The sequence below is a fragment of the Myotis daubentonii genome, chromosome 4, assembly GCF_963259705.1.
Source record: "Myotis daubentonii chromosome 4, mMyoDau2.1, whole genome shotgun sequence".
Classification (NCBI taxonomy): domain Eukaryota; kingdom Metazoa; phylum Chordata; class Mammalia; order Chiroptera; family Vespertilionidae; genus Myotis; species Myotis daubentonii.
The window spans coordinates 80,348,318-80,492,496 of NC_081843.1; the positions used below are offsets into that span (position 1 = coordinate 80,348,318).

Below are 144,179 nucleotides of genomic sequence, written 5' to 3' on the forward strand. Positions count from 1 at the left end.
TATTGGAACTTTCCTTAGACATGATTTGGTTTTATTTTCAATAACTTTTCCCTTCCCCTCCTTTACTACTTGTTTTGCACTTATGTTGATCTTTTTTAAAAAAAAAAAAAAAACATCTTATCATACTTGTGTTTAACAAAATTCATACTTTTTTTCAGAGTAACTACATAAATAGAACAGCCAAATATTCAGGAATCAGTGATTTTAGTGTGTTGGATTATGAGAAATCCAATTTTGTGTACCTAAGTTCCAACAAAAGTAAAATAATAAAATATTTTGTTGGTAAAGGTATAAATAAATATTTTAGAAGTAGGTACATTTTGAGTGGGTCTACCATATGTCCAGCCCTATGCTAAGAACTACAATAAATCAAAGGTTGTAGTTTCTTGAGAAACTAATTGTACTGGATAGGAAAGCCTTACCATCAGCCATAAATATTGGCTTCCATTCATTCCTTGCCAGCCATGTTCCAGGGCCAGGCTACACATTATCTTATTTAATCCTCACCCCCAGGACTACTCATGCGATAGGTCAGTTTTGCTATTAAATTGCTACCCAGGTGACTCTAATGGACATCCAGGGTGGAGAATTTCCAATCCAGTTCTAAGATAAATATGCATTAGGGATGTAAAGTACAACATGATGAGTGTAGTTAACACTGTAGTATATTCGAAAGTTCAGAAAGTAAATCCTAAGAATCCTCATCACAAGGAAACAAAAAATGTTCTTCTTGTGTCTACATGAGATGATGAATGTTACCTAAACTTATTGTGGTCATCCTTTCACAATATATGTGAGTCACATCATTACACTGTACATCTTAAACTTATACAGTGCTGTATGGCAATTACATCTCAGTACAACTTAAAAAAAAATTAAAGAATCCTGTAGTGATATCTTGTGTGAATAGATTAAATGATTGTTGGCTACACAAACTTCCGATAATATTTTCAAAAGATAGCACTTGGTTATCTCCAGCTTGGTATTGATGTCATAAATCAGCTCAACAGGAACTGCCGAGATGCTTTTGGAGAGAAAAAAAAAAAAAAAAAAGATAGATGACTAACCACCAACATGCTTATCTGCTTTTGCTTTCCAGAAGGAAATTCAGAAATTCCCCACTCTCTATAGCACTCAATCACAAGTGTCTGAAGCATGACCTCGGGCTTCACTTGTTGTTAAATAAAAAATCCTAATGCTTTACCTCTCTTCACACATGTAAAGTTTTGGCCTGTAATACAAGAACAGGACAGTCGACTTCCAGCCATCACCACTCATCACATTAGCAGCGGAGTTCCAGGGAAGCGCCATTCATCACCAGGACTGCTCATTAGAATTGTGGTTTTGACTGGAAAGCATGCCACACGTTCTATGCCTAACCTACTGGAACCAATTTATTTATGGAGCTCTCATTTCAGAGCTCAATGATTTATAGTCCAAACCTTTGCAAACCAAGAAAATACGGATAACTTCATCGCAATGGAGAAAATGTGCTGGTCACTTGGTATCATAGTTACTGTCATCTTAAGAGAGGTCCTGTGGCACACGGTCTAACAATAAGACAGGTAGCTGCCTTCAGAGACCTAAGCCTGGTGGTGAAGGCAAGCTCTTAACCACCACCCGTCATGAGAGATACAGTAGAGAGGAATGGACAGTAAGCCTCAAAAGGCTAGAGGGAGGGGAAGTTAGGATAAGCTTCAGAAAGGAGCCATATCAAACTGTTACTTAGTTTAGAAAAACCGGCCCTATGCCTGGTTGCTCCTTCTTAGTCAGCTCCAGCTGCCATCACAAAATACCATAGGCCTGGCAGCTTATAAACACCAGAAAAACAGAAATGTATCTTTCTCACCATTCTGGAGGCTGGGAAGTTCAAGATCATAGTGCTGGCAAGGTAGGCTTCTCCCTGAAGTTTCTTCTCTGGGCGTGTAGGCGGTACTTTCTGCTGAACACTCTGTGCCCTCTTCTGCGTGCCTACGTGGGTGCATGGAGGGGACAGCACTCGGGTGTCTCTTCTTCCAAGGGCACTAACCCCACCCGGACTCCCACCTTGTTACTTTATCTAGCCCTAATTACCTCTCAAAGGCTCCTTCCCAAGTACCATCACATTGAGGGGTAGGGCTTTAACTTATGAACTGCCATGGGGAGGGAGAAACTAGGGGGCAAATATTTAGCCCATAACACTCTCCTCCCACCTCTGGTAACCACAAATCTGGTATCTTTTTCTATGAGTTTTGGGTTTTTGATTTTTTTTTTTAGATTCCTCATATGAGATCATACAGGATTTGTCTTTCTCTGTCTGACTTATTTCACTTAGCATAATACCCTCAAGTTTCATTCATGTTGTTGCAAATTACAGGATTTCCTTCTTTGTATGGCTAAGTAATATTTCATTGCATTGTGTGTGTGTGTGTGTGTGTGTGTGTGTGTATACATACATATATATGTGTGTGTATATATCTCCCTATATACTATTTTCTTTATCCATTAACCCTTCCATGGACACTTAGGTTGTTTCCATGTTTGGGCCATTGTAGATAATGCTGCTATGAACATGGAAGTGTAAATATGTCTTTGACATAAAGTTTTGTTTCTTTTGCATATATTTACAGAAGTAGATTTCTAGGATCATATGGTAGTTCGATTTCTACTTTTTTGAGGAGCGCTCCACACTGTTTTCCATAGTGGTTGTACCAATTTACATTCCCACAAACAATACATCAGAGTTCTCTTTTCCACACATCCTCCCAGCATGTGTTTCCGCTTGTCTTTTTTATAATAGCCATTCTTTCCCCCCACAGTTTTATTGAGATATAATTGACATACATCACTGTATAAGTTTAAGGTGTAGAGCATAATGGTTTGACTCGTATATATTGTGAAATTACTACATTTAGCTCATAAGACTCCCCACACCTCTGGTAACCACAAATCTGGTATCTTTTTCTATGAGTTTTTGTTTGTTTTTTATTCCTCGTATGAGATCCTACAGAATTAAGATCATAAGTTTAGTTAGTATCCATCCTTTCATGCAGATACAATAAAAGAATATGCAAAAATTATTTTCCTTGTGATGAAAAACTCTTAGGATTTACTCAGTAACTTTCATACCTATCATACCGTAATGTTTACTGTAGTCATCATGTTCTATATTACATCCCTAATACTTGCTCACCTTATAACTGGAAATTTGTACCTTTGACACCTTCCCAATTCCCCCTTCCTTAACTCCCACATCTAGTCTGATCTTTTCTATGAGTTTGGTGTTTGTTTATTTTTTAAATTCTACATATAAGTGAGATTATATAATATTTGTCTTTTACTTCACTTAGCATAATGCCCTCACAGTCCATCCATGTTGTTACAAATGGCAGGATTTCCTTCTATATTGCTAAATAATAGCCTACCTAATAAAATGGTAATATGCAAATTAACTCACTCCGTCACAAAGATGGCGGTGCCCTTAGCCACAAGATGGCAGCACCCAGTCCCCTCAGCCCTGCCGCTGGAATATCTGGTCCTATCAGCCCTGCCAGGGGGAGCGGTGGCTGAGCAGAGGGAGGGAGGGCGGGCCTCTGGCCAGAGAAGGGCCAGGGCACAGAACGCTAGCATCATTGCAGGCTGGGCTGAGGGACACACTCCCCCCCGCCCCCCCCCCCACCGCATGAATTTCATGGACCGGCCCTCTAGTTTTTATATATATAAACCATCAGAAAGGGAAATTAAGAAAACAATATATATATGCTAAAGGCCTGGTGCATGAAATTTGTGCACTCATGGGGGGGAGGGTCTTCCAACCAGGCCTGTGCCCTCTCACAGTGTAGAAGCCCCGCGATCGATCACCCCAAAGAGGTAGGCCCTGCCCACCCATCCAGGGTTCCTTGATGGATTGCCCCAAAGAGGTAAGCTGGAGCCGCGGGACCCCCAGACCTCACCGCACGAAGCCATGGGACCTGCCTCCTCACCGTGCATGCAGCATCGCAGCATCAAGCCCTGCCCACCAGTGTGCGCCTGCTGTGCACCTGGTGATGGTTGTTGCAGCATGAGAGCATCACAGCATGAGGGTGTGATGACCACATAGGCTTTTATTAATAGGATGTATATATATATATATATATGTCACAACTTTTTTATCCATTCATCTGTCAGTGAACACATAAGTTATTTCCATGTCTTGGCTATTGTAAATTATGCTACTATGAATATGAGGGTGAAATCAATGGACCCTTAGGTTGCTTCCATATTTAAGCTATTGTAAATAATGCTGCAATAGGCATATGGATGCATATGTCATTTTGATTGAGTCTGCAACCCAGGCATATGCCCAGACTGGAATCAAACTGTGACCTTATGGTTCATAGGTCGATGTTCAACCTCTGAGACATGGTGGTTGGGCATAGCACTTTTTTTTTTTTTGCAAATGTAAAATGGGATTGTTTTCTTAATTTCCCTTTCTGATTGTTTATTATTAGTGTACTAGAGGCCTGGTGCATGAAAATTCATGCACTGGAGGAGTGGTCCCTCAGCCCTGCCTGCCCCCTCTCACAGTCCGGGAGCCCTCAGGGGTATACCCGGAGACGACTTGGCGATCAGGGGAAGGTGACACTCTATCACACCTCTGCCGGCAGTGCAAGCCTTGGCCAGCCCTGGTTACCTGAGCCTTGGGCAGCCCTTGGTGTCTGGGCAGCCCTAGGCAGCTGGGAAGCCGCCATCCGAGGCTTGCCTGAGCCTTGGAATGGCCCTGGGCAGCTGTGGGGCTGAGGAGACTGGGGGACTCTGGAGGCAGGCGCGTGGAGTGGCCGGGCCTGCCTGGGGGGCGGGCCCAGCCTTTCTGCGTGCCTGCTGCCTGGCGGGCTGAGGGAACTGGGCGTTGCCATCTTGTGGCTGTGGGCGCTGCCATCTTTGAGAGAGTGGCAGTCAATTGCATATTCCCTCTTTATTGGCTGTGGGTGCCGCCATTTTTGAGTACAGGACAGTCAATTAGCATATTCCCTCCTTATTGGCTGTGGGCGTCGCCATCTTTGCAACAGCGTGAGGGCGAATTAGCATATTCCTTCTTTATTAGGATAGAAATGAGCAAGTTTTTGTGTATTGATTTTGTATCCTACAAATTTGGGTATTAGTTCTAACAGTCTTTAGGGTTTTCTGTTTATAATATTACTTCTTCCTCTCTAACTTAGATGCCTTTTATTTCTTTTCCTTGCCTAATTGCTCTGACTCAAAAACTAACTATATATATAAAAGCCTAAGCGACCGAATGACCAAACAACTGAATGGCTGGTTGACCAGTTGCTATGACATGCCCTGACCACCAGGGGGCAGACACACAATTCAGGAGCTGCCCCCTGGTGTTCAGTGTTCTCCCATAGCCAACCTCCCTGGCCAGCCAACCTCCTGCAGTCCCTCCTCCAGGCTGACCAACCTCCCACGTCTCTACCCTTGGCTGGCCGGCCCCAATTGCCCCTGATTGGGACTGGGAGAGATGGCCCTGATCGACCCTGATTGCCGGTCAGGCCGAGGGACTCCACCCATGTACGAATTTGTGCACCGGGCCTCTAGTCCTACATAATAAAAGCCTAATATGCAAATCGACTGAATGGCAGAATTACCAGTCAGTGGGGGACAGGGCCGATTAGTGGGTAGCATCAGGCCAGCCAAGGCAGGTGCCAATGGCAGGGGGAGGGGACAGCAATCGGGGGGTGGTGGCGGGGGGTGATTGGGGGACGGGACCAGCCACTCATTGGCTGGTGCAGTCCCCCAATCAGCCAGCCAGTTGCCTCATGCAGAGGGAGGCCACCACCACTTTCCTCCCGCAGAAGGGGGCCAGAGAGGAGCGGGCCTAAGCCATCAGTTGGAAATCCCCCAAGGGCTCCCAGACTGCGAGAGGTTGCAGGCTGGACTGAGGGACCCCCTGAGTACACGAAATTTCATGCACCAGGCCTTTAGTGTTGAATAAAGGTGCTGATAGTGCACATCCTTGCCTTGTTCCTGACCTTCAAGGAAAAGCTTTCTATTTTTCACCACTGAGTATGATGTCAGCTGTGGGCTTGTCATATGCAGCCTCTACTATGTTGACATACATTTCCTCTATACCCTCTTTGTTGAGAGCTTTATTATAAATGGAATTTGAATTTTATAAAATGCTTTTTATGCATCTATTAAAATGATTATGTGATTTTTATCATTATTTTGTTATTGTGGTGTATGACACCGATTTGTGGATGTGGAACTATCCTCGCCTCCCTGGAATAAATCCCATTTTATTGTGGTATATAACTATTTTAATATATTGTTGAGGTCAGTGTACTGGTATTTTGTTGAGGATTTTTTGCTTCTATGTTTATCAGGAATATTGGCCTATAATTTTCTTGTGGCATCTTTGTCTGGTTTCAGTATTAGTGTAATGCTAATCTTGTAAAATAAGTGAAATATTTCCATCCTCTTTTGCTTTTTGAAAGAGTTTTGGAAGGGTTGATATTAAATTATTTGAATGTCTGGTAGAAATCACCAATGATATTTTCTTGTCTGGTCTGGACTTTGGTTTGTTGGGAAGGTTTTTATTACTGATTAAATCTTTTTACTAGTCATCGGTCTGTTCAGATTTTTCTGTTTCATCATGATTCAGTCTTGGTAAGTTGTATGTTTCTAGGAATCTCCATTTAATCTAGGTTGTCCAATCTGTTACCATATCATTTTTTTATAGTAGTCTCTTATTATCCTTTATATTTCTGAAGTATCAGTTATATATCTTTCATTTCTGATTTTATTTATTTGAGTACTCTATTCTTCATGGTGAGTAGCTAAAGTTTGTCTTTTTGTTCATTTTTTTAAAGGACTAGATCTTAGTTTCTTTGAATTTTTTCTATAGTCTTTTTTGTTTCTGTTTTGCATCTTTCTGCTCTGAGCTGTTATTTCCTCCTTTTTACTAATTTGGGGCTTCATTTGTAATCTTGCTAGTTCTTTGAGATGTAAAGTTAAGTTTTCTGAGACTTTTCTTGTTACTTGAGGTAGTAATTTGTCATTATGAACTTACCTCTTATAACTACTTTTGCTGCTTCCCATTAATTTTGGTATACTACATTTCAATTTATCTCAAGATATTTTTGAATTTCTCCTTAAATCCACTGATTTGTTCGGTAGCATGTTGGTTAATCTACACACATTAGTAGAATTTTCAGTTTTCATGTAATTAATGTCTAGTTTCATGCCATTGTGGTCAGAAAAGATGCTTGATATCATTTCAATACTCTTAAATTTTAAGGTGTTTTTGTGGCCTTACATGATCTATCTTAGAAAATGTTCCATTTGCACTTGGGAAGAATGTGTAATTATTTTACTATTTAATGGAATGGAATGTTTTGTAAATATTTTAAGTTTATCTAGTATAACTGATGTTTCTTTATTGATTTTTCTTTCTGGATGATCTATCCATTGATATATGTGGGATATTAAGGTTTCCTACTATTATTATCGTACTAGGGGCCCGGTGCACGAAATTCGTGCACTGGGTGTGTGTGGGGAGGGGAGTGTCCCTCAGCCCAGCCTGCCCCCTCTCACATACTGGGAGCCCTCAGGCGTTGACCCCCATCACCCTCCAATCGCAGGATCGGCCCCTTGCCCAGGCCTGACACCTCCGCCAGAGGCATAGACCCCCATCACCCTCCGATCGCCTGATCGGCCCCTTGCCCAGGCCTGACGCCTCCGCCAGAGGTGTCAGGCTTGGACAGGGGACCCTCATCTCCCCCCGATCACTGGCTCTGGCCCCCGCCCAGGCCTGAGGCCTCTGGCCCAGGAATCATGCCTGGGCAGGGGACCCCCATCTCCCTCTGATCGCTTGCTCCACCCCCCGCCCAAGCCTGACGCCTCTGACCCAGGCTTCAGGCCTGGGCAAGGGGACCATCATATCCCCCCAATCCCCGGCTCCGCCCCCCACCCAGGCCTGAATCCTCGGCCAGAGGAGTTGACCCTCATCACCCTCCGATCACCAATCACCGGATCAGCCCCTTGACCAGGCCTGAGGCCTCCCGCAGAGGTGTCAGGCCTGGGCAGGGGACCCCCATCTCCCCGCGGTTGCAGGCTCCGCCCCTGCCCAGGCCTAACGCCTCTGGCCTAGGTTTCCGGTCCGGGCAGCGGGGACCCGCAGCTGCAGCGGCCCCGCGATCGTGGGCTCCGCTTTAGGCCCAGGCAAGGGACCCCTAGCTCCTGGGACTGCCAGCTTTGACCGTGCCCAGCTCCCATCGCTGGCTCCACCCCTACTTCCTGCTATCACTGGCCAGGGCAGCAAAGGCGCCGCCTTTGCCCTGCCTCCCAGCTCTTAGCTCCCCCCTGGGTTTCCCATCACTGTCAGTGGCAGGGGGCTTCTTCCTGCTTTCCCTTTCGCCTCCCTGCTTTGTGCCTACATATGCAAATTAGCCGCCATCTTGTTGGCAGTTAACTGCCAATCTTAGTTGGCAGTTAACTGCCAATCATAGCTGGCAGTTAACTGCCAATCATAGTTGGCAGTTAATTTGCATATAGCCCTGATTAGCCAATGAAAAGGGTATCGTCGTACGCCAATTACCATTTTTCTCTTTTATTAGATAGGATTGCTGTCTGTTTCTACTTTTAGATCTATTAATATTGCTTCATATATTTATGTGCTTCTGTGTTGGGTGCACATTTACAAATGTTATATCTTCTTGTTGGATTGATTTCTTTATCATTATGTAATGGCCTCCTTTGTCTCTTACCACAGTCTTTGTTTTAAAGTCTATATTATTTGATGTAAGCTTTCTTTTGGTTTCCATGTATATGGAATGTCTTTTTATATCCCTTTTCAGTTCTTATATCTAATTTTATTAACCAATGCCACAACAATAAATTCAATAAAAAATTAAAGTGAGTTCTATATAATAAAACCTAGGTGGTGCAACGCCCTTGTGCGACGTCATCACAAGATGGCCACCACAAGATGGCCAGCAGGGGAGGGCAGTTGGGGGCGATCAGACCAGCAGGGGAGGGCAGTTGGGGGCGATCAGGCCAGCAGGGGAGGGCAGTTGGGGATGATCGGGCTGGCAGGTGGGGGGCAGTTGGGGGCAATCGGGTTGGCAGGGGAGCAGTTAGGTGTCAATAAGGCTGGCTGGGGAGCAGTTAGGGGGTGATTAGGCTGGCAGGCAGAAACAGTTAGGGGCAATCAGGCAGGCAGGCAGGTGAACGGTTAGGAGCCAGCAATTCCGGATTGTGAGAGGGATGTCTGACTGCCTGTGAGATCAGGCCTAAATCAGCAGTCAGACATCCCCCAAGGGGTCCCAGATTGGAGAGGGTACAGGTCAGGCTGAGGGACACCCCCCTCCTGTGCATGAATTTCATGCCCCAGGATTTTAGTAGATGCATATTTATTTTTAAAAAGCTATTCAGCTACTTTGTGTCTTTTGATTGAAAATTTTAGTCTATTTAAAGTAATTATTGATAGGTATGTGCTTATTGCCATCTTGTTAGTAATTTTCTGGTTATTTTTATATGTCCTTTGCTCTTGCTCTGTTTCTTTGTGGTTTGATGACTTTCTTTAGTTATATGCTTACTAGTGCCCCAGTGCGCGAAATTTGTGCACATTAAGAGGGAATTAGAGAAAATATTTTAATACTAGAGGCCCAGCATGTGATTGAAATTGTGCGAGGAGGCGCCCCGCCTCCCACTGTGTGAGGAGGCACCCCGTGGGGGGCTGGGACCCGCGCCTGACCTGCATATCGCCGGCCGGCCACAGTGTTGTGTCTGTTGGGGTGGGGGCATGCTCCGAGCTGTGCAGTGGCTGCTCTGAGCACTTGCCCAGCCACCGCACTGTGTCCGCTGGGGTGGGGGTGCAGGCAGTCCCCTCCACCCGTCAGCGCACGCAGCTTCTCCTGAGCGGTCGTGATGCAGTTCCTCCTGAGCAGTCATGACACTTGGCTAATTAGCATATTCCCTTTTTATATATATAGATTGCTATTTGCCCTTTCTCTGTAATAGAAGTGTCAGAGATGAAAGAAAATTAGTAAAATGTATATGAACATCTTCCTCCTGTTAGAGTCTAGAGCAGGGGTGGGCAAACTTTTTGACTCGAGGGCCACAATGGGTTCTTAAACTGGACCGGAGGGCCGGAACAAAAGCATGGATGGAGTGTTTGTGTGAATTAATATAAGTTCAAAGTAAACATCATTACATAAAAGGGTACGGTCTTTTTTTTTTAGTTTTATTCATTTCAAATGGGCCAGATCTGGCCCGCGGGCCGTAGTTTGCCCACGGCTGGTCTAGAGTGTGCCATGGGAACCAGAGTCAAGTCCCTGCCCACCCACATGCACCTTGAAATCGTGTGAGACCCAGACCCAGCTGGCCCCACCCCTGCCAAGCCCCGCCAGGTGGGGGGCATGGCCTGAGGTCCCCCAGCCTAGGGCAGATAGGGGACACACCTTGAGGTTCCCTGTCAAGCTCTGTGGGGGGGGGGGCACAACCTGAGGTCCCCCATCAAGCCCCGTGGGAAGGGGACATGGCCTGAGGTCCCCAGTCAAGCCCCTTATTATGGGGGGCTCAGCCTCAGGTCCCCCAACCTGTTGCCAGGGCAGGGGGTGCGGCATCAGGTCCCATGGCCTGGTGCTGGGGTGTGGGGTGTGGCCTCAGATTCCCTGGCTTGGTGCTGGGGCGGGGGGCGTGGCCTGAGGTCCCGCTTCAAGCCCCGCCAGGTGGGGGGCAGTGGCTTGAGGTCCCCTGTCAAGTCCTGCCGGGTGGGAGGCATGGCCTCAGGTCCCACAGCCTGGTGCTGGGGCATGGGGCGCGGCCTCAGGTTCCCTGGCCCAGTGCCAGGACGGGGGGCACAGCCTGAGGTCCCCTGTCAAGCCCCACCAGGCGGGGGGTGTAGCCTCAGGTCCCCTCCCCCGGCCCAGTGCCATGCAGCCTCAGGTCCCTGCTGATTGCTCGTTAAGGCTCCTTACAGGAACTCAGCCTCTGCTGTGGGCGCAGCCATCTTCTGTTACAGAATCCCTGCCTCCGCTGTGGGCGCAGCCATCTTGACCATTACAGCCTGATGGTCAATTTGCATATCCCCTCTTTATTAGATAAGATATTTCTTTCGCTTTCTCTTTTAAGTACTGACTATAGGATTTTGCTTTGTGGTTACCATGAGGCTTACATATAACAACTTATATCTACAGCAGTCTATTTTACATCGACTACAGTTTAAGTGTTCTTTTCTCTTGCTGCTTTTAAAATACTTTCTTCGTCTTTGACTTTTGACAATTTACTTATAGTGTGACCTGGTGTTATCCTCTTTGGGTTTAACCTATTTGGCGTTCTTTGGGCCTCTTGAATCTGGATGTCTACTTCCCTCTCCAAGTTTGGGAAGTTTTCAGCCATTTATTGCTTTAAATATACTTTTTTATCCTTTCCCTCTTCTCCTTCTGGAGTTACCATACTATGACTGCTGCTTCTTTTCATTGTGTTCTCTTTTCATTCTTTTCCTTTTTTTTTTTTTTTTTTTTTTTGTTCTCTGACTGGTCATTTTCAAATGTCTCATCTACCAGCTATCTTATTCTTTCTTCTGCATGGCTGAGTCTGCTTTTGAAGCTGTCTGTTGACTTCTTCATTTCAGTTATTACATTTTTCAGCTCTAGGCTTTCTGGGTTATGTTTATAGTTTCTACTGCTTTGTGGAGCTTCTCATTTTGTTCATGCATTGTTTTCCTAATTTAATTTAGTTGTCTGTGTGTTTTTGTAGTTTACTAAATTTCTTTAAGATAATCTGAATTCTCTGATATTTCTTAGCTCTCCATGTTTTCAGTGTCAGTTATTAAAGCTTTATTAGTTTCCTTTGGTGGGTGTCATATTTACCTGATTTTTTCATGATCTTTGGTTCCTGTGTTAATATCTGTGTATTTGAGTAAGTGGTCTCCTCTTCCAGACTTTGCAGTTCCCTTTTGGAAGATAAAGTTTTTCTCTAATCACTTCAGTTTGGGTTTCTGGACTTATCTGTTGGTAAGGTCGTTGGGCGGGTGGGGCCGGCTGTAAGGGTGTATTTTGGGTGAGGCAACTGTTTGAGCTCTGAGGTTGGTGGTAGCGGGTGTGTGCCACTGTCTCAGAATAGCTGGCTAGGACTGCTGGCTTGGTTCCCTGTCCAAGTGAGGCTGTAGAATGGGCTTCACAGTTGCCTGAATTCTCTTGTCAGGCTTACTAGACAGCTAGGACTGGTTCCTATACTCAGCAGTAGGTGGGGCTATGAAGTAGCTTCCCTGCCCTGGTTGGAGTCCAGGGACTGCAAGTCTCATTGTTGAGGGCCTGATTAGGCAAGAGTGTGTACTGAACGTCCTGGTCAGGTGAGGCCACCAGTTTTGCTCTGAAGACAGGAAAAGCCATGCTCTCTGTCCAAGTTCCACTGTAAGCAGGGCTGTTGGATGCCCTACACAGCTTCCCATCTCTCTGGTAAGGTTCCTAGTCGGGCAGGCTGTATTCTGCAATAAGAGGGCCATGAGTTAGTTTCCCTGCCCAGGCACGGTGGGAGAAGCAGCTCCAAGGCCGCTCAGGTTCTTTGTTTGTAGTTTTATCTCAAGCTGACCTGTGCCCCAAATTCCCGGGCTGTACAGGGCCACTGGCTTTGCTCTGAGAGCAGTCAGCTCTGCCTGCCTGCCTCTTGGCTCGAGCATTGCTTGGTTGCAAAGCTTCCAGGTGTTTTCACCAGCCCTTCCTGTCAGGTGGGGCTGGGGGCCACACACCACACCACAGTGGGTGGAGCTGTGGCTCAGCTCTTCTGCCTGGGTGGGGCAGACCTAGCTCTCGGGCCAGCAAAACGCCTCAATTAGGACTCACATCAGACAGGCCTGTACCCTGCCACGGACCCTGGTCAGAATGCACCACTGACTTAGCTTTGCAGATTAGCAAAGCAGCTGGCTGGGCTCTGCAGGATGGAGGGTAGTCTGCCAAGATGTGGGTGCTGGTTGTTGGAAGGCCCTCTCCTCTTCTCTGTCACAATCAGAGTCCCAGTAGTTGAGCCCTGCAGAGTCCCCTGTGGGTCAAGACCAGAGTAGGGGTTCCCAAGAAGTGCTCCACAAGGCTGGGGGTAGGGGCTAGAGGTCACCTCTGAGTTCTCTTTTCCCACTGAGGTGACATAGGCTCAGGGAAGGGTCCGCATGTAGCTGTCCCTCTTACCCTTGTCGTGTAGTTTCTCTTGGTCTCTGTGGTGCAGGGGATGCTTCAGCCTCACTCCTGAGTTCTAGGATTCTCTCAGTGATGTCTTGTCCATGAGTAGTTGCTAGTCGTTCCTCTGTGAGGGAGAGCTATGTCAGGAATGACCTACGACACTATCTTGGTGACGCTCTTGTCAATGATAGCCTGATAGCCATTCTAGCAGGTGTGAGGTGATACCTCATTGTGGTTTTGATTTGCATTTCCCTGATGATTAGCGATATTGAGCACTCTTTCATGTATCTATTGGCCATTTGTATATCTTCTTTGGAAAAATGTCTATTTAAGTCCTCTGACCATTTTTTTTTTTTCCAACCCTGTCTTCTAATTCACTGATCTGATCCTCCGCTTCCCCTAATCTGCTGTTTGGGACCAGGTTCGGCTTTTTGCGAATGGGCACAGCTGTTTGGGACTAGGTTCAGCTCTTAAGGGCTAGCTCCATCTTTCGGGACAGGCCTTGGTTCTTTGGGACCAGGTTTGGCTTTTTGCGAATGGGCACAGCTGTTTGGGACTAGGTTCAGCTCTTAGGGACTAGCTCCAACCTTCGGGATGGGTCTCAGCTGTTCGTCTTCTGCTCCTTTTTAAGTTGGGTTATTTGTGGGGTTTTGTTTTGTTTTTGCTATTGAGTTGTATGAGTTCTTTATATATTTTGGATATTAATTTCTTATCAGATACATGGTTTGCAAATATCTTTTCCTAGTCTCTAAGTTGCCTTTTCATTCCACTGGTTACTTACTTACTTACTTACTTACTTACTTATTTATTGCTGTGCAGGAGTTTTCTAGTTTGACATAGTCCCACTCATTTATTTTTTATTTTGTGTGCTTTAGGTGTCATGTCCCAAAAAACCTGTTTGAAGACCCATATCAAATAGCTTTTTCCCTATGCTTTCTTCTAGTAGTTTCATGGTTTCAGATCTTACAGTTAAGTCTTTATAGAAATCTTACTTTTAGACTTTTTAAAGGACAACTTCAGGAAACAGTTTTTTAATGGGCTGACACAGGATCAGATCTTAACATAGTACACTTACATGCCACTCGCTGTGTCCTAGAGGATTTGCAGGCCACGTTCTCTGACCCAGTGCCCTGTGCTTTAGTTAGATGGGCAAGGTGTCATTTCCAAGCATATGCCCCTCCACATTATCAAGAACTTGGCTGCCCATTATGATACAGCGGAAGTGTAGCTTTAAGGCATCTGCACGATAAGTAGGCCCTCATCCTGGTAATGCTTTCTTGGGCATCATCACTGACAACACAAAGGGCCAATACTCAATCAACAGCAGTGGTCTGCAGTCACCAGCCATCAGTCACATTGTGGGTTATAACTGTGATCAAACTGCAAATGGAGAACTTGGGAGAGGGGAGCACTCATTCAGTGTGCCCTGTTACAACATACACTCTAGAAGCAGTCCTGGAGACTGACTGTCTAGAGCAGTGATGGCGAACCTTTTGAGCTTGGCGTGTCAGCATTTTGAAAAACCCTAACTTAACTCTAGTGCCATGTCACATATAGAAATTTTTTGATATTTGCAACCATAGTAAAACAAAGACTTATATTTTTGATATTTATTTTATATATTTAAATGCCATTTAACAAAGAAAAATCAACCAAAAAAATGAGTTCGCGTGTCACCTCTGACACACGTGTTATAGGTTCACCATCACTGCTCTAGACTCATAACCTTATTTCACAGATATGGAGGCCCAGACAAGTAAACTGAGTTCATCACATTTCCACAGCTGGTTAAAGACAGAACTAAGACCAGCTTGAGCCTCCTAAGGTGTAAACCAGTCTATTTCCTTCCTGTGGAGAGCCTACACTATGAGCATAAATTATATAAAGCATACTTACATCACTCATTGATGTACTAGTTCAACAATCAGGGGACCTTAAGTAGTCAGTCTCAAACCTGAGTGTGCGTTAAAATCACCTGGAGAGCTTGTTGAAACAGATTTGCTTGGTCCTGATTGGAGAGTTAGTAGGCCAGGGGTGGGGCCCTGGAATTTGCACTTCTACCAGGCAAATCATCAATGAAGGATATAAATACGCTTTATATAATGTATGCTCACAGTGTAGACTCTCCACAGGAGAGAAATAGACTGGTTTACAGCTTAGGAGGCTCAGAAGCCAGAGGCTTAGGCTGAGAGCCTAGAGTGAGGTTGCTTAGACCCCAGAGAGGGTCTGCCTGAGGAGCAGGAGCCACACCGGAGACTCACTTCCTGGCAGCCAGAGGGCAAAAGACCCTGGGAATACAGTTCTCTGGAGTACAGAACAGAGCAGGGGAAAACTGATTCTGAGTTACTGCCACACACAGAGAACCCGGACTCATTACTTATGTGCCCCTCATCTCCATTACCGGACCATGTCTTCATGTCCAGGGCTCTCTCTATGCCCACAGGTAAAGTCAGCACCACATATATATAGGATGTACCCCAAAATTGTATAATAATTTGAATAATTATTAAGGCAGTGCTTATTAAGATACATTTCATTGTCAAAATGGAGTTATCAGCTGTTAAAGTGTGTATACTGTACCAGCAAAGTGGCATTCATTGTCATAAATTCACTCAGCAAGGAAAGTGACATAGGAGTTATTTCAGAATCAGAATACTTTTTATCTGTATTGACTAGATGCCACAATGCGAAACCTGAATCTGTTGTGTGGTTGGCTCTGTCTGCAACTCCATGTCACACTCTGCATGCTGCTCCGTGCCTCATGCTGCCCCTGGGGACAGACACCCCAACTCCTCAACAAACCATAGTTTGTAGAGAGCAATTCTGAAGGTTTGGAAGTGGATGGTGGCGGGATTGAGGGACGATGGGTATTCCATTTTCTTATAGCAAGAACATGTCTTGAAATGACATCACCTAGAGATTATGTCATCATTAAGGACATGGTGTAATTATGTAAACAACACTAAGCAATCATTCATGTGACCGCTTTTCATGGCCTTCCCACTTTACAAAAGTGAGGTGGTAGAATGAAAGGGGGTGGGAGGGAGACTATAGAGACAGCAACTTTCATTAACCAAAAGAACAAGAGTGGTTTCAGAAATATTTCTTAGGCAATAATTGAAATTTCAAACCATCACATACGTTTCAAAACAACCTTTATTCTGTTTGAGGCCCTAATACAATGCATTACAGCAACTTAAAACAACAAGACATAGCTCCATTAAATCTATAGCTTGAACCAAGTGTCAAGGAGGCACACTCCCCCCGCCCCCCACCCAGGTTGCCTTGTAAAGGCAAAATTACAACAGACCATCACATCCTCCCTCTCGTCAAAAGACCAACGTTATTTTAACAATGTCATATAAACAGATTTGTAAAAACATCGAACAGACCGTAGCTTTAAAAAATACACACATATAAATGATTTTTTGTTTTTGTTTTTTTAATAGCAGCATCCTGGGTAGCTAATGCTATCTCATGGTGACAAGTTTAATGTTAAGTTAGATAGTGTTTCCAATTTTGTTCCCTCCCCGCTCACACTAGTATTTTATATAACTAGATGTTTAAAAAATAAGAATTTGGCATTTTGGAACTTTGTCTCATGTGAGGCATTGTGCTTTTAAACTGCCCCTTTCTTAAGTGACCCTGAACTCAGATTTCAGGGTTTGCTTTCCAGCTGACTTGGATACCATGCATAGCAAAAGCACAGTTGTTAAAACCAGCAGAATTTTTCTCCCAGTAAGGAACATCAGTAGGACTTCCCAAACACATTACTAGTTCATAACCAGCTACATGACAAAGCAATAGGTTCCCTATAGTGACAGCTCACATACACACATTTTGACTTGACACATTGAAAACAAGGATTTCCAAATTAAGCGAGGCCAGCTTCCCAAAAGGAGTTAACTTTTAAACACGGGGGGGGGGGGGGGGGGGGGACCGCCAAAGAATTATGAACTTCTCACTTCACTTGCAAACAATTTTCACCTTTGTAAGACAAAACAAAGCAAATTCACAGGAAAAAAACCACCCATACACATATACAAGAACTGTACTAGACATTTGCTTGTTTGCACTTGAACTCAACTGTGGATCTGTTTTGGCTGAAAGGTGTACTGAAAACACAGTCCATGCACATATACATATATACATATATCAAGGGCCATGACGTTTTCAGATGTTGCAAACACATGCTTTTTGCCTTTTCTCATGGTTATAATATTTCTCTCGTGTCTAATGTCAGGTCCCAGTGCTCCCACCTTCTAGCCCCGTCATAGCCTCTCTGAAGCCTAGTTCTGGCTTTATTTTTAGGATGCTATCTTGGGTAGGGGAAATCAATGCATGGCTAAGAAAATGTCTCAGAGCACCTCTGCTGTATCCATTCATACTTGTGAGCCGCTGAGACGATGTTGTTGGATGACTGTCTGAGGAACCCAGAGAGCCCTGCTGGTCAAACATCTGGAAGGACATAGGTGGTGGGCATGCTACACACAGTCAAGAAGGCACCTGGCAGAGGGGTGACATCACAGGTGTGTAACTCAGTGTGATATGGAGTGAGGAATCCTGCCTTTGCAGTGCAAAGAAAATCTATTGTTTGTGCTTGTGAGATGCAAAAATAAGGCAGATGCCTACTACCATGTCATCTTGCAAAATGTTGAAGCAAAAACACTAACAAAACTATGAAATGTACTGTTAATAAAACATTCCATTTCAGATCTTATATTTTGGAAATTAAATGAAAATTATTTATACTTAATAGCATACATGGATGTGCTACCAAAAAAAAAAAGAAAAAAAAAAACCAAAACCACGCTTGTTTACAAGCTACTATTAACTAACTGTTAAACTTCTGTGAGACATGGAAGGATAGTTTTAAACCAGACACCCAGACTCAAACCAGGAGAATCGTCAGTTGTCTGGAGATGAGAGGGAGGTGGTCAGATCAGTACAGTCAAGTCTCAGGCTGACAGTCTGGCTGTCAGGCTGACTATTGCTCTTGATATGAGTAGCTTCATGAAAAAAGGACAAAAAAAAATACATTTTACAGTTAAGTCAGCTGCTAGATTCTTTCAAAAGAATTTTTAAAGGAACAACATTAAGACAACCAAGCTCCCTCACCCCAATATTTGAAGGAAAGAGAAATAAAGGTATGAAATTGTAAGATTCCATCTTAATCCACCAGCGTAGTTGACTATGGTTATAATTATCCTTTATTCCTCCCAATACATGCACAATTTCCACGGAACAGAAAGGCTTTTTGCGTATGTGAATCAGGGAGACCTCTCACTCATGCCCCGAATTGCAAAGATGACTCTAAGACCCCTTCCTTTTCCCCACAGTGAAGTATAACACATGCAATTATTTGGATGAATGAGAAGGACTGTTATTACGATTCCTGAAATGGCCATGACTTTAACGAGTTCCACACAGCCCAGAGCAGTAGCAGTTACCATCATGCCTCTTTGCTTTATGGTCTAAGGTGAATGGGAAGCTATGAAAATAACAAACAGCCGGATAAAAATCTTTTCTCAAATCATGTTTTCTCAAAAACGAATGTTTGTTGGTTATAACAGTAGTCTAATGTTAAAAAGAGACATTTTCTAAGTGTAGCAATTTAACCTTGAAATCAGTGTTCCGAACGAGGGTCAGAACTAGAACATCTGACCAGCTGAGCCGCACTGTTAAGAGCCGTAGCAGATGTGTAATTGTCATAATTGGTAATAACTAGCAGATGAGAGTGGGAAAGACTGAAGTATAAGCAACTTCCCTCTGCAGTTACCTACTTTTTCTCTAATCATGAGAAAGAGAAAGTGCATTCCACCACCACCCCCCACCTGTACAACCTTTCGCTATATCCCTCCTCCCCAGGTTCAGGAAGTTCACAATTCTTTATGAAACAAACATTGCCAGGTACCGTATTTTAAGAGTTTTGAAACAACATTGTCGAACTCCGCGATACTTTTGTCATATTCATATATCTTTCTCTTTTTTATTGAATAAAGCAGCTTTGAAGCTTATCAGGCACTGCCCAACAAAACATTTAGTCCAAAAAATCTGTTAGGAACTTTTTAACCTTGGACTAATAGCCAAGTACTCTGTACAAGAAAAACTGTAAAATATTTCATAGTTTTAATTCTGAAGCCTTTTTAAAAAACTGGCATCCTGTACATTTCTTCTTTAAAAAAAAAAAAAAGTAAAAGAATAAACAAAATGAATATTAACACAAAAATCAGGAACAACAGTATTTTCAAGCAACAAAAATTGGGGCAGGGTAAGCTTATTCTGAACGTACATTTAAAACTGAGATAACAACTTAATGAAAATTAGGAATTGCATAGCGCTGTGAATTTAGCCTTCAGCAAAACAAAACAGAAGCTATTTGGTATTGATACAAATCCATCTATTTGATAGTTAGTCATCCAATATTATGTACATATTTTATATACTAAATGTCACTTGAAGTCCTGTTTTCCAAGTTCCGTTTTTCCATTGGTAGGTTTTGTTTTTTGTTGAAAAGTTTAAACAAAACGCTTTCTGGCACTTTGCTGCAACAGAATTTCCTCTGAACACGTGAGCTGACGTTCGCCCCAAAGTGTCCCTTGTGAGTGGAAGTGCCTTTCTGCTACATATCGTTCATTTGTTGGGAAATGAAATAATCCACAGTGCGAAGTGTCTGGGTCCGCCGTGCACAGCAACACCAGGCTAAACCAGGCTGGACAGAGCGCTCCCGGGCCAGGGCTCCACAGCCCCGTGCATCCTCGGTCTCCAAGGTCCCAACTTTGAGCTGGTAAAGCTTCAGAAAGCATTAACGAGCACCATGGTGAAGGCCTCTTTGTCCCTGCACGCAGAGATTTTTGCATTTATTTTTCTCTGTGTTGTGGTGGCTTTAAATTAAACCAAAAAAAAAAAAAAAAAAGGAAAGGAAGGTTAAGCACTCCAGATTAGCAACGTCTGGTCATCGCACAGTGCTGGCTGCATGTCTTCCCCTACTGCTTTCTTTTTGTCGAAAGCTCCAGTCCCATCTGAAGACGTGGTCTCCGCAGCTCAATTCACAGGTCAGGCTGGAGAGGAGCCCTGTGCTTTCCAGAGGCCTCGGGTGGTTGAACATCAGGAGGAGGACCGGAGGGCACGCTTCATCGCCTCTGCTGTGCATATACCGGGTAGGCTAGTGTGACGTTGAGGGAGTCGTTGTGCTGCACGAGGGAGGTGTGTTGGTAATGTAGCACCAGTTCTTTGAGGGAGCTGTACAGGTTATAGGGCTCGGCAAAGCCATAGCCAGTTGCGGTTTTGTTTATGACACAATGCTTTACCTCGCCGTCCACCCTAGAGAGGAGAGAACAAATGCATTGTGACCTTGACCGGGACAAACCGTGACGCAGCTAGGCGTTTTTAACAAAATCATCATCAAAAAGTACACTTGACACAGGCCAGGGCCCACGTGGGCAACTGTCCCAGGTGAACTGCCAGACTCGTGGCTTCGCCAACTACTTACTGGCTGAGTGACTTGGGTACGGAACCCAGCTTCACTGAGCCGCTGTGTTTTCATCTTTAAAATGGTCTAAGAGGAACATGATAGTAATGTGTGTCACCAGGTGGCTTTGAGAAATGAGATGATGTGCACGATGTGCTTGGTAGAATGCCTGGAATGCAGCGAGCACGCAACAAGGGGGAGCCGCCGGCCATCAGCGCCACTGTGTGACCAGAGGTGTGACTAGTTATTAATAGGATCCCTTCTCTCAGGCTGGCTTTCAAGTGTCTACGTGTCTCTCCATCTTGGCACTTACGCAGAGCTCTTCTCACACCTCCTTCCTATAGGACGCCTCCGTAAATGAGAGAGCTTGCAGGGTAGGATGTGCTTTTAGAGCAAGCAAACTCTAACATGGGCCAAATAAACGAGCCATGCAGCCTGCGGGCCCCGAGTTTGACATGCTTGTTTTAGAGCCTCGCACTCTGAAATGATGCCAGTGACCCCAAAACTCACTGTCCATTCAAAGTGCTCCCTGGACTATTAAGAAATCAACAGAAAGAAAATATGCCAGGGGACAAACATGTCTTCTGGGTGTAATTACCTCAAGGACAGCTCCTGATGGGGACTTTTCACCTGTGTGTGGTGCTCTTATGTGAGTTACCTCAGACTCTATACTAGCCTCGAGGCAAACACTGCCATTTACATTTTTAAAAAAGACTTAAAGTAGTTCCTGAATTGGTACCCAAACAAAGTAGGTTTCTTTCTACTAGACTCTACTGACAGGCAGACTTTAAATATCATGCCGGTTTTATTCCCTCTTCTACACTGTGTGCCATAAGATTCTTCCAGGTTAGAACTTTTCACCTCCCTGCCCATGGCTGGCGGAATGAACCCCCCTCCAGGAGACAGGAGATGTGGGCGGGAGATACATACACTACAGAGCAGGCGTAGCAGCCCTGTTTACTGCTTTCCCGGACCAGGAAAGTGCCGTCTCGCTTCCCTCGTAGTAGGTTCTCAGCCTTGTTTCGGTTGCTGCTTCCGACATTCCAGGTCTTCTCGTCATGGTGGGGCAGATCCTCATCATCCTCCACCAATGAATATTGGCTGAGGAGGGAAGGGAGGAGGTTCCTAAGTGAGGTGCATGGAGCCACAAGCCTACCCTCACCTCTTCTACCTGGGTTCTGCCCCCTCCTACAAGCAGGCCAGACCAGCGATCACCGGTGTGACTCAACCAGCCCTCCCTCTCATCTAGGGAGGGGAGCCTTCTAGGTAACTTCCCTGGACAAAGAAAGAGTCAGTATTAAGCTCAGGTACCTGGGCAGAGAGGAAGGTATTAAACAATCCTGTTTGTCCAGTTTAGATCAGGAAATTGATGGTCTAGGAGGATTGCCAGCTTTCAAATAATTCAAACAAAACATATGCTTAAGCTTCAAAAACATACTAAGCCTAATTCTGTCCTTTTTTTTTAATTGTTCCAAAAATATGTTGGAACATCATTGTGGACACAGTGTTGGAATGGGGGGGGGGGGGGGGAGTCTGTATCTTCCCTCCCTAAACTCTCCCTTTAAAATATTCTGGATAATGAGACTGAGTTTATACATTTTCTCCTACAAGATGTTCCAAACTCAGTAAAATTCTTCACTTGTTCTCTAAATAAGGCAAGTCATGCATTTTCCTAAAATGAAAAAAAACCCCTGCTGCCTCCATCTGTGGTAACGACTTACTCTTCAGTGTTTTCATTGCCCAACCACTCGTTCAACTTCTTCTGCCGAACACCTTTCTGAGTCAACCACCTGAAAAAGAGTTTCAGAGAGAAAACGCATTCAGAACTTGGCCTTAATTTTAGCCACTGGCAGTCATTCCCTTGCGGGTTCCGTGCCCACCACTTACATCAAGTACTGGTCTCTCGTCTTTCTCAGTTGGATGAGGTCGGGCTTAATGCTGTTCATGCGCTTGTCAATCTCCCGATACTCAGCTGCCTGTTTCTTCAAGTCTTCCTCCAGTCTTCTTCTGCTGTCCACAATTTCACTGATCCGAGACTTCAACTTTTCATAATTATGCATAATCCTGCAGGCAAGAGAAACGCACCTGTGGTCACCCGAGTTCATCATGAAGGTATCCCCCAGTTTATATGAAAAGGCTCCCTGTGGAGCCCCAGCCATTTTCCTAAGGCAAGGATGCCTTGCTTTCCCTTCCCGTTGTTTTCTAAACATGCACAGCACAGAAAGCAAGATCATTTTTAAGCAGTTTAAGAATACCCTGGTTATCTCTAGCAGAACAAAGGAACACTCCTCTGACCAACCTTTGTATTTCTTTCTCATTGCCTTCACGTTTAAACTTTTCTATGTACTCTTTACTGTAGCGCTCCTGTGTTTGGCACTGTTCTTCAAATATTTTTATGGTTTCATTAAATGCTTCAATAGCTGTTCTTTTCATTTGGATTTCCTGCAACACAATATTAGTAAGACCATGTCACACCTTTCGTAGAACAGGTGATTTCTTATTGTGAGAGACTCCCATTATGATTATCTAGAATGTTAAGTACTTTGTTAGCAAGGTGGAACTCTAATTCATAGAATCACTAGAACACTATCACAAAAGCACACACTTCCTTTGGGAATTATTCCAGTCTATGGAAACTGACTACCTGACAGTTTCCTAAGTTTTCATCTTGGTTAAAATCATGCCACTTTATCAGCAATTCATGACATCCATCTTGCCCTTTACTCCCCCTGCCGGTCCTGATGGTTAAATCCCTATTTCTGATATTAGCCAAGTTCCACAAGTCTGTGGACCCTCCAATCTAAAAACAATTCTTCAATCAAGAATTATGTCAAATCAACTTAAAACTCACAGTAACCTCTTCCTTTCTCTTGTAAACTTACTATTCTGATACTTATAGGCTTCATTTACAAATAGAGATATAATGAATAAATTACTAGAATAATCCACAATGATTCACAAACAAATGAGCTCTCAACCTTTTTATTCTGTTTTTGAAGCTGACTAATATGCGTTAGGTTTTAATAGCTAACACTTCTAAAATTATAATGTGATTTTCACAGAAAACTCACCTGGGAAGTACGGGTATAGTCCTCATATAATCTATCATATTCCCGACTTTTTTCTTGAAATTGAGTGTTATATTCATGTAATTTTTTTCCTACAGCTTCAATATTATCTTCTTTGACAACTTGATCCTAGAAGGATTAGAGAGAGCAGAAGAAAAAGCAATTCAATGGATAAGGTATGTAATCAATTAAGAACTATTTAACCAAATATCTGACGTGGAAAAATCCTTAGAGTATTTTATTGAACTACTCTGAAATTGTAATTTTGTGATTACAAGTACAAAGCTTTTCAAATTTCATTACATGCAATTCATCTGCTTCTAAGTGTTTCTAAGCACTGAAAGTACCTTATTTAAATGACATTAACAATGTGAGCATTTGATTACCTGTTGGTATTTGGATACTGGATAAAGTAACTTCACATCCAGCTTGGGATTGTACTGAGCTAGAGATTCATTCCGGTAGTGGTTTATTAATTCAACCACAGAGTTGAAGGTTAATGGGTCCGAGAAGCCGTATTTCCCATCTCGGTGAAATATTTTGATTAATTTGTTATTTCCTCCTTTCCTGTAAATACAATATGAATGTAATGGCATACAATTTCCTTTAAAGAAATGTGTTTTAATGTCAACTTGAACCACCCCGGCTTTGCCTCCATTCTCTGACTCACCTTAGTGTAAGAGTATAATCTCCGTGCATTTTAGTAGATGCATCTCGTACCAAAAAGGTTCCGTCAGCTGTATCTCGCAGTTTTTCATTCACTTCCTCCCTGATGTGAAAAGAACACAAGACAGGGCTTACCTCAAGGATTTAGTGATTATCTAAACAGACTTAATTTTTAGAGCAATTTTATGTCCAAAGCAAAACTGAGCAGAAAGTACAGAAAAACCCTCTAACACCCTTCCCCTATAGATTTATACTTATTAATTACATTTTCAAAGCTCAACAATTTATTCTTATATAAAAAATGTTACAAACTCCATCTCATTATAAACAGGTGCATGGGAGTTAAAAAAAACAACCTACTTTCACTGTCCATATAACTGTGGTACACGTTTTTATTTTTTAACCAAAGATGCTAACAAATCAGCAAATCATGATCCCAAAAAGGTTTCCTGCCCATCCCTCCCCGCTTGAAAACAAAAAGCTAAGAATAAAAATGCCACTTTATTTTACTGTGTGTGAGATAATCGTATGAATTCTTAGAGTTCTGCGTGACAGGAGTGCCTGCACGCTGCCTTGGGCAGGGCCACTCGTCCCGGTGCCTCCCTGACATCTGTCAATAATCGAACTTCTCAGTGTGTAATTTCCGGTGGCACCAGCACCCACAGCTCTCCAGTGACTTCTCTGGTAGCCTTTGGAAGGGAATCCAGTATGCTTCAATGTTTATATTGGATGATATCCTAAAAATGGAACTTAGCAAGCTGGTGCTTTTCTTTCTCTTAACCTAAAACTCTATCGCTAGTGAAAACTAAGCGTTTCTGTGGGCTTACCTCGAGATATCTCCCCAGTACCACTCAGCATCTTGTAAGGACATATTGTTATTCATACCGTTGTTGGCCACAGTAGTAGGTTTTGGTGGTTTAGGAGGCAGTGCTGTAGATTAAGGAGAAAGGAAAAAGTTGTTTGCGACCCCAAACTAACATTTTAAAACAGACCTAATTTCTTTGGATGAAAGTAGAGTGTGACATACAGCAATAATTCAGAATTCCATGAAACATGCAAGATTGTTTTCTTCTAAAAAAAAAAAAAATCAGAAATCTTTCAGAGTACAGCTCAAAGAGAAAAGAAACTGAAGAAAACAGCTTGGAGATTAATAAATGTGAATTTCAGAGTAAATCCAGAGTTGCATTTTCTACTTCTAGGTTCTAGTTATATTAAAGTTGCATGCCTGGTCAAATCCAGCTGAAGTCAGAAACCATGCATGCACAGTGAGCAGGAGGAATCACATGGGTTGGCTTTAATTTCCTCCTGTTTAATTAGGAGAGATAAATTTGGCTTCTGCCCTCCACAAATGCTGGTGTGGTAGAGGCTCACCTACAGCAATATGTTTTCAGAGGAGAGTTAGTATTTCTCATCTTAGTATTTCCGGCACTGTTCTGCCAAAAGCCACTCTAAGAAACTCATCCTTGACCTAAATCTCTTTAGTGTTAATTTTTTATTGGAGAAATTGTGCTCTATATGTCAACTGATTAAAAACTATATTCCTCTTTCTCAATGTCAAATCAGTATTCATATACCAATTGGTGACAAATGAAAGGCTGTGGTATTTCTGAAATTTCTTCACTGGGAAATGGGCTAATAACATAGGGATAAAATAAGTTAGAAAGCACAATAAACCCAGGATTTTTTAGCTAAATTCTAAGTCATAAGTTTTAAAGCACAGTTACGATTTTAATTTATGTAAAATTATTTCAGAAGTCTATCAAAAGACTATGTGATAAAGACTAGGACTAAGGAATGGACAGCCAACTTCTTTTCTCTTTATAGTATCCTAATATATAGTATCTTAAGACAGGAGGCAAAATCTCAAAATTTGATTTAGAATAGTTTCCGGTCACCTAGAACTGAGTTGCAATCATTGCTACATTTTACATGCTTTCTAAAGTACCAAGTGCTATCCCCACAAAGTATCACACTGTTCTCCTCCATTGGCAACAGAGAAAAGCAGCACAAAGGAGACAGCGATTCAATTACAGGAACGCTATACAACAATATAACCCAAATACCAAAAGATCTTAACAAAAGACACCAGTGAAAAACGGGCATTCCATTCATATCCATTCAAGTAAGAATAAGCATTTACCACATACAATCTGATCTGCCTGCTTCCACAGGCTATGATCAAATGAATTATTATTAAATTAGAACAAATTAATAAAAATAGAAATCTAAAGAGGCTCTATTACAGAGTTGTCAAAAAAAAAAAAGCCACAAAATTAACTAGCTTTCTACAAGAATACTGCAGTATTACCTGGTGGATCCATTTCTATATAAAACATCAAGTCTGTGCCACAATTTATATCTGTCTTAGCATATTCTAAATCCAGGTCTTCCATATTCCAAACAGTGTTGTACATTTGTGCGAGAGTTTCCTTGGCTGAGCTCAGTTATAAGAAAAGAGTCCGGCTTTCTTTGTAATGGTGTCTTGGAATTCATTTTAAAACCTATAAGGGGCTGCACTGTAACCTATTACATCACACAGCCCAGCCAATCAAGTCAGAAAAATGTCACCAGACCACTCCTGCTTCATTATTTCTCTTCTGTATCAGCCTTAGCACAACCCCAACCTCACTAAGCTACATTTAATAGAACTGCAACGTATACATGCTCATCGTTTCCAAAAGCTGTTTAATTTGACTGTTCTCCTCCAGCAGTGAGTTTTCTAATTCCCTTTTTATTACTCCTTGCAGCTTGGTACGCTCCGCTCTTGGCAGGGTGACAAAAGCTGATATGCTGCAGCACGTAGCTTTTTTCCCCTAGTGCATCTGGGTTTTTAGATAGCCCGATCATTCCTTGGTTTAAAAATCTTACAAATGCATGAAAACGGTGTATTTAAGGTATATTTTACAGTCCTTAAATACCTCCCATATGTATTAAAAGCAGAAAGGACTCAGGATATTTAATCTCAGTCCTACGTAAAAACTCAAACACTGTCACAAGTGTACCACATTAGAAAGCTCAAGTACAAGGAAATACATAGGCAAGCTCTCCTCCTCGACCAAACATTGCAAAGTCAAAACTACACTTTATGGACTAACACTGGAAATTCTTAACAGGAATGAAGAGGTCTGTTAGCAGAAATAATCAACAGAACTGTCAACATCATTAATGAGAAATTTAATGTTACTGCCTAACAAGACTGGTCAAGGTAAGCTGTCTTCCAAATAGAAAGAGGCCATACATATCAGAATGCAGAGGGGGAGAGCTGTCTCGGCAAAGTATTCTCACCGGTGAAACCATCCTGGGATTTATTGTGTTAATACTGCTTGGGTGGGCGTGGGGATGATGTAATCACTTTTTGGGGAGTTGGGGGTGGAAAGGGGGCTTTTATCTCTTCTGCCTCAAATGCCTCGCACTGGGGAGGACTATTACTATCCCTTCTTAGCAGTACTTAATGTAAAGACATCAATTCCCCTATAAGCCTAATTATTAATCTTTTTTTCTTCAAAGCTGTTCTCTATGTAATCCTGCTGCTTTTACTGGAGCCTAAGGTACATTCCCCTTAAGAAATGGTCCCTCTTTGCAATAGGATGAGAGGGAAGGAAGAAGGGGGGTGGGGGAAGCCCTCACCCCATGTAAATGTGGCTGATTTAAAAAACTATAGTGGGCTCTGTGATCTACATAGTATTTGTGTGATTAAAGAGCACAGAAGCCCTAAAAATTTACTCTTAGACGTTCTATCAGCGTTGGCATCATAAACTATATAAAAGAGCAGAGCAAAGGCAGGCCATTCTCTGAGCACTATTCACTTGAATCCCCTCTCTAGTTTATAATTCATCTTCTCAACCATGAAGGCAGACTCAGCCTAAAAACCCTCCCACTCACTTTTCTATTTGCCTAAGAGCTTAAATAAACCTAAACTCAAGTAAAAGTGGCGGTGGTGGTGCCCTCAAATAAGATTCAGAAAGAAATCTCTCGGTTTAATAAAAACAGTGATATCCCCCCCCTCCCCCCCCAAGGAAGGGAGACAAGTTCTAGCCTCCAACAGAGGGCCACATGCCCTGGAAGCACTTGGTGCAAACCAGGGCTGAAAAGGGAGCCCATGTGGCACAGGGAGCAGGGAGACAGGTGATTTTCCACGTCTCTCCCAGGCCTGGCCAGGCACCAACTTCCAGCCCGGCACTGTGTAATTACCTCCTTCCCCGCTTCCAACCTAACCCCATCCTTCCCTCACACTGTGCCCCTCCAGGAAAGGAGTATCGCCCTCATCTGCCATCTGCCCTCCCCAGGGAGTGCTTAATCTCTCTCTCTCTCTCTCTCTCTCTCTCACACACAGAACTACAAAAAAACAAAAAAAATACACCACAAAAAAAAAACAAACAACAAAAAAACCCTAATGCAACAGCGAAGGGGCAGAGAAGTGCACAAATTAAAAGCAACTTACTTTGCAGGTTATGCATTTCAACGGTTTCTCTTTGAAAGCCTGTATCCGACAATGAAAAAAAAAAAAAATCCAAAAAGCTATTCTTCCAGCCAGCAGGACCAGCCCCCGCGGCTCCCCCCACAGCTCTCAGGCAGGCGGTGCTGGCTGCCAGCGCGCAGGACCCCTGGGACCGAAGGAGGATCTCGCCGCTGCACCCTCACCGGCTCCCCGCGGAGACAGCCGCTGGACGTGGGTCCAGTACCCGGGAGGGAAAAGGCACCGGCGCTCGCAGGGCTCTCTCAGATAAAGATCGCGGCTTCATGATTAACTTGGGCAGGTTCAAATATTTGCTGAGCCAGGGATTTCGGGGAGGGGAGGAGAGCCCAAGTCAAAGTCAAAGTTGTCATCTGCTAACAAGTGGCCAATGCCAGCCCAACTCGCTCATTTTCACCGAGGAAATGAGAAGACCATTGTGCGGGGACCTAAAATAGTCTCTCTAACTGGCTGTGGCAGCGCGCTCGCTGGCTCGCCCGGGCTCAAGTGGCCACAGTGAAGCGAGGCACTATGCGCAGCCAAACACAGGAAGTGGCTGAGCTAGTTCAGCAAAAAATAGAATCAAAGCCCTGCTTGTAAAGGCCTGAACCCTGGAATGGCCCAGAACACCATGCCTTGCTCAGTCCACCTCCTCCCACACACAAGCACAGGCAGCCCGCAGGTGTAACAGGAAAGCCCTACGCAGCAACTGGGCAGGGAACAGGTCTAAAAAAATATTTCAAGTCCTAGGGAAGATGACTCTAACTCTGCATAGATACCATGCTCCACGACCACATGAAGACTGAGAGAGAAAAACCCCAGCTGCAGCTATTTCTATAGTCGATTGCAACTTGGGCTTCAATAGCCAGAGGGTTTTGTAATAATTAGGAGGGGTGTCTGCATCGGGTTCATGCGATGGCCACATGGAGCAAAGGATGGGAGAAGGGCAAGCAGAGGGAATACCTTTCGGGAGGATGTTTGTCCTCTATTTGAGAAAGGTGCAATGAACCAGACTTAATTAAAATTTTACCTCAGAAACTTTTCACTCGTATCAGCTTGACTATTACTCCAAGAACCAAAACACAATAATCATACCTTTAAAACCAGACAGCAATTTAGAGATGACTTCAAGCAATTCCCTCATACTACACACACACACACACACACACACACACACACACACACACACACACACACACACACGATTCTGACCAGAGGGGTAAGTAAAGTGGTTTGCACAAGATTACAGCAGGAGGACCAGAACTCCTTTTCCTCCACCCACTGGCCCTGCTCTTCACTTCCCTCTGCCAGAGAATGTAAAAATTAACAAGTGAAACTGAAGCTAATGTCTTCTAAGCCACATACCAGAAATTTCACACTTGCAACAAAACTGACTTTTTATTTTCTATTTTTAGCTTATCTAAATTTTTAAAAAGCTACCTTCAAATTCTCTTTGAAGAAATATGGGTGTGGTCTCTAACACCCTCAGATTCTGTATAGGAAGGAAGGTGACCCAATGGTCACATGCAGGGATAAAGATTGAGGTGCTGATATAAAGTCTACACCGGCAGGAACCGGGGAGCCGGTTTCAGGATTACTTGCAACATCTGGGAAGTGCTGCTGCACTCACAGTGAAAGTGACTTTACAAACTTTCCGTTGGTGTAATTGGTGAAAGATCTCCATTTCTAATGAAAACAAAAACTGTGTGTAAGTGCATCTTCCAGCTCCTGCCCAGTGATTACAGGGACCCGTGGTTAGTTCAGAGGCTACCCTTGCATCGTGAGCAGCATAATCTTGCTCTATTTTTAAAAGTCTTTCTAAAGCTAGAAACTTCGGAAACACCAGTCTCTTAAGCATACCTGTCTGGAGGCACATGATGATTCATGCCAAAACCTTCTAAGATTAAAATGCTTTCTAGTCCAACAATATATTTTCTGTTTCAGAAGAAAATTATCCACTGGAAAGCAGTACACCCTCTACTTACAGAAAATTCTTAAAATAGATTTGTAAACTTTGCTTAGAATTTCTCACAATATGTATCATCATCTACCATAGAGGTTCAATTATATTACTGAAAGTGTGAGCTGGGTCTTTTCCTCTTCAGTTTTAGTGGTGGAAAAGTGATCTGCAGACACATGCTCTTTATTAGCTTAAAAAGGGAGCCCTCTGCTGGTAGAACAGAGCCAGTGACTTCTGCTTGGGAAAAACCAGGCAAGTTTCAGTACTTTTCATTCATCTCATATTATGTCCAAAATTTCGCACAAAATAGGTGTCCAAATGTCACTTAATCTATATGATTCACTAACAAATAACTAATAAATCAAATGCACAGATGTCATAACAACGTAGGAACTATTTTTCATATGGCTGCTAAGCTCTTGGATGAAAACTTATTTCAGCATTTATCTGAGACTCAAAGACAGCCACCCTGGCGAACTTACACACATAATTAAAAATAAACTTTAGCCCTCCAAATTCTTCAAGACACTATGTCTTACTAATTTTCCTTTTCCCAAAGTTTGGTAAAACTCATTTCTGAGGCAAAAATAGTTCATATTTCACTTCTCAGCAGGTCCCTTAACCATTAAAAATACCTTTGAAAGTTATAGACTGAACACTGTATTCATATGTGCAAATCACCATCAAATCACGATTGTTTAACGACCACCATTCATCCTGCACAACTTCTTACCTGTTTTGGTGGGTTATCATTTCTGAACAAAAGGCCACTTAAAAAACAAACAAAAACATGAACCCAAATCATCCTTTAAGGGTTAAATAAACGCCTCCCTTTATAATTTAACTTAAAACAACTTAGGACAAAGGGGCTTTTCAGGATGATGCATACTCCTCTCTCCATATCTGGCTCTCCTAATGACCCTGCATGGAGAAGACTGTCCATTTGAATTTCTAAATAAACTCAGGTTTACATAGGCGCAAAAATGCCATCCTACCAAATATCTGAAAAGGTGCATCCACTGCTTAGTGAAGAACTCCTGCCCTGTCATTTCCCCCTCAGCCACTGTCTCTGGAAATAGAAGGCTGCACTGTGAAATCAGAAGTAAAACTGAGCTGGATGCCAACATACGCACCCTGAAATGTTTCTTTTTCAGAGTACAAGTAAAATTTCCTATTTTTCAATACATAACCCTGATGGCTTGCCTCTGTTTACTCCAACCCATCTAAATGTATGCATGCATTTTTTTTTCAAGGTTTCATTTCTTAACTTTAAAACAACCTCTAATGTCAGACCACATTTTAAATTCAATAAAAAAACAAATCAGAGAAAAGTAAAATTCTTTGAATGTCATTTCACTCTACCTTAGTGCTTTAGTCCTGGTTGAAAGGCAAGCCCAGAGAATTTAAAACAAGATTTATGAATCAGGCTCTTTAGGATGAATGTTTTGCAATCCCCCAGTGGTTAAAAATTAACTCTGACAGGTGTAAAAGGGCAGGGGGAAAAAGAGTCATTTATTTTCCTCTCTGGACTTGAGGTGCCATATCAGACTTCAATTATGCTACATTAATATTACTGAATGTATCCATGAAATCTGAAATATGTAAATATACTTAGAATGGGTTTCATTCAAAGGCAGCCCATGTTAACTGGTCCTGTTTTTACTTTAGTTGCCCTGTAGTGATCTGCTTTAGCTACCTAAGCATTAGCAGGGTAAACATCACACCATGATTCAAGAAAACCTGCTGTTTGAGCTTTAAATGTGTTGAAGACCTTTAGTCACAAAGGGCACAGCACTTACGCTATGCTTAACCCCTCAAACCTTCGTTTCCCTCCATGAGGGGAGAAGCCTTGCACTGCAGGTTTGCTGGGGACATTAACAGAGGTGGTATGTGAAAGTGCTTTGAAAGCTGGGATGTGTACCAGAGGTTAAAAGACAGTTCACTGGATGACTATCATTCTGTGCCGCTCTATGCAAGGAAGAGCTCCAAAGGAGAAGCGGCCTTTGTCCCTGGGAAATGTGCTTGAGCAGATGAGCACACTTAGTGTAAGAGGACAAGGGGCTTCGTGCAGATGCGTGGCTGGCAGTGTCTGGGGCTGCTGTGCACAGCTGTACATTGTGTGCACTGTGTGAAGGCACCTGGGCAGTGGCAGGAGGGACTGGCACTAAAATCCAGGCCCTTCCGCTCGCCATGCCACGCAGAGGAAAGGGCATCCTACAAGGGCACCTTCCTCCCTCTCAGCATGCACCCACTCCCGAGGCAGCAGCTGCCCAGAGAGGGTCCCTCTCACATTTGCAGGCTCCCTGGCCTGCGGCCTATCCCTGCTGGCTAGGAACGGGGGTGGGGGGTGGGGTCAGAGGGGAAAACAGCCTCACAGGGAGACCATGAGACAGTGCTCACCAGGAACGGGGAACAAGGGGGATTGGAGCCCAGAGTGAGGCAAGCTCTCGCAGGGCCTTAAAAACCAGAGCTGACACAACACACAGCAGAGACCACCTCACAGTTCTCACAACAACCCCAGGACAGAAGCATTATTCCAATGTCAAAGACCGGAAAACAGTTTGGAAAGGCTGAGTTACTTGATAACGAACTTGGCAAGTAAGTAGCAGGAGCTGAAATTCAGACCCAGTTCTACTTGACTCCCATGGTTCTTTCCACCGAGTAGCCGACAGAGGGAGTGATTAGGAGCCTTATGACAACAGTTATGAAAACTGCATGTGGCTCTTTACTGTCTGTGACCCAGAGGAGCAAACTGCATGTACTTTTAGTTGATTACTTGCTGGAGACTTTGAGGACTTCTGACTGGCCACTGAGAGCAGCACTGCTCACGGAGGTTCCACAGACCCGGGCAGCAGAGCAGTGGAGTAGAGCCCTCCACAGACTCGGGAGTTGGCACCCATGAAACCCTTAACCTCTGCTGGCTTCCCCTTTTTCATGTGCACACAAAGAGCTGGGCAATACTTTCAAACTAAGTGATGCCTTTATGATACTGTCACTGAAATATCTCCTGCTCTTTACAATCTGATAAAAATATCAAGCCTCTATTTCTTTTTTAACCCAAACGCAAACCATCTTCTGTCACCATATATTAGGCCCCCTTTACACACACCCCACACCCACTTCCCTCTGGTAATCACCATCCTGTTGTCTGTGTCTATGAGTTTCAGTTTTATATTCCACCTATGAGTGAAACCATATGGTTGTTAGCTTTTTTCTAATTAATTTTGTCAAGCCATTTCATTATTTCTGGACTTGGCAATTTATCTTGAATAAATCTTTGAAACTCCTTGAACTGAAATGTTATTTCTCCTTCCCCTATTCAAACTGTTCCTTTTATTCAAAACCCAATTTAAGTCTTATTTTTCCTATGAGCTTTTTCTGTCGACTCAATTACCCTAACAAGGTACCAATCACATCCCTAAAATTATTTTTGTACTTAGAATACAAGCCCTTCGGTCTAGTGCTTAATTAGACATGATGTGCTAATGGGTCCTATTCGAATTGACACACTGCCTCAAACATCATCAGTGTTGCCTGTCCGTTCAAGTTCTACCTGGTAAAAACTATCAAAGATGTCTTTGTCCCATAATAGTCTTGCTACCCCTTCCCACAAATACATTCACGTGCTCATTTCTATCCACAGTAATAAAGTTACTGCAAGTGAATGATTTATAACCGTTTATGGAAATGCATGGGCACTGTGCTTCCAAAGCCCTCTGGTAAAACCATGCGCTGGGGCAATGAGGGGACTGGAAATATCACATTCCTACCAGGCCTAAGGAATCATTTCTCTGACCCAGGGCCTCATGCCAATCACCTGCACTGGAGCCATTCCTGAGCAAAGGTGTCCGGGATGGGGCGTTTTTCCTGGGATGTGTCATATGTTTTCACAGGTGAGAGACGCTAAAGCATCCCTTTAATTCCAAAGGGCCTATACAATTTCCAGACAGCTAGGAGATATCACACCGAAATAAAAATGGCTCACCATGGTTTAAAATGACTTGGGTTCATTTTTTGAAGAGGCTGTATGAATTCTGGGATGGTCTAGCAAATGTTCAAGGCTTCATTTGTCTTTATTCAACAGAGCTGGTGGAAGTAATCCACCTTTGGAACTGCCGCACCAACTTCCTTATAAAAAAAATGTAGGTAGGGTCTACGATATATCAAGCAGTTTTGTTTTTGTTTTTAATCCTTACCCGAAGGTATTTTTAAATTGATTCCTAGGGAGGGGGGAGGGGGCATTCAAACATTTATGTGAGAAATATCAATTGTCTGCCTCCCGTATGCGCCCCAATCAAGCATCAAGCCTGCAATCTAGGTACACGCCATGCCCCTAACTGGGAATTGAACCTGCAACCTTTTTGGTGTGTGGGATAATGCTCCAACCAACTGAGCCACCCAGCTGGGGCTATCAAGCACTTTTAAGTGTGTGTTATGAAAATGGTTGCAGATGAATCTTTTCTTTGGCAGAATTCAGCAGAAACTGATAAAGATGTTTGATCAGTTTATACCAGTCACTCATTAAACTCCACCACTGATCCTACTACACCCATGTGATAAATTCTCAAAAACTCCATGTGATAAATTCATTTGTGGGTGTCTGTCACACCCTGGCTGGTGTTTAGCTTCCATACCTCCCCTCTCCAGAGGGGGAGCCACTGAGAAGACCAGGACAGTGGTACCACCTAGCCCTTCCCTGCAGCAGGCCCCGTTGCTCCCCTAGGGTCTGAGACAGACCGCCACACTAGTCAGGAGGAAGTGAAAGATCATAGCCCAACCTTTGGCCCAGCGATCTGCTTTCTTCCTCACTCGTGTGTGATTAGTTTAGGGAAGGCCATCAATGAATGACTAAAGTGCCATGTTCCAAACCTGTGCCGACCTCTTCTCACAGGGTCCTTCCAACACATCCCGGCATTCTTTCCTGCTGAGCCCAAAGGCAACCTCTGAACATCGACAGAGAGCTCCAAGACCCACTAACAAATGACCCACGCATCACAGGAGATGAAATCTGTGAACCACCACCTGGGCTTTAGTCCGTGGCCATCCTTGTCGACAGCCGTCTCTGCAGTTTACCTATAATGCGAGGCCCCCCTGTGGAACATCCTGCTTGCTGTGATCTGAACACACCACACCTGCCTTAAGTACCACTTCTGCTGCCTCTTCTCACCTCTGGAGACCATATGTTGGGCCTGTCCACAGGAGCCCTGCCCAATACCCACCTGGCTTTACCCCACCCCTACAGGCGGGCTGTAAGCACAGGCCCTTGCCTCTCTCAGTCTGCTCCACCCAAGTGGAAATAACCAACCCTGGCCATGGAACACCTAGAGGGGCACAGCTTCAATCTACACTGCCTGACAGTGACCCTGGGTTCCCACGGCTGCCCACACAGAGGTAAATCTGGGAACTCTCAGGAGCTACCTCTGAGGTTTTATTTAAATTCTAAGCATAAATTAAGAATATAAGCAACACCTTTTACTGGTCCTGAAACTTCACTTATAAGACCTTACTCACTCTTTTAAATGGCCAGCTTTTAACCAGCATATACAGCAAAGTAAGGTTGCTTAGACTTTCCACAGTAGAAGAAAAATACATCAGCTTAAATTAAACCCACTGCTAACACGGTCTACATTTCCTGCTTTGTTAAATGGCTAATTGAATGCCAGCCTGCTTTCAAAGAAGGGCCTGGCTTGCTCTAACGTGCTGCAGTGAACTCCCTGGTTTCATGCTGCTTGCGTTCCTGAAAATGTTTATTTTGACAGACATTTCTCAGCATACCTGCTTCCAAGAAACACATTCCCAAATACTTTAAATTATATAGTAATTATAAATCCCCTACTTTCTCAATATTAGAAAGACAAACTAAAATGTCAACAACTAAAATGAGCTCCATAATTTACGCAAAACTAGAAGCATAGAAGTTGAGGGGAACAGAGAGTTCTCCCAAGAAGCTCATCGAAAACCACGATCATTTCAAATCCACACACACTGAAATACGGATGACACTGACCATACACACTACCATTCACCTTGTGGTTCTTTAATCACAAGAACATGTTATTACAGAAACTTAGGCTATTTCAGATGAAGTCTAAAGCCACCATTTATCAGGCTCTAAAAACCAAACAATGAATGAAATTGGAAAGTTCAAAGGGCACTACCTGGTGCTGGCTGTCGCTCGCTCCATTCCGTTGAGATTAAAATTTCTATAACTTTTCGGAGGGGTTCGGCATTCTCAGAGCTACAGAAAAAAAGAGAGTTCCATTAGAAACCTTCTCCCTACACAACAGACTCATCTTCATGTATACACATTCCAATGTAAGTGTGCACATGGGTCTGGGAACTAATATCTTTAGAGTAAGTGTGAAGGCGAATCAACCTAGGACTACCCTCATCATCCCCAAACGCATGTTTCTCTTCTTTCACTCACCTGGCTGCAGGGAATCTGAAAAGCAGAGGGCTGAAAAGTTCCGAGAGCACTCCTGCAGTCAAGAGGTTCTTGCTGGAGCTTTGGGAGAGCTTGAAGAAATGTTTGAGCAAATACTGGAGCGTAAGCCAATACTGATGAGGTATGTTAGGTGACCTAATGAGCTTCTTCAACAGCTGGATATAGTCTTCGGAGCTTTGTACTTCTACAGGTTAAAAACAACAAGAAAGGAAATGAGAAAAGAATAAAAGATATTTCTAGGTACCAGTGAATAAGCACCTAAAAAATTCCTGTCCTTCTGGCTATGGAAGAAGGAGCCATTTAAAACAAAGTCATCAGAAGCAGCAGACAGTCCATTTGTCCTTCTCATTAGAAAAGACATTGTGAGAAAGTAGAAATCTCAAGTCAAATGGAAATATAAGAAGTTTTTGGTGTAAAGAAAAAACCACAAAAGGTTCAGGGTGTGCTGGCAGAAATCTGCCCTCTATTGAGCAGCTGCAAGTGTGATTGGCTAATTTGGAGGAGCATCAGATAAGTATCACAGGTTTTAACTTTGAAGGTTACAAACCACAATTTCCTGTCCCCAAAGCACTTTAACTGAGCATTAGCTCCTAAAACTGAGTCCTCTTCCCTCGACACTTTTTTAATGGCCACTTGAAGACAATGGTAAGAACATCCCCAGCCACTGGGGCCTAGTCCCGGTTCCCTGGACCCAGTGATGGTACCTGAAACACGGTGGCCTTCACTGATGTAATGAACTCTGTTAATGCTGATGAAGGTAAACCATTAGCCACTTCAACATGTGGACAGTTTTCCTAAGCAAACGAGGAGCTGGGTCTTCTACTGGATGTTAATGGAGGGAAGTGGTACTAATGGGAGTGGGGGTAAGGTGGTGATGTAGGGTCAAGGGAGGGGGGAAGGGGGAGGAGGAGGAAAGATTCCTACTAATATATTCTTTTAAAAAAATCATCTCTTCATATGCAGACTATACAAGCATATCCATATCTCAATACATGTTCAATGAAGTTCTCCAAGAGAAAACAAACCTTGGGCTAAAGAAATCATTTCATTGTAAACAGCTACTGGAATGACAGGATTCGGTAGGTCCGAGAGATAGCGTTTGAAAGCATCTGCTAAAACTTGAACATCAACTGTTTCCAAGTCCACGGAGGCAGCATCTATGATAAAAACATTAAAAATAAAATTCAGACATTTTATACAATGGTTAGGCCAATTTTCTGAATGTCTGACTTAAATGTGACACATGAAAGGAAGCAGTAAGGACTAATATGAGTTTCTCACAGGGGTTGCCCCTGGCATTTTAAACAATTTTTCTTTGTGTCAGTCTATCTCCAACACAGTGAGCACTTAGCATGATGGTCCTTGGCCATGATGCCAGGAGCACACTCCCAGACTTTGGGGCAATAAAAAATTGTTGTGTCCCTTCATTCATATGCTGAAGCCCTAACTCCCATATCTCAGAATGTGACTATATTTGGAGATAAGGCCTTTAAAGAGGTTTTAAGTTAAAATGAGGCCATTAGGGTAGGCCCTGATCCAATCTAACTGGTGTCCTTATAGGAAGAGGAACTTTAGACACACACAAAGACACCAGGGGTGCACGCATAGAGGAAGCGCCACGTGAGGACACAGCAAGAAGGTGGCCATCTGTAAACCAGAGGAGGGTCTCAGAAAACCAAGTCTGCCTTCACCTGGGACTTCCAGCCTCAAGAACTGTGAAAAAACAGGCTTCTATTTTTTAAGTAATCCGGTCTGTGGAATTTTGCTTATGGCAGCAAAACTAATGTAGTCCCCAAAACATTTCCAGAGGGGGGTTTTGCCTAGGGATGGCTAATCATATAGTAAATGCTTCCTAAAACCTCAACAGGAAAATGTAGAATTCTTAGACTTCCTAAAATTTGAGTTGCTAAGTCCTGCACCTCAGAATTCATATACGTGTAACCCAACAGAGTGACTGATTGAGACAGCAAGATATTATAGAATTTTAGCAATCTCAAGAATACCCATAAAAATAATCTGAGCACCTTTAACACACGTCCCCCTAATTCTGACAGGGTATTGTGATCAGGGGATTACTAATCTAACCAGTGGGCTCTGAACTATCTCAGAAGAACAGTAAGACGAGCATATCTTTCCAGCAAATCCTTCAGCTAGAAAAGAGGTCTGGTGATTCAAGAATGGGATGATACGAATCAAAGCCACTCTGAGTGCTTGAGAGAGAAACCGGCACAGTGCTCAGGAGAAAGAAGGGGTTCTGGGGCAGGAATGGCCATCCAGAAACAAGGGGCGTTTGGCTGCTGGTGAAAGATGCACTCGTGACATGAAGGGTAACTTGAAGAAAATTATCTGGAGGCTCAACAGAGAAAAGGTGAGCCAATGAGCAAATTGCTACACTACATCTTTAAACTGCTTTTTTAATTGTGGTGTTAAAAATAAGTTGGAAAGCAGAGCTGTCGGAAGTAAAAATAATACTTTTGGTCATTTGAATTCTACTACAGCTAGAAATGTATGAGACATTATCTAGAACTAAGGTAATGTGGGACTGACTGGATGAGGCTGGAGCCTGAAGAGGATGAGCAAGAAGATGTTTGAGCACGAGTGGAGGGTGGTATTCTGGATTCCGTGAACCAAGTGTAATGATATAAATCACTCCAGGTTGAGCCTGAAGCTACAACAGTTCCCTGGACACATCCTTATCATAATACAAACTTGCCCAACTAAGTAGGCAGATTTTACGAAAGATAATCACATACCATAAAGCTTGAAAAGTTCATCTCATGGAAAACGTTGGCAGGTTAGTTTGACTAAAAGAATTATTGAACTTAAAAGGTAGAGTCAAAGCGTTAAATCACTTAAATGTCCTACAAAGAACTAACGAGAGACATCACATTAGATATGTCCCAAGCGTGGGAAAGGCGATACTAGGTCTTTGGATAAAGGATCCACCCACCTCGAAAGTACTGCAACGACTTACTAGTGGACTGTCAAGAAAAATTGTGTGTGAATCACTATGGGAACATTCCGTAGCCACTGACTATTGGGCAAGCTGCTGCCTACCCTCTCACACTCCGCCCCATATGCTTCATTTACTAAGTCTCTTTGCCAGCAAATTAATTATTACTTAATTTGTTCATCCTAAAAAATGTGAGAAACCATTGGGTGATGTGGTATAAACATTTAGACACTAAATATTCCGCATGTCCCTCCATCAGGCAGGGTTCCTGCTGTCTTCTCTGCCAGAGCAATGTTGATGAGCCACATCTCCATCATGACACGTCCCAGACAGGATGCTAATGCCTGTCTCCCTGCTGGACTGAGAGTACAAGGGCACGGGCTATGGCTCTTACCTGCTCCTCTTGCCTCTCCCAGTGCCCAGATCAGCACACAGAATGTGCCTGTTCAGTGTTTGTGGACTAAACGAAATAAAAGGTTCTTAGAGTAGGGCTTTGGTAAATGAACGTTACGCTAACACCTGAGGTGTATCCCAAAGAGCCTTAACCGTCTTTGAATGAAATAGCCTTATTTTAAGTCTCTGGCAAATCCTTGCATCAGCTCACCTTACGTCAAATTCCACTAAAATTCATGACATCGTATGTTCCATTTATTTTTTTAATGTAACTTCTAAAGTTTCTTGGAGTTTCTGGCCTCTGTCCTATGTCTCCTTTTTTGCATTAAAGCTCTTCCAAGAGCCATCCTTGACTTTCGAAGCTAGCTAGGTAAGAGCTGTACAATCTTTAGATCTGGGTTGGAGGAGTTCACACTCTCTCCCACCTCACTTTTCACTGAGTTCTATTCAAGACAGACAACCAGTAAACTCGCCACCGCCTCAGCCCTCCTCCAACTGGAATGGCATCCCCTCCTCAACTGACCTCGCTGTTAGCAGCTCCCAGTTTTGCTGCCCCACTGTAGCCCCCACCAGGGATCTGGCAATGTCTGGAGACATTTTTTTGTCACAACTGGAGGATGAGGGCATCTAGTGGGTAGAGGCCAGGGATGCTGCTAACCATTCTATCTTGCATAGGACATCATACAACTGTTTATCCTAAAATATCAATTACAGTACTGAGGTTTAAAAGGCCTGACTTTTAAAAAATTGAGATATTATATTAGTTTTAGGTGCACAACAAAATGATTTGTATTTGTATATATTGTGAAATGATGATCACAGTAAGCGTAGTTAACAAAAATTGTTTTGATGAGAACTTTTAAAGAAAAAGCCTGATTCAGGTTAAGGAAAACCAAAATAGTCAGGAAAAAGTTCACATAAGATAAGAACAAAATAATTCATTTTAGGGCAATATAGTAGGAACACAAGTATAAGGACTTTTGGAGTCAGAACAATTTGGGTGCAAGTTAGAACTTTCCATCAGGAATAACTGATGCTTAAATCACAAGGTTAAAATGTGGGTGAACTAAGAGAACTTAGTAGTTGGTAATAAAAGTGAGCTGTAGTCTTCCAGTCTGTCCTTTTCATCCTAAAAGGACACTGGCAATTCACAGCGTTGGTTAAAAGGTATGTTTTTGTTCAGTGTAAGTGACTTATCTCTGAGCTTCTTCCAGAATACAATATTTTTATGAATTGAAAAATCCTCAAGTTGGAAACAGCCCTGAAGGATCAACTCCTAAATTTAGATAATGCTTATCTTTTTTTTTTTTTTTTTTTGCCACAAAATTCACTTTTATAGCACAGGATCCAAATGCCAAATGAAACCAGTGTTCTATGTGTGTGTTTTGATCTCAAAAGGGGAAGGAAATCTGTCAAAATATATTGTTGACGTGCATTTTGGTTATTTATTCCACCTCACAAAGTGGTGTGAGGGTTTGTTTTTTTTTAACTAAACTACATCATTTGTGTTTGGTTACATTTAAAAACTCAACCACTATTTCTCAAATAACTCCCATTGCATTGGTCTCTGATGTCTAAACATTTCCTGTGACTTTTAACATGTTCAACTTGACCGATTTTCTGACCAAAACATGTATCACTATTTCAACTGGCTCAGGACAAAATTCAGAGTTTCCTTAACACCCTAGTAAAGCTGTTAAAAATAAAGAAAAACAGGTCTCTCACCTAGAGTTTTATGCTTTTCAACTTCTAATGACCTACTCTGTGGGCAAGACAGGAGACACAGCAGTAAAGAGAACATGCACTGCACAGTGTAAGACTGATTTTCATGTCCAAAGACAAAAAAAAAGTTAAGAAAAAAAATTTTTTTAAGTTTCAAACATTCAGGTGGTGCATTTCAAGTGAAACTATTTACTGATAAAGATCTTTTCCCCCTGAAACATCTTTTCTAAATATTTTGAAGCTGCCTCACAGTTCACATTTTCATTTGCTAACTATCATGTGGGCATTCTTTGCACATGTCTGAGACAGCTTCTTCTAAAACGGGTTCACTCTTTTTTGTTGAAATATCCATCAATTAAATAATGTGAAGAGGAAAATTATTTTTCTAAAAGAGTGTTGGAAAGAAATGAAGGATCTGAGAGTTGATATAGAAGTTGACATAAAAGTGATGGCAAATAAATTTATTCACATTTGTACAGTTTTATTCTGTCTGGCAAAAGAAGGAAGGGGCAAATAACAGAACCACTACTTGGTTGAATTAACTGATGTCATTAATTGGTGTGCAGGGGCTGGGTTGTACCCACTCACAAGGGCCACTGTAACTGTGCTCAGTTCTACCCAAGCTGGAGTTCAGTGATAACAGGAGAGTTGGAAATTGAGCATGGTTAGAATATTTACACCACAGAAATGGGCAAGTGCAACCAACCAGGGCTTTTTTCCTCTTTCAAGGTTGGTTTACTAGTACACCATGGAATATAACAATATCATGATGTTACTTAATGTAAGTATGGCATGAAAAAGCAAGCAAACAAGAAAGGAAGGAAGGAAGGAAGCAAGACAGAAAGAAAGGAAAGGGAATAGGAAAGAAAAGGAAAGGAAAAAGAGATGGAAAAGGAAAAGGTCAGAAGAGACATCTGTTAAATGACACAGACAGATACGTATTTTTTAAACTGATCCAGATGAGTTAGATGTAGCCAACTGCAGGGTCAGAGAAAGATGGTAGATATGCAGAGCCAGAGAAATCCCAAGAGGCTGTTTCTCTCCTCTGCAACTCCAGAGGCTCGTGGCTGAGGTGATGGCCAACATGTCTACCGGCAGGCGTGCACACACACCCCAACACAGGAGACAAACATCAAAGGTCTGCACTGTTACCATAATAGGGCAGAGGGAACTATGCTTGATTTCTGGGCTCCCTTCAAACTCTGAAGGTAGCACGGTTAAGTTCAAGTGCTTTGTGCTTTACCCAAAACAGAAAGGTAAGCACTGTCTTTGCCATCTGTATCCGTAGCTCCATGCCACTCACCACAATCAAGAAGCTGTCGTAATTCTGCTGGGTTGCTGGAGCTCTGTGCTCTGTATAGAGTTGAACATTCCAGACCTAGGACACAAAACAGAGTGAGCATGCGAAACACAGCTCTCTGGAGAACCTGTGAGCCTGCTGCCAGAAAGACATTCCAGTTTCCATCCAATATCTATTCTAGATGTGTACCAAATATTCTTGGAAGTCAACTCCTACTATTAATCCTATCTGGCATGTCAATAACTTTGGCAAAATTTCCTGTCCACCAAGGAGCAAGTTAATTATATTTTTTAAATTATGGAGAATTTAATAGCTTCCATAGAGTAACTACATGTTAATATGGAGCAAGAAATCGGACCAAGATTATGTCCCCAGTACACAGCAACACATCGCTTGGGTGTCTAGCACAGGATTTGATGAAAGCCCCAAGAGTCAAATGTAAGTTGTAACACCCATGAAACAAGGATATAACAAGTTAGCTGATTCCCTCTACCCGTCAGATTACCTTTCTTTTCAATGGCTTCTACTAGCTTGATAAGAAGAGGTGGAGCGATGTCAGGAGGGGCAAACTGTTCTGCAAGATCCGGAAGGGTCAAAGCTGCAAATAAACAAAATCCTATGATTATATTTAATTTGGGGGCAATAAAATACATCAAGCAACAATGAAGAAAATTTAATTACAAAATAATTTAGTTCTATTTGACAGTAGTAAACTCAAGCCTGAGTGAGGGAGAGCCCTGTGCTGGGCCTCCTCCAGCTGTGCCTCTTCCCACATGGTTGTGAGTTTGGGGGCCAAGACACACGGCCTTCTCTCCTAGGACACACTCAGAATACTCATCTGGAATCCCCAAATTCCTTGCCCTGGAGGCTTCTCCTGGCCTCTTCCCTAGGTCCATCCTCCCCCGGGTAGGCTTCCCTAGCCTTGGGCTCAGATGGAATGGAGTTTGGATGTGCAAGGCCCCTGAAATGTGGCCTCCTGGTCATTATGAATAAATAACTGTACAGGCAGGAGGACAGAACAGATTTTATCCGTTTCTTAATGTAATTCACAACTTTAAAATATTCAGACACAGGGGTACATGGGTTTCCTTTTGTATTCTTGTCTAAAGCTCCAAAAATGTCAGGGGTAGGCCAGTATCAGATTTGGAAGCCAATAGACACAATCACTGGCCACTTGGCACTCAGGTTAAGACCCCCTGTTCCTGCATTGAAGCCTTTATCTGCTTACACTGTTTTGGTAACTTAATATCTTAAGAAATGTGACACTTTCATGAACCCACTTTTCCATGCTCTATTTACATGTTTTACTGATTATAATGATTCAAAAGAAAAAATCGAATTGGATGACACAAATGTCCTTCAACATTACATTGATAACTGTATTCTCACTCCACAATCATATGAAACATTTTAAATAAGATTTTTTCTCATAATAAACCAGAAGAGGGAGCTAAATTTCTCAAATTGCAAAATATAGGTAAAATAATAGTCTTTATGAAAACATCTATATGTGCAACCTGCTTATTGGCTATCGATTAATAACTTTTTAGACACTTAAGGTTCATCACTGTGTACTTCAACCTAGGAATAGTTTATATAATATAAGATAGACTAAATATTTACAATTTTGTTTCAGTGAAATCTTAGGTGTGTAATTATTATAATCCACATATCATGTTAAGCAAATTTCTAATGAGCCGACCTCTTTCTAATACTATGAGTCTATATAAGGCAACAACAGATTTACAATACAAAAATAAATAAAATTGTGTTAACAAATTTTGACCTCAGAGAATTATGTCTAAGGTCCTTTTAGATTGCAGCATGTCCTGTGATAGACAACACCTGATCTTGCTACGCATCTCTATTAGCCATTGCAATCACCTAGGACAGTGGTTGGCAAACTCATTAGTCAACAGAGCCAAATATCAACAGTACAAAAATTGAAATTCCTCTCGAGAGCCTAATTTTTTAAACTTAAACTATATAGGTAGGTACACTGTTATTAACTTAATTAGGGTACTCCTAAGGCTTAGGAAGAGCCACACTCAAGGGGCCAAAGAGCCACATGTGGCTCGTGAGTTGCAGTTTGCCGACCACGGACTTAGGACAAAAGAAGAGCTAAATTATGGGAGAAAATCCTCAGCAGCACTGTCTAGTGCAGCGGTCGTCAACCTTTCGGACCTCAATGGACCACCAGTTGGTGACCGCTGGTCTAGTGGAACTTTCTATGATGATGAAAATGTCCTAATAGCTGTGCTATTCAATAAAGCAGTGACTAGCCACATGTAGCTACTGAGCACTTGAAACGCCGCTGCTGGGGCTGAGAAACTGAAATTTTCATTTGTATTGACTTAAATTAAAATAGCTGTTTGTGGCTAGTGACCCCAGTATTGGAAAGCACAGTCCTAGCAGATGACAGATTCCAGAGTTGGCTTTGTGCTATGGGGACCCCCATTATAAAGTCATCCCTGCGGACAGGGCGCCTGGACATAGGGCTGATGCACATCTGAACAATGGGCATGCAAAGGTGATCGCTGGGTGAGTGTGTGCTACTGTAACATCACTGGAACCCCTTTTTGACTTCCTGAAGGCAGGACAGATATGCCACTGACTTTCCAGACAGTCACTATGCAGACAGTTGAGTGGGGAACTTTACCTCTCCTGTGTTTCCTTTACCTGCCTGGGCCTATGGGCCACTTGAGACTTTGCTAGGAAATCAGAGTACCACCACAGGGCTCTGGAATTGGAATATCCAGGATGGAGTTAGTGATCTTTTTGGATTAGTAATAAGTTTTAGGATGTGCTATTATGATAAGCAAGGTCATGTGGGTGATTCCCTGAAAAAATCCAGCAATACCATCCCCAAGTCTCTAAGTCAGCGGTTCTCAACCTGTGGGTCGCGACCCCTTTGGCGGTCGAACAACCCTTTCACAGGGGTCACCTAAGACCATCCTGCATATCAGATATTTACATTACGATTCACAACAGTAGCAACATTACAGTTATGAAGTAGCAACAAAAATAATTTTATGGTTGGGTCACAACATGAGGAACTGTATTTAAAGGGCCAGAAGGTTGAGAACCACTGCTCTAAATGTTAAAATGTGAGCATACCTAAAAAGCACTTAAAATACAAATGCCTTGAAAGTCTCAAATAGACTTTTTTAACTTAAAACTTTATAAAAAGAAATACTATAAAATGAAAGAGCACACCGTTTAATTTCTTCAAATTAACTATATTAAAAACTATTTCCCCTTGCCTTTCAAAGATTATCAGCTCACAAAAATATGCCTTCACTGAACAAAATGAAATATCATCTTATCAGCAAGGAAAACATAAAGGAAGAGAAATGATGTGCAGAAATGTTATTAATTAGGACTCACTGTCGTTCTCTTTTTAGACCTCTCAAACTTACAGGTCTTAGCACATGCCAAGATGCAGAAAGCCATCAGTTAAATCTTAAATCCACGAACCCACATATCCATCCAACACTCATCCAATTAACATGCCCAATTCCACCTTCTCTTCTCTCATAAATTACGCAAGCATTATGTTTTTTAAATTAAAAAGCAAATCTTTGAAGTTGGCAACTGAAAATGGAATTACTTTTTATCTCCTTTCAGAATCTTATCAAAACAATCATTTCTGCAGGCAAATATGAAAGTTAAATTAAATGTTAAAGATTTCACCTAATTGTGAATTGAAACATATACCCAAAAGCTGTTATATTACTGAGTTGGCTATCTTTCTATTTCTTCACTTCAGCTTGAAGGAGGGAAAAAAAAAAGGCAAATCCTTCTTTCCCCAGTTCTTTCAATGTTTCCTTGGCCAAAACAAAACACCAAAAACGGTAGTTTAGTTTCAGTATCCTGAGTTATAAAATATCATTTGTTTCACTCCCACAAGTGTTATATGAAGTTTCTAAAATGCGTTGTGATAACTATCAGGTATCTGAAACTTTTCTCAGAGTACACACCAGAATACTGCAAAAAGAAATAAATTAGATTTATGTGGTAGGAAGTACAGAAAATATACTGAATTTCCTACTGAATTTTTAATATTGAAAACAGCTTTATTACCTAAATGTATGAATCATCGCTGCTGATCAAGGTTTTACAATGGGAGTTTCAAAAGGTAAACTTACAAGGGGACGATTTTTAAAAGTAACAATGCAAGGATTTCCTATTCTCTAGTACAATATCTGTGATTCAATCCATTTCCCCTTTAAAATATTTAAACAGGGAATATGGAAGTCCTACCCAGAAACATTTAAAGTTCACATATTTTACTTCAGGCAAAAGGATCCACTAACATCAAAAGTCTAAAAAGCATTCTAAAGCAAAAATATTCATGATTTCAACAATCCTAAAGTCAATGATTCCTTTAATTATATTAAATACCCAAGGCCGATATCTACTTTTCCATGAGATCTCATTTAAAAAAACTCCAACAGGAAATGACAACAGCTAGGAATTACCAAATTTGGTAAGTTGTTCTTTCAAAAGTCCTTGATAAGCCCTACATCATACAGTTCAATAAGCCAAAATGTAATGTACCTAAAAAAATATATAGATCATCTATGGTGGCTATCAAACAAAACAGAAATTAGCATGTCCCTCATAAAGTTTGCACATAAATTCTCATTAGATTTCATCTTCCAGACAGATTTTTATACCTGAATGAGGAATGCTTTTTAGTTGTGAATCCTGTGGTAGCCAGTGTAATAAGTCTGGGGAGGCAAGTCTGGTGAACACAGATTCTTAGCTGAATCGTTTTTTTCATCAGAAGAAATCAGTATTACGTAAGGAGAAAGAAGTAAAAAAAAAAAAAAAAAGAATAGCAGTAGGGTCTAAAAGAGGAGAAGCCAAGACGTACTGTTTCCTAAGAAAAGAGGAATCGGTCTTCAGCACTGAACTAGGTGCCCCAAACTACAGAAAGAATTTTTGATGACACATCAGGTTCTGCATTTTCCACTAGCTCTATTTTCCTCCCTTTGCCCTGGTGACAACCAATCACGTAGACAGAAGAGAGCCTTCTCTCCAAACTCAGGCCCGTCCCAAACCACTAACATGGACAGGCCTGAACAGTCCTTGGGCACTGGCGGTGTGTGGGAGACAGTGGCATTCCTCGCACTGCATGGTGCCAACACCGCTAACAAAGTGCAAGATGAAACCAGCACACAGCCGCACCTTTTGGAGGCAGTCTCCATAAAAAAAGATATTTTAGACTTAGTGCCTGGCAGGGACGAATGGAAAGTTTAAGCTGAAATTCTGGGACTCCAGAGACTGCCCAAGCCAAGTATTTCATTACTGATGAAAGCAGCTTGGAAGTACATGAAAAACTGCCCCTTACCTTTTAAAATCTAATACAAATACGTGGAAGAGAGTGTGTATATGCAAAGTGTGGATCAATATTAAGTCAAGATGTTTGTCTAATCTCTGTTGCTGAATCAAAACCTGATTTTTGTCTGAAACAACCTCATTACTTCAAATAAAAAAATGTACATTCTGGTGAGCAAGAATCTAACAAATCCCAATACTTTTCTTAAATAAACCTTATAAGCACACTCATACGTTATGCCTATAATGGTTAATACCCTGAATGTTTAAATGTCTAAAGCTCTATGGGCAAAGCCATAACAAATGCTGGCTAAGACACTGCAGCTAAAAAAATTAAGCGAAGCATAAAAACATTTATGGGTTCCTTAATGTGGAGCATGCCTGTTTCCTGAGTAGTAGAGAAATTATTAAAAGCACAGGTTTAAAGCCAGAGAGACCTTGGTTTTAGTCCTGGTTTTGTCACTTATTGGGTGTAATCTTGGGCATGTTAGTTAATTTGAACCCCAGTTTCTTAATCTGTAAAATGGGAATAATTATTAGTATAATAGTGATTCAATGAATACTATAAATCAACATGGTGGGCATACTGCCCAGTATGTAGAAAGCACAAACTAATGGATAGCTAAGATTAACTTAGAATTATTCATGTAGTCTTTTTCATTATTACTGTTAATAGATTTTTTTAAAATACTCAATTGCAATGGCACATTTTAAAATCAGAAAATATTATTATTAAGACAGAAAGAATTCTCGATACTTTTTAAAGGTGGCAAACAGAAAGCATATGAGAAGGTAGACACTTGCATTTTTATTTTTATTTTATGTATAAACATATTCAATATTTTTATAGAAGTCATATTTAAAATATCACATTATTTTTACTGTATTTCACTTTTTCCCTATAAGAACCATTATACTAAATCTATTTGAGTTATTATTCTTCAGTTTTCCAAATATCAAAAAAAAAAATGAAGTTGGAATGATACTGAACTTGGTGGAAAGGAGCTTTTTTGGGGAGAGGAGGGAATATGGGCAACTAAAAATAGAAGTAAAAAGAGTAGATGTGAAAATAAATCTTCAGTCATAACTATATCATGTTCAGAGATAACTAGTTGAAAGGAATTAAAAGAATTGTCAACAGATTTAAAACGAAGTTTGCAAATCTTTTCAGATACCCTAAACTGATTAATTAGTCTTCAATATCTTTGTTTCATCTTCTCCTACTCATCTCTTCTGCTCCACAGTTTAAAAACAAATGAAGGGAATCTGAACTCCTCTACCCATTTAGTTTTATTTCTAGACAGCAAACTAGTACAGGAAACAAACAGCAGGCAAAGACCTTATTAAACATAAACAGACATTACAGCTTTGCTTCTGACGGCCTCCGATAAAGCCTCAGAGTTAAGGTAACTGAAACGCAAGATTACTGAATCTTTGACAGGCTATTAATTGTGATTCTTATCACCTAAATTGGAGTCTGATTTAAAGATTACCATTTACAGTGCATAGCAAATTAAAATGCTGAGCAGGAGATAAATGGGGAAGAAAGGGACTCACCTCTCTCTCCATCAGGAAAATAATTTATAGTTGAGTCTGTGGGATTTAGGTTAAAGATTTATAAGAAAAGTTGGTCTGTTGGCTTAGAAAGATTCCAGAGAAAGTATGACTAAGAGCACCCTGCACCCCCCCCCCCCCCCAGGCCCAGAGAAAGAAAGAAGGAAAAAACAGGTGACACAAACAATGGGTGCTGGACCATTTGTAGAATAAATAAGTGACTATTACTGAACATCAATTAGGAGCCACACCCCAGTAACATTCTACAGACATGCTTTCATTTATAATCTATAGCAGTTCAAAGGCGTCCTTATTATCCCCAATTTCAAGCTTAGGAAACTAAGGCTTAGAGAAATTAAGTCATTTGGTCAAGGTAGCAAAGCTCATAAGTAGTCACTCTAAGTTCAGCTTGGACCTCTTTCTCTCCACCAGAGTCTACAAACCCCATTCAGGAAAGACACCTATAATGAGTTTCCCCAAACTGCCTGCTGTCTCCCTCATTTAAAGGGTAAGCAGGTATTTGATGCTTGATCCCATGAGCAGCCATAGTACTTTCCAGTGTGTGAAGTAAAGCTACGCAGCTTTACTCCCACAAAATAAGCAAGGTGGTACAATTGGTATAATTCTCCCTCATTATAAAAGCATTCTGAAATGCAAGTAATTAACACCATAAAGAGAAAGCAATGGGATCGCCTTTAATAACAAGAGGGAGTTGGGGCTCCGGGTGAGCCTTGCTGTCTCCCTCATGGTTCAGGGTGACCCTGTGGAAGCACCCACTCCTCTCCCACTTAGATCTGGTAGTAGATTTCACAGTCGAAGGTAGAAAATGCAAAGCTAGAAATGCTTACAAATAATTAAGCCAGGTCTTCCAGTGTAACCTGAGAAGCCCAAATCCCATAAGAATTAAAGTTCCTCAGATCAGGAGAGGGCAGAGAGGAACTGGATAGAAAGGTATTACTGGTGAAACTGAAGACGAGAAAGGAGTGTTCTGATCTAGGTAGGAACCTCACTAACTGCACGGAAGCAAGCGCTGGCTGACCAAGGAGTGAGAGCAAAAGGAGGGGGGACTGCCAAAGTAGAAAATCTGTCCAACCAGGCGGAACAGGCAGTTTGAAGAAAGCCTGGAGAAAAATCAGAGAAACGAACCACTAGAATCCACTCTAATAACTACAGCGAGAACAGGCTTTTCTCTCTGATGTATTAACATATGATACCAAAAAGTACAGAGAACTGTAGTGAATCCCCCATATATCCTCATCCTAGACTCCAAACGTAATATCTTACTGTTTTATTATATATCCATCCAGCAATCTCTTACCTTTTTTATACATTTCAAAGTAAGTTACAGAAATCAATTACTATGGACTGAACTGTACCCTCCTCCCCCACCAAATCCATATGTTGAAGCCTCAACTCCCAATATGACAGTATTTCGAGATGGAACCTTTGGGAAGTAATTAAGTTTAGTTGAGCTCATGAGGGTGGGGCCATCATTATGGGATTCGTGCCCTTAGAAGAAAAGATGCCAGAGACCTCCCTCCCTCTTTCCCTCTTTGCTATGTGAGGACACAGAGAAAAGAGAACTGTTTGCAAGCTAGGGAAGAGCCCTCCCTAGAACCATACTATACAAGCACCCGGACTTCCAGTCGCCTGAACTGTGAGAAACAAATTTCTGTTGTTGAAGCTACCCAGTCTCTGGGATTTCATCATAGCAGCCCAGGCTGCCTAATACATCAGTATACTACGCCCACAGAGAGGAAAGAAACCTTTAGTCTAACGGGGGAAAAGTCAAATACCAATTCTGTATTTAGGTATTTAGCAAACATTCCCAAGGCAGTGCTTCCTAAACCCAATGTGCGTAGTAAAAACCTGCTTCGGTACGTTAGGGCGGGGTTTAGGGTTCTGCATTTTCAACGAGCTTCCAGGTGATGCCCAGACTGCTGGTCCGTGGACCACACTTTGAGTAGCAAGGACTGAGACTAGGAAAAGTTAAGCACATTACCCAGAGTCATGCCAGCAGTAAGTGGTAACAGTAGGATTTAAAAGAATTGGTCAACTTCAAAGCCAGCCATAGCCAATCTGAATCTCAGTTCCCTCATTGCGCAGACACACCACATGACAACATTCTGGTGGTTACAACGCCAGGGAGAGCTTGAAAAATCTTTGCAGGATGTGGATGGAAGAGCACTTGGCAACAGGACACATGCACAATTACAACCTTTAGTGACCAGAGGTGTGTTTGTTCAACTTGAGCGTGGACTGGTGGGCCATTTTCTCGCCAGCACCTCGGCTTTATCAGGATTGAACCCTTGCCAGCCCACTCAGCTAGGCTAAATATTTTCAGGACAGCATTTATTAAATATTTTCTCATAAGGCTAAACTAAGCACATTCTTCCCCAAGGACGTAATGGGTTTTATTCAGCTAAATATGGCTGGCTAACTTATCACTTTCGGCAAGGCACAAATGGACTATTCTGGTTAATCGTTGGGTGGAGAAAGAGTCCAGCAAATAACCTACAAGTACATATATTTTGTAACTTATATTTCAAAGGATTCCAAATGAAATCTTACTAAGATATGCTTAGTAAGTATATGAAGGGACTTAAAGTGCTCATGATGAGAGAGGGAGAGAAAACTATCTGTGGGATTGGGAAGGCAAAAAAAAAAAAAAAAGGGCAAAAAGACAAGAGGCCAGAAAATATTGAATAGAAAATTCCCTACCAGCTAATACATAAACATTACATAAGAAAATAAGATATAGTATTTAGTCAGGGTTTGTTTTTTATTTAAAGCTTTTTTTTAAAAAATCACTGATACAAAACTAAGCTATCCATGTATAATAAAGGGCACAATTTTGAGATAAAAGTAAACACAACCCCAAACAGTTGTGTGAGGAATCAGAGTTGTGGTGTGTGTTTTTTCTAAATGAGCAATATACTTTCATTACCTCAGACAAATGTGATTAGTTCTGGTGGGCTGATAAATTCTCATATATCTCATGTACTGTGATCTTCTCAGCTAAAAAAAAACCCATGGCTTATTCTGTTTATGATTTTCTTTATAAGTATAATGATTTTAGATGCGCCAATCTGGGCAGCAGTTGAATCATATCATTAAACTAGAGGCCCGATGCACGAAATTCGTGCAAGGGGCTCAGCGCTCGCAGCCTCAGCTGCCTCGGCCCTCACAGCCCTGGCTTCGTCCAGAAGGTCGTCCGGATGATTGTTCTGCTGTTCAGCCGTTTGGTTGATTTGCATATTAGCTTTTATTATTATAGATTCTAAAGTTTAGGATAAGAAAGCATACAATGCTAGACACTTATTTGTGCCAGACCAATCTACCCTTTTCTAAAAAACAACAACACAACAATACTGATATACAGGAGGCCCTACAGATAGAACAGAAGCAACACATAAAACATATGCTGATTACAGAAAGAAGATTGCCTGTGCACCCCAAGAGTCTCAGAAATAGCCAAAAAAATAATATAGATAGATAGATAGATAGATAGATAGATAGATAGGTGATCACTGAGAACTGGGTATATTTTTATAATTGCTTAAAAGTCAGCAGAAAAAAATGTGGCTACGTCAAATAAACAAAAGCTAGCTGGTGAAAGGGAAGGAGTGAAGTAAAAAAGTAACTGGACCCAGATTAAACTACTCAATCAGTAATTTTAATCAACACGAGTTTCTTGCTAGAAAATATATTGGTAACAATTTGTAGACAGCACATGACTACAACTTCCCAGTGAAAAATGGGAATGGTAAGGAAAAACACACACCACAACTTCCCAGTGAAAAATGGGAATGGTAAGGAAAACGTTGATTTGCTATAATGAAAATACCTGTAATTGAAAGTACCCGGTGACTGAGGCTGGGGGCGGGGGTGGCGCGACCCAGAGGTGGCAGCAATCACTGATCACTGCAGGGTGTTCCTTTCTGCATTCTCATCTCAGAGCCGCCTCTTTCTTAACCACCTATGCTCCACTTCTCCATTGCACCACTTGCTCTTCAGTTGAAAGGGAAGTGATAAGGCCTGAGCCATGGGAGGGAGTTTTGTACATTTTGTTCTATCAGATTAGGCCTCAGTAACTTTATGAATTATGAGCTGTCAACTTCTTTTTCATCTGCTATAGAATATGCTTCTTAGAAATTGTGGCTATAAATAAAACAACAGATGTTTTTTGCTGGCTTCAATGGGAGCTTGGGTAATTTTTTAAAAGGGGCTAGAAGTTAAGCAAATTAATTTAAAAGGCTATATTAGGTTTCCCCCTGTTGGTTACTTTTTGCATTATCTATTTCAAGGCACTAATTCATTTTAGGCCAGAAAATACTTTTGGGGGCCATTTAATGTAACCTCTTGGAGAAAATAGAAAGGGATTTATAACACATTGCATCCTTTCTGCGACTTTTATGTAAAAAAAAAAAAAAATACTCCTTACCTATGCATGGTTACTATAGCATATGAAAACAGTTGAAAAGCCATTGTGAGGTAATAAAAAAAAAATTAGACAATAGATGAGGATATGAGTTCCAGATATGTCAATCAAAGGGGGAAAACAACTGAATAGCTCTCCTCCTTCACTTCCACATCAGGGAAGTGGGAAGGTTTAGCTAAGAAGTTGTAACATAATTCCTAGTCCTTCAATCCCATGATTGGAAGATAAAACCAAAGAGATCACATGACCAACATAAAATTACTAAATTACATTTAATCATGAGCTACTCTCAAAACAACTCTATTTTCTCTTTAGGCACTTCACTGTTGCAAATCTGGCAAAAAATCACCTGAGGGATGAATGAAGTTGGTACCAAGTAAAAAATTACTTCAAATATGGGGGGTAGGGGAGGATAAATTAAATGACATTAAATAAATTAAAAATGACACAATTTAATCATATTTCATTGGGCTACTTTAACTTATAATTTCTAACAGAGGGAGGGGAAGCTTTTTTGAAGTAGTAGTATTTTCAAGTGAGATAAAATTTCAGCCTGTCAGAATGAACAAATTCAAAAGGACTAAGACATTTCTCCAATGTCTGTATGTAGATCTAATAGAAGACAACTAAGTAATTACATGTTCTTAAAGTCAAGACTACCACAAATCAGAGACTGTAACTTTAACTCGGTTTCTATATATCATGAATTAGGGGGTGGGGGATGGAGATCATGAAATATGAAGGTCAGGCTGAGGGAGGTGAGGAGGAAAGCAAACAGTCACTGGCCTAGATGCTGCTCTAGTCACTTAGGTCATTTTCTTGAGTCATGATAACAGCCTTGTGAAGGACATCAGTCTCACTTTGTAGATGGGAAAGATAGAGGTTAGGTGACTACAGCAAGGTCACTTGACTAGTATCTGACAAAGCAGACACCACAGCCCACGTCTGTCTGAAATTCTCTCATCATGAGGAAAATTCTATCATCATCCCCATTTTACAGAGGGGAACACTGAGATTCAGAGAGGTTAAGTGATTTGTGTGGGCTCACACAGCTGTACCAGTCAGAGCCAAGATTTAAGTGACAGAGCTTATCTGGTTTAGAAGACATAAAGTCATCTTCCTTCCAAGGACACTGACTTCCTAATCAGTGTCATCCCATGAGTTCCTTCAGGGCATACAGTTTCTGTAGAGACTGAACCTTTTCTTGGTACAGCCCAGTGCACTTCTCTGGAAACTGGACTGCCAAGAGCCAGACCACAAAGTTAGAAAGATAAGAGTTCTCTGGTTAAAGAACAGACCCAGAAAGTAGGGAGCTCAAGAAGAGCCACTCCCTGATCGGCCCATTTCCTACATTCTGTATTTTAAAATTCTATGAGATTCCACCAGATGGTGAGTATATCTGATCTACATCCACTATTTGAGAGAACTTCCCATTCATGATGACAACCGACCCTCTTCATCCTTGAAAATCACAGTATGAGGCCAAACATTTCCATGGCCCTACCTCTACCAACTGATCACTTTGGAAGACAAGACATAGGTACATGAAAATAAGTCCAGAAGATCAGTATCATAAAACCGTACATTTGAATCCCACATAATTAACCAATGTCACCCTAATAAATTTAAAAAGTTAGAAACTGAATTGGCTCAGTGTGACTGTGACCCGTGGTGGTGGACCCTGCGCAGGGCAGCATGGCTCGAGAAGACAGTCTTCGGTTTTCTCAGTGTGAATCTGGTTCTCTGGAGAAAGTGTGAGCTTTGAAATAAAACTAAAAAGTTATGCAAAGAACCAACTTCCTTATATCCCGAGAGGATCAAATAAGAGTTCTGCGTTCTTTGCTCTCGGCGCGTAAGGTATCTTAATGCTCCTGTGGAGGCATTTAGCCCGGGTGGATGGGAGGGAGAAAGGGCACCTGCAGTGTTCATTCAACACTAAGAACACCAGGAAGCAGGTGTCCTGCTGTCCATCACAATGCCCAGTGCAGGGTGGGGACATTAGGAGACCTGTAAGTTGATTCTTCAGATATGCCGTGATCAGTAAAGCTGTTTCATCTGATGGTTCTCTGTCTGCTACTGGCTACCCTTAGAATGAGTATTAAGTGTGTCTGGTACCTCCTGCTAGGCACAGTAAGCTGACTGCAGCTGACACAGGTCCCATTTTCAGGGCAAGGCTGTCACAGTCTAGCTATTAAGTCAGAAAGTATAGTCTGCTGAGGTTCACATCTTGACAGCTGTGAACCTTCATCATTTCATTTATGAAATTAGTGATCATTAATATGTCTGATATTGGCTACAAATGAACAAAAGTTAATACTAAAGGGGGAGGAGGCAGAAATGAGTACCTAGTATTGGAGGCAGAAGCAGGTGCCTTAGGGAGCTGTTTTCCCTCCTGATAAGATGGTCCACTGGCCTCTATTTTTATAGCCCGGAACCTTTGAATTCAAAGTCTCTGCTTAACACACCCTCTATCCAGAAGAGGCAGCTTTAATAAATCAATTCTTACACAATCTCAACTGTGTTGGTCACAATACTAAGTGCATCCTGGGCATCAAACTCCTGCTAAAAAGGCAGCATGACATGGGACCGTGGACAAGGACCGAGGAACTTAAGTGACAGCTTGTACTGCCAAAGGCTGTCTCCCTTGCAGCAGGTGCCCATGTGGTTTGCTCTCAGGCCTAAAGCTTTACTTTTTCCAAGTACATGGGACATGAAGCTTAAGCCCAGCTCCTAACCAACACTTCTAAGAAAAAAGTGAGTTGCACAGCTCAAATATCTACTTCCAGTTTGGACCCAGAAGAGCAACTCTTCCTTTAAAAAGTCAAGCAGCTATTTTCTCCAAATGCAAAGTATTTTCTGGGTGTCAGAAACCGGAAGTGGCAAGCAACTCCCATCTCAGATTATATGACAACATTGTAAATCGCTAAAAGGTCCCGAATCAAAAATTATTACTCAGGAAAGGCAACAAGACAGAACAGAATGGCAGTGCGTGTGCTCCTCCTCAGGGCTGAGTCGGAGGGCAGTGGATGGATGCCTGTGCCTGAATCTAGGAGGGATTTGAGGAGCCCACCTTAAGAGACAGTTGACATAGGGATTTATCAAGTCAGCAAGGCTTTCAAGGTGTGAATTTATGGTTTTAGGGCTTGGCTATGCAGGTCAAACCCTAGTAGCATGTGCTACTTTATGACGCTACCCAGGAAACACTCTCAGGAGGAAGTGTGCGGTCTGTAAAGTTGTGTCCATACCACCTGCACCAAACAGCTTGAAAAGATTAATTTCAGATATAAATCAACATTTAAAGAAGGCGGTTCAAGATCACCAAGAGAATGTAAGCTCTGGGAAGTCACTCATGGAATCTGTCCCAAACGCATTGGACCAGGACACAGAGGATGTGACCAAAGAGTGTCTGTTCATACTCATCTATAAGGAGGTCCATTTTCCCCAAAATGTTCAAAAACTCTTGTTCAAAGAGGACAATTTGAAGATGAAACTTATGGTTGACTAGGATCCATCTGAGATTCTTAACTAAGAAACCTTGGGTAATTTACTTAATGTAAATGAGAGAACAATCACTTTAGAATTTGTTTGACCTGGGTTTAAATGACCCCTCTGCTCCTTTTGCTCTTGGTGGTAGTGTCTCCAGAGCAGGAACAGCGAGCAGGGACGTTAATCCTGTACCCTGCGCTGTGTCGGGGGCCTGACACATGCAAGTTTTTAGTGAACACTGGTTCGACTCCTCTATGTAGAATCTTTCTGGACCTCAGTTTCCTCAGAAGTAAGTTATATGGATTGGGTTATCATTTCTAAGTTCCTTTCAAGTGCTCTATGAATAGTATTATGAATTAAACTTGATTCTGGAAAAGAACTGAACAATTATGTTATGTATTTCTGCTACCAATACTGAACATGAACCCTGAAATAATGTAGCATCAAGATTTTAACACCCATCAGTATTAGTCCTTTCCTCACCCAGTACTTGAAGATAGTATATGAATAATTCAGAAATTATAGATGAACAATAAAAAAAATGGTATGGTGTTAGGAAAAACAAAAACCAACCAACCAACCAAACAAACAAACAAAAAACCCCAGATATTTGCCATATATAGTGACTATTTGAAAATGTTAATCAATCTGTTCTGGAAAAGTCTGAACAAAGGAAAGGGAAGGCCATTTTGCAGAACACACGAAAAAGCATGAGCGGAACATTTTAACTTCACAGTGTAGTATGTCCACTTTCCTAACTCTCACTGACTGTCATGCCTGTATTACTCCCCTTTGGGGTCTTTTTACAGACAGCAAGCCAAAGGCATAAATGGGAATCAACATTAAATTACTAAAGGTTGGTCCTATGTTAACCGAGGTCTCTCCTCCAGGGTTACATTTGCATTTCAGCAGGATCTGTGGTAAACAGGAGGGGGTGAAATTTGTGGGTCGAGGAAACTTCATAGCTCTTCATAACAAAGAGGCAACTTCTACTGTCCATTTGTCCACATTTCTTTGAGTTATGAATCCCTTTCCTTGCTGAATTGGGAAAACAACCGGATGTGAAGGTAAGCTGGGCCTGGCTGAGCCACGCAGCTCTCACCTGTCTGTTGCTCCCACCGCAGACTGTGGGCCACGCATCCTACATCCCTGGTGGTACCCATCACAGTGGTAGCCTGCCTGCCTTTCCCTGGTGGCCATGCCCTGAGGAGGACACTCTCTCACACAGGACAAGTACTAGTGCCTCACTGCCCCCCTTCCCCCCATCACACACACACACACACACACACACACACAGCTGACGGGTCACTGAGCCACAATAGGCTGGGTGAATACACTGACCTTCAAAACTGAAAAACAGGAGACCGTCCTCAGCATCTCTGTCTTCCTTTCCCAAAGTGGCAATATTTTTCTGCCTCCATTATTTCATTCTCTTGCCAACCCTCCTTTTCAATCCATGAACTGCTCGGCACCTTGTGGGCCCTCTGTCTCCCCTGTTCAAAAACCAGCCTCCCTGTCAGGGTCTGATCAACAGCCACCCTGCAATGGGAATGACAAACTAAGCTTCTCATGTTACCACATCAGATGGACCTGGGATGTTAATAGGGTCTCCAGCCAAATTTCCTAATTGCAGAATTGCCGGGGTCCTGCCCCAGCGGGTCCAGGGGTCCCCAAAGGTGTGGACGGAGTCGGCGAAGAAGGGATGACACGGAGACAGCGTTCAGTTGATCAGCAGCCTAGCCAGGATCTCCAGCCAGGATCTCCAGCCAAGTTCTGGTCTGGATCTCCAGAGAGGTTCTGCTTAGGATCTCCAGAGAGGTTCTGTCCAGGTTCTCCAGTCAGGTTCAGTCACCAGGTTCTAGTCAGGCTCTCCTGCCAATCTCCGCAGTCAGGTTCAGTCCAGGATCCCCTGCCATGCTCTCTCCAGCGAAGTTCTTCTGTCTCTAGAGAACGTTCTGTGTAGGTTCTGTGCCTAGGCTCTGTCTCTCTTGGTCCTGTCTTCCAAGCCCTGTGTTCTTGATTCTGTGTTCTGAGTTCTGTATGTTTCTGTCTTGTTACAACTGTATTTATACCAGTTGATTCAATCCTATCAATCTCTATTACAAAGGTTAGGGCGTTTCTTATCTCCATTCCAGGGAGAAAAGATTATGTAGTTTAAGCATGATTGTTCCTAGTTAAAGGGATTAATTACCCGCCTGGCACTTAGTTGAGGGGTTTTATTCCCTCCCTAACTTCAGGGGAAAATCCCTACCTGGGGATTCAACCTTTCTCGGAGAGGTGACCTTGGTTAAAACACAGCGCCAAGAAGGTGAGCAAACATATTAAGAACCGTATGCCATATATGCCAGGTCCCTTGAAACAGCAAGGATGGACCGGCTCCCGGCACAGAATTCCAGGCATAATCTTCTCTGAAAACACACATGCACATGTATGACTCCTCAGTGCTTTGCTATGAATGAGTCATTGAAATGTGTCTAAATAAGATCATTAAAACACTCCGGTCAATGGGTTCAGTAGAGCTGAGACCAGGTGAGCACATAGGACACCCACCCCTGCTCACTGTCAGGGCTTCAACAACCATCAGCTTCAGACCACAATGGCAAAATTAAGTAGTATAACAATAACACCTTAAATTTCTGTAGCATTTAAAAGATTACAAAATGCTTTTATACCTTTTTTTAACCCTCAAAACAAAGAAAGGAAGAGAGAGAGGGAGAGGGAGAAGGAAGAAAGGAATGAAGAAAGAGAGAAAGAAAGAGAGAGAAAGGAAGGAAGACAAGTTAAAAAGAAAAGCAGGGATTGGAGGTCAAAGTAGAGAAAGGCAATAGATTAGTAAGTTCAGGCTACTTTCATTAAAGAACAGAAAAACACCTAGTTGGGGTAAACCAAGTTGCTTTGAATCAGGTGCTGTTTTATTTTTATTTTTTAAAAATATATTTTATTGATTTTTTACAGAGAAGAGGGGAGAGGGATAGAGAGTTAGAAACATTGATGAGAGAGAAACACCAATCAGCTGCCTCCTGCATACCTCCCACTGGGGATGTGCCTGCAACCAAGTTACATGCCCGTGACCGGAATCGAACCCTGGACCTTTCAGTCCACAGGCTGATGCTCTCTCTATCCACTGAACCAAACCGGTTAGGGCTCAGGTGCTGTTTTAAATAAACAGATACTTACCTGGTTTTAAAGATTTCTGTGAATACGCCCCTATGAATTCAGCATCCATACTTGCAACTGGGTGCTTCAGAGAAAAGAATAAAACCGCAAAGGCACTCCTTCACCAGGCCTGCAAAGCCCACGTCTCTGCGGTTTTTTGAAGATGTTATCAGCATTTTAATGTGAAACATCTTACAGGCCAAAGTCCTAAGCCATCATCACTTCTCGGGAATTTTGCAAAAGTATAAATAATGTTCCAAACAACGTAAGAACATTCATGAATGTGCATATTATAATCTCTCCATTACAGGGGTGGGTAATGACAACAGTTACTAATACTAGAGGAAGTAGCTGCTTCACACTGACAATGTGCTTCACTTTTGCCCTCTGAGTCCCTCCCAAGTTATAAGAAGAGCAGTGGGAACAGTCAGGGTGGGGTCCTGAAAGAATCCAGTACCATGAAAGTACTCAAAATGAAGACACAGCTCATTATAAATTCACGGGCCCATTTCCCCCAAGGACTATTTCACGGAGCCTGGCTTCAAATTAATGCTTGGTCCATAAGGGTCACGAATAAGTAGCTGACAAGTGACATTTGTTTAACCCACTGCTGAAGGAGACGATGAGGCTGAGCCAGAGGCTGACCCAGATAAAGATGCCATTCGCACGCAGCTTGGTGGGAAATGAATACCTCCAAAGACTGGGGAGAAGCCCTGAATTCACCATTTGTTCCGGCGCAACACTAACCTCCCTTCACCAGTGCGAGTGGGCTGCCCTTTCACATCCGTGGGATGGAAAAACCTGTATCTGACAAAAACTCGAGAGGACTACAAAGTGAATACCTCGAAAATCAGGTGCTGAGACAATTCTCCTTCGGAAATTTTTAGAAAATTAGACGCTGTTAAATTTCATCATCCATTTAGAAACCTTACACGTGAAGCTCTAAAAAGCTCCTGGAGCGGCCCAGTGACGAATGTTCCAGGCCACCACAGATTTATTTCCCTCGAAGGATGGCTCTCCCACCCAGCAAGGGCAGCTCAGAGCAGCACTGCATCCGCTCATGGTACAAAATGTGGCCTGACTCGTGTCAACCAGGGACAAATGCAAGAGAAGGATCTGGAGGTTGCCCAGTGGAAAATTTAGGAATACGATTCTGGAACCTCAGGAAACCCTGACTTAATTTAAGATATTGCTTCATTTGCCTCATTTAAAAAAAAAACAAAAACAGAAGGGGGCTGTATTTATGCAATCTACTCTCCTATATTATATAAAGTGTTAAGACCTAAAAGAAACATGATGATGGTTATGAGCCAGAGCTAAGCACTTCCCAGGGTGTCTTCCCTTAAATCACATCCAAGTTGTAAAAAGTAAGTTACACATGGTAACTAACTCAACACTCAGTCCATTCGGGCCAGCTCCAATGCAAAGTTGACCTAAATATTATATTAAACCAGTGTTCCAGAAACGTACCAGAATCCTATCCTCAGAATTCCTGACACAGAGTCATTTTTTAAAGTTAAAAAAAAAAAATGTTCCCCCTCAACTGAGGATATATTAATTGATTTGAGAGAGAGAAACACTGACCCTCCCTATGGGCCCCAATCCACAAACTTTTGGTGTATGGGATGCCGCTCTAACCAACTGAGCCACCAGGCCAGAGCCGGGGTCATCTTTTTAACTGAAGACTTCACTAAAACAATGCTTTTTTTAAAGATGTCCTTTTGAATAGAAGTTTTAGATGAAAATACCTTAAGATGACTTCTGCTTTATAAAGAGATTCCAGTGTCCCAAGACTACATCATTTATACTCTATTTATTTCTCTCTCTCTCTCTTTTTTTTTTTTTTGGCAAGTTGGACTGAATAATCCCTCTGCTCCTTTTCAAATCTAAAATCCCACTCAAAATTATTTTCAGCAAACTTTCAATTTTCCATCCTAATTGAAGAGGGGGAGGATAAGAGAAGGGACTTGACCATACAAAACAACAACACCTCTGCACAGCTATGTTTAGACTTAGAATGCAGAATCACTGTCAGGAACAGCTCCCTCCTGGTCTGGCCTTATATTTGCTGACAGTCTCAGAGGAATAGGAAGTTCAGAGAGCGATCACCAGAAGTTTGCTCAAACAAAAAGTTTGGTCAGCTGACTTATCTAACATTTACGTGCCGCATTTATGACCAAATGCCAAACATTTAAAAATCACTCAAGACTTGGGAAAGATTATAAAAATACAAAAACAAAACAAAAAATGGGATTCATGGGAAAATAAAAGGAAGACATTTAATAGCTCTTTCTTGGAATTGATACAGATCGGTTTATAGTCCATTGTTTGCAAGCATTCCTTCAACTAAATAAACTTGCCACCTGCTTAGTCAAGTGCTGAGAGAAATGACTACACCGAAATGAAGCAAGCATTTCATTTACCGTAAAGAACTCTAATAAGGCAAATGTGTGCAGCTGGAACTAACTTGTACCACATTTCGCCAATCCCCCAGCTCATGGTGGGTATTTGCAAACACCTCTACACGTTCCAGCTGTTTTCAGTTGATAGCTGATGCTGGGAGCATCTTGCCTAACTTACTGGACTATTCAGTTTACTTAAAATAGGACTCTGAACCCTTTCTTTTATGAGGACTAGATCCATTTATTTTCAAGTCAAATAAATGACCCAGAGATAAATTTAAGTTGAGCTCTTTTGAAAACAGTGATATTTCACATTGAATGTGCTCCTGAGGCCAGAGGAAATGTTCTTTCCTTTCCTAAAATTCCTAGCCAAGTACGAACAAACCCGGTTTCTTCCCAAGAATATTTGTTTTCTATTTCTCCGAGTCTCGTTTGAAAGGGCTGGAACCTTTCACAAGAAAGAGTTATTCCATTTGCTAGTTGCTCTCTCTCCAAGTGCAGTTCGAGTCCTATGGGACACATAAGCCCTTGTCCAAAATGTAGGATAAGTGTCATAAAACAGCCTTGGACGCTGGGAAGCCACAGCTCAATGCATAAAAGCAAAGATGTGAGCGAAGACCCACTTTAAATCGAAACCGTGGCAATCAGAAATACCACCGACCATTAATTCGTTAATGGAAACAAAGAAGCCAAGGAAGCAAAAACATTCAAGGAAAAAAGTATGCATACCAGTACTAATTCGGGGAGAAAAACAGCAATGCAGATATAATTAGCATTGCTAGGAAAAAGAGACAAGGTGAAAATAAATTCACACTCATCCTGAATTACTTAATTACAATTTCCCCCCACCAACTACTGTGTCGGGTATTATGTGAAAAACAAAAACAGACAAACAAAACAACCGAACTAGGAAGCTCAGGGAGAGGAGCACAACAAGGTTCGTTTTATAACCACTACGCTGCAGAGGCAGCTGCCGCTGAAAGGTAGCGGGGGCCATCACATAGGTGAGTTGCTTAGAGAGTTAGGATGGGTCATTCAACACTCCCCACACACTCTGCCCAAGGACATAAAAAAGCCTTAGGAAATAAAAAGTCCACAAAAAGGCCTGGGGCCTCTGGCTTAGGAATTATAAACCTCTGCTCTGGTCACCAGTAAGTCCCTTAAAAAATACTAATTTACTACCGGAATATGATTTGGGGATAAAACAAGTTAAAACTTCTAAATAACTTCTAGGATTTTGAAATTCAGAAAACACACACATCCTATAGTTTACTATTAAAACAATATCATCCCAAACCCAATACAACAAATGAAAACCACATTTAATTCTACTTTCTCTTGTTAACACGATGGCTTCCCCATACTTTTAAATCCTACACACTCCCTTCCCTATCTCCCTTGGCATTTGATTCTCTCTCTCTCTCTCTCTCTCTCTCTCTCTTCTCTCTCTCTTTTTTTTTTTTTTTTTTTTTTTTTGGTGAAATCAGTAATCTCACCAGTGACAAGCTTTGCTTTCAATAAGTCTATCTGCCAACTTAAACAGCATCTCCTTAAGGCAACCGAATAATGAAAGACACATGTAGGTACTTGCCCATCATCAGTCACAAACTCCTCAAGTCCGCCTGCAATTGAGCCTGTAATTCCACTGATCCTCGGTTTGGGACAGTGTGCCAAGCGGGGTTTAGGGTGGTTTAGGTCTTCGTCTGAACAGCAGAAGAGAGAGGCAAGGGGCTGACCTTTTTTTTTTTAATCTCTGCTGGACTTACTGTGAAACAAGTCATAAGCCCTTCAGTTCAATGGGATGTGAGGGATTGCTCAAACATTTGGCAAACATTAAAGTCTTAAGACACCAAATCGTGAATTCTGCCTCATTCCTGCTGGTGAACTGGAGGCAGTGCTTTCCAAGCTCAAACTCATGATCCAACCAGAACATCTCCAAGATCAGCCAGCCATTCCTGTGCACAGAGCCAAGGTTCCACCCCCCCCAACCCCCCCCCCCCCGCCCCCACGGGGCGGAACCCTGCACAACTCCTGATCCAGTCCCTCCCTGGACGATAAGCAGTTTGCTCTTTCCCCTCTCACAGTGCTGTCAACCGTGTGCTTTCCTCTGTGGGTACAGAAAGACTTTAAAAAATTGCCAAGTCTGAAAACTGGACTCAGGAAAAGGCTGGAAGGTTTGAAAGAAAGAATAGGATCTGTAATCCTGGCCCATTAGAAAAGCTTCCTACTGTTTGCAGCTGGGTTGACCATCAGAAATCAGTGGCTGATTAATCCAGGTCTACAGGAACCAAGCTCTCCACACACGCAGCCCCGACCTGGAGGCTGACTCACCCACCCTTTTAAGCATTTCCTGTGTTAGTCGACGGCTCACAAATGTCCAGCCCCCCCATTTCTGCCAAACAAGTGAAACCCTTGAGGACCATTAGGGCTCGAACACACTCATTTTAAAAACTACTTTTTTTTTTCTTAACATAACAAATTACATTGAAAAACCAACTTAGAAACACCTTTATACCTTTTATCTTCTGATCCAAGGCCTTGAGTGACCTCATGCACAGTGAGACTGCCAGAGACATGCTGCAAAGGTTTTACCAAGAGTACACACTTCCAGCGCGCTTATTAAATCTAGAATTTTACAATATTTTAAAATCAAATCAAGAACTCAGGAATTTTTACTTCCACAATGACAAAGGCAACCTTGGCCAACAGATCCACTGTATCACCTATCTTAAGGAATCAAGATAGGTGGCCAAAATAACAAGATCCCAGGACAGTTAAAAAGTGATCCTTATCTGAAAGGAATAGCAGTAACCCATTGTATGCTGATGGTTTTGAAGGCAAATCTTTAGTGTCTAAAAGTTGGTTATTGTGTCAGAAAATGAATCATATCTCTTACTTCCCCTCTCAGGGCAATAAGCTGTTGGGAGTATCAGGTTAATTTCAGCACATGCATAACAGGTCAACACACACAGCCTTGACTTAAAAGGACCTTTTAGGACATGAATTAGGTTTCCCTTAGCTCAGTAGCACTGATAAGTATGTTTTGAAATCACCCAACGAACCTTAAGAGCTTCAAGAGTTGATTCAAAATCCGCCAGCAGCACTGCCTTTAGAACGAACAGTAGGCCGGCGGGCGGGGACACACAGAGCTGGGCTCTCCTAGAATGGCTACACAGGAAGTCTCAAACTTACACATGGATTGTGTTTCCAAAGCTTATTTGTAAACTGGTTGTGCAAATCCAGGAACAGTTTTCTCTCAGAAATGTTACAGAGTTTGGTGGTCCCCACATTAGACCACCGAAGTCTATTTCACTCAAGTTTATTTAAAATAACTACACTGGTGATGACTGTAAATGGGCATACGTATTTGAGTGACACTATGGGTGATATAAATGTTAGTAAATAAATATGGAAACTTAACTCACTTATGATAATCTCTACATCTAAATATGTCAAGACCAATGGGGACAATCAATCCTCCTCCCTCTGCAAATGATCTCTAAGGCAGGGGTGATGACAAGGCAGGGGAATTACAGGGGGTGGGGTGGGGGGGGGCTGGGGGATACAGGGGTCAAAGGAGGTCTGGCAACACCAGAGAGCAACACATGGGTTCCCACTTCCTTGCTTTCTCTTACCTTGCCTGCTGGGCCTGTCACTGAGTTCCCAGGCCCTATGGGATATAGACCTCAGAGAGAAGCAAGGGCATTGACATGAGAGCAGCACAGTGGTAAGGATGAAGGTTGGTGCCTCCTCCTGTTTCCAAGGTACTCGGTTCACACAGCTGGGTGGCACGCATGCTCTCTGCTTCCCTCCACTAGGTTAGGAGCTTCAGTGAGGCAGCGAAGGTGCCATGTTCATTATGGTGACCCCAGCATCCAGCCCAGTACTTGGCACACAGTGAGCACATAATAAATGACTGTGTACAGGGGGACACAGGGAACCACCTCCACTTCTCCAGAGGAACAACTGGAGGTCACTGGCATGAGACAGATTTCAACCATCCATTTATTTACTCACCAAAAGTCTATCAACTGCCTTCTTTGTGGAATGTGCAAATGATGGCCAGATTGAGAAAGTGTGCTAACTTTTTCCCCAGTAGTTTCAGTCAAAGAACACTTGAAATGCTTGGTAAGTGATGCCTATAAACACCTACTAAAATGCAGCTTTATGGGAAGTTAAATCATTAGTGTAGTAACAGGAGTTCCTGGGATAACAGAATTCCTAGAATGGCCTGTTGAATAACCTATGACACTGGGAGAAAGAAACTAGTTACAAAGTCCAAATGCCCAAAACAATGTTCTTTAAAAATGAATTTGATTTTGCATGGCTCAGTCACGTGTGTTTAAGTACAAGATTTTGTGACAGGACCACCTAGTGCCAAGGCATCACTGAAAAAGCCCTGTATATCTATCTGCTTTTATGGAAATATACTACAAAAAGGTCAAGGGGGGGATACCTCTATTTAGACTTGACAGTTGAAAGAGTAAAATTTTAAAAGGGATAAAAGTTGGATAGTTGGAAAAAGCCGAAATTTAAAAGGGATAAAAGTTTCATGTGCACCAAAATCTATTCTTCTTTTAATGGTAGGAACATAACCAACTGGAACAGGAAAATGACTCTGAATTTTAAATAATGAGTAAGCATACATTCCTTTTCCTAAAGGAAGGGACAAAAATAGAAGCAAAAGAAGGTATCATTACTGGTAAATGGGCAGGTCTTTACAGAAGGAAATTACACAGACTGATTATAACAATGCATTTTAACTTTCCTACATAAAATGCTCAAGTCTTAAATTCCTTGACAATGTTCACAGTCACCTCCTCTCTGTCTCAGCATTTCAAATGATACAGCAACACCAGGGATAAGCCTACTGCTGACGTCCATAGGGATCTGCTAGCATACAGAAAAGTTTTACCTGCCTGAGGAAGCATTCCTTGATTTATTATGACCTCACCTCCAACAACTCTTCTATTTGGTTTTTGTTTTTGTTGTGCCTGCTCATTTAAATTCATCAATATGTTGCTTTATAACAGTTTTCATATGTTTCCACACATATATAGGTGCACTATGTAAAAATTAAAGCAAATAACATATGTTTCTCCCAATTTCCTTTGTGTCACTTTCTTTAGCTATTAAGTGTACTTAGTTCCCAAACTGTGTGTGTGTGCGTGTGCGCGTGTGCATGTGTGTGTGTGGGGGCTATAAATAAACTTTGCCAAATTAATTAACCAAATATGTAATGCCAACAAAAGTTATCAAATGGTTATTTGGGAAGTGCCTTACATAATAAAAGCTTAAAATAGGAACAATGGTTGTTTTATTCCTATTTGTTAGGACACGTACCAACACATACACATATATATACACAATCATAGATAAAAATCTATGTAAATTTTCATTTTCTCAAGATTTGAAGGGTGTTTAGATATAGGGGACACAGAGGGGACATGGATTTAAGATGATACAGTATTATCAATGAAAAATTGCTACACTGGTGTTTTATATTTAAGTATCTATATAATAAAAGCCTAAGCAACCATTACAACAGAATGACTAGAAAGACTGGTCATTATGATGTGCACTGACCACCAGGGGGCAGACACTCAACACAGGAGCTGCTCCCTGGTGGTCAGTGGGCTCCCAGAGGGGGAGCGCTGCTCAGCTAGAAACCGGGCTCACGGCTGGAGAGCATTCCGCGGCAGCGCTAAGAAGCAGCAAGCCTAGTGGTAAGGAGCAGTGAGCAGGCAGCGGTAAGGAGCAAGGGGTCCTGGACTGCGAGAGGGATATCCGACTGCTGGCTTAGGCCCGCTCCCTGTCCCGGACTACAAGAAGGAGCAGGCCAGGCTGAGGGAGATACCACCCCCCCCCCTGCACAAATTTTGTGCACTGGGCCTCTAGTTCTTAATTGAATTTATGTATCCATCCAAATATTGGGGGAAGAATTATTTAAAAAGAAAAATTTCCCAGTTTGTAACCACTTCAGACTTTTCAACAAAAAAAAAACCAAATTATTTTTTTTTAACCAAATGCTCCTTAAGGGTGGATGTCCCCATGACTCTGGGGAGATTCACTCAGGGCAGTGTTCTCTATATAGTGCTCATGACCAGGAAAAGCAAATCCTGTTATCAAGTGGCACAAAAAGCTAATGTCGCCAAGCTTGTCCCATTTCAGTTGGACAGGAAATTCTGGGTTTTGAAGCTTATACTGAAGGAAAGCCCAAACTAACAAGAGTTAAAAAATTGTTTTCAAAATAAAGCCTCCAACATTCGTCTGCTTAAAAATGCATTTATCCACCTAACATTACATTCAAATAAAATCCTTTTTAAATATGCTTTTAAGGGGGGGACTATGAGAGATGTACACTTCCTCTCCCTAAATATCTGCTATGATTTAAAGAGATTGGCTAAGAAATTCAAAGCACAACAACTCCTCATTAAATCGTGCACTTTCAAATACCTCAACCAAGAGCACCTTCAAAATAACTGTCAGACTGGCAAGTGTTTCTGAGTTTTAGTTCTTCTTTTAACCAGTAGGTGGCAATCTTTATTGCTAAGACAATTTAGGCAAAAGACTCAGTTCAGATAGTTTTCCTCCCTCCTGCTATAAAAGTGAAGTAGTTGTAATTTTGGCCTTGTGAGAGAAAAAGAAGAGCTGAGAATATAAAATATAAAATCTCTAAATGAATACCAAATAAAGAGAAGAAAAAGGGACCTCCCTCTCCCCACCTCCCAGCATGGTTGTGACAGCATTATTACCAAGTAGGCATAGATTAAGTATAGAATATATCCACATGGCATATTAAAGACTCTGCAGTGGCTCCCAACCATCAGTACACATAATGAAGACCTACAATGTAAAAAGAATACAAGAATTGACTAGACAACATGTTCCAGGGGACAATATTTATAACCATTGCTGTCTAATTTATGCAGTTCTGCTGTAATGTAACCCCATTTATTCTGTGGATAGCCTTAAAGAAGCTGAAAAAGAGTTCATTACTACTCTGCATAGTACACCACTTCATGTAATTTTTACCTGTTTAAAATCAGCCCTACATCTTTATGCTAACCAATTTCAATTCCTTTTCATTTCCTTCAGATCTAAACATATCACTTAAGTATACAAAACAATTTGTATGTGTGTGCATGTACTAGTATACGCCAAACATTTTTAAAACTCTTAAATGGTATCAACAATATTTGGTTTGCACTAAACGATCTGGTTTTTAATACTCTAGTTTTTTTTAAGGACTTGGCTGTGATCATGATTCCTCACGGAAATCCTTGGCTTGGAAGAGTGTACCAATTCTATTTGACACATGGGAACACCAATGTTAAGTATGTGAACATCTTTAGGTCACACAACAAATTAGAGCCAGCAATTAGGACTAACGGTTGACCAAGGGCATTGTTCAAATCCCTGAGATGCCCAGCCTGTGCACGTAAGCAAGAACAATGAAAAAAGACACGATGTTGAACAGAAGTGCAGTGGTTGCTTTGGTGTTCTTCTAACATCAGTCAGAAATTCATTCACCTATGTACTAGTATCTTCCCCATGCCCGCAAGGACCCAAATTTAACATATTCAAAACTCAATTCACTGAAAATGATAAAGAAAGAAAGCACATTAATCAGAATTCCAAATTTTCCAAGAGGGACAACCACACCATTGTTAAATACAGTTATTCACAATGTAATGAATAATTATGAAATGTAATAAGGATTTGTTGATGTACTAAAGTAGTTCAAAATTTCCCTCCAACCAGGACTTCTTCTGATTAGAAAATAGTTGATAGTTAATAAGACCCATTACATATTGCATGCTATGTTCTTTTCGGAACTGAAATGATTTCTTCCTTTTGAGGACAGCAGCTGAGTCTCAGAGCATCAACCCGAAGCAGAGGGACTTGGATGCCTGATTTAACCTGGCAATTAACTATGAGTCACTTCACCCCTGTTCTGTCCCCTCAATAACAAAAACAATTCCTTGTGCCACAGGGATGCAAAGAGGTCAATAAAACTGCATGCTACTTTGGATATCTTAAAAATTGTCTATAAAACCCATGGGATGTGTTGTGCAATAAATTATTATAGAATTTCCAATGATGTTCAGAAAAAGCTATTACTTCTTACCTCTAGTCCCACTCATCTCCACATTAGAGCTAAGAAGTTCAAGCAAGTGCATTTTTCCAAAACATACATTGTATTAAAAGTATTATTAGGAAACAAAGGAGGAAAACTTAAAATCAACAATGGATCTGACTAGTCGATTATTCAATGAACAGTAACAAATATATTCAGCATTAGCTAGAGTCACAAACTCTTCATTGTACTACAGAAATTTATTATTACTAGATATAAAACATGCAGTTAGAAGAAATGTTTTCACAAGGACTATTGAATGAGCTTAATGTTCTAATTAAAAGAAATAAACCTTATTTCTTTAATTATGACCTATTTAGGTAAGAAACTTTTAACACACGCTTTCTGCTAAGTCCCACTGAATGAAAGAACAGAATCCCAAATACACTCCCCACAACTGTGCTTCATGCTGATTCCTTTATGTTCTACCTCACTAGAAGAAGAGAAAAATCAAGTCAAATAATTTCAATTATAAAAGCTTCTCATGCATAAATAAAAGATCAACAAGGATCAGTGGTTAACAGAAGTTTGGTTTGCCCTGGATAAGCCATACCGTTGCTTATTGCATCTGTCAAATCCACAGGAATGTAATCTTAGTAAAGATATAATTAATGGAGCCACAGAACACTCTAAATTAATGCTCCAATTTAAACTACAGCTGTTTAATCTTCTCATTGTAAGAGGCCAGAATACCTAATGCTTGATTCTAGAAGAGCAGGAAGTAAACAAGAGTAAAGAGAGGAAACTGAAGTTACTCAATTGTCCATGAAGCTTAAGGAACCATTTTATGTAGTTTCAATTAAGTACCCTGTCACTCCGGCCCATGTGACTGTTCAAGGACAAACTATTCAGAATCTGGATCCCCAGGCACCAAAGTTAATTGAGCACTTGCTTTACGCTAGACCTGGGCTGTGAGCTAATCTTGACAATGCTTCTTTTTGGTTAGCAAACTAAACTGCCTCTAAAGCAAAAAAAAAAAAAGCCTGCAACATGGGACACGTGTGTTTATCACAGCTGGTTTACATGTATGTTCTCCGGGAGGAAGAAAAGGTACAACTATTAGTACAAGTTCCTCATGGGGCTGCAGGTTACCTCTCTCCTCCACTATGAACTGATATTGGTGACTTCTGTAAACATATTTGCTACAAATTATGGAACTGTTCAGGTGAAATGATTTATTCAGCTACAGTAGAACAGAGCTTTCAGCTTCCTAACTCCGCCCCTCTTTTAATTCACTGAAATTTCCCTTCAAAAATGTTCTAGGTTATGACCTCCACAGATGGTTCTTCCCAGAGCTAACTTTCTCTGAGGAAAATCCTTTCATCTAGTCAGAATTAATTAAGAAAGGACACATTAAACACACACACACACACACACACACACACAGGAAACAACATCAAAACCTTTCAGTTTTGTGTGTCTAGCAGAAGAAATCTTTTCTTAATCAAAAGTATTACTTTAACAGTTACAGAGCTTAGTAGGTTTTACATGCCTACCAGAGAGGCTCAGGAATAATTCTTCTGATATCAAGAACAGAAATACAAGTAATGCTTCATATAACACAGAGGCAAAGCCCTCAGAATGGGCCTTCCTCTTTCGTGTGGCCTTTTGTAAAAATTGCGACAGTGGACCAGTGGGAATTCTGGCAGGAAAATGTCCCACCAGAGACTAGCTTTTTTTTTTAAAGGAAGAAAAAGCCCTGCTTATGCAGAAAATTCTTGCTTTTTCCATTATGTGGTGTCTAGGGGAGGGTGGGAAGAGGAAGGCTTCTTTCTATATCGGTAGAGCACTGTAATTTAAAATGACTCATGTAAAACATAAATGAAAATGTAACCTCTAGACTGGGGTCAGCAATTTTTACCCCTGCTTAGATCCAGTTTTCTCTGGCAACTTGACTAAACCCAAACCAGGGGCTTTCCCTACAAAGACACTCCAACTTACCCAGAAACTGGGGTTTAAATTTGCAAGAAAGGAAGCTCAAGAAGGAGGCTTCCCAAACTGAGAAATCATTGGCTCCGGCTCAGCCTTGGGCCATCGACCCAGCATAACTCACATTTCACAGGAATGATTCCCCCCCCCCCCATCCTCGCTACAGAGGGGACCCTAACTTCTGAGAGGGGAGAATTATCTGCCTTAGGGTGAAACCAGACCACAGTAGTTGAGACGAGAAAAGCACATGAGGGCCCATCTACCCATGCGAGACCTTGCTTTCTGGGCTCCCTTGCCGTGGCTCACTAAAATCATTAAACCGGTCTTAATGATTTAAGATAACCTTCTAACACCTAAGACTTTTCTTTTGGCTTCATACCTCATCACAGTGGCCAGAACCAAAGTTTGACTGCTGTGTTCTCTGAGCAAGACTCAACCTGAGGGCACAGGGACAAGTACAGACCCCTGATCTGTGTCCTAGTGTAAAATGCTCTCTTCTCTCAGTACAGATTAAATTTTACTTCACCAATTAAAACATTCTTCTCCCTGCTATAAAGGAGTCCAACCTAGGTTCAAACCCTGATACTGTTCTAAGAGCACGATACTGCGCCTGATAGAATGAGGCCTTGGCTTTAACTTATATTTCATACTCTTCTCTATCAAAACGTTTAAAGAAGTTGATAATTACACACAAATGTCTAGTTTGATGTATGTTCAAGTTCATGACCTTTAACAGAAACAAAATATTGGTCAATCAAATATTTTTAATCTCTCTCTCTCTTCAAGACTTTTAAACTAGTTCAAGGGTAACTGAAATAAGGGCGGAGATTACCGATATGGGAGACTGTATGTAAAAGTCTATAATTTATAGGCCACTGCTTCCTAATATTCACTGAATACTGGCTTTCAGAATCTGTGATGGCTTTAGCACGACATGACCTCTGGAAAAGTTAATCCTGCCAGAGTTCCCTCGCACCCTCCACTGCGCTCTGAGATGATACAGTGCGGTCTGCGTGCAGGTCCCAGCTGTCCGCCCGCCACTAGCGTTTGCCTCAGGGCAGGTTTCTTTTTCTCTCTCCGCCTCAACCTGTAAATAGGATAAAATGAGGTAATGCAGGTAGAGCATGCAGCTCGGTGCCTGGCACAAAGCAAATGCTCAAAGCACGCCAGCAAACATATTACTAAAGAATCCTGTTGAAGAAATGTCAAACTTTTCATCTCAGAGGTAAATCATTTCATCTTATATGTATTTAAGAAAAGAAAAAGCATCCAGAAGCAATGAACTAAAAACACTAATATAAAGACGCTGCAAATACAACCTTTTAGCAAATTAAAAATTCATGTAATCACCCAGCCAGGTGCCCATAACTGAGAGGTCCAGAGTAAGATAACAAAATTCATCAAAACCTGTCCTGCCTTTGCCTAAAGCAGCGGTTCTCAACCTGTGGGTTGCGAACAATGAAAATACATCCTGCATATCAGACATTTACATTACGTTTTGTAACAGTAGCAAAATTACAGTTATGAAGTAACAACAAAAATAATTTTATGGTTGGGGGTCACCAAAACATGAGGAACTGTATTAAAGGGTCGCGGCATTAGGAAGGTTGAGAACCACTGCGCCCAAAGCATTAAATATCAACTCTGTGAGTTGGATTCCTGGGAAATGGCTAAAACCAATCAGTAGTGGTTTCTTCTTTTCACAAAAGACTTTTCACAAAAGTCCTATACACAAAAGACTTTCCCCCTTCATTTTAAGAAGCTTTAATGGCTACAACTATTAACCCCACCCTCTCCATTTCCTTCTTTTGGAAATTATACATTAATGTGAGACAATATGATCTGAAGATTACTGACTACCTTTGCTGGGATATAAGATTTAAAACATTTCAAAATGTGCACTAAACAGAGCATATTGACACTGGCAAAACATGGTCCCAAGGGACCCACTGAATCAAGAGACTCACAGGCAAATGCCTCAGCAATATTTTAAATGTGTTCTAGAAAATGGATTGAGTGGGAGTTGCCTGAGAGGTGGGAGGACATGATTTTATATTTTGGGAAAATATCATTGTGAAACTGACCCCATGCTTCACTTCTTGAGTATATGAAAGGCAGCTAGACTCAAAACTAGACTAAAACTAACCTTCCCCCCTCCAACAAAACCAAAACAAATATTTTCACTCTTAGAGTTAACACGTTAAGCGCCAAGCCTGTTTTGTCTTCCTTTCCATTTAGCCCACGATATCCGATTTCACCGATATGCTGGTGGCACCAGTGACTGTCCGGTCCAGACGGAAAGTATAGTGTCAGTCACCGGTGACTGACATGGCGCTTAACGTGTTAAAGAATATAAATTACTCAAAATATTAAAAGGATGCAACAACTAGGCTGCGATTCACCAAAAGCAGTCAGAGAAATAACACTGGTTAGCTGGGACGATTCACTTACTTGAATTCACTTATTTGATCACACTGCCACTAGACAGGCAGAGGCCTGGAGCCTACGTAGCAGGCTCCGGAACCTGGCAAGGAAACAAGACAAACACTGTGCGCCTCATGAAAGCTTTCCTGCATGGGGCCCAAGTTAGATGATTCCAGTCGCAGAAGACCTGGAGGGATATGGTCTGACAAGAAAGTGGAGTTTTAACCTAAACAACTGTGAATATTTTCTCCAGTGTGTTTAAACTTCCTCTAAATGTTCAAGCTGACCAGGTTTCTCAAGTTACCCTTAAAGGGAAGATTAGACCACAAATGACAGTTACAATATAACTGTACATGTAACTACAAACAACAATGGCTACTAACGTAGTGAGTTAGAACTAGCTTTCAATCCTTTAAAACTGATCTTAGTGCAATAACACATGCAATGATAAAGGTTCAGTTGGATAATTAACTCAACAATGACTTTTCTATATTGCTTTATATACTGGACTATCAGATATGTTTATATAGAACATTAGAAACGAGAGAGAGAGAGAGAGAGAGAGAGAGAGAGAGAGAGAGAGAGAGAGAGACAGAGAGACAGAGAGAGACAGAGACAGAGACAGAGAGACAGAGAGAGGCACTAGACAAATAAGGGTGAACTTGAACCATTTAAGCCCCCTAGGTTCCAACATGCCTTTAAAGTAATTATCTCTTCCTAGCCTGTTGCTCCGATAAGGTTCTTTTGCTGGAAAGAAGAGTAACTTGCTTCATTTTCCTTAGTTATTTCTGGGGTCTAGTTCCTGAGAGTGGATAAATCTTACTGTTTAACTCATTTTCAAATATCAGGCCGCATCATAAGTCCCTGGTAAAACAGGAATCATTTGCCTTTGGCTTAGGGATGCCCTCCTGGCTGACCGGCTATCCAGGAACAAAGCCGTGTCACACAGCACGAACACCACCGCCAAGGGCCCTTTTGCACACAGTATGGTACTGTTGCTTAAGAACACTGTGTCAAGAGTCAGGTGGCTTGGGGACAAATCCCAACTCCTCCGCCAGCTGGGTGAGCTTAGGCCATTATTTAATTAAGCTTTAATTCTTTATCTTTACAACAGGTATAAGAATGAGGCCAATGTCACAGAATTCTTATGAAAAGTAACAAGTTAGTGCAGTAAAATGTTACTACGGAACCTGACACAGAACTAACATTTGTTGAACACACGATTATAGGTAGGTAAAAGTCCAGTTCTATATTTATGTATGTATACATATATGTAATATATATATTCACATATTTATATTTCTTTAAAGTTTTCATATGCAGTATGCATATTCCCCGTGTCAATACTACTTTTACACTTTCTCTTGTCTATTTTTTTTTTTCGGGGGGGGGGGATATGCAGTGTATTTCTAAGTATTTGCACAAATATATGCTTTACATAGTTTTATTCTTTTGCTAATTATTCTTTAAGTTATTCAAAATAAATTATTTTTTAACCTATGCTTTTCTAATCTAATTAGAAAGTTTAGGCATGAAAAGACAACTTTAAAATCTTCCCAGGTGACACGAGAAGACGAACATGCCTTTCTGGGGGCTTGCTTATCAGGGAATGTCTCCCAATGGCCTTTCCACAGGAAATACAAGGAAGCAGCACAGTAAGTTCTTGAGTCACCATTTTCCCCCATAAAACTCTACTAAAGCAATCTACTACTTCTGCATTTACTACAAAGGAGAAGGGAGCCCGAATTTTGTTCCTTGGTAGTTAATCAGATATTTTGACTGGATGTTTTAATAGTATTCTTATAATTTTTTTTAATTGCCAAAACATATCTAGAGGTGGCCTCTCACTGACTTCAATCAAACAACGTGGAGAACACTTTCAAATCTGTACACATGCATGCAAGCTAACTTTTATGTTGGTGTTTTCCACTTGATATGACTTCCTGTTTATAGACGCTTTAAAAGCACGTTAGAACTTCTATATAGCTACCATTTTTCCCCTTGTTTTTATCTCTTTTTCTTTGGATTCTGGAAGAGCTTTATCTGCATTTCTACTTTACAACACTGATTTTATCTTCAGTTGTGTTAATTCTACCCTTGACTGCCTCTCATATGGGTTTTAATGTGCTATTACATTTTCAATTTCTTTACAATCATTCTTCTATGGTTTCATCCCATCCTACTGTCTTTTCAGCTCATAATCATCTATTTGCTTCCTGCCCCTCTGTAGTTAGGGCCACATCTTTTTCAGTAATGGATCACTGTTGGAGATCTGCTCTTCCTTCACATCTTCCATATGGTCTTTCGTTTCCTTTCTAGAACAACAATTTACAGTAGGCTGGGCTTTAGTTCTCCTGTTTATTGATCACTAAACTAGGAGAGATCTACCCAGACCCAGTGCTTGCTCTGAACTACTCTCGATCTACCTGGCTCACCTACAATACATCTTCTGTAGAATAAGGTTCTCAGGATGTGATAGCAACAACCCCTACCCCACCCTCCCAGCTCTGCCTGGCTATTCTGAGTTACAACATTTAACTAAATAAAAAGGCACTATTGAGAGGGATGACAAAGGAAGGAAAGAGCTTTCTGAGGACAGCTGCCTGGGTTTTCTGAGTTAAAGGCAGAGAGCTGAGGAGCAGATGGCTTTGCCTAACTGTTTTCAGGTGATCGAAACTTATTCTACGTTTTTAAACAGGGCTCCTGGAGTTCACGGTAACTGTTTAGAGCAGCGGTCGCCAACCTTTTGGACCTCGCAGACCACTGGTTGGCGACCGCTGGTTTAGAGTAAGTGCTTTCCTCTCCCTTCTAGTGAGAAGTCTCAAGAGATCCTGTCAGGACTACAGGCTAGAGACACTTTACAATCAGGAAATATTTAAATAAGTTTCTTTTTCAACTGAAAAAAACATAAGCAAACATAAAAGCATCCAAGAAGTTTTGCCTTTGAAAGACCATCTCTGTGCAATGTCACACTGTCCCTTTAAACACCTAGAAATAAAATTCACTTGTGCCTTCCACTTGCCATCATCCACCCTCTTGTCCTCGGAAGTCAGGTAACAGAAACACAATGTTTATGTTATAAACTTGGCAGTGACTGACGGTACTGAAAAACAAAGTTTGACATTCAAAGGAATTTAGCCATTTCGCTAGTCTTTTAAAATGGCGTTTACAGCTAACTTTGACAGAACTCAGGTATACGCCTTCCCATTCATTTGAGCCAACTTGAGATTTCTTGTACTTACGGATGTCAAGCAACCGCTATCCACATGCCAAAACACATAATTCTTATGCTGGATACCTTCAGCTTTTGGGCTTTTAAGCCGGAAATAACCATCCTGTGTTCCATTTTAATCAAAATGATATGATTATGTGTCAGAAATAAGAAAATCTGAAACTCAGAGAAACGTTTGAAGCAGATATTTAACTTCTTCAAAAATAACAGAAATGGAAGAAAAATCATTTATCAATGAATGGTATGTAATTTTGGAATATCTAAACAAGGTATATTTCTTCCCAAGAAAAGCTGCATATACACACATACACCCAAACTCTGTCTTAAGTTTCACGGCCTTTATCAGTCTCTCTGTAACTCAACCTTTTAATATATTTAGCAGACATAAGAAAATGTAAGTCATACGTAAAGCAAAAGTAATGTGTTGTGTGTTTGTATGAATACAACAGCCAACGTAACTCAGAAACAACAGACATAATTAAAGACCACCCAAACAGCAGAAACTATCTGGTTTCTGCAGTTACCGATATCTTCAGAAAGGACAGCTTAACAAGACCTACACAACAGGCTGCTGGAGGGTTCCTGAACCCTCTGAATGCACCCCCTTCTTTTTCAATATTTACATAATCATTTGAGCTTACTTGTCTTAATCTGGAAAATTGTTATAATAATGCCACCTTTGCAGGGTGGCTGAGGATCAAAAGAAAAATATCTAGAATGTCTAGCAGAATGCTTGGAAAACAGTAAGCCTGCCAATTTTTAAGGTGCATTTTGAAAAAGGCCTTTTCAACATTTAAATAGACCCATGGGGAACTGCAGGACAATGACTATAACATATACTTTGGTATGTTCTAACCAAATTCATTAAATCTCATTCCTTGGTACTTAGTAGGTATTCAGTATTATTTAGCAATAAAGTCATTCTACCCTCTTTGAATCTCTCTCCTTCAAAATGGAATATTTCCCTTTTGCTACCTGGAAAAAAACAGGGTAAGCCTTAAGTTAACAATGCTGTGAAATATTACAAAATTATAGATATTCAACTATGTTTCTATAGCTAGGACACAGAGATAGAAAGATATATTTCAAGTAACATGTTTACCGGTAAAGAAACAACATTCATTCTTAAACATTAAAAATTATTTTAAAAAATAGGATAAAATGTTTAATGCAGTTTCCCAGTAGATTATCTTATTAACAACCTTAAGCAATTCTGAAAACTGCATTTCCCAAAACCTAGTCAAAGAGTGGAAACAATGCTGACTTTTCTTACTATCACATGGTAGCATGTGCTGAGTCTGAGGGCACTATGGTAGTTTGCCTCCTTAGGGTAAAGCTTTCAAGATGACGATGACCACCTCACAGTCCTACTGGCTTTACAATGTAACCTTGCCTGATGCCTATACTAATGTGTTATTTGAATACTTCTATCACATGTACTTGAAGAGGTGTGAAAAAAACAAAACTACAACCTGAGTAGACATATGTTACATTCATCACCCTCTACCTGCCTTGGAAAATTTAACAACAAAAAAACAAACCCCACTAGATAAATACTTAGGAACTCTGAGAGCATATTATGCCAACAAATTTAGTTATACCACACAGGTGCAGTACAAAGAAGACATTCCATGACTATCTTTAATTCGCTCATGGACTGCAATGCAATGTGTGAAACTGGAAGAGTCTCAAACCAATTTAGATGTCAGAAGCTGCTGAGAGCCCACCAACAAAGGGAGAGCATAAATTCTCACAGTGGTAAAATATATCATAAAATCATACAGTGTGTGTATCTGCAAATACTTGGTACCGATTTGGCACTTTCATTAGCAATAATCCCATGGATCAATCTCCAATCAGATCTTGCAATGAAGTCACGTGAGAGCATCTGCCCAACCATCCCAGCTTGTTTCTCTCTATAAAATCCCTATGCTGTAAAAAGGAAGGAACTCTTACCATTTGCAACGTCATGGATGGAACTGGAGAGAATTATGCTAAGTGAAATAAGCCAGTCAATAAAGGAAAAATACCACATGATCTCACTCATTCATGGATAATAGAGACCATTATAAACTTTTGAACAATAATAGATACAGAGGCAGAGCTGCCTCAAACAGATTGTCAAACTGCAGCGGGAAGGCCGGGGAGGGTTGGGGGGCAGGAGGTAGGGGGGTAAGAGATCAACTAAAGGACTTGTATGCATGCATATAAGCATAACCAATGGACATAAGACACTGGGTGATAGGGGAGGCTAGGGGACTGTCTAGGGCGGGGGGATAAAATGGATACATATGTAATACCCTTTGTAATACTTTAAGCAATTAAAAAAAAAAAGAAAGTAAAAAAAAATAAAATATGAACTTGATAATCAAAAAAAAAAAAAAATACTTGGTACCGATTTGGCACTTTCATTAGCAATAATCCCATGGATCAATCTCCAATCAGATCTTGCAATGAAGTCACGTGAGAGCATCTGCCCAACCATCCCAGCTTGTTTCTCTCTATAAAATCCCTCCCCCTCTGGCTTCAGGGTTGCATTACTGGGAAAACACTACTAGTGAGAACGTAAATTTTCTGGGGTTTGTTTCTCCAAGAATTCTATCAGTATAAATGGAGAAACTTTTGTTGATCATGTGTAAGAGGCTAAAGCAAAAATATAGCCAAAATTCAAGAGGCAGTAGCTACTTATTTTACAATTAGAGGACATTGGGATTAGAAGGGTTAAGGAATTTAAAGGAGGCAAAGCAGAATGCAATTTCTGACTCAAATAATATATCCCAGAGATTTATATTTCACAAATGCCAACATCTTTACTATCTTGGACATCAGATTTGATCATCAAATTACAAAGAGTTTCCTACAATACAGTAAAATAAACTCACACTTGGAACTTCAATATGCCTCAAACTATGACAGGACAGAAGAGCCTACAGGCATTGCGTAATACATGCTGACAATTGAGAATCGATTAATAAGTGAGCACACACACCTCCACGCAAGAAAGAGTCCAGAGAAGGTATTCCTGAAAACGATAGCCATACTTTAGGTGGCATAAAAACACTGGGAGAAAGTTCTGCATGAATAGTGAAACAAAGATCTGCTGCTTGTTTGTTGTAAACTGTTTTGATATTGAATGCTATAAACTCAATCAAGACCTCAAAACATCCTATATAATAAAAGGCTAATATGCAAATCAACCGAACGGCAGAACGACTGGTCGCTATGATGTGCACTGACCACCAGGGGGCAGATGCTCAATGCAGGAGCTGCCCCCTGGTGGTCAGTGTGCTCTCACAGGGGGAGCGCCACTAAGCCAGCAGCTGGGCTCACAGCTGGCAAGTGCAGCGGTAGTGGTGGGGGCCTCTCCCACCTCCGCGGCAGCGCCAAGGATGTCCGACTGCCACCTTAGGCCCACTCCCAACTGATGTACCATCAGTTGGAAATACCCTGAGGGCTCCCAGATTGTGAGAGGGTGCGGGCCGGGCTGAGGGACTCCCCCCCCCCCAACAACTGCACGGTTTTTGTGCATCAGGCCTCTAGTTTAGATATAATCCATCATGCAATTATGCTTCTCATTTCTAGCTATCACACCAACTTATTTTCTCCTATTTCGGCCTTCAAACCAACTTTATGTCTTTCCTCATGGAAATTTGTTAGCAACAAAGACACACATAAGGGACAGCCAGCTGTACTGCTGACATCTGTTTTCTTTTACTAAGAAAAACATGGATATGTAAATGGCATCATATTTATTCTTACTTGACAGAGGTACAAAATTCTCCCCTTTTGGATGTTACTTAGCAGATGTAAGCACCATTTGTTGTTGAATTTCAGAATTTCAAATGTTTATTTTCTTAAACTCAGACTTACTGGGAAAGTGCTTATTAATCAGAATTTCTCCTGTTTTAGACAAAGATGCATTCACTTAGAAATCAGAAAAGACTGACATCAAAGTTATCAAAGAATTTATTGAAACTAAGCTAAAAAGGAAACACTTTTAGCATATAGAGTTCTACTTTTACAACAAAGACAATTTTATTAGAGTATCAACACTAGCTTGGTTGTAGGTAAACAAAATAGATTCACACCACACTTACACAGCTCCTGTTGGAATCAGAGGTGTGAGGGCTCTACTTAGATTGTACAAATGTGGATATTGGACCCTGTACTCATTTTGGAAAGAGAACAGAGAATAAAATCCTAAAGCCAGCAGCCTTCATGAAAGTGTCTGAAGGTATGTCTCACTTAAATAAGAAAATACATAACTGTCGTACCACAAGCTGTGATTCTAAATGATATAGGTCATGGTGAGCTGGCAGAAAGTTTTTCAGCAAAAAAATGTCTCATCTATAACCCTGCACTTAATTGCTCCCAGGAATGCAGGAAAGAGAAAGCCAGGTCCTTCCCTGGAGGACCGAGGAAGGACGGAGGGGAGCTCCCTACCCATTTGGGACTGCTTGCTAGTTTCTAAGTGCTCAGGGCGGAACCTTCCTGCTACAAAGCAGCCAAAGTGAGACTTTCTCTTCTTGTCAATTTCTGTTTCAAATAACCCGCCTGGACATGCAAATTGTTCATCAAGGTTATGTCCCTGTCTCTTTCACACCTCTGTGAAAACAAAATAACTAAACCTAAAATTAACAGGGAAATGTCTTAAAAGTCAAGACTTTAGTAAAATAAATAAATAGATAGATAAATAAATGCTGGTTCTCATGAGAAGACCTGTGTAAGAACTGTATATTCCTCATGTAACTGTGGTCATCAGAGAAGAGGCTAGGCTCCTCTGATTTTATCAAAACTAATTATTACCTTTGCCTTCTCTAGATGGATTTACTCTTTAATCAATTACATTGTTACATCTTTTGGAAAGGTATTTCATTTTGAGCTGAAACAGAGGGAAAACACCTTTATATACCTGGGTGAAAGAACCCTGCGTTCTGATTCTGTTTTCTGGAGGCAGGGCTCAAAGGCCCCCATCTTCAAGTACCTGCCAGCAGCCGCGCTTTCTCACAGAAGCACAGTGGTCAGTCCAGAAGGGGCAGCCGGCACCAGTCAGCTGTCTTACCCCATCACTGGGGGCTTTAACAACACAGTCCCCCAACTTCTCAGCAGAGTCCCACGTAAATAGGAGAAAAAGTGAAGAAAGCTATGACAAGGCATATTCTGAACTAAACAGAACGCATAAAGGCAGGAGTTTGTGAGGCAAAGCAAATTACTTTCACAGAGACTATTTCTGTGAGGGACAGTGACACGTTATGACCGCGGGGCCCAGCAAAGGTGTGTAATTTGGGATCAGGTCGCTATCTTCCGTGACCTCTGTGCAGTGTCTTCAATTTATGTGATTTATTTCAGCCTTGCTTTCTAGATGGGGAATGACAACCATGGAGGGTCACTCAGATGCTGAGTGTGAAAAGGTGAAAATAGCATGGCGGGGGAAGCCATGAAAAGCAAACACAAATTGGAGGGAGGCTCTTTTACTGTTTAGGAAGAATTTTGATCAAAATTTAAGCTTTATATTTTATGTGTGAAACCTGGGACCCACCGTCAGAGTCAGAAGTGGGAGCTTGGGAGGATGGGGGATAGAAATGGTAATGAACTCAGATTCGTAAGTGACCTCTCAAGTTAGCCGATTTCAATGTTCTATACCAGTGGTCGGCAAACTGCAGCTCGCGAGCCACATGCGGCTCTTTGGCCCCTTGAGTGTGACTCTTCCTAAGCCATAGGAGTACCCTAGTTAAGTTAATAACAATGTACCTACCTATATAGTTTAAGTTTAAAAAATATGGCTCTGAAAAGAAATTTCAATCGTCGTACTGTTGATATTTGGCTCTGTTGACTGATGAGTTTGCCGACCACTGAGCTATACAAACTAACCTGGCCGCAGAATCTCACCAGTCTAAATAGTCTGCCTTCGCATGGCTTTAGTTAAAGGATCTCAAAATGCCGTCTTACGGAGCACCCCACTGGACAGCTTACTTATGAAAGGAAGACATACATTTTCTTTCCCCCATCTCTGAATCCCCACCTCCTTTAACTCACTTCCTTGTGTGTGAGAGGAAATAGGGGACCAGGGTTGAATGGGGTTGTGTGCACGGGAATAAAATGCCAGTGTCTGAGCAGCCTGATGTAGAAAGGGCTGGAGTATTTATTTGAATCGGATGTCTCTCCTAAGGGGCAGCAAACACCCATCAACATCCTTCACCTGCACAAAACATGGAAGAGGTTCTCCCCAAAGGCTGCGAAATGGGGCTTTTACTGGGTTGTGGGAGAATGAAATGTGACCCTCATGCAAAGGGAAGGAGATAAAAGGAGGGGAGAGAGGGCAGAAAACCTGTGCCTGGGGACACTCGCTGACCCTGACACGTGTTCGACTCATTTTAAGTGGCAGGCAGTAAGCACCATTGCTTAACACACTTTCCCATCAACAGAACTACCTGTCCTAACCATGAGATAGAAAAGTAACAGTTCTGGCCCTAGCTGGTTCAGCCCCGTGAACAGAGTGTCGGCCTGTAGACCAAAGGTCCCAGGTTGGATTCCACCAGTCAAGGGCATGTACCTTGGTTGCAGGCTCCTCCCCAGCCCGGGCCCTGGTCAGGGCTTGTGCAGGAGGCAACCAATCCACGTGTTTCTCTCTGTCTTTCCCTCTCTTCCCCTCTCCCTAAAAAAATCAATGAAAAAATATCCTCGGGTGAGGAGGGGAAAAAAAGGAAAAGGGAAAGGGGAAGGAAAAGGAAAAGGAAAAGCTCTGGAGACACAGCAGGCAACGGTCAAAGCCAAGGCTGCAAGATACCTCAGATGTGAATGATGCAAAGAACAAATAAACTGTGATTTCAAAAACAGGAATGGGCTGTCATAGGCCCATGAGCCTGCACATGACATACAACATATGTGGCTAATTTTAAGTCACATGGTCATGAAATAGTTAAATGCTGAGCTTACTAACAAGCATTTTATCCACTTGCAGAGAACCTACTGTATCGTTCTAGATACTTGGGATGATGGACAGACAACTGAGGTCCCTGCCCTCATGGAGCTTATAATCTACCACAGGGAACAGACAAGACACAATCAACATGTAAGTAAATTAAGAGTTTAGAGAATAAATGCTTTGCAAAAGCAGAGGACCCTTTGGTCCGCAGGCTGGCTCAGAAGGGCAGGCTGCTACGTGAATAAGGTGAGCAGAGCCAGCCACCACGAGAAGGATTTGAGCAAGGTGGGAGAGTAGACTGGGCAAAGGGATGCTTGAGGAAGAGTGTCCAAGCCCTGAGGTGGGAGGGGGCAGGAGAGGGCATCAGAGGGCAAACTGCCTCTCTTGAGTCTTGATTTCACCTTTCATCCATGCTTCATAGTACAAAATAGGGATGCAGTTCATGTTTATTTAATTATTTAAATTCCAATAAATATAAGATTACCCAATACACACAAGTTTAATCCAAACTATAGGCTAGGGCTTTGTAAGAAAACTGTACACAAAATGTATTGGTGGAACATACATTTTCCTGAGAGGAGCTGAATATCAGATTTTCAAAAGGGCTTTTTTTTAACCTTTTCCCCCCCTAAAAGTTACATATCACAGCTTTGTTTCCAGGAACATATAAGGAAAGTGGAAAAGCTGGTTCTATTACAATAGGAGGAATCCTTCACAAAGAGTCTACTTTTGGCCACAGTCTAATGACAACTTTCTTTTAAACACAGCAGGTGGCAAGCACAGGGTACAGGAGCATGTGATCGGCAGGCAGGCAGGTCAGAGCACCCTATTTCCCCCTTGCCCATCATGGGAGTGTGCAAAACTGCCCACAGGACACTATCTCAACAAGAAGGACCTGCATGAGACCTGAGACCTCAGGGGTCAATTCTAATAAAATAAAGGCAGTCAAACACGAAAAACAGGCTAAGTCACGGGGGCGGGGGGGGGGGGGAGTAAAAGGAAAAAGAAGACTCAAGAATTCAGTTACAATAAGAACTATCCTTTCCACCTTCACAGAACATTGTCACTGCAAAAGTTTTTCAAGCAAATACACGCTTAGGCAAAAGAAATCAGAGTCCCATAGCTTTTAACATCTAACTTTGTCTTACAACTACTTTCCATATCCATTGGACATGCAACTAGTAGGAGTTACTGAATTCTCATTTTATAGAAACTGCATTTATTTATTTATTTAAATTTTTATGTACTGATTTTTAGAGAGAAAGAGAAGAGGGAGAGAGGGGAGACAGGAGAAGAGAGAGAGTGAGAAACCAATTAGTTGTTCCACTTATTTATGCATTCATTGGTTGATTCTTGTATGTGCCCTGATGGGGGATCTAACCCACCACCTTGGAATATCCAGACTAAACTCTGACCAATGGAGTATTCAGCCAGAGCAGGAATCATAATTAACTGAGAATACAAGATTAACAGTCTAGAAATTCGAATGTTTAGTACTGCATTCCATGCCCAACCCCCAAAACACTGCCTTTTCAATCTCTCCATTATTCCCAATTTCTCATTTATATTCACACCTGTTCTTTCTAATACTTAAATGCATATTATCATGAGTCTCTTTCTTAAATTCTGCTAAAAATTTTCACTTTACATTTTTATGATTTAAAAAAATAAAAAAGCTGTTAAAATTTTCAATTGTCACCATATTACATGAGAAAGCATTATAAAAGAGCTTAGGACCTAAAAAGAGAAAAACATTTTTCTTAAAAGACTTGCTTTTTTGTATACTATATCCAGATAAAGTTACACCTGAAACAAATATCAAGTGCAATTTTGTTTAGAAATTACTTTTACAAAATCTTTTTGTCATTAATATTGACAAAATACCCCTTTCCACCTTTTAAATATTCTTTTCTAATCCAACTCAGATATTTTTATGGTTCTGTAATCTTTTTTAAAAAATCTATTTTTATTGATTTAAGAAAGGAAGGAAGAGGAGGAGAGAGAGAGAGAGAGAAACATCAGTGATGAAAGAGAATCATTGATCAGCTGCCTCCTGCACATCCCCCTCAAGAGGGATCAAGCTGCAACCTCGGCATGTGCCCTGACCCGAATCAAACTGTGACCTCCTGGTTCATAGGTCAATGCTCAACCACTGAGCCTGGTACAGCAGCTGGGCAGTCCAGTAATCTTTTGTATTCTGGGATAAATTAAATTGTTTTCTCTCTTGAATTAGCCTACTTATAAGGACCTGTTTCTAACTTATAAAACAAAAATTCAAATTAAAAATATGTAAATTGGTGGAAAAAACCAACTATTTATGGTGTTTGCCATACATAGTCTCAGAGAGAGAAAAAAGATTACACAGTAGGAAAAAAAAATGCTTGAAATTGACAAAGCAGATAACAGCAAAGCTGAGTAAAAGGCTTGCCTCTGTGTGAAACTGAAACAATCAAACAAATAAACAAATAAAACCCCTTAAATGAACAGCTGTGCACAGAGCTCCAATTCGGACCATCTCCAATAATCAATGAGAGGTTTCTGAATCAAGGTGGTTCAATACCTTTTATCAACACCATGGTGACAAAATTTGTGTGTCTAGATTTTGATTCACCTGAAAAATTAAGTCTTGGCTTTTGAAATGTATAGTAAAACATATTTAAACATATTTTACAATAAATATGGTGTAATGTTCATGAAACCAGTACCTCTTTTGGGTCAGGTGGGAGAGGGAAAAGGCATCCTTAGTAAGTTCTTTGACTTTTACAAAATATTCCCATCCTATTATTACTGTACACTAAAAGGCAGCTATTTACCCTTACACCCTGCTTCTTTATTCTCATTACCTCATTCATTTTTTGCTAAAACAAGGCACACCAAAGAAAGCATAACAGTATCAGAATCTCTTCCAGAAATACATTGCGATGCTGCAGCCAGTTCTATTGTAACCGCTGCCAACGAGTCCACCCATTCTAAGCATACCTTTCCATACCTATCCCAGTCTTGGGAAGGGAAAGAAAGATTACACAGCAGGAAAAAAATGCTTGAAATTTACCAATGAGGAAATGAATTGACAAAACTGATAATAGCAAAGCTGATTCAAAGGCCTGTCTCTGTGTTAAACTGAACAGAAACAAACAAAGCTCATACAAGGACCACCTCCAATAAACAATGAGTGGCTTTTGAATCAAGGTGGTTTCCATTTAGGAAAAGCACTCAGTGATCTTTTTTTCTCATGAAGGCCAAGTGCACTATAGGCACTCATGCTACAATCACATTGCCCACAGAGGAAGAGAACTCCCTCCACATCTAGGCTAACGACAGGATTGGGTTTCAGCTGCAGGCAGTGTTCCTGGAGAGGAAACCAGGAGGTAGACACAGGGTTATGAAAACAATGGTTTCTTCTCCCCTGAGTTCTGTGGTCATTTTATTACTCTCTACATTTTTTCCACACAAATCACATTAATGTTAAATATACTTACATTAGACTTACCCTCTATTTTCCTAAAATGATTTAGATATATAATAGCAATTATAAGAATAAGAAAGCAAAAAGTATTTAATTCAATGACAACTACAAAAGTAGTTCTTAAAAACACTCACTAAACAGGTTCTCAGATACCATCTCCCTATTTTATAACTAAACCCTCCACCCCACAAGCACAAACGTCTAGTCATGTGGTGACTGACCAAGCTTTTACACACCATATATAAATTCAGGTAAAGTTGCCGAAACGACTTCTGCCCAGAGCATTTCAACTCAACCCAAATGTAAAACTTCCCTTTTTAAAAAATAAAAAGAGTCATTTAAAAATCACTCATTAATACTGACCTTGCTGCTCAGTTTCTGCTTCAGTTTTCGAAGAGCCTGGTGCAACAGGAAGGGGTCGAGGTGGCCGGGGCTTTGGGGTGGGAGGTGAGATTTTTTTCCTCCCAATATATTCTACGTAAGTTCCTGGAAAGTCCCCTCTCTCCCCCGTGGTTTCATTATAGCCATTTAACCAGCCAATTTCTTCAGGCCTGGCTTCCTGTCCATCACTAAATCCAAGAGCTACTAAGGACCCTTTATTCACAGTCAATATGTCACCCAAGTGCAAGTCAATATCTTCTTCTCGTTCCTTTTTATAATCATAGAGTGCTCTGTACTGGTACCCCTCAGCACTCATGTTTGCAAATCTGTGACCATGCAACAGACGAATCTGGTTACACTGCAGTCTAATTTTATGTTTCTAAGGAAGGTGAGCTCAGAGAGTGTGTTAAGATTCCGAATATGTGTCCAGCAGAGGACAAAGGGCAACTCTCCAAAGGTTTAAGAGGAGAGGTGACTGTCCATCTGTCCTCCATCAACGGTGTGACTGAAGACAGGGCTCCACTTCCTCTGCAGGCCACAGTTCTCCCACTGGCTTCCTTTTCAGCAACTTGTCAACACTTGGACTCCAGGCTGACTCTCACAGCGAGGCCCAATCCTTTCTGACACTCTTGTCACACTGTCCATCTGTCGTCTGATTTTACTGCTGCGCTCCACACGCAAGCTTCACCTAGCAAAAGAAAAACAAGACTTAAGAATGAACATCACACTTGGCCATCTGTGTGAATTTGAATTTCTACTTCCATTCAACAAGTACTTAACCAATTTGGCAGATGTACATGGGCAGCGTGCTATTGCTGGACATGATATCCACAACAAAGATTAGGGAGACACTCCCTGCCTTCTAAGAGCACCAGGCAGGGCTGGAAGGGGTGTTGGCATGTGGCAATGTCTCAGAGATAAGACTGGTACACAAGGAACTGGTACACAATAACATGAGGTAAATGCCAAAAGACAGCAGCGACTAAACACTACAGAGTTCAAACGAGGGAGAGATAACATCTAACTGTAGGGATCTGAAGGCAGAATGAAATGTGTGGCATGGCCTAAGGTACAAATGTGACTAAGCAAGTATCATATTCTGGAAAGAGCCAGAACAGGGAGCCCAATCCGTCTGGAGGTAACGAGGGAGCATCGTTGACTTTTGAGAAAGCAGACTGCAGTCTAGTAGTATTGAGGATAGCAAGTAGAATTTAAGGCGTTAAGGAACTGAAGAGGAAGTAGAGACAGCTCCTGCAAATTATTCTATGAAGATAGCTTAGTGGAGGGAGAAATGGGAAATGAAAGCTTTCTTTCTTTTTTTTTTAACATAGTGGAGACAGAGAAATTAGAGAGCCAACGATTCTCTAAGTTAGTAAGTTAGCGTTGGATTGCCAATAGAATAGTGCACGCATGTGCACACTTAGCACTCCAATCATTTCTCATCGTTACCTTTATTATAAAGTCAAAGCAACCTAAAGGTTTCCGTTAAGCTGGCTGAACAATAAAGCAATAAAAACAATAGTCACACAATTTCGGTGTGCTATATCAAAGAGAGCTTGTACAAACTTTAGACAGTGTGGAACACTTCAGAAGTTTAATATTATAGGCACTCTTCAGTGTAAGCATCTTAAGAAGACAAATCTGATTACAGAGTAATTGTTATGCTGGCGTTCAGAAGTGTAAAGTATTCAACTTTACATGGCTAAAACCTCTTAGCTGTAATATAATAACACTCTTAGGAGAGTTACATATTAAAAGAAGCAAAAACAAACACTGGAAATGTTTGTGTAGCAAGAATATGAATTTTGGTTAGTATCATTCTGCTTTATATTTCAGTTGTCAGAGAAAAAAATGAAAGCAACCAGCAGAGAGGATGAAAAAATAAACTATATTATGTTTGGAGACAGCCTCTCCTTTTGCTAGATCTGGAATCAAATTAAATACTCACTGCATAAATTCACACAAAAATGTAGAACTAGCACATCTCATTTTTAGTACTAATGCACTCTGTACAAATGAGACACAGAACTCTAAAGAACATGAAAAAATTTACATGTCCCTAAATGCCTGGAAACCAGGCAATATGCCTAAGAATAATGTAATCCCTCCAAATCTGCCTTGCAATTTTTGTTAGCTTTTCCAGGCAATGCATGTCTTTTGGGGGGGGGGGGGGATTCCTCAACCAGTAGGCTGGTAGATCTTTCCTCCAGCTGCTGCTTATGGCTTCCTCTATTTCAACAACTCAGTGGGCCAGTTTGGTGAGATTCTTCACAGAATGGGAGCACAGTCCTCAGTGACCACCAGGCCCCTGCTCACCACATACCTATGTAGCTATCTATGCAAGTTCCTCGCCAGGGCACACTGTAGTAAGAAAGGCTCCATGAATACTCAAGGTATTACAAACCCGAAGAACTTGCTGGCTTTACTGAGGCCAGACTCTAGAGTAGCAATCTCTGCCATGTGTGCCAGAAACCTGTGTTTCTATTAATTCTTTGTCCCTCACCATTTGCAAAAAGAAGCTTACTGACTGTGTAAGATAAATCCTGTACAGCATGCTGGGCCCTCGTCTGAAAAAATGAACCCCAGATCTCCTATGACTATAGGATTGAAAGTACACCGTTGTATTAGAATGCACCATTCCTATCTTCTGGGACCCCATCATCAAGGCCAGGAAGATCAATCAAAACAATTCGAGATCAGCCATGATTCGGTGTCAATTAAGTGGTCAGAGAACAATGTTGTAAAAGAAAAGGGAGACCTGACTAGTCATTTGGGTGACGAATGTCTCGGGTCCTAGTGTGAGGTACACAGCATCCTTGGCTAAGAAGATGCAGGCTATTCTTTCCCCTCCAGGGCTTAATACATTAGAAGTTTATTTGTTGCTAATGAAACAACCTTGGCCATTATTCAAGTGTGCAGTCGCCAGGCCCATTTTAATAATTGTCACTGTTGTCCTGGTCAGCACAGTCATCACCTGACACGTACTGGAAGCTACGTGTGTTCTAACCGATTCAATCGTCTTCCTCCTCCTCCTGACCTAACGCTTGCGGGAGCTGTTCTGTCAACACTTAATATTTGTTGGGAGTTATATGTGTACTAACACATTCAATACAGACAATTAGCACATTCAAAGCAAGATAATCATAAGGCAGGTACTATCAATCATTCTCACTTTACATGGGAGAAACTGAGGTGCAAAAAGTTCAGTATCTTGGCCATGGTAACACCGAGCCATTGAAAGGAGGAAGCAGGATTCAGATCCAGGCAGTCTGCCAGAGCCACCACTTTTTACACCACTAGAACCTACTGCCCAAACTCAACTTGCTTCGATGCCTGAGTTATGTCCATGGGGTGACCGATGCAGATTCCTGCCCACCCGCTCTGACCTCCGCTTTGTACTCTCTGTAACAGCAGCCTTACCGAGTGTTTGTGGCTCTTTCACAAACGCACCTGCACAAAGAGAAGCCATTCTAACTCAGAGCAGCTCCGTCAAGTCCAAGACCAGGCATCTAGGACCATGCAAATTTCCTTCCAAAGAGACTTCACTGAAATGAATCCTTGCCAAAGAAGTCCACAAACTAGTGAATAAAAGAATACTGGACACATCACTTCTGGAAGGCTGCTCACTTCTGCTCTAGTACGTGTGCTTAAGCTTCTGCCACCTGTATCCCTCTTGGCATCTATGTCCCCTACCCCCAACCCCTTCCATAGCTACCCAGGCTCCTTATTGCACACTTTGTAAAAACTCAGCTCCTCCTTAGGGAGAAGTGAAGTATTAACCCACAGTCACAAGGGCTATCACATCTAGAGGACTGACAAGTTCTCTTTTCTCTCAGCAAGAATGCAGAAAACTCAGAAGCCTGAGGCACTGGCAGTGTCTATCTGAACCTCCTGAGATCAATGGAGCCCAAACTATTCAGATCCACAGGCTATATGCTGCCCAGATTCACAAGATTTTGCTTCCAGTGTCTGGCTACATACATCTGTCCATTGAGCTATTTCCACCCAGCACGGTGTAAAGATTTTTATATGTGGATAATATCGACCATCCATTAAGTTAATGTTTTCAAATAACCAAGAGTGTTATGATATCTAGTCTCCAAGTTAGTTACTATTGTTGCTGGAACAAAAGGTACAAAGGAATCCTATGAACAAATAACAAATTAACTCACTTATATAACATCATATGAACAGTTCAAAATTTCCTTAAAGGGAATGATTTCGCTCCATTCTTTCAACCATTTTAAAGACGACTCAAAATACTGTTAATTGGAAGTATATTTCCTCTCTCTGCTAAGATACTGAGCAATTCTCATTCTCTTCCTCAAAATAAATGTTGTTTCTGATGCCTGACAAGCACCCATGACTTCTTAATGTACAACTGCTTGGAAGTAAAATTTTAATTTAACCTTCTAACCTGCAGGCATTTTGGCAAAGAACTTTCCTTTGAAAAGTCCTCTGACTTTGTTGACTTACTCCCCCCCTTTTACAAAGGGCAAGGATTTAGCAAACTTGGTGAGAGGTAAAGGATATTTTTAAGTCACTTTAAATAAATCAAGACTATATCCTGATCATATGATTCTACCCTGTGATAAAATTAGCAACCTTGCACTGGGTCCCAGCACAAAACTGGTTCTGCAATCCAGATGCAAGGGCTATAGAGGGGTTCCTGGGCCCCAGTCCTTACCTCCCTGCATCCTCAGTGTGCTCGCTCTGAGTCTAGGGCAAGCTCCCCACCTAAATTCACAGTCTTTAAAAAAAAAAAAAAAATCATTATTTAAAAATCTTTTCACTTTTCAGGTATGTTCTGGAAATCATGAAAATCGAACTGAACAAAAGTTAAAATGTCCTAGTAAACACAATGCAGTTCAACTTAAAATGATGCACTCAGGATAAATTTTATATCAACTAAAACAAAATAAAAATGATGGGATCAAATTAATCTGGGAGTCGCAGTCATCAAATATCTCCATTCATTTTCAAACCAACCAGAATGTACTTCCTGCTGCCAGGCTCAGGGCTGAGCTTGTACTGTGGGAAAGCAGAGTGTCTAGGGCAGGACTCCCTGACTACAAGCCCGTGGGGGGGCGGGGGGCGTGCAGAACAAGCCCAGGTGAAACTACAAGGAAGGACAAGGAGGCAGGATTCTCCAGAAAGCACAGTGATGCCTGGTGCCACAGTACTGCAGGAGGGCAGAGGAGAGCGTGACCAGTCCCAGCTGGAGACAATTCCAGGCTCAGAGGTCATCACCTGGGGTCAAGGAGAAAGGATGATGCAGGCACCACACCAAGGCTTCCTTGGGCCTGAGAAACACCCTGTTACCCAGAAATGGGCATAGGGCTGAACTGTTCTGCTTCTCTGCATCATCACTGAAGAGAGGCCCTGAGGAGGCGCCCTGGGATGAGAGGGCTGAAGTAGACAATCCAAAGCCCCTCCTCTTGTTAAAATACAATGCTGTTTTGTAAAACTCTTAACAAGAAGGTTAGTATAAGCACTAAGCTTCAGACTCAGCAGCTGTCCCTATCAGTGCCTAGATTTTAAACTTGGGCAAGTTAATTAAACCTCTGAGTGTCTCTCACAAGTTTAGCATCTGTGAGAAAAATACAAAAAAGCAAATCTACAGCTCATAGGGTTATTATGAGGATTAGATTATATGGCACATATAAAGCACTGAGCTCCATGATTGATAATTAGAGCTTAACTATTAACACCAACACAGTGCTTACGATGGGTCAGGCTCAGTTCTCAGTTTTGCATATATCAACCCATTTAATCCTTATAGCCACCCTAGGTACAATGATTATCCCCATTTCACAGATGAGAAAAGCAGAGAGATTAATTTACCAGAAGCGACATGGCTAGTAAATTGCAACTATGGTTTTGTTAATATTGTTACTACTATTAGTATTGAATGACACTGCCATTTATGCAATTCACATTTAAAAGAGGAATTTTCTTTTGTATTGCCTCTAAATACTGAAAACTGTTCTAAATGAATTGTGAAGCCAGCCAAAATAAAACTCTCGGCTGTCCCCTTAACTCCTTTCCAGAGTAAAGAGACAGATAAAGGCTGCAGGCAGACTTTGCCCATCTCTCCCTATCTGAGGTAGAGGGTGGCTTTGCAGAGGTCAGGGCAAAGGAGACTCAGGAGGCAGCAAGGGTGTGTGAGAGTGTCTGTCAGGTAGGACAATACTAGGCTCCCTAGGTGCTCTCAAAAAGAAAGGATGAAAGCACAAATGCTGACAGTTCAAATGTTACAGCCCCAGCTCTTCAGGCTGAGCTTTGAGTCTAGACCACTGGGGGTCCAGTGAGGAGGCCAAGGGCATGGCACAATGGCCCAGGTGCCTCGCTTTTATTAAAGTACTCCACCCACTGGTGGGCTCTCCTTCCATTTTGGCCAGACTCGTGACCTGAAGGGGGTGGGGGAGGGGTGTTCATTAACCTGAAAACTATTTTGACTACAGGTGCCTGTGGATATGCATTTGATTTACTTTAAGAAAAACAATGGTGGGAAGATAAACTATCCAGAGATGTTTTCATAATAGAATTTTTTGGGGTTTTTTTTTAGCAAAATCTATACTCATTCTACCCTTTACAAAAAAATAAAATAAAAAATAACATAAGCCAAACAGACAAGTTTAATAGATGATGACACAGTCAACTTTTCAGCTCTTTTGGCATAATATACATAAAATAACTTTTAATCACCACTCTTTTGGCAAGTAATTTCAATAAAAGTGTTGGCAGAATCATGGCAAGTAATCGCATTAGGGGGCATAGGTGAAGGAGATGGGGGAAAAAACAATAAATATAATCAGAATATTTTAAATATTGATTACAACCTAAGTTTTTGTTTTAAAAATGTCATATAATTACATTATGCCTTCTAAGGTAAAAACTAATTGGCAATCCCTTCCTTCCATTGATGAGTAACTTGCTCACCTTCTCAAGCTTCCCCGAGATGCTCCATTCTCCTGCCTTTACTGGCAAAATCCCTGTGCCTTCCAGAGGGGGACCTGCGGGGAGCCTGTCCAAAGTGTGTAATATACTGAACAAGCACTTCCCATTTTCTCTGCATTGTGCATGCCTCAGATGTGAGTATTGGAAGTAAAACCCCAAATGCAGACATTATCTCAGCTTTCTATAGTCTATCTGGCCATAACATTTTTTTTTTCAATTTGTTCATGTACCATCTCTTTAGTCAATAAGACACATTTGGAAAATTACCAATTGCAAGCATAAAAAAAGCTGAACTAGAATTGTTCCTGTTGTAATGAACAATCTCTCAGAGTATGTCTTTTTAGAACAGTCCTCTAAACGACCTAAGGAAAAAAAAAAATTCAACCAACATACTAATCTAAAAGTTACATGGCATTCATGGAAAAATTTAATTAAAGGTTTGGCCAACACTTTTAACACCACAAACTTTGGATAAGTGCAGGAGGTTTGCCATTTGAGATACAAAACTCTTCTGCACAGTCCCAGGAGTAAATGCATACTCCTCCACCACCACAGTCAATAACCGAAGTATGCATTACCTGTAACTCACTGCATCACTTGTTTCCCCAAACCAACCTTATACTGTGGGGATTTCCTGATCTTAATACATTTCAATTTCAAGAAATAACTAAAGACGACAATATAATCAATGGGAAGTGAAATGCTTTTTCACATTGGCTATCAGCATGACAGATGTAAAAAAAACAGTGATATCGTTTTACAAAAGCAGATATAACAGCAGATAATAGTGTGTACATTGCAGTGTTCTGTGAGGCAACTGGCAAGAACAGGCCCATATCAAGATGAAAGTTAAAGAAAGCAAATGCACATTAACACTTTGAAAGCCAATTATCAGACACATAAAACTTTCTTCCAATCATAAACATCTACACATTTCTACAGGAAAAAGTATGACTCTACTACCTACCTGCAACTGGCGCAGAAAAGCTGAGGAGGCCAGCAGTGGCAGAGCCCAACACTTCCGCAAGGCAGGCAGCCTCCTCCACTGCCCTTTCCAGTTTCAACCTTGGTTCCCAACCAAACACAACTTCCCAAACTTTAGAGGGACACTTCCACTCCCCACGCCCCACCCCCCCCCAAAAAAAAAATCAATGGAAGGAGTTATTTTCTTTGTAGTGATCAAAACACTTGTTTCCAAAAGTTTAAGCAACTTTTGTTCCTAAAAAAACACCATACTCTACTGCTTTTAAACCGTTTATTTCAAGAACAGTGTAATCAGTCAGAAAAGTAGACATGGGAAAGGGGAGTGTGCTTTTTATTTTCTTTTTCAACTATAAAAGATGGTTGTGGCCTTCTGTGCAGAAGGCACCAAATTCCCAATGATTTACTCCTGAAGGTGCATTACGCTGATAGCCTGCCTCAGAAATGAACCTGCTTACCTACTCCAACCTTTCCTAGCTAATACCTCACCATCTTTAGAGTTGCCAAAACGCAACACTAGCTAATGAAGTATTAAGATACAATTCCACGTGAAGCTTGGGTCAATCAGCTTTGGGAATGTCCTGCCTAACAACTAAAACTTGAACCTCATCCCACTGAAATGACAATCTCATGCTGCATTCAAAACCCGGAACTACTTTATCCATTCCTACTTCGCACCGACAAAGAGGAAAGGGACAGAAAAAAAAAGGAGAAAGAAATCCTATGGCTTCTAAAGTCCTAACTTCCCCCCACCCCACCCCCACCCCAAAGCTGAGTGAACTCATACTTCAGCTGCCAACAGCGCTGCAGCAGCCACCAGGGTTCCCGGTATTAACAGCGCCCAGAGAAGCATAAGAATTTCCCCCAAACAGTTCACACACATGCTGCATTCAACATGCAACGGCCATTCCGTTCACACCCTCAAATTCTGGTTCCCCCAACGTCCATTTCTGGACTGGAGTGGCTGGTCTGGGCTTTTTGTTCTCTTTGTCTGGTGATCTGCGGGGCAGTTTCTGCCCTTGGGAAGGGAGTGTTAGAGCGCGGTTTCCAGACAATTCCCCAAGCTACTTTACCTCGGGCTTGCACGCTCTCTTGCCCTCCCTAACCGGCTCCATATTGCTGGGCAAGTCCCTCCAGTCTCAACCCGCCTTGCAAAAAGATGGATTTCCGGGCTGTTCCAAGACCCCATTAAGTGTGTCTCCAACAACCTGCCCAGGCCCGGCCGGCACTAGACACCGAGTTGGGGCCCCGGCGACCGGCTGCCCCGAGGCGCACTTCCTCCACCCCGGAAGAGGAGGGAGACAAACTTCGGGGAGGTGGGGGGAGGGCTGGCAGTGGGCTCCGGGGACCACCGCCGCCCCGCCCGCCAGGATGGCCCAGGCCACGACCCCGGTTGCAGCTGGAGGGCACGGAGGAAGGCATCGCTCCTTCCCGCTAACGCAACGGCAGCGGCCAGGGCGCTCTCCTCCGGTGAAGGACTCCAGAAAACTGCAGCGAGGCAACAGTGGAGACCCTCTGAAGTGGTCGGAGGGGCGAGGGAAAGCCGGGGGGTCGCCTGCAGCTCGGGGACGGCAGCGCCCGGCGGCGTGCAGTACCGGCTCGCCGGAGGCCGGGAAGCTGAGCCAGGACACTGGCTGCGAGCGGGGCCCCGGACGGGCGCAAGATGCCGGCGGCGAGGACGACCGGCGGCCGACCGCTCACCCCAGGCTGGGCTCCGCTGAAGAAGCCGCCGCCGGTGACAGGAAGAGAGCGGCGACAGCCGCGCGCACGCACCGCCTCCCCCTCCCGAGCACACACACCCCGACCCGCTGCCACCGCCTACCTCCCTCGCGGGCCGGCTTCCTTCCTCTCCCGAGCCCGGGCTGCAGCGGCGGCCTCCAGCGCGCACAGCTCCGACGCGCCTCTGCCCCGGCTCCGACCCGCCGGCGTTCTCAATCCGAGCTCGCCGTCGCCCAGCCGCTCGCCCGCCAGCCTCGCCGCAGCAGCCGCTTCCTCCAACTCCACTCCAGCTGCTCGCGACTCCTCTCCGCGCGCCCGCAGCTCCAGCGCCCGGCGCCGGCTCCGCCTCCGGCCCCGCCCCGTGCGCCCCGCCCCCGAGCCCGCGCCAACCAGCGCCCGCGTCCCCGCCCCTCTCCGCTGGCGCCGCGCCCTCCGCCGCTGCCCCTCTCCGCGCCCGCCTCCCGGCCAGCCGGCCAGTGGGGCGGAGCTCTGACCTGAGGACCCTTCCCGTCGCCGGTTCGCCAGTCGCCCCGCTCGCCTTCCGCTCCCGCCGCGGGGATGCCCGGGGCGCGCGCTGCCTCCGCTGTGGAGCGCTCTGGGTCTGCGTCCTCCGAGCCCGCCAGGCTGCTGCCCGCCCGCTGCAGAGCCGGCTGCTGGGCGTCTCCCAGACGGGAGGCAGCTGGGCTGGGGGAGGTCGGGGACAAGTTGAGACTGACTTGGAGGCTGCGTCTCTAATCCGAGCGTCTGGAAACCAACCCCAGCCTTTTGGGAGCCCTCAGCCCCCAGCAGAGTGGCTGGGCGGGAAGGACTCGGATTCAGGGGCTCGCCAAAGCCGGGAGGCCCTGCAATTCCCTGCCTCGCCAGCACAGCCTCGGGAGTGGGCGGAAAACCACGCCACTCCGCGTGGGCCCGGGGGTGAAGGAAGGGTGAAAGGGTGAACCGGAGGGACGAGCGCCCGCAGCCTGCCGCGAACTCCAAGAGCCTGGCACCGCCGCCACCGGGAGCCAGGCGGGTCCGCGAGAAGGGCAGAGTTTTATGAGGGCGCAACGGGCTGATCCCTTGCAGTACTGAGATGACGGAGCAAATCTAGGTCGCTCAGGCAGACTACGGCCCTCCCTCTCCTTGTTCGTGCACGGGGTCAGTGGAGGGAGCTCACCAGAATTATACTGGCCCAAAATATGTTCGCTTTCAAAGGCAGATTCTTCACATAATAACCATGACTTAAGTTGCCACCCCCAAACCTGATGTTGGGTAAGATGGCATGCCAGCACCTGGTGTTCCGCTGTTTTCCATGAAAACACCTAAGGATCGCTTTTTATAAAGCTCTTCCCAGATTCCTCCTCTTCACCGCCCAGCCTGCTTGCCCCAAAAAGCCTCGTTACTGCTCTTTCCCAATTTCCTTGCAAGAATATTACATTTTTTTTTCACCAAGCACTTATTTGTCAAACTTTGAATTTGGTGGTTTATTCCAGTGGGTGTTGGAAGTAGAGGAAAGAGCATTCTGAAATTTATTGACTGTCCTTAGAAAATATTATTTTTAAAAAAATATATTTTTATTGAATTCAGAGAGTAAGGGAGGAGAGAGAGAGAGAAACATCAATGATGAGAGAGAATCATTGATTGGCTGCCTCCTACACGCCCCCCACTGGGGATCCAGCCGCAACTCCAGCATGTGCTCTTGACAGGGATCAAACCCAGGACCCTTCAGTCCCCATGCCGCTCTATCCACTGAGCCAAACCAGCTAGGGCGAAAATACCATTTTTAAGGTGACTCACATTCTAACGGAAAAGTTCTACTTTGGGTTAATCAGGAACTAGCATTTCTATTATTCTAATATGTCTCTTGAAGTGGAAATGCAGAAGCGGACAGCTACCTACCTGTTTTCAGAATCCAGTCTATTTAAAAGTAAATAGGAAGTTTATCAAGCTACATCCTTCCCACCTACTATGTAAAGTGAAGGCCCTCCTATGTTGTCTGAGCTTTGTAAATAAAGTGAGGTGCCTCATCCTGTGGTAGAATTGCTTTGATCCAATGCAATAAGCTGAGATGTAACTGCTGTGATGTTTACAGTGTTTCCTTTAGGCTTGGTTGGGTCTGAAGAAAGCTTACCAGCAATCTCCTCCTTTTGTACATGAGGAGTTCCTGGAAAGAGACTGAGCGGGAGAGAACCCCAGTTCAAACTTAAAAATAGCAGGAAAGCCTTAATTGAGCTTCCTTTTTAAGATAGTCTTCAGTAATTTATTTCCAGTACATATTGTACTTAAAAAAATTTTTTTTACCATCATATTGGAACACTTAACATAAGTCCAAAAACTGTCCATGGAAGGACTATAGATCTCTTTTTTCATGAACTGAGTAATTTCAGTCTTTGTGTCATCTGTATTAAATTGATACCTTTGCCATATTACTAATATTAACATTTTTATTTACATCATTTCCATTGGTTTCTATGAAATAATAAAACAAAGGCAACAAAACAGCTGTATTCAAACTTAAATTAAAGAAAATAAAATCTTATCTGGACTCTCCAAATGGAACTGAGGCCAAAAGAGCTGATAGGTCTTTGGAGCAGCCACATTTTATCTCCTGGGAATTCGTTGGAAATGAAAATTCTCTGTCCTCACTGAATCAGAAATACGGGGGTGGGAGGAGGGGGCCTGGCAATCTGTTTAAATAAGCCTTCCAAATGGTCTGGTGCCTGCTGGGGTTTGAGAACCATTGCTCTAGGCCTAGGGTATCTGGGAATGCAGACTAAAAACGACTGTAATAAAACGCTCAAATAAGCGCACCAACGCCACAGTTCAATCAGTGAAGACCAACCTGTTGGCTGACAAGTGGTGCCACCATCAAGAAGCTCAAAATGTCAGAGGACTTGCAATTTACCAAAAGGAGACTGTCACGTGCAACTGGTGACAGTGAAGGCATTTTGGGAGTCAGACCTAAGGGAGTCAAGGCCTCCCCCGCCCCCACACCTTGAAAGGCTTTCAGTGGCCACAGCAAGCAGAGCAGTGTCCTCCTCAATAAGGACCAGGGGGATACTCCCATTTGCCATCATCACTCCAGCTACCTCAATGTCAGTGCTAGACTTGAATCCTAAGTATGTAGTTTAGGGTTCAAAAAACAAAGTTAAACAAATACAAATGCCTTAGAGCCTTACTTCTCAAAGAGAGGACCATAGACCGGCAGCAGTGGCACCATCTAGGAGCATGTTATATATGCAAAATCCCAGGCCCTATTCCAGACCTTCTGAATCATAATCTGCATTTTGACAAGATTCCCCAGGTGATTGATATGCAAGTTAAACTTTGAGGTGCTCTGTCTTAGACAGGCATCCTCAATTGTGGCCACATATTTGGAATTGCCTGGTCTGCACCACAGGTGGATTCTATCAAAACCTCTAGGGGTGGGACACAGGCATCAGTAGCTTGTAAGGTCCTCGGGGGATGCCGATGGGAAGCCAGGTTTAAAAGAACTACTGCCTTGGAGGAACCAAGTAGGAAAGGTGCACCAGGAAAGTCAGCTGGGGAGAGACTGGAGCCCAAATGTCTGGTCTTACAGGAAGCAGCTGGTACTAGAGTTTAGCTGGTTGTTGCCACACAGGGATATAAGCCCAGATTTGACAGACCTTTCAATTTTCAAAGAAAAGTTTTAAAATCTAGATTTTTATGGGCAATTTCTCAATTAATAAATACTGACAATTATTTCAACATCCTTTGAAACCTGGGTTAGGTCACATAAGTGTGATGACCACCAATTTATGGTTTTATGGCGCTGTACATCATACAAGTGAGCCTAAAATACATACACAGGGTGTCCCAAAAAATGTATATATACTTTAACAGCTGATCACTCCATTTTGAAAAGGAAGTGTATTTTAATAAACACTGCCTTTATAATTGTTCAAAATGTGTGTATATGTTTTGGGGGACACCCTATATTTCTTAAATATACACACCAAAAGCATGAACTATAAATAGAAAAAAATCAATGAGTTGGACTTCATCAATATTGAAAAGCTTTAGTCCTCAAAAAAACATTGTTATGGAAGTAGAAAGTCACAGAAAATATTTGCAAAATATACATTAGGAATTCTCACAACACAGTAATAAAAAAGCAAAGAACACAATTTTTTTAATACACAAAAGATTTAAACATTTCACCAAAGAAGATAAATACATGGCAAATAAGCTCATGTACAGAAGTTCAACATCTTTAGTTATTAGGGAAATGCAAGTTAAAATCACAATGAGAAGGAACTTAAATAGGTACTTACATGCCAATGTTCATAGCAGCATTACTCACAATAACCAAAAGCTGGAAACAACCCAAATGTTCATCATCACAGATGAATAAACCAAGTATGTTATATACACACAATGGACTATTACTCGGCCTTGAAAAGGAATGGAGTTATCATACATACTACAACATGGATGCGCCCTGAAAACCTTCAGGGTAAATGATGGTGAAGAGGCTGGAGGGATATTTCATTCTGGTTTTGGAAAACCTTAGTGAAATGTCCGAGGCACCAAAGGAGTACATCTTCCTAGTGAGCAGGATGTGTGTATCCCACATCTCAGAAACTTTCTCCCTGGTATGTCTGATAAACATGGAATCACTCCTACCCTGTGACATCTCCTTCTGTAGACTCCATGAACTACCTCACTTCGATTAAAAATGTTTTACAAAGCTTTCAGCACACTTGCTAGCTTTCAGCTTCCTGAGCTAACATCACATCCCCATCCTGCCTCAGAGACTAAAACGTAATCAGCTTTTTAGACGGGGTAACACAAGATGTTCTCCATCACTCTCTACAGATTCCCTCTTAGGTCAGTGTTCGGCAAACTCATTAGTCAACAGCGCCAAATATCAACAGTACAACGATTGAAATTTCTTTTGAGAGCCAAATTTTTAAACTTAAACTATATAAGTAGGTACATTGTTATTAACTTAATTAGGGTACTCCTAAGGCTTAGGAAGAGCCGCACCCAAGGGGCCAAAGAGCCACATGTGGCTCTCGAGCCACAGTTTGCCGACCACAGTCTTAGGTGATTCATCACATGTTAATTGTTCTATCAATTGCCTTCTCAGAGGTCACCTTTTCCCAAAGTTCTGAAGCCACTTTACTCCAACAGAAGCAATCACAGATCTTTAGGTCCATGAAGATGTGTCATTTGAATTAAAGAAGAATTTCTGAACCATTCTATCTTTTTTTTTCTTTTTTAAAGGAGCTTGCATTTGAAACATGACAAGAACTGTAAATACAATGGAAAGCAAACCAACAAACTACATTCATTAGTGATTCAACTAATTGGAAATTTAGCCCATAATTGATTTTAAACCTCACCCAAGCACAATTGTTAGGGTGCTATTACAGCTGTCTGGGTAAAAGGATTTGGTTAAATATGCCCATGTTGGCACTGCCAGCATAAAAATTAAGGGCAAAGTCACACCAATAGATAATGAGCCCTTTATCAAGGAAACTCTGTTGGACAATCTCACTGTTCAGAAAGAATTTTTCAAAAGAAACACCAGCCTTTGTTCCCGCCACTGGAGGGGATCCAGAAGTGTCAGTGCTCCGATAGAGCCTAGCCCTGAGTGAGTATCCAGCCAGCTTTGCAGAATAAAGGAACACATTACCATCAGCCTCCCCAATCGAGCGCCTATCACACAGCCTTTTCTCTGGGTCCTGCCAAGCTGTGTGCGCAAAGAAAATTGCTTTAGAAAAGGTCAGGCTGTATTGTGACAGTACCAGTTTTTCTAAAAGTGGTTAGAATCTTTCATTTTAACACTCTAAATCCTTGTTGGGTGGCTGTATCACAATGTTAACAAGGATTTCCTTTCTCCAGTTCTGAATAAAATGCACTTTGAAGGAATGACTAGTGATAATTTAGGATGTTTGATAGGTTGTTCGTTTCTTTTACCACTAAAATGTTTGAAAAGCATTTATTTTGTGTTTTCTGGTTTAAGAAGGGAGCCGTGCTTATGATGGCTTTTGTGTCGAGTTTTAATGTTTAAAGAGGGCTTTTACAGGAATCGTCTTATTTAATGGAACAGCTGTGGGTTGTAGGCAGAACATGTGTCATGATTTCCATTTTATAGATGGAGTCACAGACTCGGGAAGGCTGTGTGATTTGGCCCAAGCCCCATAGATGGTAAGTAACAGAACCAAATCTCTACTTGGGTCTCTGACTCTAGGACTGCAACACATGCTGCCTCACTGCTCAGTGGTGCCTGCCTTCAGGTTAGTGTGCTCTGCATTTTACACCTGTAAAATGCCACTTCTGGGCAACTTTCAGTCTAACCACTACGATTACTAACTTATCTATGACCCCCACAAATCGAGGAGGAACTTTGAAAAGGCCCAAAAGGATGCGGGCTGATCAACACAGAATTTCAGACCTCTGGGATCACCTCCTCTCTCACTTTGGGTAATCCTGAATTACAGAGCTGGCAAGAGCCTCAAGCATCTAGTTTAACTCTCTAGTTTTTCAGATAAGGAAACTTAGTCCCAAAGGACTTACATGACTGTCTCCATGTTACAAAGTTAGTTGACGCTCCAAGTCACACAGCTAATTGGTATCAGAATCATTAACAAGAATCTAAGTTCCATGAATCCAGGCACAGGACTCCCTGTTCCAGCCTGTGGCCTCAATGCTATCATTCTGGCTTAGCTAGTACCTGGTAAATACTTGCCAAATATAACAGGCACCGTTGACTTATTGAAGAAAAGATTTATGACTCGTCTACACGATTACAGGCCTGTCAACAATGCCCTTGTAAAAGATTAATAATCTTGTACATAATTTAGGCACTGTGCCACATGAAAAACAGGAGGAGCTATGCAGGCTGATGATGCAATCGAAGGCCAAACTTCTTTAAACCTGAAATGCTATAAAATACTCTACCATACCATTCCACGGCAAAGGAGTTGGCAATTCCTGCTATTTTTTTTTTTTTTTAGTCACTGAATTCGAAGAGGAAAAAAAATGTATCTGTTCCCAAGCCATTTACCTGACCATGAATGTGTGCACACACCCCCAGATCCACGAACACCATCTCCTTTCCACAGTCCATGTTGGACCCCGCTAAAACTGTATCCTAATATTCCCATCATTCAAGGAACCTTCCCTCACCAATCTCTGTGTAATACTAAAAGCCCAGTATTCTTCCTAATGGGAGGTGGAATGGGAGGTGGCTTTGCTAAGCTTTTCCCTATTCATTCTTTCTGGGAAAGGGCTTCAGAAACTTCTCGGCTTACCAACTGGCCACCTTGCAGAAAGCTACATGACCAGTTGTCTTTAGATTCAAAGTAATGCCAAACAAATGAACACTAGAGCCATTAGGTTGAGGCAGTCCCAGGGAATGTGCTTTTGCTCTAGAACGCAGCTTTGAATGTATTGAAGACTGCTCCCAAGTAAGAAGCTGACCTTACAGGGGGAGGTGTTTTCCCACCTGGCAGCCTCTTACCCTAGTATTCCCCTAGGAAAAAAACACAAAAGGAAGCTGAAAAAAGGGAGAATAATAACAGTACTTAATAGCTCATATTAACCACTGGTCCAAGGGCTTTATACACATAAATTCATTTAGTCCCCCACAGCCACCCTACGAGGTGGGCAGAGTACAATTACTAATATTTTACAGATAAGAAAACTGTGGCACAGAGAGGTTAGGGAGCTGGTAGAGCTCAGCTTTGAACCCAAACAACTTGGCTCCACACAGCATATTCTAAACCAGGGGTCTGCAAACTATACCCTACAGGCCCACTCTGGCCCACCGCCTATATTCATAAATAACTTGTTGTCTGTGGCTGTTTTCATGCTTCCACAGCAGAGTTAGTAGCTGCAACAGGGACTGATGGCCTACAAGGCCTAAAATACTATCTGGCTTTTTTTTTTTTAAGTTGCTGAGCCTTGCTCTAAATTATACTGGGGAAGAACAGGGACTGTCTGTCTCACAGCTTTAAAAAAATACAAACACTGAAAGCTGTTGTTATATAGACTAGTGATTTAAAATCTGGAAGACAATTTAATATCTACCTAATTCATTCCCAATAGTTTTAAATATGAGGAAACTAAAGTCTGAGGACAAGAATTGCCCCTATGTGATACTGAGTAATAACAGCAGAGCCAGGTCTATAACCCAAATTTCTAAACCCACAGTTCTGCTGTGTTTGAAATAACACTGCAATTTTCACTTAGCACCCTAGCAAGGATTAGTTGAAATGGGTTGAGAGCAAGGCTGGAACAATTGCAGGTACCAGCCAGCACATGGAAAAGAGAGGTAAAGGTAAGTACAGAGAGTCCAAAGGGGAGAAGACACAGTCTGTGCTGGACAAGGGTTCAAAGCCCCCAAGACAAACTGCACTACTTCGTAGCTTTGTCGAAGGCCAGTCCTGGCCCAGCCACTCAAGCCTGCTTGGACTCCCAGCCTCTCACTTCTCTTTAAACTACTGTAGGCTGTCTACTGGATTCTCAAGAATAGATTATTTTATAAACATCATTAATCGTGTGTTTGTTTAATCCTAACTGGATTGTTCATTCCTTGAGGAAAATTCCAAAGGTCATGAGCACGTGAGGTATAGAGTCTGCAAAGAGGGCCACTCCCTGGGAAGTCAGAATAGAAGTACTGACCTGGTTCTTTCTTAGTATTTCCATGAGGAAGTTCATAAGAGATCTTTATTTATGATCGTTTTCATCACCAGTAATTTGCAAAGCCCTCATTTTATCTTAGAGTTTCAAAAGAATACACTGTCAAAACCAACTTCTTCATGACTTGTCATCTAGAAGTGTGTTTCTACGGGAACAAAGTACATATTTTCCCAAATGCAACTGAAATCTCAACTCCTGCTACTTCTTTTAGGGCTTTGGGGAGTCTTACTGTTAATCAAATGCTAATGAGACTCAAAAGAGTAGACTTTATTATATAGTTTTCCATCTGTACAAATGCAAATGATATTTAGACTTAGAATCATTTCAGAACTAATGCAGCGCTTTGTTGAATCAATTCAAAACTTCACAGTCCAAATCGTATACAAGTGCAAATCTATTTGCATCCCTCACTATCTAAAAATTTAAAAGATTCTGAAAACTTCAGATACCATTATAATAACAGTCCAGAGAAATACAATATTTTGTAAAATTCTCAACCTGCTTGAAATTGTTTTCAGTTAGATCCTGTGGTAATTTACTAATTGGGATGTAAGGGCAAACTTGCCCAATTCACCCAGTCCTTGCTTTTCCAGGACTTGCAACCTCAGCCCCAACGCAGTCCCGGTAGACTATCACAGAGGCATCCATTTCAGCCACAGTTCAGTGTATCGATATGGAATACCACAGCCTTTTCCTCAGGTCTTACTTCCTGCCCACTGTTGATTGGTCCAGAGAAGGGTTCAAGTGAGCTGGTGAGTTCCTTCCTCAGGGTTTGGATTTTGTGCTGAGGCAGGGCAGCCTCCCTGATGTCGGAGCTGTAAGACTTAAACCTCAGAAGTGTGAACTGCTATGTTTTCTTTTATCTTGACAAGTAATGGGAGCTGGGTTGTGAGGAGAGGAAAGAACAAAGCAGATGTGCAGAGAGGAAGCACTAAGGAGAGATACCATGAAGTCATGAGTTCATGATTTCAGTTTTTCCTGAAACCTAGCTGCAGATTCATCTTTGTATTCCATGAGATACCTTTATATCTTTACAACAAAATGTTCTTTGTTTACGCTTATTGGAGAGGGTTTCTGCCCTTGGCACTAAACATCTTAAGAAATACACAACATAAACAAGTAATGGAAAAGATGAAACAGAAACAATTTTCCTAAGAAAATATGTGTATGTACTAGAAAAGTTTATTTCTCATCAGTAAGCTTCTACAAATTATACTCAAAGATTAATTAGGCCAATGTCTTGAATTTAGCAAGTGCTTAATAGTTTGTGGTCATTTGTTTGTTTGTTTTAGTGAATAATAAATAGCAAGGCTTGGTGAGGGACATATAGATGTTCTAGAGAAAACAGAAGTAAAAAGCAACATGATGGAATGAAAGCATACTCCACATGTCAAAATTAAAGTCTCAACCCCACTCTAACCCTGTCTGGGTCTAATCTTTGTCCTCATCTCAACAAATAGCACAATTATACAGCCTGTTGTGTAAACAGAACCTGGTAATCATCCTCTCTCTTCTCCCCTACACTGAGTCTATCATTTCAACATCCCACCAGTCCCAGTGGTTTAACCACCAAGAAATATTTCATATTTATCCTTTTTTTCATCTCCATGGCTACTACACCATCCATCCTTGCATCATTCAGTAGTCAATTATTTTGGTCTTCTTTCTGAAACATCTTAATTCCTAACTCCAAAGTATGCTTTTTGAAATGTAAACTGAATATGGCATCCATTTCTCCCTAAACACATGCAGTGACATACTCTCTTTTAAACATTTATGGTTTCCCATTGGTGTATGGCAATGATTCTCACCCAGATTTCACAATAAAATCACCTGGAAGAATAAAAAACAAACAAACAAACAAACAGAACAGAACAAAACTATGCATGGGGTCTCATTTCCAGAAATGTGGATTTAATTGTTCTAGAGTAAGATCCTCTTCTAAGTATTTTTCAAATGTTCCCCAGGTGATTCTGATGGGCAGCCAGAATTGAAGGAACTGCTGTAGGCAGACAGACCCAAATCTTTAACACTGCTATACAGTCCTGCCCCTGCTTCTGTCTCTTCCCTCATCATAGACCGCATCCCCATCTTCTGTTCTCCAGCCGCTGGCCTTCTCTCAGTTCCTCAAAAATCACCACACTGCTTCCTGCCTGGGTACAGGACTCTGAGCAGGTTCTTCCTGTGAAAACACGCTCCTTTGTCTCCAGATCTGCACTTTGTACCACCTCCTTGGGGAAGACTTCCTTGACCTCCCTGAGTAGGTCAAATGTCCATTCTGGCTCACCCAACTCTGCACCCTTCCTTTACAGCACTTGTCACTGGATAGCTTTACATTTACGTGTAAGTCTTCGAACATGTTTATCTTCCCCATTAGACTACAAACTCTGTGTGGGCAGGGAGGGATTCTGCTTGCTTTGCTCTCCAGCCCATCTCCAGTCCCCAGCCTGTGTCTGAAAGAGGAGGCCCTCCTTATACGGTATATGATGAGAACCAATGAGAAGAAAGGTGATATTTACCGAGAGCATCACTATTGGCTGTGCAAACTAAAATTTTGTTATAAAAGAAACAAAAACTTTAAAGGGAACCCAAGTCTTGATTGGAGTGGACAGTATAGTTCTTTAAGAGGTATATGATTGATGGTGGGATGGAGGATGGAGGGAGTCAGGTGTAAAAAAGCTTAGGGTAGGGAAAGGTCTGCAGGAGAGATCTCTGACCTCAGCAGGTCTGGCCTTTCATTTCATCCCCATAAACCTCCACCTGTGGTTTAGCAGCACAGCTTGAAAGTAGAAAAAGAGAACCTTTGCTCAGTAATCCCCATGGGACTTGGCAATGCAAGGCAGCAGCCCTGTGAGTCACTGGGACAGACTGTGGCTTTGTTGGGTCACAGAGAGAGGGCTCACCCAACTAAGAGGTATCTAATTTGGTGGTTAGACTTGAAGCCAGGCTCTCTAGTTTCAGATGGCCACAGGGAGCTTGCTACTTATCTGCTCTGTGACCTTAGGACAAGTTTCTTATGTTTCCTGACTGCAGCATGGGACAACAGTACCAACCTCACAGCAGGTCTATAAAATTATACGGATACTAGAGGCCTGGTGCACAAAATTCATGCACTGGAGGGGTGTCCCTCAGCCCAGCCTGCACCCTCTCCAATCTGGGACCCCACAGGGATTGGGACTAAACTGGCAGTCAGACATCCCTCTCACAATCCGGGACTGCTGGCTCCCAACCGCTCACCTGCCTGCCTGTCTGATTGCCCCTAACCACTTCTGCCTGCCAGCCTGATCAACACCTAACTACTCCCCTGCCAGCCTGATCAATGCCTAACTGCTCCCCTGCCAGCTCGATTGCCCCCAACTGCCCTCCCCTGCCGGCCATCTGGTGCGAGGGTGTGACAGTCAATTTGCATATTACCTCTTTATTACCCTATATAATAAAGAGGTAATATGCAAATTGATCATCACTCCAACACACAAGATGGCCACCCCCATGTGGACACAAGATGAGTCTCCAGCTTGTCGCTTGCACATCTTGGGACTTGGCAGGCCCAGGATCATGTGAGCAATGCCTTATAATAAATCTCTCCACATATATATATTCTGGTGGGTCTCTGGAGAGCCCTAATACAGGGGACTTAGGAGAATGATCTGCCTTAGTACATTCAGGAGACCAAATGTTATGGACTTTTCCCTTATTACAAAGACTCAGAGGATTTTAGAGAAATACTGACCATGAACGGACATGATTCACTCACTACACCATGCTGTGGGCAACAAAAGGAGAAGGAACATGCACTGAGTGCTCTCTTTAAACCAGTCACTTTCACAAACAGCAGCTTAATGAGTTTAAGGAAAACTGACTAACCTAAGGAATTAGTTTAAGAGCAAGTCTAAGACACTAGTTCTATCATTTTCCTTAACCAATAAATACATAATTTATTGAATTGAAAAAGCCTCCAATTTAGCCATGACACAGGCTAAGGCAAGAGCCTCCTCTTGCTAAGGGATGCTATAGAAACTTCAAAGGAGAAGGTGTGGTTACTTTCCTTAGGTTAATTAACTGGGTGGTCACTTTAAACTTACTAATCTTCCTGATAAAACTGCATCATTGTGATGCAAAATAGGTGGCTTGACATTCTGCCTTCCTGACCCACAACAGGGAGGACTATGTCTCACGCCAGATGTGTGTGTGCACCGTCACCACCCGGAGGTACCATAGGTCACTGTTGCAGGTTTAGGCTGGCTCAGGGACATCTCCATTTCCTCACAGGCTTTTTGTAAATCGCAGGAAGCCTTCCAGACTCAGTACTGCCCCAGATGTAGAAACTTAAGGTTTAATTGCAAGAGGTGAGGAAAGGGTCAGGAAGTTTGTATTTCTGACCTATATCCTAACAGGGCAACTTAGAGTCCTGTGGCCTCCTGGTGAGATCTTTCTGGGACTTTTCTTTATCTGCCTGATGCAAGGTGTAGAGAGTCCTGGAGGAAGAGGACTCCAGCTGAGATCAACAGGTTGGCAGGAGTCTCACTCTAAATACTCAACATCCCTGGACCCTGTGGTTTTTAATAAAGTACAAACCCCAAACAGTGACTGACACAACAATGAAATGGAAAAGAATTTACGGTTAGAGACTACCTCCATTACTTAGTTATATCACTCAACTTCTCTGGCAAAGCTGGGGTGGGGTGAGGAGAGCTGGGAAGAGGAGGATGGGACCACAGGATTTTTGTGACACGTTTACCTTTAAAAACCCAAGCTTTCTTGTTATCTCTCTACAGAGTGGTTTTATCAGCATGATAAAGCCTCTCAACCTATCAAGGGTAAAAATTTGGCAGCTACAAAGTTTCTTCTCCTTCATTTGGATGGCAAGGTTCTTAGCTTGTCAGTCCTCTGTTTCGTTTAACAAACATTTTGGAGCATTTTCTACAACCTGGAGCCTACTCGGTGCTGGGATCTCTAAGGACAAAGTGAACTCACAGTCTTGTGGGGTCTTTAGGAGGATCCTGGTTGCTAGTTTAAGATAATACAGAGAGAGAGAGAGAGAGAGAGAGAGAGAGAGAGAGAGAGAGAGAGAGAGAGAGAGAGAGAGAGAGAGAAAGGGTAATATAAGCTGTGCTTTATAGAGGAAAAAAAAAAAAACCCCTTGCGTGGCAGTTTTAAAACGTGTCTTTGATATGCCTCCCAACAAAAGGGGCCAATCTTAGTGACTGGGTTATAACCAACTGCGTCTGTTGACAGTGATGCTGTGTGTGTGTGATGTGTGCCTTGTTCTCTTGGGGGCATTCACCAGCCACCACGCAGGAAGTCTGACTACCCTGAGACCTCCAAGCTGGTGTAGGCTTGTTAACGGCCCCTGCCGAGCTCCCAGGGGACCCCCTCAACTGTGGGCCTGTCAGAGAGCACAGGGGACCTTTGATGAGGGGAGCCCCAGCCAGCATCTGACTGGAAGGGCGGGAGGAACCCAAGTGCGACGTGCCCAGGCTGAGCTCTTCCTGAATTCCCAACTCACAAAACCAAACAAAAGAAAATGGTGGTTTTGAAGCTACTAGTTCGGGCGTGAGTAACCAGAACAATATCTTCACCAAAATTATTCTTAAACTAATCCAGAATGAAAATCATGAAAACATTACTATTACTACAATTTTTTTTCAATGGGTGTGCACTCCGTGTTCAAGGAGAGAAAGATGTGCTATAGGCGACCTAAAAGCTTCATGCAATTTCCTCAGATGTCTTATATTTTTAAAGTACAGCCTTGAAAAGTAGTTTGCTTCCTCAAACTAGAAACATCCATGGAACACTATATTCTGAAAAACAAAAATTCAATGTAAGGGAAATGAAACCAACATGACCCTTTAAATAACAGCTACAGTTGTTCTATTTCACATTATCAGTGTTCTTCAGAACAACTGAATTTTTTGTTTCTGTTTGGGGGGAGAGGTCATCCTGAGCCTTTATTTAAATTCTAACCACAGTGAAAAGCATTCTGGCTTAGCGATCAGAGGAAAAATACAGGAAGGCAAGAATAAGCTCCTGCCTCCCACCCCTCCAGCTGACCTGTGTGGCATGTGATCCTCCCCACCATAAATTCATAGATATTTTCGACATCATCAAGCGCTCTAATTCAACCGGAGAGTGGAGCATGACCCGTTCCTTAAGAATGATGGCGTTCAGACTCGAGGGACCAAGAGCTTGTGTGAGGATGCAGCCTCCGGTCACTGCGACAATATTTCCATTTTATTAACAGGTGACAATTCAAGGCCTACCTGGGGGAGCAGCTAGCCTTTTAGGTTTCTCTATTGGCAAAGTTGAAATTATAGCCCTGACCTACCTTAATAGTCACTGTGTCTGTTGGGGGAGGCTGCAAACTGGTTTGAAAAAAAGATAACCTGAGAAAACACTAAATCAGCTTTGCAAATATGGTAGTTTGCAAAATCAACTGATTTTTTTTTAAGGTTAATCTTTAAAATTTACATTTACCCTGGCCACATCTACCTGTGCTGTTGCCTGCCTTTTGTCATGTGAATGTTAATACTCACTAAATAAGCAGAGTAGTGAATGTGTGTGTGTGGGGGGGTAGAGGTGGTGGACGGGGGGGATGTGGGGAGGGTGTCAGCAAATAAACATAAAACTCACTAAATGTCCTTTTGTGTTTGGAACTAATGAATGGAACAAGCAGGAAGACATCTGTTTTCATGATTGCACTAAGTACAGGTGATGTACAAAGTCCCATATGGAAAAAAAAAGAAACAGAGGAAGAAGGGGTTATTTAGATAAATTCATGGTAGGGTTTCTTTAAATGGCAAATTCCCTTATTTATTTGAAATATGCCTCAAAAATATCAAAGTTCGTCCTGTGCAAAACTTCTCAGGAATACTTCAATTACAGAAAAAAAGGGCAAAGTGTCTATCAAATAACATTAGGTCCCAAGGCCATGATAAAAAATACCTTTTAAAATATAGTTGTTTTTCTTTGCTAACCCAAGTGTGAAATGTTTTCTGATTATTTCTTCTTTCCCCTACATTTGTGAGGTCTCATTCTTCTAACTGTGGCTCTAAGGGTGCTTCTTCTTGGAGAACTTCTGATCTTTTGTGAATCCTGGACTCTCCTGTGCTGGGCTCTATTCATTTCACTGTACATGCACTTCCAGCGAGGAACTGAGATAACCTGTTTATGTCATGTCTCCTCCATTGGACTCTGAGGGCCCCAGGGCCAAGGACTGTGGGTTTTTCATTCACCTTCATGATCCCAGGAACAGCTAGTGTGCAGAAGTGCTCAGTCAGCGCTGGATGCCTGCTTGGGATCTGCTGGCATCGCTTTGTTTCTTTTGCACTTTAATTGGTAATATGTTTTTTCCTCTTAATCTTTGTGATTTCCACTGCATCCTTTTGAGTTTTGATTCCAAAGTTCTTAATGAAGAGACAGACCATGTCAGCTAATGCCAGGCTGCAGAAGTAGGTGTATGTGCCTGCTGAGTCACTGTGACCCACCTCTGGCTTTGTTCCTTACATCCACACCCCACCCTTATGCTCTGTTTTCATTCCTCCTCATTTGCCCTCTTGGAGCACATCAGAAGCTGAGAAAACTTCACCTTACTACTGTATCTGTATTTGCCAACTACTATGCTGAGTCCAATCACAGTTCTTAAATTATTCTGAAGTGGTACATATCTAGTGCAAAATAAATTTCCTTATAATCTCTATAAACATCCTTTTTTTAAAAGTATGGCATGGTGTAAGTAAAACTCTGTTCTGAACTTTTTCTGGCACTGAGAAACACAGGGTGAAAATATTCCAAGTCCTTATAAATCATTGTTTTAAGAATATCTAATGGCAGGTGTATGGTCACCAGAGGTGAAATAAAAGCATGGTAAGCATGGTGTAACAGCTAGATAGAACTGGGTTCCATTAAGGTATGTTACACCTTCCCCTCCACCCCTTTTTCTTCCTCTGTGTGTGTATAAACATTCAAAGGAAAGATATAAAATACTAACAAGTGCGAATTCAAAGACACGAGACTTACATTTTCTCCATTATACTTCTTTCCTGCATCTCTCAATTTACCATGATGATAACGTACTTTTTTTATATAACTAGAAAAAGCAGAATCCTGGCATGTTATTTAGAGAAAGAAAAAAAAACCTGAAAAAGCTAAAAAGACAGAATAGACTGAGATATTTATTAGAAAATCTATGTTTTGTATTGTTCCCTCAGAAAAGGGGAGAACAAAGTGGTTTTTTTTATGGTAGTATTTTTTTTTTAATGAATACAACTTTTTTTAAAAAATATATTTTATTTATTTTTTTACAGAGAGGAAGGGAGAGGGATAGCGAGTTAGAAACATCAATGAGAGAGAAACATCGATTCAGCTGCCTCCTGCACGCCCTCCACTGGGGATGTGCCCGCAACCCAGGTACATGCCCTTGACCGGAATCGAACCTGGGACCCTTGAGTCCGCAGGCCGATGCTCTATCCGCTGAGCCAAACCAGCTAGGGCAATGAATACAACTTTTAAATTCTCAAGAGAAGAGACTAGTAGGTAAGGTCCCAGGGACCTGTCACTCACCTTAACCCATTAACCGCACTGCCATCATTCTTTCATCTAGTTTCCCTCCCCACTTCTTCTTCAAAGCAGTAATTTTTTTTTTTTAACGGACCCGAGTTATCCTTTAATTTGTCTGGATATATTTTATTTTACATAGCTACGGCTTTCTCTTGTTGGATCGCTTACAAAGCCTCAAAGCTTCTGAACGCCCACTAATGTGAGGCAGCATCTTGATTCTGCAAGTATGTGCCCTTCAACCCCACCCCCGGACGAATCCTATTGAAGTCTCTGAGAGCAAACATCTATCAAAAGCAAAGCGAGATGGTATTTACTCAACTCTACTCCTGTCCGCTGGGTTAGAGAACAGCCTCCAGCGTCCAGGATAAAGCCAGGCCTGGCCGGGCCTTGGCAGCTCAAGCCGCCCCATTGTGATTCAAGATTCAGGGTGTAAACACATGCAGTGTTTAACCATCGCCAGTTTGCTTTGAATGTTTGATAGCCGTGACTGGGCTTAGGAAGAACACAGTGACTTCTTCACTGGAACTGAAGTTGAGGCTTTATTTAGTATCTGGGCAAGCGGCACGGGCAGCTGCAAGCCCTCAATGGGCGCTTTCTAGTCCCAGAGTGGGCTGCGCTGGTTGCTGGGAGCTGAAGGTCTGGAGCTGCCCAGGAGCTGGTGGGGGACGAGGAGGAAGCAGGACTGCCCCAGCCGGGGCCTTCCCAGCTCAGTGACAGGTGCTGAGGAAACTGAGGAACAAGGAGGAACTCCTCCCCATCCACTCCCCAAGCCCAGCTCAGTGTTAGACACTGACTGCCCTTTTTATTGCGTTTTTGTTTCAGGAATACGGGATGTTGGCAGGCAGAGATGTACCCTTGGGCCAGTGGTGATGAGAACCATAACAAAGACCCTGACTTGGCTGAATGACCAAGACTCCCTTAGATAACCGCCAGCACGGTTGTTGGCAGAGAGGCCTCTCGGTGGCTGATGCAGTGTGACCTGTTAGAGTGGAAGGGGGTTGGAAGACCAGAGCTCTAAGTTACATTAAGCACTACCAAAGGGCATTATTTGCTCTTGATGTGGATGGACGGCCCTGTTTATTATTAACTCTCATTTACTGGGAACTTGACTGCGTTGGGTACTGAATTAGGCACTCCATGCTTATTTTCTCGTTCATCTCAAACCTGCAAGGTTTTGTTGTTTTCTCTCTCTCTCTCTCTCTCTCTCTCTCTCTCTCTCTCTCTCTCTCTCACTCACTCACTCACTCACACAAAGGATACAATTAGGTTTCAGAAAGGTTAAGTAATTTGTTTAATGTTTATTATGCAGCTTATAATGGCTCATGACTATAAAGTAACTTTTACTCTTTCTTAGGGGAACACATAGCTTATACCTAGTAAATTTTATATTCAAGGTGCCAGTTGGCTGTAGCCTAAAGCAGGAGAGCTGGCCATTAGAATAAAGAGTAAGTCAATAACTTATGTACACAAGAACATCTACTCTTCATCGCAGAGAATTCCAGGAAAATTCAGGAGAGGCAGAATCATTAGGCAAAATAGCAGAAGGATTCCTTCTCAATACTTTAAGACACCCATCTACACACCCCCAGCCCAGTCTGGGCTTGGTGAACCTGTCAAAAAAATTTTAATGCCATTGGCCATTGTTCTTATATAAATAGTTGCTCATTAATTTTTTAAAAAATGGGCTTCATTGATTAGAACAGTTTAAGATTTACTGAAAAAACTGAGAACATAGTACAGAGTTCCCATATACTCTATACCATGCTTCTCCTATTATCATCATACTAGTGGCCTGTGCACAGTGAAAGAAAATTTATTAGCCCTAACCGGTTTGGCTCAGTGGATAGAGCGTTGGCCTGCGGACTAAAGGGTCCCAGGTTCAATTCCGATCAAGGGCATGTACCTTGGTTTCGGGCACATCCCCAGTAGGGGGTGTGCAGGAGGCAGCTGATCAATGTTTTTCTCTCATCAATGTTTCTAACTCTCTATCCCTCTCCCTTCTTCTCTTTAAAAAAATCAATAAAATATATTTTTTTAAAAAGAAAATTTATTAGAAGATTCGTGCAGTAATTACGTTACTGCAAAAAATTACATGTCAAAATAGTATATATAATATAGTATTATAAAATTAAAACATGCGTGTGACTAGTGCCAGAGAGAGCTTTATATGTATCGCATATGCGCGAGTCAACATTTAATTTTTAATTGCCAGTGTGTGTCATAAGTACCAGCCAGCTGGTTGGTCGGTCGGATGGATGTACCATCGGTCACTTAGCCTTTTATATATATAGAGAGAGATAATAATGCACATTTGTTATAATTAATGAATTAATATAACAGAAGTCCATAGTTTATTCAGGCATTTCTTGGCTGTGATAATTTCTTAATTTTGATGACCTTGACAGTTTTGAGATGTATCAGTTCTTTTGTAGGAGGCAAGAGGATGCCCCCTCTTTTGAAATTTGTCTCAGGTTTTACTCATGATTAGACTAATGTGTTTTGAGTAGAGGACCTCAGAGGAAAAGTGCCATTTTCATCACATGGTATCAAGGTACACACTATCAACATGATTTACGGCACTGACGTTTATCTTGATCACCTGCTGAAGTAGTGTTTGTCAGGTTTCTCCACTGGAAAGCTACCCACTCCTCCCCCCAGCTTTCCACACTGTGCACTTGGGAAGTCACTGTGCACAGCTCATACCTAAGTGGGATGCTCGTCACCTTTTATAATAATCTTATTCATTTCTACCCTTCCTTCAAAGTGATTTCTTCTTATTTAGCCTGATTTGATACCATTTATATTTATTAATCTCTTCACCTCTACTTCTACTCTATAAATTGTAACTACCAAATCTTAGACTTCCAGAGCTTGAAGAGAGTATAAAGTGCACCTGGACCTTCCAGGATAGGATTATATGATAGACTGATGAATCAAAAATACATACACATATTGAGAGAATTTCATATTTCCCAGAAGCAAGGAAGTAGTCATCATGGGATAGTCATAAATTTGTTGGGAGTCCTGATATTTACTTTAGGGACTAGTATTATTTGTCTTTTGAATAATATTAAAAGGTGGCATGGTGTTTTTAGTGTCAAAGACCTAAACATCCTTCATCCTTTACAGGAGAGTTGGAGGGGTGAAGTGAGTTGTTCCAGTTTATAAATGTACTGTCTCAACTCAATGAAAGAAAGTCTGCTTGCTACAGATAGAAACAGACATCTGCTGTGAACACAGATTTCCCAACAAAACACAAAGACAGCTGATACTTTGATGATGAGGAAAACAAAGATGATGGAGGAAGCTAGAAGTTTGAGATGGAGGCAGTACCATTTCTTCAGCGTTATATACAGGAGCATTTTTTGGACATCTACAGTATTGATACGAGAAAAGAAATAACAACACTAAACGAATGTCATATGTAAGCACAACTATTACTGCCTAAACATTTCAAATTTTAATCACCTCTATCTATGCACTAACAAGGGTACTTTTTCTTAATACACTTCTATTCTCTTTAAATGTTTTACAATATATTTTTGTAAATTTTAAGATTGTGAAAAAATTAAAAGTTATGTTGGGAATCTAAAATTATCTGACAGTCAATTTACTTTAGTGGAAAGGAAAGTGAACAAAGTTAGCAGTGAACCTTTGACCTTGAACTGTTATTTGACTAGCACTCTGAGTAGCACACTTTTTAACATGTTACCAAGGTCTGAGATTACTTAGGTCTATCTTGCCTGTAAGTCACGTTTGTCTAAATGTTTTTGTGAGTGGGAAGATTTAGAAAGCAGAGTTAATTTTCCCCAGAAGAATCTGCTCCAAGTCCAAATAAGGAACTATTTGTCCCGAGGGTACGGCTCAATGGAAATACACTGAGGGATATTTTAAAGGAAGTTTTTAACAGACATATTTATTTGATCCAATGTTCAGAAGAGGACACCAAATAGACACTCTCTGGTGGTGAAGGTCATGCTAGGCAAAGGGACCGTATTCATGAGACTACGACTAAAGCACATGGCAGTGGCGATGAAAAGGCAACTAGGTGGCCCAGTGTTTGCAACCTTTACAAGAAAGGGAGTCTCTTTTGAAAGTCAAAATAATGTCATGGGTCCCCATAGGACAGTAGTTGTATTTTACTATCTACTCATTGAGAAAATAAAGAATTATAAACTGGGGATGATATTAATAACATAACCACACTGTAGCTTCCATATACATTTGAAAAACTCATGGCACACGTGTGTGAGAACATGCATCTGTTAAGTCTGTAGATAGTGCTTGCTGCAGAAAGCCTTCTGGGGCCCCGGATCAGGAAGGCATGCGCTTCTGCTCCCTTCCCAGGCCTATCCCTAGGCTCTTGACCTAGGTCTTCTCTTCTGGTAGAGCAGCTTTTCTACCTGGACTTCCAGTTTCCATGGATCCACCTTCTCACATCTCCAGAGAACTCTGTGAGAAGCAAGTGCAGAGGCAACTCCATGTGGGCTGGCAGGTTGACCTGGAAGGAATTCTGGTTTTCTTCGGGAGTCCAAATCTTCTGGCCTCTGGGTCACATTGACCGATGCCTCCTCCAACCCCCACCACTTGGAAGGTATACCAACCCTGAGAGCAGCAAAAGTGGGCAGTAAGAACTGTCCATGTCGTGGTGCCTCGAATCTGTTCCTGCCCCACAAAACAGAGCCAGCTCAAATCAAGAAAGGGGGTGAGAAGACTCTGGGTTCAGAGTCTTCTGAGGTCACTCATGAGTCATTCTGTCCTGTTTTCGCTTCTAGATGTGATGTAAGTTTTTTTTTTTTTTGGTCTTCAATAAAGGCCTTATTTCTCCTTTATAAAAAATACTCTTTAGAGGACATGTTTTTTATTGATTTTAGAGAGAGAGGAAGGGAGAGAGACAGAGAGAGACATCTATATGTGAAAAACAATTGGTTGCCTCCCATACGTGCCCTGACCAGGGATCGAACCCGCAACCTAGGTATGTACCCTGACCAGGAATCAAACCTACAATTTGGTGTATGGGACCACGCTCCAACCAACTGGGCCACCCAGCCAGGGTAGGCCTTGCTTCTCAGTGGATCTGCCTTCTACCCCACCCCTTGGCTCCCTGATGCAATTCTGATTTTTTACCCTAGCTGGCTGCCTCAGGACATCCTGGGGGAAATGCAACATTTCTTTCCCTCCTGGTTAGCTCACTCCCAGTCTGGATAAGACAGGGGTTTCCTGCCTTTCTTTCTCCACCACTAGCAGAACAAAGCCAAAATGCAAATCCAAACGCAAATCTTGACTGATACTGAAACCCTAACATTAGAGATTCTTTGGTTTAGGTTTTAATCTTTGGTAAAACTGCCAAATGCACCCCCCAAACAGAGGTCACTGGTTAAGCCTTATCAGCAAGTTACCACTAAATGAGCTTATCAGGAAGTGGAAAGAGAAGAACGCTGAACCTTTCTCCTTTTACTTCCACCGACAGTCAGGAAAAGCAAAAATGGAGAACTAAAGATTAGACAACCCTGGTTGGTTTGACTCAGTGGACAGAGCATCAGCCTAGGGTCTGAAGGGTCCCGGGTTCGATTCCAGTCAAGGGCAAGTACCTCAGTTGCAGACTCCTCCCAGCCCTGGTTGTGGCATGTACAGGAGGCAACCAATCAATGTGCCTCTCTCACATCGATGTTTCTCTCTGTCTTTCACTCTCTCTTCCACTCTCTCTAAAAATCAATAGAAAAATATCCTTGGATGAGGATTAAAAAAATAATAAAGAAATAAAGATGAGACAGAGTAAAACTAAAATTAGGGTTCGTAACCTATTGTCTTTCTTGCTTCACAGTGTAGTAACCAAATTTTTTTTTCCTAGAGCAGATATAGGCAGATGACTGACAGATTTGTAATTTAGCCAGTTAACTGCCACGTGTCCAAAATGAGTCTGCCACTTGCGTCTATAGACGCTTATGGCGTACCAAGGGTTAATTCATACTGGAGGTAACCAAAGTTTAACAAGACTCCCGAGAGATGCTTAAAATGGGGCCAGGATGAGAACAAAGTCAGTGCACTTGAGGCAGTGCGTTGTGGTTGGGTCCATGTAGGAAAGGTAGAGCGCCCACTGTGCTCCTGATGCTGTTTTATGTGATTCCTAGCCAAGAGACAGGTGCTGTTATCATGCCCTGTTTAACAGGTCAGTAAATCAAGGCCAAGAAAGATTTAAAAAGTTGCCCAACCCACTCATTCAGTGGCAGAGCCAAACACCGAACCCAGGCAGAGTGGTTCCAAAGCCAGATCTTTAAAACGACACTGTGCTCCGGACCCGAGCGGAGAGCCAAAGCACACTCTGGTTCCAGTTCAAGCACTGCCTCTTGTTGTGTGACTTTAGGGCAGGTCATTTCAGCTCGCTGGCTTCATTTCCATCAAATGTAAAAGGAAAAGATCAGAGCAAATGACACAAGTTTCTCTCACTGCTCCAGCACTCAGTGGTTGTACATTGAACACATATGGCCATGGGGCTTGACAGCAGCAGGACGAATAGAGATTGAGGGTAAATCTGGTCCCCTCCACTGCCCCTTCCCCAGAAATTTGTGTGCCCAGAGTTGTTGTTTTTTTTGCCTTCCTTATCCTCACTGTTAATTATGCCTGATGGTGGTGAAAACAGAACTGATATCAGAGGTGCTTTGAAATGTGTTGGAGGAGCTTTGAAGTCAGATGGAAACTTGCTTGACCTTTAGCAATGACATTGGCCAAGTTAGTTATCTTCTCTGTGCCTCAGCTTCTACATCTGCATGTTAATAGTAACTAATCAAAGGTTTTTCTGTGGAGATTCAGTAAGATCCTATCTAATAAAAGAGAAACATAGTAATTAGCCGTACCTCCGCTACCCTTCCCATTGGCTAGTCAGGGCAATATGCAAATTAACTGCCAGCCAAGATGGCGGCCGGCAGCCAGGCAGCTTGAAGCGAACATGAGGCTTGCTTGCTTCAGTGACGGAGGACTCCAACGTTCCCCGCCTCCCACTGCCGGCCTCTGAGCTTGCAGTTTGAAACATTGTTACAAATATAGACGCTAAACAAAACCCAGAAACCTGCTTTCAGCCAGCCGGGATCTCAGAGCTGGAGTTGAAACAGTGTTTCGATTATAGAACCCAAACAAACCAGATACCTGCTTTTAGCAGCAGATGCCTAAGAGCTGGAGCCAAGCCTCAGAGATAAAGCTGGGCCAGAAAAAAAAAAAGAGAAAAAGGAGCGGTTGGGAGCTTCAGTCACCCGCCAGCCTGAAAACAGCCCTCAGCCCCTCACCCAGACAAGCCAGGCACCCCAGTGGGGACCCCTACCCTGAAGGGTGTGTAAGCAGCTGCAAACAGCCATCATCCCCTCATCCAGGCTGGCCAGGCACCCCAGTGGGAGCCCCAACCCCCTGATCGGCCCTGCTCGGTGCGTGACAGGGGGTGGCGCCACAACCTCCCCATCGACCCTGCCTTGAGTGTGACAGGGGACGGTGCCCCAACCCCCCAATCGGCCCTACCCTGAGCATGACTGAGGGTGGCATTGCAACCTCCTGATCTGCCCTGCTCTGTGCATGACAGGGGGCGGTGCCCCAACTCCCCAATCAGCCCTGCTCTGAGCTCGACCAGGGGCTGCACCTAGGGATTGGGCCTGCTCTCTGCCACCCGGGAGCAGGCCTAAGCCAGCAGGTCATTATCTCCCGAGGGGTCCCAGACTGCGAGAGGGCACAGGCCAGGCTGAGGGACCCCCCTCCCCCCCGAGTGCACAAATTTTTGTGCACCGGGCCTCTAGTATTAAATAAAAGGGGCCAGCGCCTGACACAAAGTAAGTGCTCATTAAGGTTACTTTTTCTATAATTCTCCCTTTCTAACAGGGGACATGCAAATCCAGCGTTGTAATGTCACTAGGTTGCCATGTGACATCATATCTCCTTCTACCATTCCAGACTTCTGTGCTTCCAAGACACCTCTTAAGGTAGGAAGGGAGTTACTTCCCCTTATGTAGATACCTCTTGAGGCATTTACCTGGCTCATAACAATTCTCTCTTCTTTGGGACTGGCCCTGATACACAGTTGATTTCAGATGTAACTAACAGAAAACACAACTTATAAAGATTTTTAAGTAATGAAGGAAATTTATTGTCTATATCTGTTAAGTCCATCTGCTCCAACAGAGTGTAAGCTTTAGGTGAGGCCTACTCCAGTAGCTGAGGGATAGTACTGAATGCAGGGTGTCTCAGGCTCCCTAATGAAAATGCTTCCGTAAAGTTTAGGACCCAAACTGTTACAATATCATTTCTGCTGCATCCTGTTAATTAAAAAAAGTCACAGAAAAAAATAAAATACAGAAAAGCATCAAATTACACAGGAAAAGAGCAAAAGAAAAAGGAACAAAACCATTATAAAACAGCTAGAAGACAATTACCAGAATACCAGTAAGTCCAACCTATCAGTAATTACTTTAAATGTAAAATAAATTCTTCAATCAAAAGATTAGAGTGGATGAATGGATTAAAAAACAAACAAAAAAGACCCATATATGTTGCCTTAAGAGAACCATTTTAGATGTAAGAACATAGAGACTGAAAGAGAAGTGATGAAAAGAGATTTTCCATGTAAATGAGAACCAGAAAAAAAGCTGGAGTAGCTACACTTATATCAGAAAAAATAGATTTTAAGACAAAGACTGAAACAAGTGACAAAGAAGGTCATTATATAATGATAAAGTGGTTAATTAAACAAGAGAATATAATAATTCTAAATATTTATGCACTCAATATAGGAGTACCAAAACATACAAGTCAAATATTAATAGACCAAAAGTGAGAAACAGACAGAAATACAATAATAGGAGACTTTAATACTTTACTTTTGTCAAATAAATAGATCATCCAGATGGAAAATCAATAAGGAAACACTGGCCTCAAATGACTTGTTAAACTAGATGAACTTAACAGACATATATAGAACGTTCCAAAAGCAACAAAATATACATTCTTTTCAAGTGTACATGAAACATATTCCAGGACAGATCATATGTTAGGCTACAAAATAAGTCTTAATAAATATAAAAGGATTGAAATCATATCAGGTATGTTTTTAAAAAATATATATTTTATTTATTTTTTTACAGAGAGGAAGGGAGAGGGACAGAGAGTTAGAAACATCGATGAGAGCGAAACACCGATCAACTGCCTCCTGCACACCCCCCACTGGGGATGTGCCCACAACCAAGGTACATGCCCTTGACCGTAATCGAACCTGGGACCCTTTAGTCAGCAGTCTGACGCTCTATCCACTGAGCCAAATCAGTCAGGGCTCAGGTATGTTTTTTGACCACAGTAGTGTGAAACTAGAATTCAAGAGCAAGAGAAAAAACTGAAAAAATCTACAAACACAGTATGTGGAGATCAAACAACCAATAGGTCAAAGAAGAAACCAAAAAAGAAATAAAAAAATATCTTAAGACAAATGAAAATAAAATTAAAGCATACTAAAACTTCTGAGATGTATCCAAAGCAGTTATAAGAGGGAGGTTCATAATGATAAACACCTACATTAAGAAGTAAAAAAGTTCTCAAATAGACAGCTTAACTTTATACCTCAAGGAACTAGAAAAAGGAGAACTAAGCCCAAAGTTACTGGAAGGAAGGAAAATAACAGATTAGAGTGGAAATAAATAAAATAGACAATACCAAAAAAAATCAATAAAAGAGGTTTGTTTTTTTTTTTAAGATAAACAGATAAATCTTTAGATAGATTCACCAAGAAAAACAGAGCGAGGACTCAAAATCAGAAATGAAAGAGGAGACATTACAACTGATAGCACAGAAATACAGAGGATCATATAAGGGACTGTAATTATACACCAGAAAAATGAATGAATTAGGAGAAATGGATAAATTCCTAGAAACATACAACCCACCAAGATTGAATCATGAATAAATAGAAAATCTAAAAATTTCAGTAGGCAGTAAGGAGATTGAATCAGTAGTCAAAAACTTCTCACAAACGAAAGTTCAGGACCATATGGCTTCACTGGTGAATTCTAGTAAACACTTAAAGGAGAACTAACACCAGTACTTCTCAAACTCTTCAAAAAAGTAGAAGACGAGGGGACACTTCCAAACTTATTTTACAAATTCAGCATTACCTTTATACTAAAATCAGAAAAGGACACTAGGAGAAAAGAAATTACATGTCAATATTCCTGATAAACATTGATGCAAAAACCTTCAACAAAATATTACCAAACCGAACTCAACAAGACAATACAGGTTCATACATGATTGAGTGGGGTTTATTCTAGGGATGCAAGGATGGTTCAATATCTGCAATTAAATCAATATGATACACCACATTAATAAATGAAAGAGAAAAATCATATGTTTATCTCAATAGATAAAGAAGAATAATTTGACAAAATTCAATATCCATATATGATTAAGACCTTCAACAGACTGGGTATAGAAGAAACATACCTCAACATAATAAAGGCCACCCATGACAAGTCAATAGTTAACATCATAGTCAACAGTGAAAAGCAGAGAGCTTTTCCTTTAAGATCAGAAAACAAGACAAGGCTGCCCAATCTCACCACTTTTCCAACATAATCCTGGAAGTCCTAGCCAGAGCAATTAGGGATTAAAAAAAAAAAAAAATAAAAAAGGCATCCAAATTGAAAAGGAAGATGTAAAACTGTCATTATTTACAGAAAACATGAAATTATTCATAAAAAAACTAAAAATGCCACCCCCAACTATTAGCACTAATAAACAAATTCAACAAAGTTGTAAGATACAAAATAAATATACAAAAATCAGTGGCATTTCTGTACACTAAGAATAAACTATGAGAAAGAGAAACTAAGAAAATAATTCCATTTACAATTGCATCAAAAAGAATAAAGTATCTAGGAATAAGTTTAACCAAGGAGGTGAAAGACCTATATATTTAAAACTATAAGACATTAATAAAAGAAATTGAAGAAGACACCAATAAGTGGAAAGATATTCTATGGTCATGGATTGGAAGCATTAATATTGTTAAAATGTCTATACTACCCAAAACAATTTACAGATTCATTGTAATCCCTATCAAAATTCCAAAGGCACTTTTCACAAAATTCAAACAAATAATCCTAAAATTTGTATGAAACCACAAAAGTCCCTGAATAGCCAAGACTATCTTGAGAAACAAAAGTAAAATGAAGCATCATGCTTCCTGAGTTCAAATTATATTACAATAAAAACAGTATGGTATTAACATAAAAACAGACACATAAATAAATGGAACAGAATAGAGAGCCCAGAGAAAATCCATGGATATATGGTCAATTAATTTATGACAAGAAGCCAAGAATAAAACTGGGAAAAGGACAGTCTCTTTAATAAATGGTGTTGGGCTTTGGCCAGCATGCCTCAATGGTTAGAGCATTGTTCTGCGCACTGGAGGGTCACGGGTTTGATTCCCAGTCAAGGGCACATGCTTCAGTTGTAGGCTGAATCCCCAGACCTGGTTGGGGAGCATGTTGGAAGGCAACCAATTGATGTGTCTCTCTCATGTCGATGTTTCTCTCTGTCTCTACCCCTCCCTTCCACTCTCTCTAAAAAAATCAATGGGAAAAAATTACCATTGGGTGAGGATTAACAAAAAATAGATAAATAAAATAAATGGTGTTGGGGAAACTGGACAGCCAAATGCAAAAGAATGAAACTGGACCAGTATCTTATAATATATACAAACATAAACTCAAAATGAATTAAAGACTTGATCCTAAGACCTGAAAGCATAAAACTCCTAGAAGAAAACACAGGTATAATCTCTTTGACATAGGTCTTGATGAATTTTTTTCATTTGAAACCGAAAGCAAAAGCAAAAGCAAAAACAAACAAGTGACTACATCAAACTGAAAAGCTTCTGTACAGCAGAGGAAACCATCAACAAAATGAAAATGGAATGGGAGAAAATATTTGCAAAACACATCTCTCTCTCTATATATATAAAAGCCTAAGCGACCATTATGATGGGTCGAATGGTCACTATGACAATGCACTGACCACCAGGGGCAGACACTCAACACAGGAACTGTCCCCTGCTGGTCAGTGCACTCCCACAGCCAAACTCCTGCAGCCAGCCAACCTCCCACAGTCCTTACTTGAAAGAAACCGAGTGGAGACTACAACCAAGAATCCTATATAATAAAGAGCTAATATGCAAATGGTCATCATGCCCTCATGCCATCACGCCATCACGCTGTAATGGCTCAGACACTCAATACTGGGGAGAGAGGAAAGGGGATCAGCCAGGCACAAATGAGCTCACAAGAGAGGAATGGGGACCAGCCAGGCTGTGGCCCGGGAGAGGGACAAGCTGCCCGCCCTGCGGTCCTGGGCACCAGTGGCTGGGCCTGCAGCCTGGGAGAGGGTCAAGCCATCCACCCCGTGGTCCCAGGCACCTGTGGCTTTGGTCCAGGTGAAGCCGCCCGCCCAAGGTCCCCTGTGGCTGTGGCTGGCCTGGGAGAAGCTGGCTTGGTCCTTGGTGCCTGCGGCTGGCCAAAGAGGGAATCCTGGGTCCCAGGTGTGGGGTGAGGCAGAGATGGTTAGGGGAGATCAGGCAGGCGAGCGGTTAGGAGCCAACAGTCCCAGATTGTGAGAGGCAGTTGGACATCCCTCGAGGGGTCCCGAACTAGAGAGGGTGCAGGCTGGGCTGAGGGACCCCCCTCCTGTGCACGAATTTTGTGCACCGGGCCTCTAGTCTATATATAGAAAAGCTTAAGCAACCATTCGACCATTCAACCTGTAGCTATAATGTGCACTGATCACCAGGGGGCAGACGCTCAATGCACAGGCATGGCAACATGGAACAGACTGATGAATCTCAGAGGGAATGGGGGAGGGAAAAGGGTGGGAAGAGATTAACCAAATATCTTTTGTGCATACTAGAGGCCTGATGCATGAATTCATGCACAGGTGGGGTCCTTTGGCCTAGGCTGTGGGGATAGGGCCGAAACTGGAAGTCCAACATCCCCTGAGGAGTCCCAGATTGCGAGAGGGTGCAGGCCAGGCTGAGGGACCCCACCGGTGCACAAATTTGTGCACTGGGCCTCTAGTATCTTATAAGGAGTTAATATCCAAAACACATAAAGAACTCATACAACTCAATAGCAAAAAATTAACCAATCCAATTTAAAAATGGGCAAAGGATCTGAATAGCTATTTTTGAAGACATACAGATAGCCAGGATGCTCAACATTAATCATCAGGGAAATGCAAATCAAAACCATAATGAGATGTCACACATGTTAGAATGGCTATTATCAAAAAGACACTAAGTATGGGTAAGGATGTGGAGTAAAAGCAATCCTGTACACTGAAGAGTGTGAGTGACTTGATGCAAAGGAAATAACCCATTCCCTGCATGGAGATGGAGGGGGCCACATGGCAGGGAATGCGGGCAGCCTCCAGGATTTGAGAACAGCCCTGGCTGACCACCAGCAAGGAACTTCGGCCCTATATTCTCAAGGAATGAAACTCTGTCACAAGTACTTGAGCTTCCAGTAGGATTCCCAGAGCCATTTAAGAATGCAGCTCATCTGACACCTTGATTTTAACCCTGTGAAACCCTGAGCAGAGAACCCACTTGTACTTCAGCCAGACTTCTCACCTATAGAACTGTGAGCTAATAAATGGGTGTTTTTCTACACTGCTAACTCTGTGATTAATAGAATCTAATACATTATGCATCTGTCTTCACTAAATTGTGATCTCCTGGAAGGCAGGGTTCATGTTTTCTCTGAGCAAAGTGCCTGACATAGAGCAGTGATGTAATAAGTGTTTGCAGAATAAATTAATACATTAACAGGAAGCACGGCAGTTTGCAGTGCTATATAGAAAACTGGAGTCAAAGACTCAATGTACTCAATTTATTTCTGCAAGTATTCTTCAAATACTCACTAGTTGTGCAGTGCCATGTCAATGTCAAGTTCCTCCTAGGTAATATCTCTGAGTCTCTTGGTCTCCCAGTGCCTTATTATCAAATATTGACTTTTCAAAGATTATTGACACAGACATAGTTAATCATGGTTATCATGGTATTAGAGATAAAAGCTGATGGGGAAATAAAAATTAGAGGTAGGTAAAGTTCCAAAACTTATTTTGAGGAATAGCTTTATTATGCTGCCCTTACAGGACTTCTGATTAATGCCACTCATGATTATAACTCTGGGAAATTCATTTAATCTTTCTGAGCAACAGTTTATTCACTGAAAAGATAGAATGCATTATGTCAGTCCTGGCCATAAGATTCTATGTAATCTGTGAGTTTCATGTGTTCTTTCCATCCCTACTCATTATCTGTATAACGATGGGTCGCATTGTGGCTTTCTGGCTCAAGAAATGAAAAGGCCACAATAACACACACATGTAATGCACTGACTGCATTGTTTTCCTCCACAGTTCAAGAGAAACATCTCATAATCCTCAAGAAGCAAGAAGAAAACATGTTCATAGTTTCAAAATAATCTTCCAATATCTTTGGCTAAGTGTTTAAAAAAAATCGTAAACAGATTTTTTACTTTGAAAAAGTTCAGGCATTATGACTAACTGGAAGAATCCCAGGCTAAAAGGCTTGACATTTGACTATCTGGGCAACAATCAAGTATGCACTCTAAATGAAAATGACAAGATGCTTAAACCATGCTTTAAAGCCTCCCCCGCACCCCCCGCCCTTAATTTTTTTATTTTTGGTGGGGAGGGAGGAGCTTGGATGATGTAATAATGAGTTCTTCAAGGGTAGATGAAGACATTAAAAGTTAGCCACATCTAGCAGCTTTCAGTTGGCCATCATTTTTTAACCCAGGAAAATAAAAGACGTTGGTAACTAATTTTGGTCCTCTCTACAAATGAAAAAATATTCAGAGAAAGAGACTTCTCATTCACTTAGCAAATAATTACTGAGTTCCATCATGTGCTAGGTACTGTTCTAGATGATAAGAGTACAGCCATGAACCTGCATCTGGAGCCTACAGTTATAAACATATTAAACAGGGTCACTTTGGCCAGGGAATCCGCTCCATTCAGTTCCATGGAGTGCAGAGCTGGTTTCTCAGTAAAGCTAATGAACTCTAAGCTTCATGGCCGCTTACTTCATGGGTCCCTTCTAAGGTTCTGTGTGTCCTCCTCACCAATTTGGGTTCATCAGGATGTATGGAATGCTGGCCCTACTAGGATGTGACCCTCCATTCTGGATCTGTGGGTGATGTCAGTGGGCTGCCAGTACCCCCCATTTTTACTGGCCCCCTGGATATCCTGCAGCATGTGGGTCTCCCTGAGTATCCAGAACCCAACTTTGGAACCAAGAAGAAAGTTGAATGAGATGTCACTCCACTCTCTGCCCAGAGCCCACTGGACTCAGACTCTACCATGAGCACCTTGTGCCCTGCTATCCCTCTTCCCCTGCCTAAGACCACTGCCGGATTTGGCTGAGCTGGATCAGTTCCTGAGGCAATGGCCAAACAGCCAGCTGGGGCCCTGTCCAGTGCCATCAAAGGTCTGGAGCCTCTGAGGACTTTTCCTTGGATAGAAGGCACCTACAGAACAAGAAATTATTTCAGCTGTGGCACAACCAACAAGCTCTGAAGCTAAAAGAACATCTCCAAACCATTAATAACAAAAATCATTTCTATTTCCTATATAAGACAAAATTATCTTTCGGTTCTCTCTACACAAAATGGTATTATAAAATTTTTATCATATGAATGAAGAAGGGTCAAAGAGTATAAAGTGAAAAAAGTAGAGAAAAGATATATAGGTGGGTTAAGCAATTACATTGTAATCCTATATAATAAAAGGGTAATATGCAAATAGACTGAACGGTGGAACGACCGGTCACTATGATGTGCACTGACTACCAGGGGATAGCCAGGGGTGGGCAAACTTTTTGACCCGAGGGCCACAATGGGTTCTTAAACTGGACCGGAGGGCCGGAACAAAAGCATGGATGGAGTGTTTGTGTGAACTAATATAAATTCAAAGTAAACATCATTACATAAAAGGGTACGGTCTTTTTTTTTTTTTAGTTTTATTCATTTCAAACGGGCCGGATCCAGCCCGTGGGCCGTAGTTTGCCCACGGCTGGAATAGACGCTCAACCCAGGAGCTGCCCCCCCTGGTGGTCAGTGTGCTCCCACAGGGGGAGCACCGCTCAGCCAGAAGTCGGGCTCATGACTTGTGGGGAGTACAGTGGCAGTGGCAGGCAATAAATAATTGTTAAATAATAATTAATTATTATTATTACTAGAGGCCCAGTGCATGACATTCATGCACTGGGGGGTGGGGGGGTGTGAAGCCAGCAAGCGGACATCTCCCAAGAGGTCCTGGACTGCAAGAGGGCACAGGCCGGGCTGAGGGCCGACCGCCCCCCCCGCCCCCGTGCATGACATTCATGCACTGGGCCTCTAGTAGTAATAATAATTGTTAATTAAAACTAATGACAATAATGCTATTTTTCTGGATGCCTTTTAAGACTTGTAATTTGGGGGTTTCTTTTTTTTCATTTGAAATAGGTATACACTCTTGCACCTAATTTCATAGTCTCTTTCATAAAGAGAGTTCCATATCTGTAAGTTTTAGGCCTTGTAAAAATCTGGATCTACCCTGACAGAGCACCCTTCCAAGGTGTGGACAGAAGAAAGAACACAGCAAATCATTAAAAGCATGAGAAACCAATTCCCAGCTTTTCCTTACTCCATTAAATCCCCACCCTCTCATATTTGGTCTTGAATTCTATTTAAAAAGCTGAGAAGATTCAAATGCCAATAAGGAGTTTTAAAATATCTAAATACAGCCTGGCCGGTGTGGCTCAGTGGTTGAGCATTGATCTATGAACCAGGAGGTTGCGGTTCGATTTCCGGTCAGGGCACATGCCCGGGTTGCAGGCTTGACCCCAGTGTGGGGAGTGTGGGAAGTAGCTGATCAGTGATTCTCTCTCATCATTGATGTTTCTATATCTCTCTCCCTTTTCCTTCCTATCTGAAATCAATAAAAATATATTTTAAAAAAGTTAAAAAAATCTAAATACAAAAGACCTGCCTGACCTGATCTCACTGAAAAAGTAAGGACCCAACTCTGTCTTCCTAATTTGGAAGAAGAAAAATTTGCCTGGACTGGTTTTTGGAAAGGAATTACTTTGGAAGGACAGAGTTCCAGAAATTCAAGTGCGTATCATTTCATTAGTACATTAAAAAAAAAATAGTTATTACTACAGAGGCGGCCACTATCAGATGTCTTCAACATATCAACTGCTACTTTCCATCTATCAGGAAGGAACGCAAGGCCGAGAGCCAATGAAGGGAAGAGAACTCTCCGTTTTGTTGCAACAAAACCAAAGAACTGATTTATCAGTACATTTGGCACACTCTTTTTCGGGGGAGGGGATGCAGTGGTGGTGGAAATAAAGGGTTGTAAATTTTGTAAATGCAAGTCCTCTAAAGTAGGCCAATTGGTCAGCTGCAAACTTGGCAGCGTCCAGAAGCATGTGTGCAGCTTCAGAACACGATGTTCTGGTTCACTCTGAGAGCAAGGAAAGTGGAAGAAGGGCTCAACCCGGGACAGGGAGCGCTCAGCACAGAACACACTAGGGCCAAGAGACAAGGAAATGCAAGGCAACATGGTTAGGCTGCTGACCACAAAACTGAGAGAGAGAAAAAGAGAGAGAGTGAGGGGAAAAACAAACAAACAAAAAACATTAAAGCCCTGAGAGATGTGCTGTCGTCCTGATGTTTACTGAAACTAAATTCTGGAAAATTCAGAGCAGTTGTGTGACTGATGAGTAAAGATAATACATGAATGTTTTATGTAAGAGTGCTGATGAAATTTTGCAAAAGTAATCAGAATAATAAGATTATAAACTTTGAACCATAAAGATGTGTGGCATGAAGAGAAAAAGAACAAAAAGAAGAAATCACTTGAAACACAGACTTTTTAAGCTCCAAATTTAATAAGAATTTGCTAGGGCCTTTTCGAATTTAACTTTACATTTCATATTGTTTCAATAATCACTCGGCTGCTAATAGATAAAATGTATAATACATATAAATAACTTAAAATATTTGGCATATTTGAGTATCCAGCCTTTTTTTTTTAAAGAAACATATTTTATTTTAGCTATCTATCTATTTATTTTAATCCTCACCTGAGGATATTTTTCCATTGAATTTTAGAGAGTGGAACAGAGAGGCAAAGACAGAGAGAAATATTGATGTGAAAAAAACACATTGATTGGTTGCCTCCTGCACACACCCTGACAAGGGCCCAGGCTGGGGAGAAGCCTGCAACCGAGGTACTTGCTCTTGACTAGAATCGAACCTGGGACCTTCAGTCTGCAGGCTGACACTCTATCTACTGAGCCAAACCAGCTAGGGCAGAGTATCCAGCCTTTTCAGATGCTTTCAAATGAGAGATATAGAAAAAAAAAATAGAAGTTACCAGTTCAAAAAAAATAGGAGTAAATTAAGTTATACTTTAATGAAAACATTTTGTGAAATAGCATTGACTACTCATAAATCTTGAGATTTTTAAAATTTTTATTCAAGTGATTTTGAATAGTGCTCTGGTGATATATCATTACACAGAATCATTTATAACTGACAGCATGCAATAAATTAATTCACAGGTTTTTCTTCAAATATCTAGTAATGTCATAAGCATGAAAGGACAGATGTCAAACTAGGAATAATTGCTCAATTCCAAATGTACACTATCGTTTGACAATTTTAAGTTGAAAATAATTTCTTAAGGAATGTCTTTATACTTGATTTATTGCAGTAGAGGTTCAAGTATAAATGCAAAAAAAAATGCTTTTTACTTTATATCATCCATCCCTCCCTCCTCTACATAGAAAAAAAAAAAAAGCCACTTTACTTATTAGTGTTAAAGCCAGAAACTAGTGGCCAAAGACTCAACTGGTTTTTGCAAAGGAGTTTATAGCTTTCAGTTGAAATCTCTGAGAATTCTCATTCTCAGCTGCTGGCTCTCTGACCCCATTTTCATGGAGACAAAGGTGGGAAAGGATTAGTAATATTGTTAATGTTAAGGGGGAAACTTTTTTTTAAGGCAGCATTTCCAAATCCCCACTCCTCCAATACTAATGACTGTTTTCGTTAAGACTGGCCACACATCAGTAACTGAAATTCACTTCAAGGTTAAATGACTAAAAATAAGGTATTTGATTGTAAAGGTACATTTGTATAAATAAAAGTTACCTGCCATGTTGATACTGTTTAATTGAAGCTGAGAAGTGAAGCTCAAAATGAATGTAAAATGGATGCTGACATTTAACAGTGGAGAGAGAATCCTTCTACTGTTTTTCAGGGTCTGGTTTAGTGGCCAAGAGTTGTCAGTGTTACCTACCAGAACCTTCAGACTTCCGTAATGAGGGTGGGAGGGTTGGTTGGTATTTCCCCAAATATCAGAAAGTTGAGATCTTCATTAACAGAACTAAACAAAAAGAAAAAAAAAAAAAAGATAGCTTTCCCCATGTATCAGTTAATCCACTCCTTTGCTGTCGGCTTTTGTTCCTGACACTTAACTGAGCTAATAAAAATAAATAGGACACTACAATAATTAGGGCTCCAATGCAACTGGCTACCAGCAACCCTTACTGAGTCACTAGGGCATACCTGCTACTTTATGATGTATTTTCTCACTTAATGATAATCTCTTAAAAAAACTTTTATTAGAAAAATTTTTATTTTATTTTTGTTAATCCTCACTCAAGGATATTTTTCCATTGATTTTTAGAGAGAGTGGACACATTGATTGGGATCGAGCCTGCAACCAAGATACATACCCTTGACCAGAATCAAACCCAGGACCCTTCAGTCAACGAGCTGATGCTCTATCCCAGTGGTGTCGCGACCCTTTAATACAGTTCCTCATGTTGTGGTGACCCCCAATTTCATTGTTACAAATTGAACATAATTAAATATAGTGATTAATCACAAAAACAATATGTAATTATATATGTGTTTTCCTATGGTCTTAGGTGACTTCTGTGAAAGGGTTGTTCGACCCCCAAAGGGGTCACGACCCACAGGTTGAGAACCGCTGCTTTATCCAATGAGTCAAACTGGCTAGGGTGGAAAAAAACGTACACATATACAAAAGTGGAGAATAGTCTGATGAGCCCCATGTACCCATCACTTAATTGTGGCAATTATCAATTCATGGCCACTCTTGTTTTATCCACATCCCCACTCATTGCTCCCTCTATTATTTTGAAGCAAATCTCAGAAGTTTGTATCCATAAATATTTTAGTATGTATTTATAAAACACAAGAACTCATTAAAAATGACCACAATATTGCCCTGGCCAGTGTGGCTCAGTTGATTGAGGGTCATCCCATGCACTGAGAGGCCACTGGTTCAATTCCCAGTCAGGGCACATGCCCAGGCTGTGAGCTCGATCCTGGTGTGGGGAGTACAGGAGGCAACTGATCAATGATTCTCTCTCATTGATATTTACCTCTCTCCCTCTCCCCCTCCTTCCTCTATCTAAAAAAACCCAAACAAACAATAAAAACATACCCTTGGACAAGGATTAAAAAAAGAATCATCAATATTTTTAAAAAATGATTTTTCCCTTGAGTCTTCAAAGGGAGCATGGCCCACCAATGCCTTAATTTCCAACTTCTAGAACTATCCTATATAATAAAGAGCTAATATGCTAATTAGACTAAACAGTTGAACGACCTTCCGATGTCCTTCTGGACAACCTTCTGGACAAAGCCGGGGCTGCAAGGGCTGGCCAGGGTTGCGAGGGGCTGTGAAGGCCAGCTGAGGCAGCTGGGGCTGCAAGGGCCAAGCCCCTTGCATGAATTTCATGCATCGGGCCTCTAGTCTATATATATAAAAGCCTAAGTGACAGAATGACTGAACATCTGGTCGCTATGACGTACACTGACCACCAGGGGGAAGACGATTAACACAGGAGCTGCCCACTGGTGGTCAGTGTGCTCCCACAGCAGAAGCACTGCTCAGCTGACGGACGGGCACCAGACGTCAGCTCACAGCTGGCAAGCACAGCTGCGATGGTGAGAGCCTCTCCTGCCTCTGTGGCAGTGTTACCTAGTGGTGGTGGCAGCAGGCACAGTGGGGATAGGATGAGCGAGAGTGGCATGGCACCCAGCCGGGGCTCAGGCTCTTCCCCGGCTGCCTACTGCTTCGCCCACTACTACATCCCTTGGGGGACATTGGATTGCTGGTTTTGGCTCAATCCCCGCAGGCAGGCCTGGTGAAACTGGCAGTCCAACATCCCCCGAGGGGTCCCAGATTGTGAGAGGGTGCAGGCCAGGCTGAGGGACCCCTAGTGAGACAATAAGTTTCTGTCATTTTAAGCTACCCAGTTTGTGTCACAGCAGCCTAAAGACTAGATACACCTAAAGACTGATACACCTACCAATCTATCCCCAAGTCCCTTCCTTCAAACTTCTTATAGGTTGTTTTCTGGCACTGGCCTGAGAAGGCCCAGTGACAGAGCACTCACTACCTAACAGAACAGGCAAATCATTGCTGGATGGTTCTAAAAGCTAGAATATTCTTCTTTGTATAATAAGCAGACACATTTTTCTGCTTGGTTGCTTGAATTGTTTTATTTCTATCAACCACCAGTCTAGAATTCAGTTATCTATAATACACATCATGATGTACTTGGGCAAATGAGTCATTGAGAGTACATCTCATCCAAAGGCAGAAACTGAGATCTCAAAGCTAAATCAAGGCCCCAGCTACACAGCATCTTCAGAGTAGGCAGCAGCACAAATGTGTGAACTTGCCCACCTCCGGGAGCTGTGGGTTCTGCAAATGAGAATGGGTGGCATCATGTCAAGTCAATCCAGTTCAGTTTTTTTAAAATTTGTATGGGGAATTAGGCCCACAAAGTAGGGGGTGCTCAATTTACACAAAAAGGATTAAGTGACTTCTCAACCTTTCATAGTTAGAGGCAGAAATGGGATTAGAATCCAGTTCTTTATGTACAACTTGGGAGTGTTTTTTTCTGACTCCTTGCAGAGTACATTCTTTGAATACACTTGGAATACTCATCATTTAATCCACTGTATAAGGTCCCTTGTAAGGGGAGATCTTAATAACGTGTTTAATAAATGCTTGCAAATTAGTTTACTTCTGTGCCCTTCTTTCATGGCAATTGAAATTCCATTTATAATAAATTCACTCAGTATTCAATGGGTGATGCATATATTTCAAAATGTTCAGCTGCAATTTGGATCTAATTAGTTGACACTTTGAATACTGCCAAAAGTTTTTTTTATTCAGGAGTGGATTGGCTGTTTCAATAACAAATCCTCAAAAACATCTGTAGGGTAAAGCCAACTGACAAAAATATTTATGTTACAGTTTTCAGCTGTGACATAAGGGGACATTCCATCTCATGTGCTTTGCATTTATTGCAAGAGCTTGGGCCACACGGATGCTCAGTGGGGTGGGCTTTCCTCATTATCATCTTGTCTTGTCCTTCCTTCCTATTGGTTCAAATTTATAAGATGCTTTAGATGGAATATTCAATAGTCTAACTGGATACTTTGTTTTGTGTCTCAACATCTCACTGTCTGTAGTTAAAAATTCAAAGCAGGATGACAGCCACATTGAGAATCACTTTTCATGCTGAAGAATGAAGACAACAAGAGCAGGCTTTGGCGAATTATGCTGATGTTGAAGGCAATGATGAAAACAGTCACAACTAGCCATCGTGGAGTGGTTTACTATGCCCCAGTCGCTGTACCAGGCACGGGATGTCATTCAGCCCTCTCAACAACTCTGTGAAGTACGTACGTGTTCTCTCCATTCTGAGGATGAGGCTTAGGGAGGCTACTTTACTTTCCCAAGGTCTGAGAGCCAGTAAGTTGGGGGGCCAGCATTTGAAACCAGTTCTAACTTGCAAAGTCACTATGTGACATGGACTTAACTGTGCTTCTGGAGACGCTACATGGGCTATGGAGTAGAAATTCGTGTTTCTACTGTATGTAATAGGATGAATATTCTACATTTTACAATGCTGTCATTCCAGTGCCTCACTGGTTTAGATAAAATATGGCAAACTGAGGAAGAGCAACGATACAAAATGAAAATCTGGTCCTTTAGTAACAGAGGAAGCTGGTATCCAAGGGACTGTGGCCTTCTAGATAGGTGTCCTGGGGCAGAGGATAAACCCGAAGGCAGTTGCTCAGTAGCTTGGGCACCCCTCCCCCATTGTTGTTTAATTTCATATTAGAGTGTGGGGCTGATTTTCTCAAAAAAAATTTCAGTTTTTCATTTTGATGTGCTACTAAAAGGATTCAGACCTATTTCCATAGCCTGATAACTTGATCCCATAACCCATCTCACCCCGAAAGGATCTGCGTTAGAAAGGCCAGACTCCAAGACCCAGTGTATTGTGTAAGAGTTCCAGAATCAGGCTGTCTGGGTTTAATTATGGGCATCATTACTCACTAGCTGTGTGATCTTGGAGACGTTTTTAAATTTCTTTTTGCTTTAGTTTCAGTCTCTTAAAACAGAGAGCACTTGTAACTCCTCAAAGAGTTGTTGGGTAGATCTAAATTAATTCCTACATGTAAAGCGTGTGGAATACTGTTTGACATAGAGTAAGGGCTCATTAAGTATTAGCTATTGTCATTGTCATCTCCCAGCCTCTTGTAGGAACCTCAGTGTCTGACCCTACTATAAAATTTTGCTTTCACTATGGAATGTTCAAAGATCTTTATTTGTATCCTAAACCTTCCTTAGGAAAATTCTCATAGGTATTAGGATTTTTATTCATTAATATTGATGTCTGCACTCAACAGCAATAATTTTCAGGATAATGTGCTGAGCTAAAGAAATTTCAAAAAATCTAATTTTTATGCAATTATCTTTTTGAAAAGTAATTAATAAAGAAGCTTGTTTTTAAAGAAGCTGTTTCTGGCTAGAGATAATGTAATAAAGCATAGAGCACAGAGCCTGGTACATGGTAGGCACTTGATAAATGCCACTATCACTACTATTAATATATTATCTTCATGTCTGTCCTGTAGGCCTTATTAGTACGTTATCACACAGTGTTGTTTTTTTTCCCTTGTGGTCGAATAAGTATTTCTTACAACTTCTGAACAGTAAAAATGTTGACTTTTTAAAGTACAGAAACCATAATTTCTTCTTCTCTGAACTTTCTGGCTAAAAATATCTGCCTTGCCCTCTTCTCTAAAGCAGGAATTAGAAAAATTAAACTGAAGGGATAAATCAATTCAACACGTACCCACCTTACAATAGCATTCTGTCGGGAGTTGCTTATGCCAAGGCTTCCGATTTCATGTTCGTCAATAGAGCCTGTCTCAAATGTCATTGTGAACAGTGTTCTGTGAACATCAGCTCCAGGTAAGTAAGAGCAATGGAGTGTTCAGGTTTCAGCCCTTTTCATGGTGAGGAAAAGCAAGTCTAGGAATAGGACCACTGGAATAAACTGCCAGGGAAGCATTTTCTTCACCTGAACAAACACATTCAGTCTATTTTGTACTGGAAAATGGTGTTTCAATAGGGAGTCTTCACTGTAATGACACATCACACATTATTTTAATGTAATCTAAAGTAAGTTTATTACTATGTAATGTATGTTAACTTTTTATAAAAAAACCCTAAGAAATAAGAAAAAAAGAAAAAGTATAATTACCTATATAACACTACCATAAAAACAAAATCCAACCCTTGCTGATTTTGCTCAGTGGTTAGAGCACTAGCCCACAGACTTAAGGGTCGCAGGTTCCATTCCCAGTCAAGGGCACCAGATTCAGTCCCCAGGCTGGTGGTGGTCGTGGGGAGATGGCGAGCGGGAAGCAACCAATCGATAAGTCTCTCTCATGTTGATGTTTCACTCTCTCCTCCCATCCCTTGCACTCTCTCTAAAAATCAATGAAAACAATATCCTCACTCCTTGGAGGAGGATTAAAAATGCTGTTAACATGTAGGGTCCAAGTTTGTGGCTGCTCTGCTGGGCCTAGGTGCACCCAGGAAGGACTGAGCACCAAGGCCGTCTCCCACCAGTACCGAGCAAGGTTGCAGATCAGCGAAGGCTCAAGGCACACCATGTTCCTCCTCTGCCTACTGGCTGCCTGTTAGGCTTAGTCACTGAAAGAGCCTTTGGCAGTACCTGGGTTGTGTGAGGTAGGTTCTCAGTGAGTCATCAGGTAGGTATAAGTGGTGCTCACCAGCTTGATACTGGTTCAAACTCAGTGCCAGTGCTGGGTCTGAGGCCACTAGGATATACCAAGACTGGCTGTCACCTACCACGTGCCTGCAGACCTTTGTTGTGGGGTGGGGGTCACAGGGAGTCATCAGAGTTAGGCCAGCAATTATCAGGCCAAAACAGACCAAGATTTGGCCATGTGAATGGGATGCTCTGCACTGGTTGGGTGTGCAAGGAAAAAATGGCCCTTGTCCTAAGGTCACACAGTTCAGACTGCTCCAGATTCTGCTAAGACCTCCTGGATAGCCGGAGTTCAGCAGCATTTTCATAAGTAATATATATTCACTTGGCCAGAGGCAAGTGTATATAGTAAAATGGTACAAAATGCAATAGCTAAGATCTAGAAACAGCCCAAGTGCCCATCAGTAGATGAATGGATAAAAAAGCTGTGGTACATTTGTACCATGGAATACTATGCAGTAGTAAAGAAGAATTTCTTACTCTTTGAGACAGCATGGAGGGACCTGGACAGTATCATGCTAAGTGAAATAAGTCAGTCAAAGACAAGTATCACATGATCACACTCATATATGGAATCTAAGTAACAAAATAATCTGATGAACTGAGTGGATCCAGAGATATGGAAACATGGAACAGAGTGTGGAATCTCAGAGGGAAGGCGAGTGGGTGGGAGATAATCAAGGAAAAACCTTGTATGCATATATGCATAACCCATGGACACAGATAATAGGGTGCTGAAGGCCTGAGGCTGGGGTTGAGGGGGGAGGGGAAAGGGCAGGCAGGGCTGGGCTGGAGGGAGTCAGTGGGGGAGAATAGGGAAAGTATGTAATACTTTCAACAATAAAGAATTAGAAATAATAATAATAATAATAATAATAATAATAAATGGTACAAAATGTAAATGGTGAAAAGTAAGTTTCCTTCCCTTTCCCTCTCTGCCAGCTATTTTTCCATCCTGGAGCCAATTGCTATTGCTTATATCTCCTTCTGGTACCATTCTATGTGTCTGTAAGCATAGAAATAGGATGTTAACATGGCACTTTCAGTGAAGACCCTAAGGTGACAGATATTATATTGCCAGACACCAATGTGATTGTCATGCCAAAATATAAATGTTCAATTGAAGCACACAGAAACCAGGTTCATGGCCCTTTAACTTCATGCCCACACTGAGGATATACAATGGTGGGCTGTTGGTGAAAAAAGGAAAGTGAGATAAACCTGTGATTGTGAAGATAATTGCTTTGGAGAGAGCAGTGCAGTGCATCCCATTTCTGACCCACTTCAGGCCTAACGAGAACCTTCCAGGGGACTCCTGCGAGAGTCTGACACATGGCTCTGCCAAGTGACAGACACTGTGAACAGTGACAGTGTCTCATTCTCATCTGAGGGCCAGAGGCAAGGGACGGGCTCGCTACTGATGGTGGAGATGTAGGAGTCGGGTCACATTGGTTGGGTCTGCAAGCTCAGAGTTGGTCAAGACAAAGGGTTCTCATACACCAGGAGCGGACCACACAAGAGATAAGAGAGAGAGACCGAGAGGGAGAGAGAGTGGGAGTGTGTGTATGTGTGTGTGTGCTGCTAACAAGCCACAACATTGGTCCCCTGAGTAGGGTGACCAACCATCC

The 144,179-nt window shown here is 42.0% G+C and overlaps 1 protein-coding gene across 7 annotated transcripts; it reads right to left on the reverse strand.

Annotated features, from left to right (window-relative positions):
• Positions 1-16,274: 16,274 nt before the first annotated feature.
• PIK3R1 (phosphoinositide-3-kinase regulatory subunit 1) lies at positions 16,275-100,349 on the reverse strand. 7 transcript variants are annotated; one of them, XM_059694443.1, is made up of 16 exons: positions 100,210-100,349; positions 90,429-91,134; positions 44,073-44,165; positions 43,571-43,645; positions 38,225-38,356; positions 37,182-37,383; positions 36,913-36,992; positions 25,169-25,271; positions 24,346-24,444; positions 24,062-24,242; positions 23,679-23,804; positions 22,907-23,049; positions 22,495-22,671; positions 22,329-22,397; positions 21,538-21,708; positions 16,275-20,459 (listed from the first exon to the last, which is right to left on the reverse strand). In XM_059694443.1, exons 2-16 carry the CDS (start codon positions 90,760-90,762, stop codon positions 20,270-20,272), a joined length of 2,175 nt encoding a protein of 724 aa, XP_059550426.1. In that variant the 5' UTR covers positions 90,763-91,134; positions 100,210-100,349; the 3' UTR covers positions 16,275-20,269. The 7 variants fall into 7 exon arrangements, with proteins under 7 accessions (XP_059550426.1, XP_059550425.1, XP_059550427.1 ...); XM_059694442.1 differs by having other exon boundaries at positions 43,511-43,645; XM_059694444.1 differs by lacking the exon at positions 43,571-43,645.
• Between the last annotated feature and the right edge of the window lie 43,830 nt (positions 100,350-144,179).

What these genes read in the sequence shown, in the direction of transcription:
- PIK3R1 (XM_059694442.1), bottom strand. Translation starts at nt 90,762, where the DNA reads ATGAGTGCTGAGGGGTACCAGTACAGAGCACTCTATGATTATAAAAAG. An exon ending in TGCTTACCTTTCTGTTTTGG is followed by an intron (nt 38,357 to 43,510) that starts GTAAAGCACAAA and finishes TTTTTATCATAG; the next exon opens with ATGCTGCCTCCGTGGACTTG. An exon ending in AATGAGAAAGAAATACAAAG is followed by an intron (nt 22,672 to 22,906) that starts GTTGGTCAGAGG and finishes TCTTGCCTGCAG; the next exon opens with GATTATGCATAATTATGAAA.